Source organism: Pongo pygmaeus, chromosome 5, assembly GCF_028885625.2.
Source record: "Pongo pygmaeus isolate AG05252 chromosome 5, NHGRI_mPonPyg2-v2.0_pri, whole genome shotgun sequence".
Taxonomy (NCBI): Eukaryota; Metazoa; Chordata; class Mammalia; order Primates; family Hominidae; genus Pongo; species Pongo pygmaeus.
Genome location: NC_072378.2, coordinates 132,086,183 through 132,230,361, shown reverse-complemented (window position 1 = coordinate 132,230,361; position 144,179 = coordinate 132,086,183). Strand labels below are relative to the sequence as shown.

Genomic DNA, 144,179 nt, shown 5'->3' with positions numbered 1-144,179 from the left:
TAATGAATACAGAATCATTTCCTCATTGCTTGTTTTTGTCAGATTTGTCGAAGATCAGATAGTTGTAGGTGTGTGTCATCATTTCTGCGTTCTCTATGCTGTTCCATTGGTCTACGTGTCTGTTTTTGTACCAGTACCATGCTGTTTTGGTTACTGTAGTCCTGTAGTATAGTTTGAAGTTGGGTAGCGTGATGCTTCCAGCTTTGTTCTTTTTGCTTACGATTTCCTTGGCTATTCAGGCTCTTTTTTGGTTCCATATGAACTTTAAAATAGTTTTCTCTAGTTTTGTGAAGAATATCAATTGTAGTTTAATAGGAATAGCATTGAATCTATAAATTGCTTTGGGCAGTATGGCCATTTTTATGATATTGATTCTTCCTATCCATGAGCATTGCATGCTCTTCCATTTGCTTGTATCATCTTTGATTATTTTGAGCAGTGTTTCGTAGTTCTCCTCGTAGAGATCTTTCACCTCTATGCTGAAGACTGGGTGCAGGGTCCTGCTGGATGTGGTGTTGGCTTGGGGGCAGGGCACTGGCGTGAGCAGGTCTGGACACCTTCTCTGTGCCCCACAAGCAGGAGTGATCACTCAGGGTGGGAGGAGGGTCCACTGTTCTCTGCACAGTGTTAGCACAAGGGCCAGGTGTTGAGGTGGGGATGGGGGGGTGGGGGAGCTGGCTAGCTCTGTGCCCACCAAAGCTCTGTCTTCAATGGCAGCCAGAAGGGGCGGGGGGCAGACTACACTCCCATGCACTGGCAGGGCAAGAAGGCAAAACCTGCCTGTGCAGACTTGTGCCAGCAAAGAGATGTGAGGAGTTTCCTGGGCCTGGGGAAGCTGCAGTGTGGGGAGGGGGTGGATGGGCCGGTGTGTGGCCTAGGGGCAGCCTTGCTGGAGCTCTCCACCAATCAGATACCATCTGCCAGCACAGAAGCTGTGATGTGGCCTCCAGGGCACCCGAGACTGCCCTGCAAGCAGGTCTGGCCAGGCTGGGACCCCAGAAAGGCCAGCAGACCAAGGGGTGCTCAGGTCAAATCAGCCCTGTCTGATGGACAAGACCACCCTGCAGAGTTCAGTATGGACAGTTCTGCTAGGGCTAAAGTCTCCTATGGGAGCAAGTCAGGCCTGGGGAGATGGCTGTCCCTGGCTGTGCTCCACTGCAGGTGCTCCCACATCAAACCCTCCTGGCTCCACATCAGCTTGCTTGCCCTCCCACGACTTCTCTAAGGAGCTCTTCTTGCCAACTTGAGTGTCCATGGTGATCAAGGGATCTTCTCCTGCCGGTATTCCAGAGGCCCGTGGAGAGAGCAGGTTGCTCCTTGCCAGTTCAATTCACCCATTCTCCTGGAGCTGTTGTGGTCCAAAAATCAGTCCCAGTGAGCAGTATTCCCGGGCAGCGTTCCCAGGTTTCTTCCCCTCCAGCCCAGTTTCTGTGCCTTCCCTCTGAGGATCTGTTAGAAGCATGCCAGTTATCTGGGTCCCTCTGTGGGAGCTGTTCCACCTGGCTGTGTCTATCTGGCTATGTCTAGCCAGCCTACATTGCATTCCCCCACTTGCCCCCATATCCGTATGTCTTCTTTTGAGAAATGTCTATTTAGATCCTTTGCCCTGTATTTTAATCAAATTATTAGATGTTTTTCCTATAGAGTTGTTTGAGCTCCTTATATATTCTGGTTATTAATCCCTTGCCAGATGGTGATTGGTAGATCAGCTTTCATGAAACAAACCTTCTCTTCCTCTTTGCTAAGCTACCTGTCTTCCTGAAATCCTCGGCCTGAATAGTGACACCAGCTGGTTAGAGGCATCAAAGGCAGCAATCAGCCCTCAGAGGACAGTCCCAGTGGGGCACAGGAAGTCAGCTAATGAAAGGGCTGGCCACCGAACCTCCTCATATGCCACTTAAAAGCCACTATTTTTACTCTTTGCAAGATATTTTCCACTTCAAAGCTGCTGCCTTTCCCCCCTTGATATACCCTTACTTCCCAATTAAATTTCAGGCATGCTTTCTTCCAGTTTCAAGCCAAAATTCCCCCTGAAAAGCTATCTCTCCAAACATGGTTTTATGAGGAAAGCTAACAGACCTGAACTGTGGGGTGTTGAGGGCACCTTTGATATGGCCCAGAGCACAGACAGCCCTGTCTCCTCCAGGGTGCACTGCCAAACAGACAACTACTTTAAATAGACAGAACTCCACCTCTGTCAGCCTTGCCCTCCTCCCCTTCACAACCCACATCCGAAATCTCTATCATCCACACTCCTCTGTTTGGTCTGGACAAGGGAGTGACTTTGACAAGGCTCTCAGAATATTCTTCATGAATGCCAGCATTCCTCTTTGTGGTCTGGTTAACCACAGTAGATGAGTTTAGTTTCCCCTTTTCACAGAATTTTAGAAGTTAGTGGACAGATGCAAGACTGTAGAGATCTGATTACTTAGAATGGCAGAATCAAAAGGAAAAGGAGAAAACAGCTTCACAGAGAAAATGACATTTGAGCAAGACCCTAAAGGAAACATGAAAGGCCGCCCATGAGGAGGGAAGAGTACACACAAAGATGGAGAGAGAAGATGTGAGGTGGATATGGGGCAAACCAAGGGCCACAGCTTGAGAAAAATCTAGCAAATACCACGAAGATGAATAATAAAAAATAATGTCAATAAGTTTGTTGGGGTCAGATCATGGAACAAAAAAGAATTGGAAAGTTATTCTGTGGTAAAAACAAAAACCACAAACATTTAATGAGCATCTATCTACCATGTGCCAAAATCTACCATAGCCACTGAGGTTACCATGAAGTCTCAGACACGGGCTTCAAAGTCCCCTCTAGAAACACAGAAGTTAATGTCTCGCCACTAGGTTCTTGAGTAACACATGTTATAAAATAAGAGTAATTTACCCTGTGACATAAACAAAGTGCTTTAGGAAACCAGAGGCAAGGGAAGAAGACGTGATGATGGGACAGTGGCCAAGTTCAGTGTCACTGCAGGGGAAGAACAATTAGGACTGAGCTTTGTAGAGTGAGATAATGAGAGGTTTGGGGATTGATGGTGTATTAGTCTGTTTTCACATTGCTATAAATAACTACCTGAGACTGGGTAATTTATGAAGAAAAAAGGTTTAATTGACTCATAGTTCTGCAGACTTAACAGGAAACATGACTGAGAGGCCTCAGGAAACTTAGTGTATTAGTCTGTTTCACACTGCTAATAAAGACACACCCAAGATTGGGCAATTTATAAAGAAAGGAGGTTTAATTGGCTTATAGTTCCACGTGGCTGGGGAGGCCTCACAATCATGGCAGAAGGCAAAAAACACGTCTTACGTGGTGATAGACAAGAGAGAATGAGAGCCAATCAAAAGTGGAAACCCCTTATAAAATCATCAGATCTCATGAAGCTTATTCACTACCTCAAGAACAGTAAGGAGGAAACCGCCCCATGATTCAGTTATCTCCCACTGGGTCCCTCCCACAACTCGTGGGAATTATGGGAGCTACAATTCAAGATGAGATTTGGGTGAGGACACAGCCAAACCTAGTAACTTACAGCCGTGGCGGAAGGTGAAGGGGAAGCAAACACCTCTTCACATGAGAGAGAGAGAGCTAAGGGGGAAGTGCCACACACTTTTAAACCATCAGATCTCATGAGAACTCAGTATGATGAGAACAGCAAGGGGGAAATCCACCCCATGCTCCAATCACCTCCTACCAAACCCGTCCTCCAAGTCGACATGAGATTTGGGCAGGGACACAAATCCAAACTATATCAGATGGGATATATAGGCAGTAAAAGGGATGTTGTTCAGGGAGAAAGCAAGTGTGCTTAGATCAGTGTAATATTAATAAACATTGAATAAACAGCTGGAAGTGAGGGGAGATCTTCGTTAGTAGAATTACACTACTTCTATTGTAAATGCTTCCATTGTGGATACTTTCAAACTACCAATGTGAAGTTAATCCACTTGCAAAACCTCTGACAATTTATCAGTGGACCTTTCTAAGTAGGTGAAGGCTGGTCCCTGCACACCACTGCTTGGTTTGAATATGCTGAATATGCTGAATTCGAGGTGACTAGTAAGAACATTCGCAGAATGTGGAAGAATTAATCCTTCCAAGTAGCCCTGAGTATACTCCAAAGTCTCTTACGCAGATGCTTTTTACCCTATTTCTCATAATCGCTTACTGCCACCTGCTGGGCAAAGAGATGTAGCACTCAAGGACAAATTGTATCTCAAGAACAAATTTAACCCTAAGCAGCTGTAACGTCCAGTTCTTGGTCCTGGGGTGTCACTACAGTTGTTAAGACAGAAGCTGCTAAAAAATGACAGTCTAGACAGTTCAGAGAAATGTCCTCAGTGGCAGCTGCAGCCATTGCCAGTCATTCTGAGAGCTTTCACGTGACTGGTGAAGGTCCCATTGATTGGCCCAGACTTCAGTGACCCCTGAGGTACAAGGGAAGGCATTTCTCCCCATATGATGCTCCTCTCAGTGTTCAAAGATCCCAATGGATACTCCAACACACAAGCCAACGTCTTGGTTCCCCAAAAATTCCCATGGCATCTGCATATCTAGTTCATGGGCACTCCTTACATCAAATACCCCTGACATTTCCTAAACTAAAAATATCCAAGGATGATACTTCACTGAGATCTAATATTTAAAAGACTTTGCATTGTCTATTATACAAAAACATAATTACAAGAGCTAAATATAGTTGCTGACTTACTTTTCTTACTTCACAAGGAAGAGGACTTCATTATGAGAAGAAAGAAAAAACACTCAAAAGAAGGCATAAAAGATATTTTAAAGTTATTGATGGACTAATTATTAGTGTGATCACCACTTTTCATATGATTACAACAAGGTGAAATTTAGTTATTTATGAATATGCTAATATGGGTATTAAAAATTTTTACCAGGAGTGAAAATTTTTCTTTGTATTATTTATTATTTTTTCTAGCGGGGTGTGTGTGTGTTTTAATAACTACTATTTAGCGTGACTCTTTTGTGAGTCACCTGCTCAACATCACATGTGCTATGGTTTAAATGTGTATCCCAAAAGGCATGTATTGGAAAGTTAATCCCTAATGCAACAGTGTTAAGAGGTGAGACCATTAAAGAGGTAGTTAGGCCAGGAGGGCTCCACCTTCACAAGTGGATCAAGGCCATTATCTGGGGAGTTGGTTTGTTATAAAAGGACAAGATTAGTTCATTCCTCTCTCATTTGCCCTCTCTTGCCCTTCACCTTCCTCTATGGGATGACATAGCACAAAAGCCCTCATTAGCACTGGCACCATGATATTGGACTTTTCAGCCTCCAGAAATGTGAGCCAATAAAGATTTCTGGTTCTTATTAAAAATTAAAATAACTACTATTTAATACAAAAATGGAAACCTCGTAAACATAACAACTAACATTCTGATTTAACTTGATTGAGAAAAATTAAATAAAGTGGAGTTTCTTGCACCTTAGAGTGGTGGACAAATTCAGATGTTACATTTGTTTCTAAAAACAGAGAATACTAATATCAACCCCCCACAAAAAAAACCCTACAACTAACATCATTCTTCAGGATGAAAGACAATACGTTCTTGCTAGAATCAGGAACAAAGCGAAAATGTCCACTCACCACCGCTTTTCAGCATGGTATTAGAAGTTCTAGCCAGTGCAATAAAGCAAGGAAAGGAAATAAAAGGTGTGTATATTGAAAAGAGAAAAATAAAACTGTCCCTTTTTGTAGAAAGCATGATTGTCTATCTACAAAAGTCCCAAGGAATCCACCAAAACACCCTCCTAGAACAAAAATTAATTGTATTTCTACATACTAGCAATGGAAATGTGGAAGGTAAAATTTTAGATACAGCAGCATTTACAATTGCTAAAAATATTCTTGAGTGTGAGTCTAATAAAAACGTGCCGAAAACTATGAAATAGCAATGAAAGAAATCAAAAATCTAAATGAATGGAGAGACATACTGTGGTCATGGATCAGACAACTCAACACTGTTAAGATGTCAGTTCTCCCCAAATTGATATATAGGTTTATTGCAATTACCAGCACAATCTCAGGAAGAAATTTTGTTGATAAGGACAAAGACAAGATTATTCTAAAATTTATATGGTGCTGGGCACAGTGGCTCTTGCTTGTAATCCCAACACTTTGGGAGACCAAGCTGAGAGGATGCTTGAGCCCAGGAGTTCCAAGACTAGCCTTGGAAAAGTAGGAAGACACTGTTTGTTTGTTTATTTATTTATTTATTTATTTATTTAGAGACAGTCTCGCTGTCTCCCAGGCTGGAGTGCAGTGGCTTGCTGCAACCTCCCACCTCCCGGGTTCAAGCAGTTTTCCTGCCTCAGCCTCCCGAGTAGCTGGGACTACATGCGCATGCCGCCATGCCCTACTAATTTTTTGTATTTTAGTAGAGACAGGGTTTCACCGTGTTGCCCAGGCTGGTCTTGAACTCCTGAGTTCAGAAAATCCGCCCGCCTTGGCCTCCCAAATTGCTAGGATTACAGGGAACTGCGCCCAGAGCAAGACCCTGTTTCTAAGAATCAAAAAAAAAAAAAAAAAAATTAGCCAGGTATGGTGGTCCACACCTGTGGTCCCAGTCACTCAGGAGACTGAAGCAGGGGAATCTCCTGATCCTGGGAGGCTGAGGCTGCAGTGAACAGTGATCATGCCACCACACTCCAGCCTGGATGATAGAGTGAGAACTTGTTTCAAAAATAAAATAAGATAAAATGTATATGGAAAGGCAAAGGAACTAGAATAGCTAAAAACAATTTTGAAAAAGATGAATCAAGTGGGAAGACTCACTCTGCCCAATTTCAAGACTTACTTTGCTGACACAGTAAACCGGTTACATGGTATTGATAGAGGGACAGTGACATAAATCAACAGAACAGGATAAAGAACCCAGAAGTTCACCCAGGAAAATACACTGAACTGAGTCTTAACGAAGGTAGAAAAGCATTGTAATGGAGGAAAGATAGCCTTTTCAATATATGGTCCTGCAGCTATTGTATATTCATAGGTAAAAATGTGAACCTTGACCTAAATCTCACACATTATATAAAAATTAACTCAAATTTTTGAATCATAGATTTTAAAGTAAAATGTAAACTATAAAACTTTAGAAGAAATCGTAGGCAAACATTTTCAGGACCTGGGGTTTGATGAAAAGTTCTTAGACATGACACCAAAAACATGCTTCTTAAAAGAAAAAAAATGATAAATTAAACTTCATCCAAATTAAAAGTGTTTGTCCTGCAGAAGACCCAGTAAAGATGTGAAAATACAAGCTGCAGAGTAAGAGGAAATATTTGCAAACCACATATCTGATAAAGGAGTCATGTCTAGAATTTATAAGCACTCTCAATCTGTAACAGTAAAAAGTTAAACGATTCACTTAGAAAATGGGCAAAAGACGTGATGAAGTATTTCACCAGAAAGCATATATAAATGTCAGATAAGCACCATGAAAACATATGCAACATCTAATCCAATTGTGAAATGCAAATTAGGATCACTATGAGCTACCACTGCATGCCTATCAAATCAAACCAATGAAAAATAATGACAATAATGAAAAATAATGCCAGTAAGAATATGGAAACACTAGATGTTTCACACATCGTGGGTGGTGATTTTAAGTGTTATGGCCACTCTGAAAAATTGTTTGGCAGTTTCTCAAAAACAACTAAACATTCACTTACTAATCAACCTAGCAATCATCCTCCTGGACATTTAACTCAGAGAAATGTAACTCTAAGTCCATAAAAGAACCTGCATATAATTGTTCATAGCAGTGTTATATGTAACAGACAAGAACTGGAAATAACTGAAAATGTCCTACAATAGGTGAGTGATTCAACAAACTGTGTACCTCCAAACTAGAAATGTAACTCAGCAGTAAAAAAGGAATAAACTATTGATACACGCAGCAACTTTGCTTGATTACAGGAAAGTGCACCAATTGGGGGGAATAAAGTCAATCTCAAAGGGTCACATACTGCATGATTTCATTTATATAACATTGAAGCTACAAGCTATTACAGGTTACAAGCTTAGTTTATTCTCTGCATTAGATTTGCATGATTTACTTGTCTGTGTCTCTTTATTAGATGTCATCTCCAGTGTCAATGTCATCCTTTAATAGATGAACAGTTGCCAGGGTTTAACGATGCTAGAGGGAGGAGGTTAGTAGTATTGTAAAGCAGTAGCCCTGGAAGATCCCTGTGGTAATGAAATAGTTATATATCTTGATTGAAGTGGTACTTATCAAATCTAAACATATGGTAAAAGGACATAGAATTATGCATATGCTTTTTATCATTGTCAATCAACTCCTTGGTTTTGATGATGTAATCACTGGGGAAACCAGGTAAAGGATACACAGAACCTCTATACTATCCATCTCTGCAATTTCCTGTGAATTTGTAATTATTTGAAAATGAAAGTCTTTTTAAAAAAAAAAATCCAACTAACAAAAATAGAGAGAGGATGCGCTTTGACAATTAATATATTTGTGTGCTATGCATGATCGAATTACCTCTTCTTGGTATATTCAAAGGGCAGGAAGGCCGGGTGTGGTGGTTCATGCCTGTAATCCCAGCACTTTGAGAGGCTGAGGCGGGTGGGTCACCTGAGGTCAGGAGGTTGAGACCAGCCTTGCCAACATAGTGAAACCCAATCTCTACTAAAACCACAAAAATTAGCCAAGCGTGGTGGCAGGGGCCTGTAATCCCAGATACTCAGGAGACTGAGGCAGGAGAATCGCTTGAACCCAGGAGGGGGAGGTTTGCAGTGACCCGACGTGCCACTGCACTCCAGCCTGGGCAACAGAGCGAGACTCAGTCTCAAAAAAAAAAAATTAATTAATTTTAAAAAAAGACAGGAATCCAATTTATTAATTATACTCCTGCTGAATCCCTTTACTGCTTCCTTTATGCCCCAATCCTTATACTCTAGTACATAGATGGTTTCTATTACACTTACAACTCCTTACTAAATTTGATTTAATGATTTACATTTCTATATCCCTCTATCAGATATCCAACCTGGGTCCGCACCAATGTCATCTTCGAAATCCCAGTGTTTAGCACAACAGTGCAAATTAAGAGTTAAATACAGGTTGGTGAATGAATCAGCTATAGTCAAATAAATTGTACATTCATTTTAAGAAGTGGAAGAATTGGATTTAATCATTCCACAACGTATACACATATCAAAACTTTACATTGTACACCATAAATATATACAATCTGTCATTTGTCAATTAAAATATTTAAAAGAAATAAATGGAAGAATATATAAGTGAATAACTTCAGATAATAGCTATGGGAGTTTGGTGTCTTTCTAGGAAATATTTTGATGAATGAAAGCACCTACGTTTTAATGACAAGAGCGTCTTACTTAGACCGTTCTCTCTCTAGCTGTCCTGGTTCCTTCCCCAAACTGAACAATTCCAAGACTTGCCAGCAGGGGGAGACCAACTCTTTAGAGATGGCCTCTAACTACATGCTACTCTGCAGCTGTAGGAGTTTCCTATGTTCAATTTTATCTGGTGTATAGAGTTAACAATGTTTCTAAAGTGACAATTGTATTTATTGCTGTTGTTTTTAGTATTGCTGTGAAACATAGTCATAACAAACTTGTAAGTTATCTACAATCAGGATTTACTATTTATGCTGTCAACACGTCCTCTTCCTCCTCATTAAAAAAAAAAATTGTGGTTAACCACAATTTAAAAAAAAAACCCACATAACATAAAATTTACCATCTTAAACACTTGTAATTCTGTGGTTTAGTGCTGTTAACGTTGTTGTGCAACAGATCCCTAGAACTGTTTCATCTAGTAAAAGTGAAAATCTACACCCATTAAACAACTCCCCATTCTCCCAGCTCCTCGTAAGCACCATTCTACTTTCCATTCTAGAAATTTAAGTTCTTTGGATGCCTTACGTAAGTGGAATCATACATTGTCTTTTTTGTGAATGGCTTATTTTGCTTAGCATAATGTCCTCAAGATTCATCTATGTTGTAGCATGTGTGAGATCTTCCTTCTTTTTTAAGACTGAATAATATTCCATAAATATCCCACATTTTATGTATTCATTTATCTGTCAATGGCCACTTGGGTTGTCTCCACCCCCTGGCTACTGTGAACAATGCTGTGAACATGAGTATGCCTCTACTACGTCCTTTGAAGTATGGAATCAATATGCGCACCCAAATGACTTTTCCCCAATTCTTTTTTTTTTTTTTGAGACAGAGTTTCACTCTTTTTGCCCAGGCTGGAGTGCAGTGGTGTGATCTTGTCTCACTGCAACCTCCTCCTCCCGAGTTCAAGCGATTCTCCTGCCTCAGCCTCCCAAGTAGTTGGGATTACAGGCATGTGCCACCACACCCGGCTAATTTTGTATTTTTAGTACAGATGGGGTTTCTCCATGTTGGTCAGGCTGGTCTCGAACTCCCAACCTCAGATGATCCACCCACCTCGGCTCCCAAAGTGCTGGGATTACAGGCGAGAACCACCATACCCGACCTCCAATTCTTTATTTTTTTGAGACAGGGTCTCACTCTGTTGTCCAGACTGGAGTGCAGTGGTATGATCATGGCTCACTGCAGCCTCAAACTCCTGGGCTCAAGGGATCCTCCTACCTCAGCCTCCTGAGTAACTGGGACTACAGGTGCACAAAACTATGTATGGCTAATTTGTTTTTGTATCTTTTGTAGATATGGAGCCTTGCTTTCGGGCTTAGGCTGTGTCTCAATTACTAACTTTACAAACAACTGATGGAAAGAAGTAAAACTGGACCTATTATTCTCTGAAATGTTAGATTTATGTCAATTGTATTTCTTAAAGTGCAGACCACTAGCCTCAGAATTACTTAGTGTGTATTTATAAGGAAGAGCTACAGACTGTCGTGAGAGTAATGGGCAGGATTCTACCTGTCAGTAGGGTTTACTGAGTTTTATAGACAGTAATGGTAGAGAACCACAGCCTCAAGCTAAGTTTCCCCAAGCAAACCATAATTAGGTTCATCCAATCCAAGGGAGAGAGGCCAAAGTGGGTTTAAAATGACACATTGTATTATAAGAATGAGCATAGCAGAAGAGTGGCTTATACTCCCTCTTAATTGGAGAAACATCTAAACCTCCTGAAATAAACAAGAGATTCTGAATGCGACAAGCAGAGCCAGAATTGGCTCTGAACTCTGCCCCCAGCTTTTCAGAACCCTGATTTTTCTCACTAATTCCCTCAAAGATGAAGATAAGCAGATTGACTATGTAGGTTTACCTGTTCCTTTTCCTGACTACTTTGGGATGGAAATCAGTTGTCTTATTTAGCTAATGCTGCATAACAAATCATATGTTGATTTATTAGCTTTGTACAATTTCCTATTTTTCAAGATTCTGTGGCTTGTCTGGGGTCATATAGGTTGTTCTTCTTATGGGCTTTTCTGGGGTCACTTGTGCCGCAGCAGTCATCTGGCAGCTCTATTGGGACTGGAGGGCATAAAATGGCCTTACTCTCTCATATGGGACCTTGGTGCTAGCTGTGAGCCTGGACCTCTCTACTGGATAGTCTCTCATCGTTCAAGTAGTTTAACCTGAGCTTTTTTTCATAGTGGTAGGAGCTCCATTTTCGGAACCTAAAGCAGAAGCTGCAAAGCTCCTAAGGATGCCTTATAAAATGCAAAATGTCACTTCTGCCACATTCTATTGGCCAAAGCAAGTCCCAAGGCTAGCCTACATTCAGAGGATGTGGAAACAGGCTCTGCCTGTTGTTGGGGGAGCAGCAAAGTCATTTTGAAAAAGAGCATGCAGGATGGAAAGATAAAACAATCGCTATGGAAAATGGTAACATGATGGGAAAACTGGTGAAACAAGGAAAGGGAAAACAAGGGCAGGTACAGTGGCATGCACCTGTAGTCCCAGCTACTTGGGAGGCTGAAGCAGGAGGATTACTTGAGCACAGGAAAAAGTAATAGAAAACAGAGGTGACAGAGATGTGTTATCTCCTGGGTAGGTGATAAATAAATGGGTCAAAGTATAAAAGCACTCAACACAGGAATTATTTATACCTCAAATGAAGAGGAACTTCATATAAGACACAATTCCAGAAGAGGAAAACAGCTCAGATATCACGGAAAGTCTGAAGACAACCTCAATCCATCCTTTCTTCTATCCCTAACTTTCCTTTTGGCTTCAGAAAAGTTGATAAGCTACAAAATGTTCCTCCCTGACACTGTAGTTTAAAGGAAGAAACAAATAACTCAGACACAATTTGGAAGATGGTCACCTATCCATCTCAGAGTAAAATAGAATGTCGATCATGAATAACATAAAAAGAAATGGCATTAAACTCAGTAAGTATGCTATAAGGTTAAAACAAGGAAACAAAGGAAGGAAGAGAGGAAACAAGGAAGGATGGAATAAAAGAAGGAAGGAGGGAAGAAAGAAATGGAGGGAGAGAGGAAGGGAGAAAGGAAAGGCTCATTCCACCTGCTCCACTTAGAAGAAAATATAGGGGATAAAAAATGAGAATAAACACTGAAAAAATGTTTCATGTTATATAACAGGTTGATAGGAAGGAATACAAATCCAATAAATAAAAAGAAGCTCAAAGAAGAAACAATAAAACAATAGAAGGAGATTTTAAAACAGGGAATAGCAGGTCCCAAAAAATAAAAATATAGAAATAATAAACTACAAATAGCAGGTAATGTAATAAGCATTGATAAAAAATGAAAGCAATGGGACATATAGGAATGTTTGAGATAATCACAGTGATGAAAAATATTTTTAAAAGAGATTAATGCAATCATCAAGAAGCTAACAAAGAAGGCAGAACGTTAACTGTCGTGGGTTGCATGAATGCTTGTTATTTTCTTCCTTATACTTCACAGTATTTTTTTGTTAATTTTCAAAATAAAAATAAAATCTGTCCATTAGAAAATATTGTTTTTAAAAGGGAGGTTATGGGAGGTGGGGAAGTGTTGGGAGGCGGTCAGAAACTGACATATAAAAAAGGTAGAGCTTAGTAAGGAAATAAAGACAGAAAATATAAACCAAGTACTATTAGTCCTGTCCCACAGTAAAAAGAGAAGCCTGAGAAAGCCAGAGGGAACAAAAGGAATGGGGTAAAGACAACAGAAAAACGAAAGGACGAGAGCATATTCAAGAAGAGAGATGGAAGCAGTACAGAGGTGGGAATTACAGGTGTGTGTGTGTGTGTGTGTTTGTGCGGTGTGTGTGTGTGTGTGTGTGATTTGAGAAACAAAGCCTTGTAGGAAGTGAGGCGTCAGGTCTGAAAGAAAAAGAGTTACACTTCCTCGATGAGGGACTAGAAAGAATGTCAACAGATGTGAACTCAGAAATGCTTGAAAGTGGAAAGGAAGATGATAAAAAACAAATGTCTTGTGCAGTGCAGCAGAATTCAAGCCAGAATAACTGGTTTAGAATGCAACTACTGATGGAATAGAACTTAATGAAAGAACAGGAACATTTTCAATGTGCTTTCAGAGGAGACAATATAATGTATTATTTAAATATATGAGCTTTGCCAAGTCCTGGGTTCAAATTCTTCCTTGGATAATGTAAATTATTTAGCACAATGTCTGAAACAAAACCCAGTAAATGATAGCTACGATTATTTTTATATTTGTATTTGATCTATTTCAGAGATGTCTTGGTTATCACAATATTGCTGATTCATTGGGTTTATGAAAATTTATGTTCCATATTTCAGTTTCACTGTCAAGTATCCGTCAGACACCTGATGGATGGGATAATTTTGTTTACCTCTAATTCACTTCACTACTACCTTAGCCAATGCTAAACTCCATTGCCCTGAATTTCAAAGATAGGAGGGAGGGTGAGAAAATGTCTCTCTTCTTTGGTAAAGTGTATGAAAGTTGCCCAAAATCTATTTGTTCCATATGCCCCAGTGTGTTTGCTACTGGAGTAGTAACACCAGTAGCACTGATGTGCTTTTCCTCACAGCAGAAGGTGTTACCTGGAGTTAAGGGATGTGAGAACCAAGAGGCACTTGGTTCTCACATACCCTGCGTCTCCACCTTTGCCAGTGAATGTTTATGATAGCTTGTCGCTGGAGAAACACTATGTGATTTGTAGAGAGGTTTTCATTTGAGATGTCAAAACTGAAAAGTTCGCGCTTTCCCTTCAGCTCACCAGGCAGCAGACCTTCCACAGGACAGATTAACTGAAACAATTGTGAATGGCTCTTGAAAAGTATTCTTATTCTTTTATTATTATTTTTAAAAATTCTGCTTTGTGCACTGGGAAGATATCTATAAATAAACTCTTTCAAAAAATATCCCATTGAAAGTATCTTCTAGCACTTGAAAACTAGGGAGGCAAAGAATAATTACTGTGAAATTGTCCTCTGGCTGTATTTCTGTAACTTGTTATTCCTTAGCTGTCTTAAGTGGATGTTTGGTATGATTGTACCTTTGGTTTTCATTCATCTGGACATTTTTTACTGAGCAACTCCGATGTGCCAGACATTATGCTAGAAATAACAGATGGTTTTGGAGACATGACTGATATGGTTTGGATGTTTTGTTCCCCTCCAAATCTCATGTTGAAATGTGATATTTGATGCCGAGTTGGGCCTGGTGGGAGGTGTTTTTGTCATGGGGGTGGATTCCTCATGAATGGCTCTGTCCTTGTGCTAAAGAATTCTCACCTTATGAGTTCACACAAGACCTAGTGTTTAAAAGAGCCTGACACCTCCTCCCTCTCTCTCTCTTGCTCCTTCTCTTGCCATGTGACATGCTGGCTCACCCTTTGCCTTCTGCCATGATTGGAAGCTTTCTGGGGCCTCACAAGAAGCCAAGCAGATGCTGGTGCCATGCTTACATAGCCTGCAGAACTGTGAAGCAAATACACCTCTTTTCTTTTTAGATTACCCAGTTGTGGGTATTCCTGTATGGCAATGCAAACAGACAAACACAATGACGATAAACACATGAAAAGGAAACTATCTCTGTAAGAAATATATGCCAACTTGGTTTGGGTCTGTGTCCCTACCCAACTCTCATGTCAAATTGCAATTCTCACTGTTAGAGGAGGGGCCGGAGGGGAGGTGACTGGATCATGGGGGCAGACTTCCGCTTCTTGTTCTCATGATATTAAGTGAGTTCTTATGAGATCTGGTTTGAAAGTATGTAGCCCATCCCCTTATGCTCTTGCTCTCTCCTGCTGGCCATGTGAATACGTGCTTCCTTCCCCTTCACCTTCTGCCATGATTGTAAGTTTCCTGAGGTCTCTCGAGAAGCAGAAGCCTGTGCAGCCTGCAGAACTGTGAGCCAATTAAACAACCTCTTTTCTTTATAAATTACCCAGTCTCAGGTATATCTTTATAGCAGTGTGAGAATGGACTAATACAGATGCTAAAATGCCAAATGAGAGTTACAGTCACTGAAAAAAACAATCCCACAGTATTGAGCTGTCACCCTGTGAAACTGCCTTTGCAAAGATTATGACAGTGAGAGAAATCTAACGTGGCTGACTCTATCTTGCTTCTAGCCTCACCGGCTGGCTGTCTTCCCTCAATCCAGTGAAGCAAATTTGTGACTTCCTCAATTGTCCCTATAGATAATGTCACTATTGTAGAACCTAAGATTGATCTTTTGATAAATTTTTCTGATTTTTGCATTCTGGCAACTGACTTCACCTGGACCCGTGACTCATGACTTAACCAGTCCTGTGGTCTCCCACTCAGAGGTGGACTCAATGCATGAGGACTGTTTTCACACCCCTATAATTGCCTCTCCAACCAATCAGCCGTACCCATTCCCCAGTCCCATGCCTATGAAGCTATCCTTGAAAAACCCTAACCTCTGAGCCATGTAGCTAGATTAACATTAACTAAATGCTCTCTTTACTACAATGTCACAATCTCAGTGAATTGGTTTTGTCTAGTCAGTGGGCAGGAAGAACCCATCAGGTGATTACACTTCTGAAACAGCACACTTGGGACACATAAATCTCATCAGGGTTACAGTTTTCAGGAATATGCTCAAAGTATACACTCTAAGCAAATGTAACTGATGTTAACCTAAAAGAAGAAACTGAGGCAAACTTAATATAAGCAGTTTATTTGGGCCAGTTTTGAGAATTGTAACCCAGAGGCGTGGATTCAAGTTTGCCCTGAATGTGTGCTCCAATTAGCAGCAGTTACAAGTGAGTTTTTAAAGGAAAAAAGAGGCAGTTCCTAAATTGTTTACCAAGAAGTTATATCAACATAACATAAGCTTGCTATACATTGTTACAACATAACTTGCTATACATTGTTCTTTGCATCACAAACTCCAGGCATGTGAGGATAATGAGTGAGGCAGCTAATAAGGAATGAAATGACTTTAAACAACTGCCCCTAGGCATGGGGGGAGGTGGGTGGTAAGAATAAAGTCTCACACTCACATCTCTCTGGGCCTAATTCTACATGCCTCACACAGCTCAGGCTGCCCTGAGCTATTTTTCTTTTCTTACAGGATCACAGGCTGGGAAATGTTTAGGTGGCGCAGCTTCTCTGGGCTTCCCAGTTTCCTTAAGAGGTTGGTGTTCTCTGTAGGATAAGATCCCACCAGGTCCCTGGAAACCCCAAGTGGAAGCTAACAATCCTCTTATACCTATAACCACACCACCTTGAAATTATTTTATTTCGTGTTAAGCTTGCAAAGACTGCTTTTAGCAAGTTCTGTATTTGGATTTGGAGTCTGGGTCCTGGGTAAAATTTCTTAATTGGCCACGGTGCCATCTAACAACACTGTGTATGGGTTATGGAATAATCAACTGCATTACACATCTGTAGTTGTATTGCAACCATAATACATAACAAGAACTAGACTGAGGGCATGTACTGTCTGTTACTACCAATGTTGGGAAAGTCTGACCACATAAACAATGGATCCCAAGGATATCTCTTTGGGCTGGACCTTGAAATAAAGGTAAAACATTGACAAGAGAGCACCAAGGGGGCAGGCATCCCATCTGCCCTGTTCTCCAACTTACCCCTAATGCCTGACACAGAGTAAGCTCAGCTTTGAAATCTACTGTCAACCCTGAGCTGGGCAAATCTATTCCAGTGCCAATGTCTTAAAGTGTGCTGTTGAGTAAACCTGCAGAGATAGCTTATGAACAAGTATACAGACAAAAGACCCATAGATTTACCATCTTGTTTCTGTTTGGACCTTAATACAAGTGGTTAATTTCATGTGCGTCCGTGTGAAGAGACCACCAAACAGGCTTTGTGTGAGCAACATGGCTGTTTATTTCACCTGGGTGCAGGTGGGCTGAGTCCGAAAAGAGAGTCAGCGAAGGGAGATAGGGGTGGGGCCGTTTTATAAGATCTGGGCAGGTAAAGGAAAATTACAGTCAAAGGGGGTTTGTTCTCTGGTGGGCAGGAGTGGGGTCGCAAGGTGCTCAGTGGGGGCGCTGTTTGAGCCAGGATGAGCCAGGAAAAAGACTTTCACAAGGTAATGTCATCAGTTAAGGCAAGGACAGGCCATTTACACTTCTTTTGTGGTGGAATGTCATCAGTTAAGGCAGGGCAGGGCCTTTTCACTTCTTTTGTGATTCTTCAGTTACTTCAGGCCATCTGGGCATATACGTGCAAGTCACAGGGGATGCGATGGCTTGGCTTGGGCTCAGAGGCCTGAGATTCCTGCCTTCTTATATTAATAAGAAAAATAAAACAAAATAGTGTTGAAGTGTGGGGGCGGCGAAAATTTTTGGGGTGTGATATGGAGAGAGAATGGGCGATGTCTCTCAGGGTTGCTTCAAGCAGGATTAGGGGCGGTGTGGGAACCTAGAGTGGGAGAGATTAAGCTGAAGGAAGATTTTGTGGTAAGGGGTGATATTGTGGGGTTGTTAGAAGAAATATTTGTCATTTAGAATTATTGGTGATGGCCTGGATACAGTTTTGTATGAATTGAAAAACTAAATGGAATAAGAGAAGGAGAAAAACAGGTATTAAAGGACTAAGAATTGGGAGGACCTAGGACATCTAATTAGAGAGTGCGTACGGAGGTTCAGCATAGCATTGCCAGCAAAGATTATTTATTTACTTTAAGAGTTAAGAGTGGCGGTTTGGGGATAGTACCAGGAGATATCAGCTGTGATGGCTTGGAGAAACAGTGTAAACTGGCAGTGTAAACAAGAGCAGGGCATGTATGAGTAGTTGAGAATGGTGAATAGGGGTATGACTAGACAGAAGATAGTAGGGATGACAAGTTTTTGGTGGCACAGTCTAAGTTGGCCTGGTGTCTGGAAAGAGACTGGGGCCTAATAAAAAGGAGCGTCTATACAGGAGCTTAAATGGGCTGTATCTTGCAGCATTCCAAGGACAGGCCTGAATTCTGAGAAGCGAAAGTGGTAAAAGTATTGTCCAGTCCTTTTTTAGTTGGTGGCTGAGCTTGGTGAGGTGTGTTTTTAATAGACCATTAGTCTGTCACTGAATACTAAGAGCCTGAAAAAATGCTTGCCTGATTTGACTGATAAAGGCTGGTCTGTTAGCAAACTGTATAGAGGTGGGAAGGCTAAACTGAGGAATTATGTCTGACAGAAGGGAATGACAAGGCTAAACTGAAGAATTATGTCTGACAGAATGGAAGAAATGACTGCAGTGGCCTTCTCAGACCCTGTAGGAAAGGACTCTACTTATCCAGCGAAAGTGTCCACCTAGACTAAGAGGTATTTTAGTTATCTTACTCGGGGCATGTTGAGTAAAGCTAATTTGCCAGTCCTGGGTGGGAGCAAATCCTTGAGCTTGATGTGTAGGGAAGGGAGGGGGCCTGAATATTCCATGAGGAGTAGTAGAATAGCAGATGGAACACTGAGAAGTGATCTCCTTGAGGATAGATTTCCATGATGGAAAGGAAATGAGAGGTTCTCAGAGACGGGCTAGCGGCTTGTAACCTACATGGAAGAGGTTATGAAATGACGACAGAATAGAATGGGCCTGTGAGGCTGGAAGGAGATATTTTCCTTGGTCTAAGAACCATTTGCCTGGTGTGGGAAGAGATTGATAGGTGGAAGTTTCAGCAGGGGAGTAGGTGGGAGTGACCGATGTGAAGGAGAAAAACTGGTCATGAGGGACAGAAGTTGGAGAGCTAGCTGCTTGTCTAGCCACCTTATCAGCATAAGCGTTGCCTAGAGCAATGGGATCTGATGCCTTTTGATGCCCCTTGCAGTGAATGACTCCAGCTTCCTTTGGAAGTAAAGCGGCCTTGAGTAGAGGTTTTATTAAAGAGGCATTAATGATGGAGGACTCTTGTGTAGTGAGAAAACCTCTTTCAGCCCATATGACCGCATGGTGGTGCAGAATATGAAAGGCATATTTAGAATCAGTATAGATATTGATGCGTAGTCCTTTTGCAAGAGAGGGCTTGAGTTAAGGCAACTAGTTCAGCTTGCTGAGAGGTAGTGGAGGGGGCCAGAGCGGTAGCCTCAACGATAGATGTGGAAGATACTATAGCATAGCCTGCCTTTGCTGGTGTGTGGCAATTAGGCCTGGTGGAACTGCCATCAATAAACCAAGTGTGATCAGAGTGAGAAACAGGGAAGAAGGAAATGTGGGGAAATGGGGTGAACGTCAGGTGGATCAGAGAGATGCAGTCATGAGGGTCAGGTGTGGTATCAGGAATAATGTGGGAGGCCGGATTGAAGTCCCAGGCAGGAACAATGGTAATTGTGGAGACTTAACAAAGAGTGAGTACAGCTGAAGGAGCCGGGGAGCAGAAAGTATATGCGTCAGGTGTGAGTAAGAAAATAGATTTTGGAAATTATGAGAGCTGTAGAGAGTGAGTTGAGCATAGTTTGTGATTTTTAGGGCCTCTAAAAGTATTAAAGCAGCGGCAGCCACTGCACGCAGACATGAGGGCTAGGCTAAAACAGTAAGGTCAAATTGTTTGGACAGAAAGGCTACAGGGTGCGGTCCTGGCTCTTGTGTAAGAATTCTGACTGCACTAACCATGCCTAGGAAGGAAAGGAGTTGTTTTGTAAGGGATTGAGGTTTGGGAGATTAATTGGACACGATCAGCAGGGAGAGCATGTGTGTTTTTATGAGAATTATGCTGAGATAGGTAACAGATGAGGATGAAATTTGGGCTTGATTGAAGTAATGGCGGCTGTCTGTGAAGCTTTGTGGCAGTATAGCCCAGGTAATTTGCTGAGCCTAATGGGTGTCAGGGTCAGTCCAAGTGAAAGCAAAGAGAGGCTGGGATTAAGGGTGCAAAGGAATAGTAAAGAAAGCATGTTTGAGATCTAGAACAGAATAATGGGTCGTAGAGGGAGGTATTAAGGATAGGAGGGTATATGGGTTTGGCACCACAGGGTGGATACGCAAAACAATTTGGTTGATAAGGCACAGATCCTGAACTAACTCGTAAGGCTTGTCTGGTTTTAGGACAGGTAAAATGGGGGAATTGTAAGGAGAGTTTATAGGTTTTAAAAGGCCATGCGGTAGCAGGCGAGTGATAACAGGCTTTAATCTTTCTAAAGCGTGCTGCGGGATGGGATATTGGCATTGAGCGGGGTAAGGGTGATTAGGTTTTAATGAGATGGTAAGGGGTGCATGATCGGTCGCCAAGGAGGGAGTAGAGGTATCCTATACTTGTGGGTTAAGGTGGGGGGATACAAGAGGAGGATGTGAAGGAGGCTTTGAACTGAGGGAAATGGTGGCAATGAGGTGTGGTTGTAGCCCAGGAATAGTCAGGGAAGAAGATAATTTAGTTAAAGTGTCTCGGCCTAATAAGGGAACTGGGCAGGTGGGGATAACTAAAAAGGAGTGCTTAAAAGAGTGTTGTCTAAGTTGGCACCAGAGTTGGGGAGTTTTAAGAGGTTTAGAAGCCTGGCCATCAACACCCACAACAGTTATGGAAGCAAGGGAAACAGGCCCTTGAAAAGAAGGTAATGTGGAGTGGGTAGCCTCCGTATTGACTAAGGGGACAGACTTACCTTCCACTGTGAGAGTTACCCGAAGCTCGGCGTCCGTGACTGTCTATGGAGCTTCCAAGGCGATCGGGCAGCGTCAGTCTTCAGCTGCTAAAGCCGAGAAGGAGTCAGTCAGAGAACCTTGGGCCAGAGTTCCAGGGGCTCTGGGAGTGGCTGCCAGGTGAGTTGAACAGTCCAATTTCCATTGGGGTCCTGCACAGATGGGACACGGCTTAGGAGGAATCCTGGGCTGCAGGCATTCTTTGTCCTGGTGGTCAGATTTCTGGCACTTGTAGCAAGCTCCTGGGGGAGGAGGTTCTGGAGGAATGCCTGGCTGCTGTGGTTCAGGCGTTTGGAAGTTCTTGTGTGCTGGAGATGTGGCTGGGGTTTGTCTCACAGTGGAGGCAAGGAATTGCAACCTTTTTCTATTATTGTACACCTTGAAGGCGAGGTTAATTAAATCCTGTTGTGGGGTTTGAGGGCCGGAATTTAATTTTTAGAGTTTTATTTAATGTCGGGAGCAGATTGGGTAATAAAATGTATTTTGAGAATAAGACGGCCTTTTGACCTTTTTAGGGTCTAGGGCTGTAAAGCATCTCAGGGTTGCTGCCTAACGAGCCATGAACTGGGCTGGGTTTTTTATATTTGATGAAAAAGAGTCTAAACGCTAACTGATTTGGGAGAGGTCAGATAAAGAAAAAGGAGTATTAACCCTGACTATGCCTTTAGCTCCAGCCACCTTTTTAAGAGGAAATTGCTGGGCAGGTGGGGGAGGGCTAGTCACAGAACGAAACTGTAAGCCGGACCAGGCGTGAGGAGGGGAGGTGATAAAAGGATTATAGGGTGGAGGAGCGGAGGCTGAGGAAGAATTGCGACCTAGCTTGGCCTGGCGAGGAGGGGAGAGGTCAGATGGGTCTGTAGAAAAGGAAGATTAGAAAGACTCAGTGACGCTTGGGGTTGGGACTGAGGGGACAGGTGGGAGGGAAAGAAGGAAGATTTGGGATGAGTTGCACTGGGCACAGAGACTAGGAAGGGACTGATGTGTAAAAGAATGCCTGGACATCAGGCACCTCAGACCATTTGCATATTTTATGACAAGAATTATTTAGATCTTGCAGGGTGGAAAATTTGAAAGTGCTATTTTCTGGCTATTTGGAACTACTGTCGAGTTTGTATTGGGGTCAAGCGGCATTGCAGAAGAAAATAAGATGCTTAGATTTTAGGTCAGGTGAGAGTTGAAGTGGTTTTAAGTTTTAAGAGCACAGGCTAAGGGAGAAGAAAGAGGAATGGAAGGTGGAAGCTTGCCCATAGTGAAGGAGGCAAGCCCAGAGAAAAGAGTAGAGACATGGAGAAGGGGTAGGGGGTTCTTGCCCTCCAGAAAAGCAGAGAAGGGGTTGGGGCACGGAAATAAGGGATTGGGGTGCAGAGATATAAGAGGTTGGGGCATGGAAATAAGGGATCAGGGTGCAGAGATATATGGGTTTGGGGTACTTGCACCTCCCCTAGAAAAGCAGAGAAGGGGTAGAGACACAGAAAGAAGTGGTTGGGGTACTTGCCCCTCCCCCAGAAAAGCGGGACTTGCCGCTAAGGGTGAAGGACCAAGGCAGGCATCCCTGTGTGGTCTGACACCTTTGAAATGTGGGTGAATAATCAGGCGTCCCTGCAGTGATTAAACACCAAGGGAAGGCTGCCTTCCCAGTCTGTGACCGGCGCCGGAGTTTTGAGTCCACGGATAAAACGTGTCTCCTTTGTCTCTACCAGAAAATAAAAGGAATTGAAATTAAGAGAAGGGAGAGATTGAAGTGTGGCACCAAGATTGAAAGGAGAAAGATGTTGAGGGATAGTGAGGGAGGTTGGAGAAGAGAGTAAAAAGAGACTGCTTACCGGATTTGAAATTGGTGAGATGTTTCTTGGGCTGTTTGGTCTGAGGACCTGAGGTCATAGGTGGATCTTTCTCATGGAGCAAAGAGCAGGAGGACAGGGGATTGATTCCCAAGGGAGGTCCCCTGATCCGAGTCACGGCACCAAATTTCATGTGCGTCCGTGTGAAGAGACCACCAAACAGGCTTTGTGTGAGGAACATGGCTGTTTATTTCACCTGGGTGCAGGCGGGCTGAGTCCGAAAAGAGAGTCAGTGAAGGGAAATAGGGGTGGGGCCGTTTTATAAGATTTGGGCAGGTAAAGGAAAATTACAGTCAAAGGGGGTTTGTTCTCTGGTAGGCACGAGTGGGGGTTGCAAGGTGCTCAGTGGGGGAGCTTTTTGAGCCAGGATGAGCCAGGAAAAAGACTTTCACAAAGTAATGTCATCACTTAAGGCAAGGACCAGCCATTTTTACTTCTTTTGTGGTGGAATGTCATCAGTTAAGGTGGGGCAGGGCATTTTCACTTCTTTTGTGATTCTTCAGTTACTTCAGGCCATCTGGGCATATACGTGCAAGTCACTGGGGATGCAATGGCTTGGCTTGAGCTCAGAGGGCTGACAGTTAACTCTCCAGACAGTGACATTGTGTCAAGATATAGAATATAACAGAGAATCCAGAATTGTAGGTGTCATCAGAATTTTTTTTTTTTTTTTTAAGATGGAGTCTTGCTCTGTTGCTGAGGCTGGAGTGCAGTGGCACCATCTCGGCTCATTGCAAGCCCCGCCTCCCGGGTTCATGCCATTCTCCTGGCTCAGCCTCCCAAGCAGCTGGGACTACAGGCGCCCACCACCTCGCCCGGCTAATTTTGTGTGTGTGTGTGTGTGTGTGTTTTTAGTAGAGATGGGGTTTCACCGTGTTAGCCAGGATGGTCTTGATCTCCCGACCTCGTGATCCACCCACCTTGGCCTCCCAAAGTGCTGGGATTACAGGCGTGAGCCACTGCACCTAGCCAGTGATTTTTTAAACTATAAAAATTTGAACAAGATCCATTCATTGGACTGAAAAAATTTCAGTCTAATTTAAAATCCTTTAGAATTTTTAGTTAAGTTATAAACTTTTGGTTAGGAGATCCCTGTTTTATTTCCTTTATGTCACAGCCAGCACAATGCCATCTAAGTAAATGCATACATTTCTTAACAGTGAAAAATATCTAAACATTGTGGGGCAAAATTATGAGACACTGTAAAAAATTTATTTCCTATATATTTCTTCAATTATTTTGTATCTCTACTATGTGAAAGCCAAAGTATATTCCATTCTGAGTTCTGAATTTCTGATATATCATTTAAAATATGTCATTTTAATTAAAATCCTAAAACTATCCCTTGAATCGAGAATTTACAGGCAAGTAAAAAGTTAAATTTAAAACAACAGCATTGAGTAGGATGAAAGAGGCTTCTTTTATGTTCCTTCCTTTTGACATCCCATGAGTATAATGCCTTTTCCAAGGATTCTTCCATTTCTAGTGGATTAAAATGTATTTCACGTATCTATGTGTTCTGGTATGAATATGATTTCTAGTAAACTTTTTTTGTTCAATAACTATAATGCAGAGGATAAATACAAAAATTTCACATTAAAAGAATCTATAGAAGTTCCAAGTCTGGTTCCAGACCATTCTAAACACTAAAGAATATACATGCCTGTCATTTGTTTTTACCTGGAAGTATGATTAAATATAATTAAAATACCAAGAACAAGGATATAGGTCACAGATCAGAAATGCTTACTCTATGAACCTGAAATGAACTTTGGATTTTTTCACCTTTCAACATTACAGATGTGGTTAACTGTCAACAACCTTTGGACTCAGTTTCATGTCTGCAGAGAAGCACCATCGCCCATGACCCTACCCATCCTGCACACACAAAGCCACAAAGGAAAGCAGCCAGAGTTCTGTACATATGTTTTATTTAAACATCCACATTTCTTAGCTTAGAGACAATTATATTCCGTACACTTTTCTTCTCTCTCTCTTACAATATTTAGACTGGCCAAAAACCAGGGAAAATGTCCTTGGACTGCAGTCATTATAAAATTTTACTTAATGCTTATGAGAGCACTCGTGTGATAAGCGTCAGCATGAAGTGTAATCACCACATTCAGTTTCAAAGTTCAAATGCCCATTCCTATGATGGGTAAACACCTACCATAGTGCAAAGAAGGAGAGTGATTGTGGGTAATGACAGAGGAGGAAAAGTGAAGGGGGTAACAGCTTCTTCCAGAGGAGGGGGTGGTCCCTGTTCCAGCCCATCTTGTCTCCTTAAACAGGAACGGCCAACAGGCCTAACAGTCCTTGTACTCTACGCAGCTACTTCCCCTGCTGGAACATGAGCATCTGCCTCCTTCTCCCTAAGGTTTGTCCTCTTTTATCTGATTTTTGGAAACGTTTTTAAGTTCTGCCAGGTTCTTTGTTCTTTCATGAATGAACTGATGGAAATTTCCTATGGAAGTTACCTACCTCACTTAAGAAGTACACAGTGGCTCTCGCCTATAATCCTAGCACTTTGGGAGGCCAAGGCGGGGGAATTGCCTGAGCTCAGGAGATCAAGACCAGCCTGAGCAACACAGTGAAATCCTGTCTCTACTAAAATACAAAAAGCCGGGTGTGGCAAGCGCCTATAATCCCAGCTACTCAGGAGGCTGAGGCAGGAGAATTGCTAGAACCCGGGAGGTGGAGGTTGCAGTGAGCCAAGATCATGCCACTGCAGTCCAGCCTGGGCCACAGAGCGAGACTCCATCTCAAAAAAAAAAAAAAATACTAAGGTGAGGCATGACAGTAGAAATCAGGATAGGCTGGACGCAGTGGCTCAAGCCTGTAATCCCAGCACTTTGGGAGGCCGAGGCGGGCGGATCACAAGGTCAGGAGATCGAGACCATCCTGGCTAACACGGTGAAACCCCATTCTCTACTAAAAATACAAGAAATTAGCCGGGCATGATGGCGGGGGCCTGTAGTCCCAGCTACTCGGGAGGCTGAGCCGGGAGGATGGCGTGAACCTGGGAGGCGGAGCTTGCAGTGAGCCGAGATCTCGCCACTGCACTCCAGCCTGGGCGACAGAGCATCTCAAAAAAAAAAAAAAAAAACAAAAAAGAAATCAGGATAAATAAAGGTTTCACTTTGCATCATTTGAAAAGCTAAGAACAGCCTTTATTGGAGAAAGTAGGATAAAGACATTACCATATATGTTCATGGGAATTTGCCATTCAAATTTACCATTCAAACTGGGGGAGTAGAGATCAGTCACTTTTGCCATCTTATCTGTTTAAAACTCTTTCAAGAAAAGAAAAGGAGGAGTCTCTTTCAAGAAAAGAAAAAAAGGAATACTGTGTAAGAACCACAGAAAAAAAGCTAAGTAGGAGCAGATGTGGGTGCTCTTTCCTTAACAGTCAGCATAGAATGTAGAGACTGACATTTTCTTTAAGAACAGATTATTATAACAAAGCAAGAAAAAGTATGTGTACATAAGTTGGTCACAGTGACACTTGTAGAAAATATAAGTAGCTGTAAATGGGAAAATGTCAAAAATGTTCCATCCAAGGAATGTTAGAAGGTCCCTTCTTTGCCTTGCTCATCTGAAAAGTTCCAATTCACCCTACAAGCCTTAGCTCCAAGGCTGGGAAGCCACTGCCGCTACTACCAAGAAGCATCCAGTGTCTCTTTTGTGCTGCCTGGCACCCCTCCTGTGGCTTCATGATAACATCTATCACTCTTTAGGGATCATTTACACTTCTGCTGCCTCTTCTCCCTAAGACAGAGAAAATTGTCACTTGTTCTTTTTTGTATTCTTGGTGTCCAGCAAAGGGAACAGACATCTATCCGTTTAATTAAGCTCTGCTAAGACTTTGAGTTAAATTGTGTATGTTTGTGTGCTGGAAAAATATATAAAAATCAGTGAGACACTTCTACAAAGACAGAGTAGACATTGTTCTGCTAAATGCATATAAAAATCCTGGATATTATACTACAACACAGCAAGACTCTGAATAGTAGAGAGAAAATAGGCTAGGAACATTGGGGCCCAAGGAACAACACTGCGATGAGTTCCCTACATTTTCTTTTCAGCTCATATATTTCCAACTTGGAGCTGAAAAAGTCAGCAACCTGGAAATGTCAACAAATGCAGGGGAAAAAAAAAAACCTAAAAGAGTCCTGCTCTCTCCTGCCAAAGGACCAGAAAAGGGCAGCCAAGCAAGGGTAAAAAAGGCTGTACTCCAACCAAACACCATGGAAAAAAACCATGGCCCCACCCATACCAGCAAATGCTGAGTGGGGAGTCCAGACTTACACTCTCACCAAGCTGTAAAGAGGTGCCCCAACTCCCTGACTTTGATATTCTTGGTATCCAGCAAAGGGAACAGGCATCTATCCATTTAATTAAGCTCTGCTAAGATGCTTTGAGTTAAATTGTGTATGTTTGTGTGCTGGAAGAATACAACTCCAGAGTGGTGTTGGAGAAGGCTGTGTAGGCTACGGGGAATTTCATTCCCACCTGGTGTAATGAAGCCCTTCCTGGTCACTCTGTCCCATAGCATTAGTGGAGATTCCCAGGGTGCTGCAAAAGGTGCCCTGCACATCCCAGCCAGGGAGGAATCAATAAAGACCTAATGGGAAACTGAATTCTCAACTTGCCCAGTAGTAACGAGGGGACCCTGTCACTCAGTGTCAAGGGAGCCTGACTGGGGAACCTGGACTCCTAGCCACACCTGGTAATAATGAGGCAGTGCTCCCAATTCCCCTGCTGTGGTGGTATCAGAGAAAGTTGGCTAAAGCAGAAGGTTTAAATAAGACCCATAGTCTCATAACATAATACCTAAAAATATCCAGGTTTCAATAAAAAATCATTCCACACACCAAGAAACAGGAAAATGTTTCTGAATGGAAAAAAGACCATCAGTAGATGCAAACAATGAGGTGACAGATGTTGGAATTATCTGATAAGGATTTTACAGCAGCCATCATAAAAATGCTTCAGCAAGCAAGTATAAATGCACTTGAAACAAATGAAAATGTATAAAGTCTCAGCAAAGAGAAATTCTCAGCAAATAGAAGATATAAAGAAAAACCAAATGGAAATTTCAGAAATAAAACATACAATAACTAAAATATAAAAATCAGGAATAAATGGGCTCAACAGCAGAACAGATTAGACAGAAGAAAGAATCAGTGAGCTTCGAGACAGAATAATAAAATTACCTAATCTGAACAACAGAGAGAAACAGGCTGAAAAAAATATCATATACAGAGCTTCAGGAAACTGCAGGACTGAAAAAAGAAACTTCCTAAATTATTAAATAATTTTGAGTTGCAAATTGTATTTTCCAAAAGTCTTTGCAGCTGGCCCTTAGGCTGTTAAAGAATGGTCATACGAAGGACATATAAAAATCTTTGGTGTACTGATATTATACCTAAATTGGATGTACATAGCCTAAAAGTTAATGCAGTCTTTGAAGGTTCACAGGTAAGGACAAAAAGGTACAGTCAAGGGAGTAAAGAAATCAAGTTCATTGTGTCATTTATCATGTCCACCAAGAAGATATGAGATGATGGGTGGCATGTTCTCTTCAATCTATGGAACTTCAAAATGAACCACTCAACAGAGAACGGCTCTGCTGCTGGTAGGGTAAGTCTTGTGCACAGAAAGAAACATTCCAAGCATCTCAATAAAAAATGGCACCTTGCATGCACTGACTGGTGCTCTGAAGTTTTGCCAAGATAAGGTACAATTTTAACAGTCTAAAGGGCCACATTTGAAGCCATCTTAAACCTATGTTAATTACCAGTGAGCAGGATGGGAATATTTTTCTTTTTTTTTTTAATACAAATACAAAGTAAGATTTTATAATAGGTAAGTATATTCAAAGATCGTCCCTCAAAGTTGAACTCGTTTGAACCATTAAATCTAAAGAAATCCAATCAAAAAATTTAAAAAAAAACACACAAGATTAATAATTTGGATTTTGAGAGGATATACAGCAAAGATTGAAACAAGGTCTCAGAAGTATTTTGGCTTCTGTTAATTTTTTTTTTTTTTTTTTGATTACAATGAAACTCCAAGTTAAAAGATATCCAGAACCACTTTAAAATTCTCGTAAAGATAGTCACATAACATGGGCTACCCCAATCCTACTATAAGTCTACTGTTTGCCCAATGCCATCAAGGTTTATTACCAATAGTAAGATTCAAATATCTGGTATCCAGACAATGTTCACAGCTACTTCTCCTTTAAGAGAAGCAGAAAGGCAGTTTTAGGTGTGGTCTGTCTTTATTCCCCCGAACTTGATCAATGTATACAATGCTTACACATTCAAATATGTGCAAGATTCAACAGGAACACTCTCCACTGCTGTGCTGAGTACGCAAGTTTCCCTGAGATGTCCGCATCACCGAGGGCTCCGTTCTAACTCTGGTCGACAGTTTCTGAACAATGCAATAGTGTAGATAGAGGACTATATAAAATATAAGGTTCTCTCAGAAAGATTCATGGTGTTCGGGGATAAAAAATATATCAGTCTTCTTGGCTAAAGGTTGGCAAATGTGTTTTCAACTTTAAAATGTCTGAAACTGGCTCTTTTCTTTGTTGATAGAAGCTGAGTCCAGTGATGTGCTCAACATCTGTGATCCGTGCTCTGTGTAACATTAACAGTTCTTCAACCCATGAGGATTCATGCTTCCCATGCTAGGAAAATAGGAAATATAAGAGAAAAGTTACCAAGAGAACACTCAGTTCACTTCTATAAGCGCTCCATCTCCCCAGTTTAATCATTTATGAGACTTCAGCTCTGAAGTGGAACATGCCACATGATTTGTTAGGCATCATCTCTCCTCTTGAGTAGATTTCCTCCTAATACATACCATACATGTTTGTTTAATTAGATGCATCAAGTTTGGGAAAAAGAAACTATACCTGGAACAAATGGTCCTGCATTACATAGGTTTAAGAAGCTTCAATGGTGTGGGGTTAAAAAAAAGTGGGAAAACAGAAATTACATGGCATGGAAAAGAATATGAGAATAATGTAAAGAATCTCACTCAGAATGCCTATTATTAAAAAGTCAAAAAATAACAGATGCTAGCAAGGTTGTGGAGAAAAAGGAATGCTTTTATACTGTTGGTGGGAGTGTAAATTAGTTCAACCACTGTGGAAGACAGTGTGGCAATTCCTCAAAGACCTAGAGGCAGAAATAACCATTTGACCCAGCAATCTCATTACTGGGTATATCCCCACAGGAATATAAATCATTCTATTATACAGATACATGCACACATATGTTCAGTGCAGCACTATTCACAATAGCAAAGACATGGAATCAACTTAAATGCCCAACAATGATAGACTGTGTGGTACATACAGGTACAATGATAGAAAATGTGGTACATATACACCATGGAATACTATGGTGTATATGGTCAATGATAGACTAAATAAAGAAAATGTGGTACATGTATACCATGGAATACTACGCAGCCATAAAAGATCATGTCCTGTGCAGGGACATGGATGGAGCTGGAGGCCATTATCCTTAGCAAACTAATGTAGAAACAGAAAACCGAACCCTCATGTTCTCAATTATAAGAGGGAGCTGAAGGATGAGAACACATAGACACATGTGGGGGAACAACATACACTGGGGCCTGTTGGAGGGCAGGGGGTGGGAGGAGAGAGCATCAGAAAGAATAGCTAATGGATGCTGGGCTTAATACCTGGGTGATGGGACGATCTGTGCAGCAAACCACCATGGCATACGTTTACCTATGCAACAAACATGCACATCCTACACATGTACCCCTGAACTTAAACTAAAAGTTGAAAATTTTTTTAAAAGAGGCTGGTTCTGTGACTATCTTATCAGGTAAACTAAGGAAAGTTATTTAACATATAAGTCTTGATTCCTTTATCTGTATCCTCCTCATCGGGTTACTTTGAGGATCAAACGTAATGATGTGTGCAAATGTACTACACAAATACTAGTTTTTATGAGAATGTGTTACCTACAAAGATGCATGAAGAAGCCCACGCGGGCCAAAGCCACACGCTAAGAACGGTGGAGCAGAAAGAGGGAAAAGTTCTGGGTCCCTAATGGTGCAGTTGACCCAAAGCGCCATCCAAGGACTGTGTGCAGCTGGACTTGCTGTTCCATGAGGATTCCCTGACTTGCTTAAGCCACTGCAAAGGGGTTTCTGTTATTTGCTGCAGAATCCTACTCTAATTGATACATCCAATGACAATATAATCTCTCAAAAGAAATAAAGTAATGAAGCAGGGAATAGCTGCATGTATCCAAGAATGCCCACAAAACTGACAACTTTCAGTGGTGTCAGATAATCATCAGGCAACCAACTGAAGTCTTGCTATTCTGTATTTAATTCTGAATAATAAAGGGAAAAATAACTTAATGAGAAATGTGTTCTATAGGAACAACTAATTCTGAAAGCTTATCATAGAAACAATTAAGGAGAGACATATCTTCATGAATTTTAACGATATATAGAAAGACTACTACCATCAGGGATGGCAAACGGATCATTGTATTCTACTCTTGGGCCCAGAGAAGAGCTCACTATTTTGTTCACTGCTGTGTCCTCAGTACCTAGAACACCTGATTATAAATATCAAAGGAATGAATGGCTGAACCAAAGTAGTAGTGAATGAATGAGTGAATACAGCACTCTTTCCTGCTGAGCTCATACTGGATCTCAAGATCCTAACTCCAGGTACCTACCACCCATTCATTGGAACTGGTATGAAAGCTACATCTTTTTGCAGATTCAGGTCTAGACTTACTTGGTGTCACTTCAATGAAAAAAAAAAAGGAAATGTGGGAAGTACTCTGAAAGAAAAATATTTTGGCTCACCATAAGGGAAAACTTAAAAATTGCTAAAATGGGCCGGGTGCAGTGGCTCATGACTGTAACCCTTGCACTTTGGGAGGCTGAGGCCAGCAGATCACCTGAGGCCATGAGATTGAGAATAGCCTGGCCAACACGGCGAAACCCCATCTCCACTAAAAATACAAACATTAGCTGGGCATGGGTGGCAGGTGCTTGTAATCCCATTTACTCGGGAGGCTGAGGCAGGAGAATCACTTGAGCCCGGGAAGCAGAGGTTGCAGTGAGCCAAAATCACGCCACTGCCCTTCAGCCTGGGCAACAGAGCAAGACTCCATCTCAAAAAAAAAAAAAAAAAAAAAAAAGGCCGGGCACAGTGGCTCATGCCTGTAATCCCAGCACTTTGGAAGGCCAAGGCGGGCGGAACACGAGGTCAGGAGATCGAGACCATCCTGGCTAACACAGTGAAACCCCATCTCTACTAAAAAAAAAAAAAATACAAAAAAATTAGCCGGGTGTGGTGGCAGGCACCTGTAGTCCCAGCTACTCGGGAAGCTGAGGCAGGAGAATGGCGTGAACCCGGAAGGCAGAGCTTGCAGTGAGCCCAGATCTTGCCACTGCACTCCAGCATGGGCACCAAAGTGAGACTCCGTCTCAAAAAAAAAAAAAAAAAAAAAGAAAAAAAAAAATTGCTAAAATGTTATGCAGTCTTGATGTCCCAATCTACAATGTAGATTTTTAAAATTCTGAGCAAATAAGATAATATAAAACAATTATTCCCAAACACACTGGGATGACAATAGGATAAGAAAGAAAAAGATTTTTTATAATTAAGTGATACACAGAAAATCTGAAATGTTGTCTAACAACTTTAATTTATAAGTGCTTGACACTTTGAAATTATAAATCCAGTTTTGAAATAAGAGAAAATCCATACTTTAGATAAACCTAGAATTTAGTGGTTAAGCCATACAAAGTTTGATTCTGATCTGATTTTTAGTATCTTTACCAGACAAAGGGGCCAGGCACAGTGGCTCACACCTGCAATCTCAGCACTTTGGGAGGCCAAGACAGGAGGATCATTTGAGGCCATGAGTTCAAGACCAGCCTGGGCAACATAGCAAGACCCTATCTCTAAAAAAAAAAAAAAAAAAGAAAATGAAAAATAAAAGCAGACAAGGGTAGTCTTTCCCAAAGATATGTCATCTTAAAAGATCAAATTTAAAAGCATCCTATAGTTTCAAAGTCCATGTGTATTCAAGAGTTGTGCTTTCTCTCACTGTAATGTCAGATATATGACACAAACAAATATGCGTATGTCTAGATTTTCAACATGCAAAGTAAATATACAAAAGCTTACCAGACAGCTCTCACTGTTATCAGTCCTGTGAGGCAAAATGAAAGCTAAGGTGTCTAGGTTTTCACAGTGCAAAGGAGTCTGAGATGTATCTTTACAGCTTGTTAGCACAATAAAGAAGTGAGTTGGAATCAAAATTTCTTGGTTACGGATGACTCTTCTTTTTCTGTAAAATATGCCAATATTTATTTTAAGAAAGAAAGAACTATCTTCCTTTTGATGAATATTTCAGTACAGCATGCTTTTAATACATATAAAAATCAAATTCAAGCAAATAATTAAATATAAGAAGCTAGTAATCACAATACCTCAACATACTCTGCCAGATTGAGAGTAATAATTAGAAGACAGGCAGATAAAAACACTCCAAATAATTTTTATTTTCTGTAGAAATTTATTGACTTTTAGAATTCTTTTAGTTCTACCTAAAGACACTGAAATTGAAACACTAAAGAAAAGAAAATGTCATTTTTGAACACCTACGACCAAGAGTGTAAACCATTATTGATAGTCTTAACTTCTAGGCCATTATAGACAAATAGTAGGCAGAGAAAGGACTGGTTAGGAATTTTCTATTCCAGCCCCTTCAGAGAGGACATGTTGTCATGAATTGTTTGTTCTAACTGGATTTTCTTCCTTAATAACTTAATTTTTTAAACTGCAGTATATTATCAAAGATGTCCCAAACATCTTTACCTCATTCTCCTATTTTAAGGCTGTGTTTGTTTTTTCAACATCTTTCAAAATATAAGGCAGTGGAATCATTGTTTTCAAATGTGACCTTATGTAGGAACATAATCTATAAAACAGATTTAAACAGAGGCTCTGGGTGAAGCCATGGGTAGGAAGCATATGCAGTTCTCTTCTTTATCCTCTCCAGTGCTACAGCTTCTAAGGCAGCTTTATGCCTCAAGGGAAAGTAAAAAAACTGTAACTTTACAAATTGATGTGCTCTCCGGTGTATTTTGTAAGTCACATATATCTAAGTCAGCCTGGGAGAGTAGGAAAGTTCTGAGAGGGGCTGAATCTCAGTGGAATCTCAGTCTTTTTCCTACGGACTTAACAGCAACATTGCTTCCCAAACTACTGTAATTATTGTTTTAATAAAGATCAACCAGTTTCCAAAATGTTCTTTCCCTCTCTTTTATTAAAAAAGCACCACTGATGGTTTCCTTCAGACGGTTGCTTTTTATCATGCCCCACCAGCCACAGTTGGGTAAAAGCTATAACATTCACCCAAGGCCACCAGACTCCGAGCACTACAGCTTTATAACCCTATTCATTCCTAGACTCAGGATATCTGTAGCCACACCATAGAGTTCTTCATCTTCTGACTCACAATATATTAAGATCATACCTTAACAATTAGCCACACAGAGATCTTAAATGAGTTCAGCATTTAAACTGAGCTCAAAAATTATTCAACTGAACTCAGTGGGTGAGAAACACTACTTTTTTACCTAAAAATATTTTACTGAACATTGAGCAAAACATCAAAATTAATCAGATATTTCAAGAGGCTTCCTGTGTAGTCAGAGGTGTCACACACATAAACATACGACACTGGATAAAAAAGGTTCTGTTGACTCAACTGGATGGTAATCCCACTTTTACTGGATGATAATTCCTATTTTTAAGAGTAATGAAATATGTTCTTACTGCCTCAGAATCTCTAAGGAATCATAACGTCCATCATAATCAAAGTCAAACACAGGACCACTGACGACATTGACACCATTTCTTTCTTCAGCATACTTTCGCAGTAGGGTGTCATGAAAGTAGCGCCATATAACTGAAACAAGATAGAAGCCAGTGTAGTTTCAAAAGAACAAGGTACCATGTTGACGTGTGAAATAAATTAACACCATGATTCAAAATTAGCATTTATAGTAAATAAAGATAAAGTCAAGTTTGGCTTCAGTCTTTGCTTTGTTTTGTTTTGTTTTGTTTTTTGTTTAGGGACAGAGTCTTGCTATATCACCGAGGCTGGAGTGCAGTGGCACAATCATAGCTCACTGCAGCCTCAAACTCTTGGGGTCAAGAGATGCTCCTGCCTCAGTCTCCAGAATAGCTAGGACTACAGGTGCACATCACCATGCCCAGCTAATTAAAATTTTTTGTAGAGACTAGAGACCAGTCTCACTGTTTCCCAGGCTGATCTTGAACTCCTGGCCTCAAGCAGTTCTGAGTTGGCCTCCCCAAAGTGCTGGGACTGCAAGCATGAGCCACCACACCCAGCCTTGGCTCTAATCTTAGTGTGAGGCCAAAAATTCATTGTTCAGCTTTGGCCTTTGAAAGGACTCACAGACAAACATTGAACCCAACTCTCTTTGAGGCATCCCTGAACAAGTACATCATGTTGAAATTGTGATCATATGTCATCATTAAGCATAGCAACATCACAAACACAAACAAGGCATATTATTCAGATTTCCTATTAATATCTGAAATATTAACTTTGAAATATTCACAAGTATTCTAGATATAAATTAGAGTAAAAACTCCTTATATGCTTATATTTTGATATTCTATACATCAATTTAAGTAACTATATTTTTATTCCTGTAAAAGTCAAATGCTGCAATAGTTAATGATGATGTAAAATCTATTCATTTGAAACAGACAATTATCGAGAACTTCCAAAAAGTTAAATAAGGAAGCCGAATGAAAGTTAATGTAAGTGTTAGCAAACTGTATTAGCTGGATAACTTTAGGAAGCGCATCTTATACTTTCTCACCAAAAATGTTTGCAAACAATTAAATACAAAGCAGAATGGATACTGGAATATATGATAATTCTAATATTTGTAGAATTTTTGTGTACTAGTATTCTCAAAGTTAAACCTTTAAGAATGTATTTGGTATTAAATCATTTACTTTAGACCATAAGTCCTATTACATATGAATTATGCCTATATGGGCAGAAATTCATTAAAATTATCAAACATAAAGTTAACATTTTTTACCTTGAAAACTCTGGTACATTGGCACTACATTTGTAGTAAGCAAAGCTTCAGAATATATTCTACTTGAATTTTTATTTAGTTCTACAAAGAGAAAAGAGGACAACATTTTCATTCTTCACAAATAACATAGGAAATTATAGTTTCTCATGGTCAGGGGAGCATTTTTAAAAATTAGCTGAGTACCATCTTAAACCTGTAAAACTTTCCCAAGTACAGGGTCAAGGGAAAATGTAATGTGTTTGATCAAGTCCTTTACAAAAATAAAATATTTAAGTCTTTTCAAGATGAGCATGTCAAAGAAACATAAACTTTAATAACAAGAGCCCCAAATTAAACATATTCAAACTTTATTGACCTCATTTCAACTAAAAGGAATTGTGTTGACAATCTTCTTTCCTTACACTTTTTCACAGTGAAAAGAAAAAAGAGAACATCTGGCTCCAGAACAACACCTGCTACCCAGAAAAAACATCACAGGATGTCTGTCTCGAAACACCGTACAAGGCTTCTCTGTATGAATTTGAGGCTTGGACCTCGTCTATTTTTATAATGCAATAGCCAAGCTCTGACTTCAGACACATACCCTGGGAACTGAACTGGATGCTGACAGTAGTTGAGCACCTGGAGCTTTCTGATTTTTGCCTTTAAGGCTGGCCCCAAAATGGCTTCTCATCAACATACAAATTTGCCATTTCAAAAAACAGAATACTTAGCTTCAAAAAAGCCATTCCCTAGAGGTTCTGGATCAGTGAAAAAGCAAGCATACGTAAGCCTCTACCTGTACCTACTTCTCTGACAAACGCATTTTCTTTTTAAACAACAAAGTTAGATCTCCTTCCTAAGAATCTTGATATACTCTTCCAACCTGATATATATATTCCAACTTCACAATATTCTCAAATTGTTTAAAAGAAATGCAGAAAGGAACCATGAAGTGTTCTGCTTACCATATCTGCACTAAATCAACTACCCTCCCAACAAAATTTTATAAAATTCAAGTTTTAGATGATTAAAATTTTTCCCTTGGTAGTTATAGACCAAATCTACAATTTTTCACCAATAAATAAACAAAGAGATATATATATATATATATAGCTTTATATATATAAAATATATATTATGTATTATATGTATTATATATAAAATATATATTACCCTATAATGTATGGTAGGATTTATAAACAAGAAAGAAAACAAAAAGGAGGAGAAGAGGATAAGAAAGGGAAGGTCAGGAGAGGAAGAAACTTACGTGGTGGGGAGAGGAACCCGTAACTCACTTTGGTGTTATTTTTATAAAATGAACACTTATGGACAGGACTGAGAGAAATTCTAAAGTCCTGGTAGAGACAGTTGGAGAAGTCTTCCGTAGAGAAACTGTCCTGAAGAACGAAATGAAAAGAACTCTCAGATATCAGGCACAGAGAAGAAAATTGCTTTATTAATATTTAAAGGTGAACTACATCATAAAATTATGAAGCTCTAGCTGTCAGCTCATGTTCTTCCCTATTTTTCCATTTTCCTACTAGTATATTCATCTTTTTTCTAACTAAAGTGTAAAAATGCTTTACAATATTAAAGATACTAATTGTCATATTTGTGCAAATATTTTCAGATTCTGCTATGCTAATATGAAATAATGTTTAGAACGTTTTTTATCTACACAATTTTAAACATTTATTTATTTTTTAATTTTTTTTTTTTTTAAGACGGAGTCTCGCTCCGTCACCCAGGCTAGAGTGCAGTAGCACAATCTCGGCTCACTACAACTCTGCCCCTCAGGTTCAAGTGATTCTCCTGCCTCAGCTTCCCAAGTAGCTGGGACTACAGGCATCTGCTACCACGCCTGGCTAATTTTTGTGTTTTCAGTAGAGATGGGGTTTCACCATGTTTTAAGGCTGGTCTTGAGCTCCTGACCTCAGGTGCTCCACCCGCTGGAGCCCCCTCAAAGTGCTGGGATTACAGGTGTGACCCACCATGCCTGTCTAATTTTTTGTATTTTTAGTAGAGACAGGGTTTCACCATGTTAGCCAGGATGGTCTCGATCTCCTGACCTCATGATCCGCCCACCTCAGCCTCCCAAAGTGCTGGGATTACAGGCGTGAGCTACCGCCCCTGGTCAATTTTAAGCTTTTATATAGTAAAATGTTGATTTTTAGAGATCTGAGTCTATCTTCCATAGCCAACTACACTGCCAAAAGTTGCTGGAGCAAAGAAGGACTGTCACTGAAGAGCAATGTAAAAACCTCAAGCATCGCGATGACTGTAAAGTCATGCATTTTAATTATATAAGAAAACTGAAAATGGAATCAAGGAACACCATAATTAAGGTATAAATATTAATAAATAGGATGGGGTGCCTATAAAAAATGGTGTAGACTGATCAATTACAAAGTCAAAAAATTTTTTAAGTGGTGTTTGAAGACAATATTGAAAAATTTTAAAAATCAAAGTTCAAGAAACTTTATATAAATATATGTGTGTATTATATATTTGTAACGTAGAAATTATATATGAACAGACATATCCTTATCTTTTTATTTGCCGTCTCACTGATTAGTAAAAATAATTTTATTTTTTAAATCAAACTGCTGCCCTCCACTATGCTCTCTCAAATCCCTTTGTCGTTCCCTTAGGGCATCCTGTACCTTGCCAGTCACTTTCAGTTTCAGCCCGGTTTAAAATTTCAATTCCACATAAGATCAAAATCTCATCTTCCCAGCACCATCTCCCTCACCATTCCTCCTTCTACCAGAGCACCCAGGGGGCCACGAGTGAGGGGAAGGCTGCTCTTATTCTGGGATATTTGCCCTCACTCCTTTCAAGGCCTAACTCCTCTGGCGTTGGTGGTGGGCAGGATTCTGGCCTCTCCCTGGTTTGGGCTCGTGTCTTCCTATAGATGGTACATGCAATGATGTTACTGAGCTTTAATGGCTTTGCCAAACAGTGAGGGCCCCCTTAGATTTGGACAGCTGAGGGAAATACTTGTCCTCACACAGCCATGTATTTACAAATGGGTAACTGACTGATCCTAAGGCTGATTTCATGCAATTATAAATTGGAATAATAAAATATTAAAACTGGGGTCAGGGAGGCAAAAGAGAATTCTTTTCTTTTTTCTTTCTTTCTTTTTTTTTTTTGAGATGGAGTCTCACTCTGTCGCCCAGGCTGGAGTGCAGTGGAGCCATCTTGGCTCACTGCAAGCTCCGCCTCCCAGGTTCACACCATTCTCCTGCCTCAGCCTCCTGAGTAGCTGGGGCTACAGGCGCCCACCACCACGCCCGGCTAATTTTTTTGTATTTTTAGTAGAGATGGGGTTTCACCGTGTTAGCCAGGATGGTCTTGATTTCCTGACCTCGTGATCTGCCCACCTCGGCCTCCCAAAGTGCTGGGATTACAGGCGTGAGCCACTGCGCCCGGCCCAAAAGAGAATTCTTTACTGCACAACCCTCATTTCATAGAATAAATCTGGTCTGAGTTCTCAAAGTCATGCAGCTGCTCAGTGGCAGAGCTTGAACTGGAACTGAATTTTTCTGACTCCCTCTTCAGTGTTCCTCTAATGCGGGAACTGAGTATAAAGCCAAGGTGAACAGTGAGAAACTATGCATTTAATGTTCTGCTTAATCGTTAATTTGAAACAGCCACACATAAAGAGGTGACAAATACTTGCATTTCTGTCCACAGTATAGGATGTCCAAAGGGGCATTAAGATGTCTTGGCTGTATCCGCTCATAAACTGGTGCTGGGAAAGAAGACAGATGGTGTTTTTCTTCTGGAGAACTCTAGGTCTTCCATAGGGTAAAGTTTCATGCTTAATAATTTTCTCTTGGGTCATAGGATGAAAATAAATGTAGTTAGTGTGCATTATATGATAATATATAGTGTGATACACTCATCTAATCCTTTCCTCTACTTATCATATTGAAGATTTACTTTTAACTCTTAAAAAAACCTGATTACAAAGGGTAGAAGCATAAACAAGACAAGTGAGGTTCACTGTAATTTTTGCCTATAAAGATTCTGAAATCAATGTAATATCAAGATACCATGAGGACACTATATGAAATTGCTAAATATTCCAGCTAATTCAAAGTTATATTACCAAAAATTCTTAAGCACTATTTTAATTACTTATTCTTTAGGACACACTCCAGAAAGCAAATTTTTTTAATGATACATGTACTTGGAAAGCAGAAGTTCAGAATTGAAATTATAAGACTAAACTAAATAAAACAATAACAATATAGATATTATTTATTGCCCTTTTTCCAAATGTCAAGTGCTTGGTACACATCATATAACTAATTTTTACATTTCCCTATGAATTAAGGTTATATGCCCATTTTACAGATGACGAAACAGCAGCTGACAAGGAATACTTTTTCCATGAACATATAGTACCTAAGCTCATATTCAAACCTGGATCTACTCAATTCTGAAAGTGCCATCATTCACTACAATACTTTGCCACCTTGGAGATATCAGAGATTTTCCTAACTCCAGCATTTACCTAGGGATTTTATAGAGACAAGCTTACATCAGAATTAATGCAGAATTTACCTCTTTATTCTAGTAGAAAAAAAATGTGTGCCAAGTAACTTGAGGCTGAGAGAGTGTATTATAGTGACTCCAAACATTCAAGTCATAAGTGAAAAATTTCATCAGTTGTCTGTATATCCTTGATTTTTGGTCAAAAGTGATGCAGAAATAACTTTAGATCAATAAATCAATATATAACCTTGTATGATTAACTAAGAACCAGGTGAGATAGAAACTTAGGTATTTCAAATGGGAATCTGAGTCTCTATTATCAACTTATAGAAATCGTCAAAAATTTTAGAACACCTCTATCATGTTCATAAAATGTGATTCAGCTTCCACTAAATACATTACATACGATATCCACTGCAAAATATCTCTTCTTTCCTTATGCCTAACAGTCTAAACTGTCAAGCAAAGAAACTTCTATGTTTCATCATGTAGTCCTCCAGACCTCCCTTTATTTTATTGGTTATTCTCAAATAATACCCCCAAGCCAGTTCTCTGCATTTCACACTGATGAGAAAATGCCTGCTTCACATTCCGAGCTTGAGTGTAGCATGCCTTACCTTCTGCCACGGTCAGATTGAACTGTGTCTGAAAATCCTCAATCGGCAAAATCTAAAAAAGGTTATAAAACTATTTTTAAGGACTGAGAGACATGTTTTAAATTTTGTAACATAGAACTGCTATAGATTGATTATTCCAACATAGAACAAAGATCATTTACGATAGTCTTGTATTAGTGGATTTTTTTTTTTTTTTTCTCTTTAAAGGCAAGAGTCTTGCTCTTTCACCCAGGCTGGTGTGCAGTGGTGCAATCATGACTATCATGACTCACTGCAGCCTTGGCCTACTGGGCTCAAGCAATCCTCCCACCTCAGGCTCCCAAGTAAATAGGACTCCAGGCATATGCCACTATGCCCAGCTAATTTTTTTAGTTTTATACAGACAGGGTCTCACTATGTTGCCCAGTCTGGTCTTGAACTCCTGGTCTCAAGCAATCCTCTCACCTCGGCCTCCCAAAGTACTGGGATTACAGGTGTGGTACACCATGCCTGGACAGAAGTTACATGTTTGATGAAAAGGACAGAAGGAGAAGAATGACAGTTGCAAAAGACAAAATTGTTAGTATAAGCATCACACCAGTAATTAAAAAATTAGAATATGATTGCTGCTTTATAATTCTCATCTATATACCCCAACAGTCTTTCTTCTATTCTAACTCAAGTCTAAAACAAAATGTAAAGCATAAAATAAACTACTCTCCAAATTGCTCTCTCTCTCTCTCTATATATATATATATATTTTTTTTTTTTTGAGACAGGGTCTCGTCCTGTTGCCCAGGCTGGAATGCAATAGTGCGATCTTGGCTCACTGCAACCTCCGCCTCCCGGGTTCAAACAATTCTCCTGCCTCAGCCTCCCGAGTAGCTGGGATTACAGGTGCCCTTATGGATGTTATCAATTTTGTTCATAACTTGTCTAGTATTTTTATCTTTTTATAATAACGACATATTAACATGGAACTAAAAAAGGACAGTGTAGTATATTCATTTCATACCAAGAAATCTTTTTTCTCCCTACATTTAAACAACCTGAATTGTATTTTTTAAAAGGTACATTGTGATTGGTTTACTACGTGCTCATGACCTCACTGCTAGAGTTAACAGCACAGATTCCCTAATTCAGGATGCTCAAGAACTGAACTAGACTTCTCCACACCTGCACCCAAGTCAACTAACTAGACTTCACCACACCTGCACCCAAGTCAAGTCACAGTTCCAAGGAATTAAAAATAGAGCAGAAAATGCAAAAACTAGAAAGAGAAAAGATATATTACAAAAGATCTGCATGTGCCCCCTAGAATTAAAACATATGTTTACCTACCCCCACTCCTAAATTCTAATTTGATTATTAAGTATTTTTACAGCACATGCTATGCAGAGGGTGCTATCAAACCATACATACTGGACCAAACTTCTTGACGATACTTACTGAAGGGTTACATGAGCAGCCAAGGTTATCTCTGGGGTTTCTTGTGAAGGGGCACTGTACCAGGGGGTGCACTTCTTTGGGATGCTTTGGCGTATAAACAGGATTCTTTAGAAGGTGGTTAAGACTTCCACGAGTTCCGTTATTAGGAGCCGGTGTCAAATTCAGTAAATCTGCATAATTTCAAGATGGTAGAGTTACTTAGATGTTTCAAATCAAACAAATAGTAGACTTGTGCCATCATCTTCACTTTTTTAAAACCAAATACATGAGTCATTTACTCTTTAACTAAAATAAAAGTATAAAACTCTCTTGGGTTTTAGAGTATTTAAGACTAGGTTATTTTTAATAGAAATACTGATATGTATGCTGTATTTCACTACAAAATTTCTGATATTTAAAGCGCACAATAACTACAGTCACCACCTGTTGAATGCATATTTTATGCCAGTCATGGTGCTAACATATTTTCTTATTTATTCCCCAAAACAATTTTATAAGTTATCATCAATATTTGGTAGATGAGTAATCAAAGTGTTTCACCCAAGTCTCAAAGTTACTAACTAAATGATCTAGAATTCAAAACCAGCTTCGTCTGAGTCTAAGACTCATGCTCTTAAATGTAATAACAGCAAAACTTATGTAGTAAGCACTTACTATATGCCAGGTGCTGTTTTAAGTATTTTAGGATATATTAACTCATTTAAACTATATAGACTCCCACTAAAAGAATTATACTTAAGACATATTTAAGGTTTTGCAAATGCCTAGGACCATTATCAGAATAAGAAACTAATATTTAAAACACAGTGCTTCACCATAAAAGGACTACTTCAGAAGGTACAAAGTAAACCAAGAATCTCCCTAATGGGTCCTCCTTCATTTCTACAACCTTGACATTGACCTACATTCAACTATTACGGCTACCAGAAGTTCCACAAGTTTTGTTCACCTTTCACTGCCCTCAATCTCTTTTTTCTGGCTTCTATCACTGCTCTGAGTCAAGAATCAAATAACTAAGCCGAGGGCCTAGCAAAGTGCTGGGCACTGGGGGTGTGTAGACCACCCTGCTGTAAGTGGTGTACTTTAACCAGCAAGCAGCCTAGTGGAACAAACAGATAAGTAATAAGATGACATGTTCCCCACATTTCTTCAGTGAGTCTGAGAGTCAGGAACAAGGTAAAAATCTGTCTTGCCTCACCACCATCTCCACAAAGTTTCCTACAATGTGACCTGCTTCTGATAATTCTATTTCAGGTCTGTTTTCAGAAGGGAAAAAAGCCACCTGTTCACACTTACCACACATTAAGTTATAGACTTCAATGTTTTCAAAGGTGTCAACCTCAATGCCATGCCTGAATCCAGGTCCATAGCCAACAAAGAGGGCCTAGATGGCCAGAAAAGGAAGTTTATCAGTGCATTTCAGCTGTCTACAAGTTGGTCCAAAAAATTCTGTCATCCACATTGTACATATACAAACTGGTTATGATAAGATAAGAGGAAAACTACCACGCTCAGTGGACTTTGTGAGAAATATAGTTTTAACCCTTACACACACATAATCTAAGGACATCTAGGATAGGTCTCTTAGTTTTACTACAATTCTTGATTTGATAATCAGAACAGAATGAATGATAACTTTTTTTTTCATCTATGACATGCAATATAAACCCCACCCTGTCCACCTTACACAGTGATGCAGGGATCAAATTAAATAATTATTGTAAGTTTATTTTGAAAATGTTAAAGTGCTGGGTCAATGTAAGATATTATCCTTCTTAGAACATAAGTGTGATACTTTCTTATCTATATCACTGGTTTTCTTCAACTGTAAAGCAATATTCTCAACAGAGCACAAAAATATGAAAAGTAATTATTAGAAATATAATAGGAGATATGTCATGTGTTTATGAAACATGAATATAAGATTTTATTAATTTTTTAACTTTTATGAATGTAGGGGTATGAGTACAGTTATGTTACATGGATATATTGCATAGTGGTGAAATCTGAGCTTTTAGTGTTATCCATCACCTGAATAGTGTACATTGTACCCAATAAGTGGTATTTCATCCCTCACACTCCTCCCACCCTCCCACCTTTGGGGAGTCTCCAATGTCTGTTATTCCACTCTGTATGTCCGTGTTTGCCTACCGTTTAGCTACCACTTACAAGTGAGAACATGTGGTTTTTAGCTTTTTGTTTGAGTTATTTCACTAAGGATAACGGCCTCCAATTCCATCCATGTTGCTGCAAAGGACATGATTTCATTCCTTTTTATGGCTGAGTAGTATTCCATGGTATGTGTGTGTATATATATATATCTCTCTCACATTTTTAATCCAATCATCCATTTATAAATATTTAGGTTGATTCCATGACTACTTCTGTGAATAGTGCTGCGATAAACTTACGAGTGCAGGTGTCTGTTTGATAAAATGATTATTTTTTTTTCCTTTGGGTAGATACCCAGTAGTGGGATTGCTAGATTAGGGGTAGTTTCATTTTCATTTCTTTGAGAAATCTCTATACAGTGATCCATAGAGGTTGTACTAATTTACATTCCCTTCGACAGTGTATAAGTGTTCCCTTTTCTCCACATCCTTACTACATCTGTTGTTTTTTGACTTTTTAGCAATAGCCAACGAATATAAAACTTTAACAAAATTCTTTAATGTTCAAAGAAAAACAGCTTTATGAAAGTATGTTTCATTAATTCTCATTCAAGACATATAATCACAGTCTGTTTTTAAGTCTAAAACTTTGCATATCATTTTTTCTTTAGATTTAATCCAATTAAGTATAATAGGTTTACTCACTTGCATATTTGAAAATATATTGTCAGAGCCATGAAATCCACTTCCACAATATTTCCTTTCTGCGGGATTCCTAATGTTGACATATATGAATTAAAAATGTAAAGTCCTTTCATAAAACATAATTGATAATCATAACATTATTTTCATTAATAAAAAGTAGGTAACTGTTTTGTTAAACCAACACAACGGTAAATAAAACCACCTGGCTTTGAAAAGCATTAAGAAGTCACCTCTATCTTTTATTTCATGGACAAATAAACTATAAGCAATATAGTAGACAGAAGAAAAACCACTAGCATCAAGACAGAAGTGGTTTTGAACATTGGCTGTGTGATTAACTACCTGTGAATTTAGATAGATATAACTATCTTCTTTGATTTCAATTTCTCATGTTGGTTATTTGTAAAAACTCAATGATGTAGCCTAAAGAAATGCTTGCAACATGGTGTTTAGATATTTACTAAATATTAGTTCTCTCATGAAGATAGGACCATTTCTCCTTTCATTTTTTTTTTTTTTTTTTTTTTTGAAAACTAAAAGCCCAGCTCTCCAATAGGAGTAGAGACAGTATAATTCTGTTTACTGAATTTTGGTTCACTGCTTAGGTTTTGCTTGACAGGGGTATGTATCATGACTAGCTTCTTGGCAACCACCAAAACAGTTAATGAACAAGTTGTGAGATATTAACACTATTAACCATCCAAATAATTTGCCAAACACACCAATAAACCAAAGTTTATTGATGGATTAGTATAAGAAGAATGAAAAAACAACTGTGTATAATGAAGATAGTTACTCATTATTATAAAGTAAAGTGCTTTTACCAACTGTTGGCTGGGCTTTGGAGGCACAATTAGACATACTGTAATGTGCAGAAGACATGCAATGGCAAGTGGTAACAAACGTAGATTATAAGAAGTAATCAATATGGACATGAAAAGCCAGAACAATGGTTCTTAGCCAAGGATGGTCTGGGTGATCCTTCCTCCCCAGGGGACTTTTGGCAATGCTGAGGGACATTTTTGGTTGTCACATTAGAGAAGAAGTGCTACTTTCATCTAGTGGGGAGAAGTAAAGGATCCTTGTCAAATATCCCACAATGTGCAGGACAGCTCTCCACAACAAAGAATTATCTAACTCAAACATCCATAGGCCAACATTAGAAATCCTGGCTTAGAGTGAAGAGAATCATACTTATACAGTTTTCACATAACAATATTGTTAGAAAGGGCCCAATGGTTACCCTGAATCACTAACCGATCAGGCTAAGTTTACCTGGGAGACTGTCAGAACTTACAATGCAAGTTGCCACTGAGGGTCCAAATAGAATGTCAACGGCTCAATTCTATCACTCTTAGCAAAGTGCAAACGCTTAGGTAAGAAATGTTTCAGGTAAGGTTTGAAGTGCTGGTTTGGTTCCCGGCACTGAAATTGCAAACAGCAAAGAAAAACTATTATTTCCCTAATATTTAAAGTGTCAACTTTTCTTGAAATTGCTTTCTAACTTCATATGAAATTTTTTTTCACAAACATTTCATCACCCGGCCCAATAAATCAGATGAAAAAACAGCTAAAAGTTCTTACCACTTATATAATGTACAAGGTAAATCTTCCAAACTACTTGAAATATTTAGAGGAAATCATAATTATTACTGCATAAAAGCCCCAGAACTCAGTGTCACTAGATTACATTCAAGTTACCACTAATGGTTCTATTTTCAAACATCCTTGTAAGTGCAATTGTAAGAGTTTTCTTGCAGACTTAAAATGTATGAGTATAAAATGTAGTATAGATAACTCAGCACTAGTATAGAAACTTATTTTTTAAGGCATAAAAAAAGACTGGAAGGAAATATATCATAATGCTAATGGTGTTTATGGTGGTACAGCTACAGGGTTTTTCCTTCTACTTTAAAAATTATTTCTTGTAAATAGTTTTAAAATTATTTCTTCTTCTCATATAAATTTTATAATGCCAATAGATAAATTCTTAAAAATTTTTCAGACCTGGATTATGGGGATACGACCTTAAAGATCTTTAAACTACACAGCATTTCCATGTTGGCCCAGATTACTAAAATATTCTAATCCTTCAATCCCAATAATAGATGCTGAAACTCTTCTCTCAATATATATTATACAAAACTAAAAATAACTAGATAATGGAAAATAAAGATACTCACAGAAAGATTTCGGGCAATGCCTTCATAGTTAACTGGAGGGGAACAAACATAAGAATTAATAGTTGATTGTATACTATAATTAAAACATAATACAAAAATATAGAATGTCAGATCCAAACTCTGTATTTAAATACCAAGGCAGGTTTTAAAGAGATCATTTAAGTCATTACATTGTAGCCACTGAAAGGAATTAGACAGACCTTTAGGGATCACCCTGTAATGACACCCATGATATAGTGTCATATTGTTAAAGGGAAAGACAAGTTACAGAACATCTACCTATCCATCCATCTGTTAACCCACATATCCATTCATCCATCTAACTATCCATCCACCTGTCCAACCATCTTTCCATCCAGTTAGTAACCAATATCCATCCATCCCTCAAAGTATCTATCCATCTAGATCTGGTATGGTTTCACTGGGTAAAAATAAAAACTGTATGTGTTTTGTAAGGCTGTGTTGTACCTCTAGTTCCCTAGGAAATACTCAACAACAAAAATAATTATTCAAATATCTCAATTATCCGGGAAGACATAATCCAAGCTTAACAACAGTTGTTTCTAGAGAGGGGAAATGAGTTGTCAAGTAGGAGGACTTCAGGTGGGAAGCTGTTTTTTTTACTTTGTGTACCTCAATATTCAATGATAGTTCTAGAATTTTCAAAAAAGAGGGGTATAAGGAAACTTCAAAGAGACGGCAAGTAGACTAATTTAAAAACTGCATTTGCATAGTATGCCCATGGATTTACTTAGGTACTTTCTACTACAAATCAATAACTGTCTAGCTTTCTAGATTTTATTTTAGCCAAACATCACATAAATTTGAGAAAATTATCCAGATAAGAGTATACATTTTATATACATATATATTTATGTAAAGTGACATACATATATAGTTTTTGCTTTAATTTGGGAAACTTGAGGGCCTGAGATAAGGGTATGGTACAGCTTAGCTATCCCATCCCAAACATCTCTGGAGACTGCTATTGCCTGTAGAGCTTTTTTTTTTTTTAGATGGAGTCTCTCTCTGTCACCAGGCTGGAGTGCAGTAGCGCAATCTCAGCTCACTGCAACCTCTGCCTCCCAGGTTCAAGTGATTCTCCTGCCTCAGCCTCCCCAGTAGCTGAGACTACAGGCACATGCCACCACACTCGATAATTTTTGTATTTTTCGTAGAGACAGGTTTCACCATGTTGGCCAGGATGGTCTTGATCTCTTAACCTTGTGATCCGCCCGCCTCAGCCTCCCAAAGTGCTGGAATTACAGGCGTGAGCCACCATCACGCCCAGTCTATCTGTATAGTTTTTATAACAGGTTTTATAACAGTCATGTACTACTTTTCTAAATTAAAAAAATACGAATTAAAACTTGGTATTAGGCATATGCAGCCTGTGCTTTGTGACACTGTGTAAATATATCTGCATAACCATTTTCCTGCAGTGAAATCTATCTTCTTCATTAATAGTCAATAGTATCTATCTATTGAAACATATCTACCAAATAGCCCAACCTAACCCAATTCCGGTAATTGCCAGAAAAGCTTATTCTCTTTCTGTTTCAAAGTTAACTAACTATATCAAAAAGACAAACAAAATTTGCTCTACACATCTGAAAGTTATAATGGATGGTAATCAAAAAGAGAGGGAGGTAACAGAGGTGGAAACAGTTATGAAATACACTTGACTGGCAGAAGAATAAATATTTTAAAACATCTTTTGGCAATTTGTGTTCCACATGTGGTCAAGAGAAATGTGAAATTCATTCTTCCCTATGTAAAAGATACATTCTTTATTGTTTCTGAAATGATTTAAGGGAGGACAGGAATCAATTGCCTATAGAATTAATCATTTCTGCCAGCATTCCTCCTCACAACAGAATATTAATCCCAAACTAAGTAATTTTAATAGAGTGTCATTAATTAAACTTGAATAAAGGTAGTTGGATTTCTCTCTTAAACATTTTTTCTAGTATAATCTTTATCCTGACACACAAGTAAAACACACACTTCAACATAAAATTGCACTAAGCTCATCAAATATTATGCTTAGTCCATGAATAACCAATAGGTAAGTTGTGTTCTCGCATCATCCAGTCCCATAAAATCCATTTGTGTACGAAAGCTCTGCATTGGAGATTTAATCATAAAAAAATTAACTCTGATTCCCTTTAGTTTAGAGATATAATGATTTAAAGGAAGGTACTCTTTTTTTTTTTTTTTTTTTGAGACCAAGTCTCACTCAGTTGCCCAGGCTGGAGTACAGTGGCATGATCTTAGCTCACTGCAAACTCCACCTCCTGGGTTCAAGCAATTCTTGTGCCTCAGCCTCCGGAGTAGCTGGGATTACAGGCAGCCACCACCAAGCCAGGCTAATTTTTGTATTTTTAGTATAGATATAGTATAGTATCGTATATGTATTTTTAGGGTTTCACCATGTTGGCCAGGCTGGTCTCGAACTCCTGACCTCAGGTGATCCACCCACTTTGGCCTCCCAAAGTGCTGCGATTACAGGCGTGAGCCACCGTGCCCGGCCTAAAGGAAGGTATTCTTAATATGACCATATTCAAAGTTATCATAGAGATATACTTACATGAATAGTATTTATCTGGGACATCAGAGGGTCTCAATCGAGCTGCAGGTCCATAGATAACTTTAATATTTTTAACATCCCCCAAATATTTATTCAGATATATGTATTTCTTACAACTGCCTTGTTCCATGCCTAGGAGAAAAAAAAAATCCCAAAACATGCTGTAACTTTAACAAAAGATTTAATATGCAGAGCAGAATGTTTTTCACTTCCAAGGTTAAATTCATTAAACATGGGTGTAGCACTCATATTAGTTGAACATCTGATAGGTAAGACAATTTCAGCTGTACCTATCACTTCACTTTTTTCAAAATCTTTTCCGTCACCCAAATTTTGTTTAATGTTTCTTCTTATTTATATATTACAATATCATTATGTGAGCAAAGGAGAATGTCTTATCACATTTTTAGACTGACTGTGAAAGCCCAGTTATTTGCCCCAAACCACCTAGGATATTAACTGGGAGTGTATGTGTATGATTCACTCTCATTCCAAGACTGGAGCTTCTTTAGCATGTAACTTCTTAGGACTGCTTCTAAACACAGATTTCTATAATTATTTCTGAAGCAAAAAACAAGAACAAAAACAAAAAGAACCTATTTTCTATTTTCTGTAGGCACGCTGCTCCTATAGTCCCCAAATGGTACACAAGCGTGTTACAAAGATCAAGGTAAGTAAAAGTGAAATTAAAATATTATCAAAATTAACATATAATGCTTCTAAAGTCAGATTTATCATGCTAAAGAAAATTGAAGGCTGGTCACGATGGCTAATGCCTGTAATCCCACCACTTTGGGAGGCAGCGGTGGGAGCTTGAGACCAAGAGTTTGAGACCAGCCTGCTCAACATAGCAAGATCCCATCTCTACCAAAAAAAAAATTTTTAATTAGCCAGGTGTGGTGGCACATGCCTGTAGTTCCAGCTACTCAGGAGGCTGAGGTAGGAGAATCACTTGAGCCCAGGAAGTTGAGGCTGCAGTGAGCTGTGATCATGCTACTGCACTCCAGCTTGGCTAACAGAGTGAGACTGTCTCAAAAACAAAAAAAAAGAAAAAAGAAAAAAGAAAATTGAAGATATAATCATCAGTTCCAACTAAATCTAAAATTGTAGAGTTACACAAATTTAATGTTGAAAATATATATTTTTTAGCTATTCAAATTCTTGATGTATTGTGCTTGATAGGCACTTAGGTTTCTGTGAATTCTGTGTTTCACTTATATTTTATATTTAATGTATTTTTTTCCTAAAGACTGTCCACAAGAAACTACATTAAAAAAAAATTAACTATAACATTCAGAAGAAATTGGGAAACAATCAAGTAAACTTTCTTCAGCCCTTTATCCTGAAGAGTAAATAACGCAAATTCTGATTACCATGATCCGAAATAAGGATGAGGTTCAGGCATCTGTGCAAGTTCAGCTCTTTCAGACCATCCATCAGCATACCAACCATACTGTCAACCCTCTGCAAGGCTTTGATGACCTAAGAATGGGAAGCAACAACCTCATGTGATACCTTCCACACTAATGGCTATTTATACATAAAGCTATCTCTGTTAAAAAAAAAAAAAAAGAAAGAAAGATAGATAGATAGACAGCTAGATAGATAGATAGATAGATAGATAGATAGATAGATAGATAGATAGATAAGGGCCAGTGGATGCAACTACAATGAGCTGATTCACATTAGACTAAGACAGGTCAGGGTCAGAGATACAAAGAACAGTAAATAACTGCAGATCATTAACAATGCAGGAATCCTAATTCTACACACGTTCAATTTTAAGTTTTGGGAATGAGATTAGCTGATCTATTCCTGAGGTCAGAATGCTACTACTTAGATTAGACCCAACTTAAGCCAAAATAATAATAGCTCAAATCTACAGTGTTTGACCAGAAACCAGTATGTTCTTAATTACCACTTCATTTTCCACAATTAATTTCTTCTTATACTACTTTCTGATCATTCAAATGGTCACTGTATAAATACGTTTCCTAATTTTCAAAAATGTTCAAATTATTCATGAAATGCTTCTTATAATTCAATGTATTTAATTTTCTAAATTAGAACTCATAGGAATATAACCTATTATTTCCTTACAAACTGCATGTATTTTACATATGACTATCACAAGAACACAGAATGACAAATGATATTGGCAAACTGCTTTCTGGCACTTATTTTATCCTCTCTCCTTGCAAAACCATTTGAGAAAAATTCTTGTGCAGTTTTGTGTATTTTCTGTAATGTGTGGAATCAGCTTAATCTTCATTCATTGTCAGTATTATTTCACTATAATATGAAATAAGCTCTTTCACTGTAATATGAAACAAGACAAGGTCTTTCATTCAAAGTTATCCAAGCAACATGAACTGGAATTTTTAAGTATTAAGATAAAGTGGGTTTTGGTGTGCCAGTAATGCTGGAGTTTACAGAGTTTGCAAATTGATAGATATGATTTGAAAAGTAATGGGCTCAACCTTAAATGAAGATGACTCAGAAAAGCAGGTGCTTTGGCACATTGTTAGTGAATTAGAAAAGGCAGCAATGATTTTCAAATGTATGTAACCTTATAAACAAGTATAAAATGATCCTTGGATTTTTCTGTAGCCAAACTGACCCAGACACAAGTCTTGGGTATCAGTGACTTTAGTGAAAGAGTAAAAATCACAGTAGCATGTAGCCAATTGTTCAAATCAAGACAACAGCTACAAGAAACTTTTCCCTTTGACCAATTATGACATGTCCACATTGCTGGCACGCATCTTCCTTATCCTCCCTCTAAGCAGGAGTTTTTCTGCTAAGTTGAAGGACAGAATGAAAGGAGGGCACAATGGAGTTACTAACTACAGTGGAGCTGCTGGAGATGGATTTCGATGGAAAGAATACAAAGGGTAAAAACAGACCTAGGTGAGGGTCAACTTCCTTCTCTCTTCACTCTCTTTTATCTAAGGTGATAGTGATCCAAGCAGTACCTACTTTTTAAGAGGGGCAAATCTAGGGCAGACCCAGGGAAAGGGAAATGAAGGGAAGATGGTTTAGGCAGCTGTTATAAATTCAAGTGAGAAAAATAAGGATGCTTTTTTGCCTCCCTTCCTTCCTCTGCTGTTGCTGAATTAGGCAAGCAGCACCCTCAAAAACAGGGATCATGATAGACATGTCAGGTCAGGCTTTAGTCTGAACTCTGTGCTGAAGAGTCCTTAAGGCTCACCGACTATCCAACCTGGGCTGCCTGGGCGGGAGAACTGATAGGAATTTGGGAGTGAAGCCCTAGAAAATTAAGAGAGTGTTTTTTTTAATAGTCTATGACCCCTTGGAATCACAGGGGGCACAAGATAACTACACAAGGATTCTGACAGGAGGGATCCTGGCAATACCTCTTTTCACTTTTATCATGACCCAAAATAGTCAAGATCCTTACTTTTTACTTCCTTTCATATCTTAGGTCACAGACAAAATATATATCAGAAGGAAAGTCAACTTAGAGGTACAAGGAAATATGCTCAAATCATTTTCTTTTTCTTCTTTTTTTTTTTTTTTTTTTTTGAGACAGAGTCCCGCTCTGTCACCCAGGCTGGAGTACAGTGGTGTGATCTCGGCTCACTGAAACCTCTCCATCCTGGGTTCAAGCGATTCTCTTGCCTCAGCCTCCTGAGTAGCTGGCATTATAGGCACACACCACCAGGCCCAGCTAATTTTTTTGTATTTTTAGTAGAGACAGGGTTTTGCCATGTTGGCCAGACTGGCCTCGAATTCCTGACCTCAGGTGATCCACCCGCCTCAGCCTCCCAAAGTGCTGGGATTATAGGCGTTAGCCACGGTGCCCAGCCTTCAGATCATTTTCTGTTCTAATGCTTCCTGTGTTCCAAAATACTAGGCTGGTGCAAAAGTAATTATGTTTTTTTGCCATTAAAATGGTAACAAAAATGATATGGCCACGTGAAAACTGAAAGCAGGGTTTGCTGTTTTAAAGTGCTACACACATTAAAAACATAGCTAGGCACTGGCTAAGTTCCTGAAAGGGTGTCAGGTCAAACGAGATGTTACACTGAAAGTGTTAGTCCATGAGCTGTTTCATACCTCTAGTTTCCTAGGAAATACTCTACAAAATTAATTATTCAAATATCGCTATACTTTTGATAAAATCTCCCATACTTCTATGGGACCTCTGTTATAAGCATGGTTTCAGGTGGCCAAAGACATATCCCCTAAGGAAGAGAGTTCATAGGAGGCTTCCTCTGCTATTTGACTTATTACCCTGTATTTTCATACTGGAGGTTTAGCTGTTTACAACATTCTCAAAAAGCACTTAGTATTTAGGCCAAGGTAGGGGGCGATGGAGTGGATAAAGGCTTTCAAATTGAAAATATAGAAGCCATCATCAGTTCAATTTAGCACTGTGGAAAACACAGGCTAAACAATTCTCCCAACTCTTATTTTGTTTAAAGTGCATCCTTTTATTTAGTAATATTGTGTGTAATACTTGCTTTTTCCAGAAACCACAGAATCTTATAGAATGGTCTAGCAGCCTCCTTCAAAGCGAGGTTCAGTTTGATGACTGGGTTTAATGAAATAATTACTGATAAAAATGTACTTACTTCACTGCTGACTGGTCCATATGAATGACCTGAAGAATCTGGTTCTTCTAAATACAGAGTGTAAAAGTGTGGTCTAAATCAAACAGTATCAAAATGTAATATTTTACGAACACATTGAAAAACAGAATGGAAAAAATAATTCATCAATTGATAGGGATGAAATTTTGTAACACTGGCGTAACAGTTCTACTGAGAAATAATTTACAGCTTTGAAATTCTTCAAAATGTGGTATAATCATTTACTAAAGAATTTATTTCAACATAAAACATCGTAGCAAATAGCAAAGTTTTGTTGTAGTCTATTTTAAAATAGTATATCATTTCTACAAAACGAAGTATTTACAATAGAAATTAATTGCCTACAGACCTTTCATCTTTAGGAAGCTGTAGCCACTGAAGAACAGCTAAAATCCTTTCTTCAAATGGTACTGAACTAAAATTAAGAACAAACAAAAATAAAAGATGGCCGACAATTGTTTGGGTGTAAAATATAGTTTTTTTCATTGAAAATGTCATTAAGAGCTACTAAATGCTATTTCGCATCTATTGTGTTTGAAATCAAGGGTTTTATTTGAAAACTTAAATTTATTTTCCCAATGAAGGAATGAAAGTTAGGTTTTACACAGATAAAAGTTGCAACTGGATTTAAAACTTTGCTTGCTATCCTCTACTTGAGGATAATATTCATGGACCTGAAAACAGTAACTGCATACCACATGAATAACTCATGTATTAATATACTTTGCAAAGCATACATCACGAAGCACTCACTCACTGATGACTCAGCACAGCTATGACGCAGGCACCTGAGGAGCAGATAGCAGTTCTCTACGCAGTATTTCCTAAGCAGAATTGAGTATGCCTTCCTCTGGACACAAGCTTTGTTTACACACCTCTAATCAGAGTTCTTGCCCCACCCCAAGTACAATTAGTTGTGTACTCTACTAAACCTTAAAAAGCCAAGAGACCATATACTATTAATCTTTGAATCCCCCATGCTTAGTACACAAACTCTTTTTTTGAGACGGAGTCTCACTCTGTCACCAGGCTGGAGTGCAGTGGCAGGATCTCGGTTCACTGCAATCTCCGCCTCCCGAGTTCAAACAATTCCCCTGCCTCAGCCTCCTGAGTAGCTGGGACTACAGGCGCGCACCACCACGCCTGTCTATTTTTTTTTTTTTTTTTTTTGTATTTTAGTAGAGATGGGGTTTCACCGTGTTAGCCAGGTGATCTCCTGACCTTGTGATCCGCCTGCCTCAGCCTCCCAAAGTGCTGGGATTACGGGCGTGAGCCACCACGCCCAGCCCATAAACTCTTAATTACTGTCCATGGAATAAAAACAGTGGCAAATAAGAAGGTGGAGAAGAGGCATTGCACTGTGCTCATGGAAACCATAAAGAACACTAACTAGCATAAGATCACAAGGAAAACTGCTATGCATATCGTGTCTGGGATTTAAGATCTTTTCTGTTCACCCTTCTAAATGCATTGTTGTATTGATTTTGTGACAGAAATTTTATAATTTAAAAATAAATAAAATTATTTCGGTAATCTTGCTGAAATCGGCCAAAGAGGTTCTTCCATTAAAAAGTTTTTGTTTTTTCTCAATGCATCATGGATTTCAAATATCACAGAGAGGTTATTCAAATCAGTTTCTTACATTAGAAAGCATATTTACTAATTTAGAAATGGAAATCCAGAGGTACCATTAATATCTTCTTTTTAATAATATTTCCAAACACAATAGATGCTAAATAGCAGAGAATCATTCCTGTGTCCTCTCTAATACACTCATCTTTTCCTTCTCTTGGTTCTGAAACCATCTTTGCAAAAATTCTAACTGAGGAAATTATGACAGTGAAAGAGATCACACCTAACCAATTCCATCTTGCTTCTAATTTTTAAGCTGTCCTTGTTCATTTCTGGGCATAGGCTGAAATAACCTTGGGAAGGAATTTAGTTGATAGTTTAACTCCAAAACAAAGTTGGTAATAGCCCTTCCCCACAACTCCCCCCCCAAAAAAAACACTCACAGAAAAAAAAACAAAAAACAAAAAAACACTTCTTGCCTGAGGACGGGTCTACCTTTGTAGGACTAACAAATTAGCTACAAGATCAGAAATTATAGTTTAGGGGCCATGCGGCCTCCAGCTGTAAGAGTCTGAACCTCCCCAAATTGCTCCTGGGAATAACAGCACTAGTGTAAAATCTCAGATGAGTGCTTGAGATATTTAGCAGACCCTGCCCTGCAATGCATGTACCAGCTGACACCACCCAGCCTGGTCATCTGGCTCAACCAGTTTTGCAATCCCAGGAACAGGAGATAGCAAGAAAAACTCACTTGACCCCCTATAATTCCATCCCCAACCCAACGCATCAGCATTCCCCACTTCCCGAACTTCTATCTGCCAAATTATCCTTAAAAACTTGGATCCCAAAATGCTCGGGGAGACTGATTTGAGTAATAATAAAACTCCGGTCTCCCACACAGCTGGCTCTGCATGAATTACAATTTCTCCATTGCAATTCTCCTGTCTTGATAAACACAATCTGTCTAGGAAGTGTGTAAGGTGAACGTGTTGGGCGGTTACAGTTCTTTTTCTTTCTAGGGCTAAGATGTGCAGTACTCCCACTCCCAGATCTCCACCTCCACCATGACCTCATTTTTCATGTCTGCCCGAAGATCTGAACTCAACACATTATCAGTGTTTCTAGAAAGTCTCTAGAAAACACTTGTCTAGTCTTTTTTTGTTTGTTGTTTTTTTTGTTTTTGTTGTTTTTTTGATAGGGAGTTTCACTCTTGTCACCCAGGCTGGAGTGCAATGACGTGATCTCGGCTCACTGCAACCTCCGCCTCACAGGTTCAAGCGATTCTCCTGCCTCAGCCTTGTGAGTAGCTGGGATTACAGGCGCCCGCCACCACACCTGGCTAATTTTTGTATTTTTAGTAGAGACGGGGTTTTCCCACATTGGTCAGGCTGGTCTCAAACTCCTGACCTCAGGTGACCCACTCGCCTCAGCCTCCCAAAGTGCTGGGAATACAGGCATGAGCCACCACAGCCAGCCCACTTGTCTAGTTTTACTGTCCATTTACCATCTATCTAAACTCTTTGAGAAAAAGTTCTTCAGTTCTCATTTTTCAGCCAACGTATCACTCAAATGCTAAAGCTTAGGATTCGATAAAAAGGAGATTACCTAAGAATAAGCTGTTCTATGTTACAGATCGTAGAAAAAGTTCATTTCACATACCCATTATACATTTTATAGATGTCTGGGAAAATTCCATTAATTTCCACATCTGATCCTGGCCAGAAAAATGTGCCAGACTTGAGGCCTTGATACTTAGCTGTGACCCAAATCTGGAGCAGATAATGAAGGAAAATTAAGAAATCATGCAAACATTCATCTCTTAGGAAAGTACATATTCATGCAACCAATGCATTCCTGTCTGGTGCTAGAATGTTTTTAAGGTCAACAAGCTTCAGCACTTAGATCACATAATCATGTAATATGACTCTTAAGCAGCAACAAGATATTAAATAGTCAGAGATTAACTTCTGCAGCTTTTGGAGCTATTCCCCTAATTAACAGTTTTCTCTTAAAAGAAAAAAAATTCACTAATACACATGTCTTTAACTTGCTGAGATATCTGTGTATGTAACTAACATTTATTAAGCACTTATTATTGCCAATCATGGTTCTAAATAGTATTCCTACAAGCATGCTACATTATTAATTCATATAATCCTCACAATAATCCTACAAAGTAGTAAACAATATTATCTACAGTATAGATATGATAAAACGGAGGCAGAAACAGAATGATTTGTCCAAATCACACAGCTTTAAATGTCAGAGCTAAAATTTGAATTCATAACCTGAAAACTAACTATTATGCTCTTTGTCCTTCTAAGAGGAATATCATGATTATTTAAATAGATCTTATATAATTATTGTGGCAATTTTAAAAAAATTTTTTTAAATTGTGGCAATTTTAAAAAGTAAATTGGAGAATTGGAGAATTTTAACAAGTAAAAAGGAGAACACAGCTAAATCACAATTGGAAAGAACCTCCTAAATTAGCACATGTAAATAAAACCAAGACTTTCAAAAACAACATAGTTTTGTGTAGATCAAAGCTATTACCCCCATACTACTGCTATATGCTACTGGTAGAAGAATTGATCAGAAAAGAAAAATTGCCCAGCACAACCCAAATCCACCTCTGAAATAAACTAGTCTCCTTTTACGCAATTATACAACTTATGTTTAGGATTATCAGCATTCATCTCCATTTACAAAAGAATGGCCACAGACACACTAAATGAAATCAGTTATTAAAAGCTCTAAAGAATCTGGTTATTTTACTCTGATTGAAATAGATGAGAATAATAAACTATTTTAGTAGAAAAACAAAGAACTCACTGGTTCTCCTTTGTACCACTCAGGATTAAATTTCTCTTTACTTTTAAGTGAAAAGGAAGCATTCATTTTGGGATCATACATTTTATTGTCGATTATGCCATGAGATTCTGGATACAATCCCTAAAAAAGATAAAACAGATTATATGCAAGTTGTGTTTACTTAATGTTAAATAAATTCACAGAAAAAAATCATCAAAAAGAAACCGATAACTGAAGCTACATGGAATTATAAGTTTAAGGAAAGAAAAACAAAAAAATCGGGTAATGGCAAAACAACACCACTTAAGATTTTATGTAGTATTTGTGATTTAAACTATGTAATAGGAGAAAATAAGTCAGTAATATTAAGGATAAAGATCTATATAAAAAAGGGAGCCTCGGCCGGGCCCAGTGGCTCACACTTATAATCTCAGCACTTTGGAGGGCTGAGGCAGGCGGATCACGAGGTCAAGAGATGGAGACCATTTGCCAACATGGTGAAACCCTGCAGGGAGCTGAAGGCCCGTGGGACGTGACCAACTCAGCATTCCATGGAGGCTATATGATCAAACAGCAAACTGTTTATCATGAATGCAGGATGTGGGCAAACTCACATTGCCCTGCCACCAAAGGTTTGCTGAGGGCCTCACTCCCTAGCGCCAGGCTCCTTGAAGTTATCTACTGAGAAATCTAGCCTATTGTTAAAAGAATGTAGTCTCACAAGCCTGCTGTGAACCAAAAGGCCAACTGACAATTAGCCGACAACCACCGCCCCCTACTCGCTATCTCTTTTGCCTAATAAATATGGAGGGCTGTGTAAAGCTCAGGGCCCTTGTCCACTAGAGGCAAGGTACCCCCTGACCCCTTCTTCCAAATATACTCTTTTGTCTTTGTCTTTTATTCCCACATTCCCCCCATCCACCACTTTTTTCAGTCCCCCTAGGTCCGTGCAGGCTACAAAACCCCGACTCTACTAAAAACACAAAAATTAGCCGGGCGTGGTGGTGTGCACCTGTAGTCCCAGCTACTTGGGAGGCTGAGGCAGGAGAATTACTTGAACCCGGGAGGTGGAGGTTGCAGTGAGCTGAGATCGCACCACCGCACTCCAGTCTGGTGACAGCACAAGAGTCCATCTCAAAAATAAAAAATAAAAAAAAAACCCTCTGAAATTTTGAAAACAATGCTGTTGTCTTTTTAAATTGCTGAGTAAAGCATTTCTGCAGAACAAATTCCTTTTTTGGCGAGGTCCCAGAGTAGCTTGGATCAATATAAGCTAACATACTAATTTTCTGGCTTCAATTCTGAAGCTTAGTGAGTTCTACTGTTTTATTTGACTCAAATTAAATCTGGAAACATTGAAACAAAAACAGGATTGTAATCCTATTTGGAGTCAGGCAAAGGTGGCTTGCTTAAATTCATCATCAAGATGATTAGAAAGACAAGTTGTGAACACAGGAGTTTGGGAAGGTTTTTTGGCTCAAATAAAGTAAGCCTCAAAACTAGGATACAAGAATCAGAGAATATTAACACTGAAAGGAAACCAGGAAATTGTTTCTTGAGATCTTGAGTCATCTCTTTTCACAGATGAGAAAATGGAGACTCAGCCAGTAAAGTGACCTTTCCAAGCCACAGCTAGTTCGTGGCAGAGCAAAGATCAGAACCTGTGTTTCCTTACTTAACTACATACTGGAAAATAAGTTGTTTTTCTTTTATCTTAAATCTATTCCCTCAAAAAATGTTACAATCCCATCTCACTTCTGCAAACAGATAGATGTTGAAATGCAGAGCTTACGGTGACAATGCTGTAGTGATTGGGAAAAGTTTTTGTTGGATATACCGGTCTCATGTTTTTAGTATATGTTCCACATTTTTCTAGAAGGGAAAAAAATAAACATTGTTATTAAATACATCTGACAATTGGCTTATCTCATTTAGTGGTGGTACCACAGCAGTCTAAATCACGTAAAAAAAATTAGCCCAGGAGGGATTTTAATCAGATAAATTCAGGATGAATTATAAAGCAACACTGTGGATACAAATCCGATGTTAAAGATGACTTCATTTTTCTCTCAGTCAGAAAAACATTAAAATAATTAAGCCAATTACCCATAACATTACTTCATTCAAGATGAACAAGTTATAATAAAATGATGCTTGTAAGTTCTTTGATACTACTTAGTGGTCAAATACCTAAATCATAAGAGGTAGAATAAGAAAACTGAACTAAGTCTATAAATTAAAACAAGGGTAAAGGAGTAGCTGGGAAGACAGGGTCCCAGGCCATAAATCTAGAACCAGCTAACCTTGGACAAACTCAGCTGCTTTAAAGACAAAAGGCATCTTGTGGCTTCAAGTCCAAGAAAGCGCAGAAGTCCGACTATTCCTGATGCCCTGCCGATCTAGTTCTGGTGTCTCATTCTTTTTCTCCTGCCTCTACTATTGAGGAGGGAACACGTAACTAATGATTCCAGCGTTCAATACTCCATTTGCCTAAAAATGTCCCTCAAATTGGCATGTGTCTATATATCTCACTGCCTTCCATCAGTTCAGAATTACAGGCTACCTTCCCTAATTAGTCAAAGCTAGGGCTTGGGCTCATTGTTTAATGATTTATTTTAAACTTCACATACAGGTACCTCCACCTCTGAACTCTAAACTCACGATGCCACATTCGGCACCATGGAGACAGGCTCTCCTGATAATGGTAACAAAGGGCTGTATTTAAACTTCAAAGGCCACAGGTCTGCTGGGAAGAACACAGCTTTGTCCATGCAAAGCTAAAGACTTTTTATGCAAAATATTAAAACAAAACAAAACTATCTTCTTGCATGTAGAAATTAAAAACTAAAAATTTTTAAAACTCTCCCAAAATTATTTTGGCACTTCATAAGACAAGCATAGTGACATACATATGAATTTACACAGAGTGATGTTAATGTTTAAAGCACCTCACATACTCAAATCTGGTAAGTAATATTTTAGAATTCCAGAAAAAAGCTAAAGTAATTGCATTTACTTACTTCTGTTTTAGTCCAGTATTACATTGTAGCTGCTTAAAGGTTGTTAACATGATTTAAAACTTTGGCATCAATATTAAGAAAACACCATTCTACTATTTTATAGGGAATTTATAGAAAAGTCACTTAATTAAGGCCTGATTGAGATTTAAAAACAAAAAAAAATGGAAGAGTCCAATTCAATCCAAAGGATAATACAGAATAACTAACAAATATTCTATGTCTGTACTCATAATATCTCAGAAATACCTTTAGTTTTTGAAATTCTATTTCTGAAATAAAATATCTGTAAAAATAAGGCCCGGCGTGGTGGTTCACGCCTGTAATCCCAGCACTTTGGGAGACCAAGGTGGGCGGACTGCTTGAGCCCAGGAGTTAGAGACCAGCCTGAGCAACATGGCAGCCTGTCTCTACTAAAAACACAAAAATTAGCCAGGCGTGGTGTCATGTGCTTGAAATCCCAGCTACTTGGGAGGCTGTGGCACGAGAATCGCTTGAACCTGGGAGGCAGAGGTTGCACTGCGCCAAGATCATGCCACTGCACTCCAGCCTGGGCGACAGAGTGAGACTCAGTCTCAAAAATAATAATATTTGTAAAATAAATAAACAAGGGACTTTTTCACAAGGAATTCAAAATTCTGAGAAAGAATAAATACATATAAAAATGGCCAAAGGTTAAAATTCGAAGATAACTATATTAACATTTTTTTGAAGGGCAGCCTCAGAGTAATCACACTATTAAAGATAAGTGCCTTATCACCAGGTTCAACTACTTTGCCATAGAAAAGTTTAGTGAAACAGTTAGGTTCTGCCAGTACTTTTCCAAGAAAGACTGCCTGCCTAGTCGGTCTCACTGAAATCGTGATATTCCAGCAGTAAACTCTGAAGTTACTCACTTAGTTTGCTAATAACAGGAAGAAGTCCACCCCAAGTGTGTAAATATTCTGCCCTGAATCCATCCAAAGAAAATAAGAGGGTAGGAGGCGTTTCAAACCTGGGTAATGAAAAAGAAAAAAAAATGTTTAAAGAAGCAAAGACAAGACACATCCAATGAAGATGTACTCCCTTCTTGGCACAGGTCCAGTGAAGATTTTCCACTAAGGTCTGTGTGATCGTAAGAAAACTAACTAACAAAGTCGGCAAGCATACTTATAAAGTATATTTTACATGCATTTATATTTATATACAAGCTCTATCATTTCATAATACATATATATCATCAAATAGTATATATTAAGCATTCATATCATTTTGAGCCACCATACAGAAACATCATTCATGGTTCCTGCTGTTCCAAAAGCTAAACCAATTGCTACTAAAATATAATATTGTTTTCCCAATTTGCAGGAAAATAAACAATAAAAAACAACAGCATATAATATTTCCATAAATATTCTTCCTGAACCACCACTTTCTGATATGGACTCTAATACAGTAAATAGTACTTCATATAATATATACATTACACACTATTTTATTATTTAATTTATTTTACGATTTTATTTTTATTTTATTTTTGAGACAGGGTCTCACTCTGTTGCTCAGGCTGCAGTGCAGTGGCGCTATCACAGCTCACTGCAGCTTCAACCTCCTGGGCTCAAATGATCCTTCTGCCTCACCCTCCCAAGTAGCTGGGACTACAAACACGCACCACCACACCTGGCTAATTTATTTATTTATTTATTTTTGTAGACATGAGGTCTCACTATGTTGCCCAGGCTGGTCTCGAACTCCTAGGCTCAAGCAAACTTCCCACCTCGGCCTCCCAAAGTGTTAGGATTACAGGTGTGAGCCACCCACCAAGCCTATATACTGTATTTAGTTTTTAGGCTTAATATATTTAAAAGATATAAATACTTAATACAAAAGTTTGAGAGATACTATATTTAAATATATAAACAACAAAGAAATAATTCAAAGCTGGGAATGATCAATGAGGTTTCAACAACACATACATACCTATACAAACAGTTAACGTGTAGTGTGGAAATTTCAAAAAGGAGGCCAGAAACCACAGAGGATGCTAATATACTTGACAAATGAGAATAGCTATGGACGATGGCCATGTGGCTACCCCAAAACGGCCATGGCTCAGAAATTTTTCAGCATCTAGTGACACATGGTAGGTGGCAGGGAACTTGTATAACACTGGATAACTGTTAGAAGACTTCCCACTGAAAGTTTACTCAGTAAATTTAAAGTTTGACAGGAAATACCTTACCTTGCCTTTTCAACTCTGCCTCCTCCCACCTTACCCTCACACACAAACACAAAAGCAGCCCCACAAGGAGAACATTTTTATACAATTTTCACTAGCTACTATCTGTAACAGAGCTCCATTGAGAGACTCTGTGGAACCAGTGTATATAGTCTTAACGGTCCATACAAAACTAGTTTTATTCAATCAACAGAAATCATAAAAGCAGGTTAGTGGGCCGTCACGTAAACATACTGGTAAATTATCCAGTGTAATAATAAGTGTCCTAAGTTACAATCTTCTTGTAAAGAAAGGGTTATGTTTTCCACTAAAAGATTCAATATTACAACTGAAAAATTATAAGCAATATTTAGAAGAAAAAGAAAGATTCGAAATTCACCAAGTCTAACATTCCCAGTATTCCTTGGATTTAAAAGACAGTTTAGGGTACATGAAAAGTTTTCCTTAAAAAAAGCCTCTTCTGTTGAAATTATTTGGTTGAGGTTTAGTTTTGGCTGCTGTTGCCACTGCTTATTTAAATCAAAAGTACTCTTCCTTCCAAAAGAAGAAAAGAAGACATATAACAAAAATTATAGACATGAACAAAATGAACTAAAATACAGCTTAAAAATTTTAATAGTCTGGGAAAACTATCATTTTAAAGAGGTAAAAATACATTTCTGAAGATGAATAATTCAAATGTATGAGATGGTAGACCTCAAATGGAACAAAGATAAATACACTTAACACCTTTATAAAATCTTCACCCTTTAAATTCCACACACACTCTTTTTGATGGTGTCATATATGGAAGACCCTGTACAAAATATTTGAAGGACAAAAAAACCAAATATGAATTATTTTAAAAAACGTATCATCTCTCACGAACAGGTTGTTATCCCAAAAATGTATAAATGGACCAAAATACAAAAAAAAAGAAGCTAAATTTTCTACAAGTTTAGCAGCTCTCAAAACTCCAAATACAAGTAAAGATTCTTCCTTCCTGAAAAGGAAAATGCAAATATTTTTATCTAGGATTCTTCAATACCAAAGACTAAATATTCATGGCCTCTCTTTTTTCTATAAACTTCCAGAATAGGGATAACTCCATAATCATCTCTGTTCCACCATTGCCAAACACAAGATCTGGCTAAAAATACAGGTTGGGCAACCCAAATCTGAAAATCTGACATCTCAAATGTTTCAAAATCCAAAACTTTTGAGCACTGACATGATGCTCAAAGGAAATGCTCACTGGAGCATTTGGGATTTTCAGATTTGAGATGCTCAAACTGGTATAACTGAAATATTCCAAAATCCAAAAAAATCCAAAATCCAAAACAGTTCTCATACCAAACATTTTGGATAAAGGATACTCAACCTGTAATGTTTAATAAACCAGTGATTTTATTCTTTTTATCATCTTAATTTGGAAAGAAAAAAATGATACTGTACTTCTAAAAAAGAAAAAATTAATACCTCAGAATATAATCTTACCCTGCTGGGCACTGTGGCTCATTAACGCTCTCACATGGTTCTTCTACCCAACTTTTCTCACCTAAAATATTTTCAAGAAAATAAAATGAACTGAACACGCTTAACAGTAATAATAATTGTGATGCTTGTGAGACACATTAAGACAGATTCCAAAAACAAAGTATGTTAACAGATTGATAGATAACACAGGACATGACTCTGGAGGTGTATAATCAATAAAGAGAATTATTCTGCTTCAAAATAAGAGTTAGTTGATATCAGGAATTAAAAATGGATGCATAATTGTAAGACTAAAACATACTACTGTATTTGTGAGAACTTGAAGGTATCTTTTCCATTTTCAAATTCTTAATATTTTCAGCCAAAATTTACAACCCTCTCCTTCTATCCACTCATCAAAATCCTTGGTATTTTGGTGTCTTAGTTCTCTCTCATATAGAGTCAGGTTCTGTCAAGAAATTTGAAAGAATAATAATAATAATACCTGGACAAGACATCATAATAGTATCACCTTACAAAATGCCCTCGAATCTTTCTAAACAATTTCACATCGACTCTCTCAATGCACAGCAGACAGTGCCCCCATTTACAAGGAGGGAAGCCGGGACATAAAAGTCAGACAGGACTGTAAGAGGGATCTTTCCACAAATACAGCATCAAGTGTGCTGCTATTATCAAAATAACATGAGAGGGTGGTGGCAGGGGAATGAGTGGTTATAGATAAAATATGATTGGTCGTGTGTACATAATCATAATTATGAAGCTGGGTGACGGGTATAATGTTCATTACATACTCTCTCTCCCCATGTGTATGTTTAAAAGTTTCTTTAATAAAAAGTTCTAAAATAATTTTTTTCAGCTAATATAGTTGGCCAATAGCCATGACTCCTAATATAAAAGATAACACCTATGTAAAGCCCAGCTAAGATGCTGGAAGATGCCAGGCTGCTGCAGAGTCCAGTGAGCACCTGACCTTGACACACAGAACTGTAGTTGATGCAGCAGTCGCCCTGGTCCTTGCAGTCATCTGAACAGGCACAGAGGCTTCTGGTCAACCTTTTCTCACCACACCTGAATTTGTTGCAAGTCCATATATGTTCTAGAAACAAACATCAGCAAAATGTGTTTTATGTCTCAAATTCAACATGTCCAAAGTGAACACAGAATTGCTGTCTTCCTGAGTATGATCCATGAGCAACAATGAATGAACAATTTCACAGCTCTTAGTCACTCACAGAATCTGCCACTACCATGGCCACTCTGAACTAATGGGGTAAAATATGTAGGAACCAATTATTATTATTTCACTAAAACTCCAGAATTTTGTCATTTTCAAATTTAGACGCACCTTACCACTATGCAATTCATATGTAGACTTGGCTGCTTCTACCTGCTAAAATTTAATCTAAGTCTGACTCTCAGGCCAAGGTGAGAGGATTGCTTGAGGCCAGGAGTTTGAGATCAACCTGGGAAATGTAGTGAGACCTCATCTCTACAAACATTTTAAAAATTAGCTGGGCACAGTGGTGTGAGCCTGTAGTTCCAGCTACTTGGGAGGCTGAGGCAGGAGGATCTCTTGAGCCCAGGAGTTCAAGGTTGCAATGAGCCATGGTCGAGCAACGACTCTCCAGCCTGGGTGACAGAACAAGTCCCTGTCTTTAAAAAATAAAAACCAATAAAAAATAAATAAATCTCTCTCATTTAAAAATTATTCCATGTCATATGCAGAGAATTCCAAATCTAACTAAGAAAATTTTCATATTCTGATAGTTTTATTTTTAAAAATATAGGTGGACATATAAGATCTCTTGCTGTCAAAGAACCATAATGAAAATATTTCTATATTTCAAGAAGGCTTTTAGAATTTGAATGCAAATTAGATTACAAAGGCTTTCAGCATACATTAAAAATAGACAAAGTTCTGCTATCCATAAAATGTTTAACAAAGAAATTCTGTAAATTTTTTTCTCTTAAGGAACTGTTGAAAGAAAATATAAACGCTAATGTCAAAATGTGTATGTATGCTAAATTAAAAAAAATTCAAATGAATTAGGTAAATCACATACCTGAAAGATACAGAACTTTCCTTGATCTTTTCCTAATGACCATAACTCCATTTTTCCCTGCACATCCTTACCTGGTTCTATACACGTCTCCTGGTAATCTAAACAGCAGTTTCCAAGCTCAACACAGGCAGCATCACAGCGACAGTTCCCAAATGTTCTCTCAAAACAGCGACCTTTGCAACTTTTAACTGAAAATATTGAACAATAAGTCAGATGTTTCTAATCATAATATAATTCAGAGTAAACATCAACGAATACAACTAAATTAGGTGTACACTAGGTTCAAATACCACTTTAGAAAATACAGATGGGGTAATAAAGTAACGCAAAAATCTTTTCCCAAATACACACAAAAAGTGATACAAACAGAAAGTAACCTTATGTACCTGGTTTGTGATTTTTATCTTCTGATGTAGGAAAGAAAGATAACTTTTTTATTATTATTATTACAAACCTTACTGGGTCTAATAAGACTTAAATAACCATGGTATGATAAAATAAAAGTCAGAATAAAGGCCTGTTCTGAATATTTCATGCTATGAAAAAGTTGGCTTAAGCAGGCATGGAGTTCCCTAAAATTTCAAAATGTGGGACAAAAATTTTTTAGAAGTGATTAAGAATATTTTAGAAAGGAAAAGATTACCTAGCCTGCCTCACTCTCAATCCTGGTGTAAAGAAGTAGTGGGTTTGTTCAGAACATGCTCCCTGACCTGAAACACCCATTTCACCTTTAGATCCAGCCTGGCTCCCTCCAAAAAGCTTTCCTAACTCCCCAGCTAGGCCTGATTTCCATTTTTTTTAAGCTCATATAAAACCTTGTCCTTCCCCTCAGTTACTTAATTCCACTTGTAACTAGGTTATTTGGTTAATACCCCAGTTAGACAGCAAACCAAGACCACATCTGGCTTTGCCCAGCATACTGTATCCCTAAAACCCAGCCAGGTGCATGCCATATAGTTGAGATTAGCACATTTTTGCTAAATGAATAAATGGTAGACATGGGAGGAAAGTACTTTTCATGACAACAATTTTACTGTTGAAGTTCATTACTAGATACCTTGATAAGCCGGGTTTCATTGGAGAGCTAGAAAATTAGGACAATGAGAAAAAAAGAAAAAAAGGAACGCATGGAAAATAATGGACATCCAACAACAACAAAAAAAAAGAAATAATCTTAGTTCTTGACTTTAATGGTGTTCTGACCCAAAACGACACTGCCATGGAATTTACCTCTCATTTGATACTGGGAAATCAGGCAATTTTAGGAAGATGAAGTAACAATAATAATTTCTAGTGTCAGAAATATGAACTTTCCTGACCTGCAGTGGGGGTCAGGGAAGTCTATTAGAATAATAGCTATTACTTGGAGCTCATTAATATGTACCTAATAATTTTTAAAAATACGATGTTGGGCTTGGATTAAAATTGCTATTTTTCAATTTGTATGTGTCAACTCAGGAGTGAATCACTTCATGCCAAAAGATGACATAGGTAAACACTAAAGTCTGTAACTGTTTACTTCAGTTAAACTTAGATACATGTGTTCTGAATAGTTTACTGAATACATAAAATTACTACCTTTCAACAGTACATGATAGCTTAACAATCACTAAAAATTTTTTAAATAATTAATATTACAATCACAGAATAGCCAAACAGAAGAACCTGTTCAATTTTCAAAGCTGAATTCTCTACAATGACCATCAATGATTTTATTGTGAGGGGATGGGGGGGAACTACCTCAAAGACAAGATAATAACCACTACAATTTACTATGATCCAGTTTAATTATTTATTGTAATCTTGTCAATGCTGGATAGATTTCTGCAATTGATGGAAAGAAAAAAACATATCTAGAAGTTTAAAAAATATCACTATGGCTTTGAAACAACCAATGTCTGCAATTTTAGAACCTTAAGAGCACATACTGACAAGTTTCTGGTTGTCCAGGGATGGTAACTGTCACCTAGTAACCTACAGGGCTGCTTCAGCAACTAACTCCTTAGGGGAAAAGGGCAGTAAAGAAGGCCCTCCGAGCCCCTGGAGGAAGTCAGGGAGCATGGGCTCTAGGACAACAGCATCAGAACCCCCGGCCATGTTTTGTAAGTAGAACTTTACACGACTAATATAATACAAGAGCTTCAAGAAGAAGGCTCAAACCAGCTTTGAATTGACAATATCTATGGAGTACCCATAGGAATAGGAGATAATGTTTACCTCAATCACATTCTTAATAAGGCTGTGCACACACACACACACACACACACACACACACACACACACACGACTAATTACCTTCTTTGGCACAGCTTGGTTTCAACCCAAATATACAACCAAGTATTGTTGTTAACACACATACTGACAATACCTGTAGGGAGAAAAGAGAAAATTATATGGTTTCTTTTATAAAAACTATTTTATTTTATTTTTTATTTTTAGAGATAGTGTCTTACTCTGTTACCCAGGCTAGGGTACAGTGGCATGATCATAGTTCACTGTAACCTCGAAATCCTGGCATCAAGGGATCCTCCTTCCTCAGCCTCCCAAAGTGCTGGGATTATAGGCAAGAGCCACTAGGCCTGGCCTTATATAGTTTCAAAATCCTTTTATTTCTCCAAATGTTTTATTGCTTTAAATGTTTCTAAACTTGTTGGTGCTGTTCTTTTTTCCAGTCTGGGGCTAGTCACGTATATGTGTTAACTTTTTGAAAATTCCAACCATACACTTGTGATTTGCATACATTTCTGTATTTTATACTTTAATGAGAAGTTTACTCAAATGTCAACCAACCATTCTATACCACCCAATGTTAATGTAATTAGAAACTCTCCCAGTTAGTATAAATGAATTAGTCATAAAAATTATAACTATTAAGGGAAAGAGAGAGAAAACTCTATTTAGAGTCTGGATTTCCTATGTATTAATCCATTAAAGGCAATATATAGAATATTATATGCCTCTTTTAACAGTTCTACACAAACCCAAACCTAATATCCTCACATGTACTGTGGCACCTTGTGGGAACGAGCCCTGAAGAGGGTCAGCTGACAACCTCCCGTACCAAGTGTTACCACAAACTAGTTGGATTTCAGGCAGGTCACTTAAGCTTTCTAGATACCAGTTTATTCATCTATAAAATTTAAGGGTTGGATTACGTGAACTCTAAACATCTTTCCAGTGCTAACGCTTTGCCACTTTCCCATTGTCCACTCTTCTGGTCTTTGACATTTTTAAAATAAATTGACACACCCTACAACCCCTAAGAATCATGACAGAACTTCTATGAGTTAGAAGACAAAGGAGTAGAATAACCCACAAAATAATCCTCAATTTTTTTTAGTGGGACAAAATTTCCTTGAAAGCTCCTTGGAATGTCAGATTACAGGGCACGTCAATAAAATATTAATTGAGTACCAATGATGCACAAAGACTGTTATACACTGAAGGAAAAAATAAGAGATAGCTCAAGGAGTTTCTATTTGGGTAGGAGAAGTTAAAAACAGCACATCAGTGGCCCATATTTGGTAGGCCCTACAAACCGCCTGCAAAGTTCTACAGTTGTTTAAAGAAGGAGAAAGGTTGGGGTGGTTAGGGAGAGGGAGATCAGAAAGAGTTTCCTAGAGCAAGCCTTTGGCATGGCTCTGAATGGGGTGAAATGATGGCATGATGTTGCCAGGCGGAACTGGAGGAAGGAAAGAGAGGACAGAACACAGCAAACTTCTAGGAGAAAGGGCAGCATAAAGAAGGGTTCCAGGAAGGCAGGCACATGGAAGGTGGCAGATGAATAATGAACAGCCTATCTTAGCTGAAACCAAGAAAATGCAAAGGGGAATGGACAATGGGTGGAGGTATGGAAAGATGGTGTAGTATTTCTGGAAAGCTAAGGTGAACAGATAATAGAGACAGGAGGAATGGGTGAATAGGACCAAGTGGATGGTTGGTGGAGGCTTTTATAAGAATTCATTCCTTCAAATGAAGAGTATCGAGTACTGACTATGTACTGGACATTCAGTAATAAAACAGACATGACCTCTGCTCTCGAGGTGCCTACTGTCAAGTGACTGCAAAGACTTAAGAGGAAGTGAATGGTAAGGAAAGTGAGGCAGCAGGTCTTACTTACTTCAAAATAAAATGGATAAAAGAAAAGAAGAGTTTTTGCAAAGAAAGCAAAAGGTTAGCCTTCTTTAAGGATGCAAAAACATGTATTTTTCTTTGTGTATGTGTGTATATTCCTTAAAATAAGGAGGTATCAGAGGAAGAGCTTGAGCAAGTCAACAAGGGCAAATAAGCAGAACAAGGTATCAGAAGAGAATAGTAATGGATTCTCCTAAACTTCTGATGGTGGTGTAAACTGACACAACTGTATGGAAAGATAATCTCTAAAAATACCTATCAAAAACATCACAAATGGCCAGGCACTTTGAGAGGCTGAGGTGGGGGGATCACTTTAGGCCAGGAGTTCGAGACCAGCCTGGTCAACATGGTGGAACCCCATCTCTACTAAAAATATAAAAAATTAGCCCAGCATGGTGGTGCACGCCTATAATCCCTGCTGCTCGGGGGCGCTTAGACAGGAGAATCGCTTGAACCCTGGAGGCGGAGGTTGCAGTGAGCGCAGGTCGCACCACTGCACTCCAGACTGGGCGACAGAGCAAGATGCTCAAAAAAAATTAAAAAAAAGAAAAAAAAAAAAAAAACTAAACCAAAACAACAACAATAAAAACTGTTTTACTGTCAATTATAAATGTATAAGAAAATAAAACATAGTAAAACATCTATATTTAGTGTATTATAACTTAAAACATTAAAAACATGAAGAATTGGCAAGGCACGGTGGCTCATGCCTGTAATCCCAGCACTCTGGGAGGCCAAGGCAGGTGGATCACGAGGTCAGGAGTTAAAGACCAGCCTGGCCAAGATGGTGAAACCCCGTCTCTACCAAAAATACAAAAATTAGCCAGGTGCAGTGGTAGGCTCCTGTAATCCCAGCTACTTGGGAGGCTGAGGCGGAGGTTGCAGTGAGCCAAGATCACACTACTGCACTCCAGCCTGGGCGACAGAGTGAGACTCTGTCTCAAGAAAAAAAAAAAAAAAAAAACCATGAAGAATTGAAATTGTATTTATCTGTAAACTTATCTAGAATAGTCCAAACAGTACTTACCTTCCTCTCATCTATCACGTAACTCACAATACAGAGTGAGAATATTTTCTATACCTTGGAGAATTGTCATATTCCATATTCCTTTCTAAGTTTAGATCAGTTTCCAATGTTTTCACATAACCTTTGCACCTTCAACATTACGAAATGTCTCCAAGAGGAAGTTTTGTGCCAGTGTCACTCCCTCTGGGATATCTTCATTCTTTTTCTCACAACCACTCTCCTCATTTGTGTCAAAAAATTCAGCTTCACTAGACTCCTCTGGCTTCATATCTGGAGTCTATTGCACCATGGCAGTGTTAGTATTCCCACGGTTAGCTATTTCTTCCATAACTCCATTTACTTTGACTTCAATTTCACTTCCAGCATTATTACCTCTTTTCTTTTCTTTACTTTACTTTCATTCTTTATCAGTTCATTCACTTTTTCAATTATCCAATTTAAAAAATGTCATATAGGTTTACCTCTGAGAGGCAAAGCAACAACACAACTACATGCTTTTGCTGTCTGTGCATGAACTGACTAAAAGATGCCTATGGGCTAATCACTGACAGATTTTGAAAGAAATGATGCAATTGGTCACTGACCATAATTTGCACTTGCTATTTGCACAGTGATTTGTGGATTGATGAGCTAGCAGCAAAGTTTGTACTTTACGCAATTACTTACAGTTAATATATCTTGGTAAATGAAATTTGAACTATGTTGTTGGGAGCTGGTTTTATTTAATTAAACTGTGGTAACTGAAATTGTGCATGTCAGAGAATCATGCAAAGCTAGTACTAACTGTACTCTCACAAGTGGCCAAAATAGTTGTCCAAGGAGTTTATTTCAAAACTATATTCATAAAACAAACAAACAAAAAACTAGGAACAACCTAAGCTCATTTTAAGGAAGCTGGTTGAACAAGTCATATTTTACTTATACAATAAAATACTCTCAGGGGGTTAGCCTCAGAGATAGGCATGTCAGAAGGCTGAGAGGAAGATATACACACACACAGAAAAACACCACATACACACACAAAATAAACTAAGGTATAGCAATAGGAAGCTAGAAACAGCTGATGATGAACCTCTTCAATCTTCTTGGCCAAGTAAGAAGCATCAGGGTGGGAGTGTGGAAGGAATAGAGAGGGCTTAGAGCATCCCATGTGAAAAATGGCAACAAACCAGTGGGGACAACGAAGACTGTCAACGAGGGAAGAGTAAAAAGACCCTTAAGCTCTGGCAGCCCAGCTTAATCTGAAATCATGAAATATAACAAACTTGAATGGCCTGAAATTCTAGGAGTGGAAGTGGGAAAATGGAAAAAAAAAAAAAAAAACACGACATGCCCTGGGAGAGGGAAAGGTGGGGAAAACAGAACACAAAAGGGGATAAGAGAATTAAGGCATGGGTGGAATGGCTGAAAGGGGCAAGACCAATTGGATATGAGTATTTGAGCAGAAGAACTAGATGGACAGGAAAACTACTATGGAAAGACTAGGTGGTAAGCAAGCATTTAAATGGTAACCATTGGTTTAAAATACACATGGTTTATATATAGCTCTTTATCCTCTTGTTAAGTAGCTGAAGGCACATGCTGACTTTTAAAAATCACCTCTTCATTATTAAAAAGAAGTTCTTGATTTACCTTTTATAAGATGAGGCATAGCATAGAACTGAAACAAAAGTATGACAATAGAAATGATCATTTCTCATTTACAGTCACATCCATAAAAGATGAAATTTAGAATATCTACTACTCTGTTACAAAACACCTAATCAGAATGATTTTTAGTAGGAAATTCCCCTTCAACAATTTTCAGAGCTGTGAAACCTAATTTAGTTTGAATCTTTTTGTCAAAGCAGTTTAACTCATCAATATCATAATCTACCATCCATTTTAATCTCCATAACAATTTAGGTATTTTTCAAATTTTAATATTTTCTAAGAAACCATAGAAAAACATCTTATCTTAGAAAACAAGAAACTGGGAGACAGAAAGTAAAAGCAAAGTTTTTGGAATATTTGGAGTTTCCTGCTTCTTTAGTTAACTAAATCATTAGTTCTTAGGCATTTAGTGAGTCAAAAGAAATACTAAAAAAAAAAAATTTTTCCCTCACCGATTCCCTCAAATACAATGGTATTAATATCATGTGTATTATTCTCTCTGTATCAGGCATTCACTGAAATATGAGTGTCCACAATGTGCAGTCCCTGTACTAAAGACCAGAGATACAAAGAAAACAACTCCTACCCTTACAGAGAAACAAAGGAAGTTGGCCGGGGGAAGCATTAGAACGAATGATTGCAATGGACATCAGTAGAAACGTGAAAAATGCTAACATACTAACAACACAGTGGAGAGCGGAAAAGAAGAAAAGGGTTTCAAAAGGCTTTACAAAGAGAGATTTGGAGAAAAAGGGACCTCTCCCTCTATCAGTAAACAAAGGTTTGATTATCTGCAAGATGCAATGTATTTAGATTCCATGGGGAAATACAAAAAAAAAATTAATTTGTGGTGAAGTCCTAACGTCAGAGTTTATAAATCTAATAAAGGCAACAACAACTCTGGAATGATGCCATAGGCTGATGATAAAGATATGACACAGTTAGAAGCAACCTAAGAAATGACATAGTGGTGACCATATATACGCCATGGTGCTTCATGCAAAGCCACAGAGGCAGGGAAGACAACACCAGCCTGGTAAGGAGAAAATAACAATAACAATCATGGCTGTCACTTCTCTAGTAATTCCTATGTGCCAGGCACTTTTCTAAGAGTTTTATATTAAATCATTTAATCCACACTATAACATCACAAGACAGATTATGATTAACACAGTTTAAGGAAGGTGAGCTACGGAGGTTAGTAACTTGCCAAGGACTGGGGGTTGATAAGCATCCACAGCAAGATTTGAACACAGGCAGGCAGAGCGTAAAGGAGGCAGGTAGGAGCGGGAAGGGAAGGGGCTGGAGGGAAAAGGGAGAGAACAAAAGGGTCCTGAGGCAGCCTGGGGGCGGTCAGTGGAGTGTGTTCAGGCACTGAAATATGAAAGTGACAGGACTGGATTTACAAATCCCAGAATGATCCCTTGGGATCATTGTGGAAGGCTATGTTATGAGTCCGGTGGGAAATGAGGCCTTGGACTTGCTGGACCCTCTTCACCGAGGAGATGCTAGCACCATGTTTCTCTAGGTCTTTCCTCACCCCTAGTTACTGCAGCTCTTACCATGCTCTGTAAGATTTGTCTGTATCTTAACTAGACTGTGAGTTCCCGAGAGGCATGGATTTATTTACTCAATCCTGTGTTTTCCATGTCTAGCATGGTGCCTTGCACAAAGTAAACATTCAACAAATAATCGTTAAGCTGAACATCAGCAAGCTGTGATTTAAACATAAATGGGGAGAAACCATAAACCCCCTAATTTTCCTCATCTAAGCTGACAACGTCAGTTTGTTAAGTGACATTGTGTCTGCTTTACATAAAGGATACCTACAACAAATATACACACAAAATTTTGTTTAGGAAATGGTAGATTGCTGGATGTGGTATTCCAATGTGTCGGATGGTATGAAAATGTCATTTGAAATGAATCAGCTGACTACATTGCCTATCAGTCCTCTGATCTTTGACCAAAGTTGCGTGCTTTCTGAAAAAGAACTGTGAGGATTCAGACCAGCATGGTGCTGGGAGTCTTCACGGGATTTTGTTTGCTGGAGGATGGGGATTCGATCCTATTGAGTAAATCCAGTGCCAAGAAACTTCTACAAGATATTCAAAGGGAGACTCAAAGACAACACATTCCTGAAAAACTTCGGAGCATTACAAAAGCTCAAAGCAGAAGTTAGAATCTCTTCTAAAAAAAGTTCCTAAGTCCACTCAAGCAGTTGTTCATGCATGCTTGGTCTCTTATGCACTCAGTATCACTTTAGTTACGTTAGATTTATCTGAAGAAGATCCTCTCAAACTGCAGTGAAACTTGATGTGAAGCCATTTACATAACTAGTCACATGAAAATCAGGAAAAGAGACATCCAGCACTGAACAAGTACATCACATAGGGACAAATCTCACAATCTCTCAGCGAAACACTAACACTGAAGAAATTGACACCTGCCTGGTAGAAAGAGCTTCAAGTTCAAAATGACTTTGGTTCAAATCCCACCTTTCAACTCATTTATTCAGCATTGAACAAATATTTCTTGAGACCCTACTACATCTCAAGCACTGACCTAGTGTGGGAGAGACACCTGTGCACAAAACAACTGCAGTGGTCTCAGGCGGCTTGCATTCTTCTGACTTCTAGACAACCAGCAGCTGTGAAAGTAGGGAATATTTCAAATCCTCACTAAGCCTCATTTTTAAATCTATGAAGTGGTGATAATACCCACCTCATAAAGTTGGCAGGAGCCTTCGGCGCAATGTACAAAACATGCCTAGATTGGTGACGAGGGCATAGGGTTACTGAATAAATGGTAGTTCCTACTAGAAGTATTCAATCACTGAAAGGACTGGGCCCACTACAGATTCTTCCAAAGGGATAGTACAACTTTACCAATGTTTGTCAACTGTAGGACAGCCTAGTTCCTATTTTCTTAAATGCCATAAACCAGTGCATTAACATTTTTCCTTTTTTTGTTTTAGTTCTACAGTAATCTGTTTTCAACAGTAGCTGAAGACCATGCAGGAGCAAGGAATCTGAGAAGAAATACAACATATTATTTTGCAGGAAATGATGGCACTAGACATTTTAGTTATAGGTATACAGCGGCCTTCCAGCCCATGCTACTGAAAAGGGAATTCATGTAAACACCAGTTTGTATTAATATATTAGAGATTTCTACAGATTCATATCTATCTGCACTTTTAATATATTGCAGCCCTAGACTGATCCAAGCATTTTGGGTACAAGTAGCTGTGAAAAATCCTAAAACAAATGCCATAAAACATCTATATTATTTGCACTTCTGGGAGTTTATACTAAGGTTAAGAAAGTATGTACAAATATTTAGATGTAAATATATACATTACAGTACTATGTATAAGAAAAAATAGACATACACATAATGTCCAAGAGTAGGAAAATAGCTAAAGAAATATAGACCATTTATATAACTGTTATACAGCCATTAGCAGTGATGATTTAGAAGAATATTTAATTGACATGGAAAAATGACACATTATTGGGTATAAAGAACAGATTATAAAACAGAATGGGTAATATGGTCCCAATTTTTGGTTATACATAAATCTACAGTTGATGGATGGGCTTGCAAGTTATTTTGTCATCTTCTTAGTGTTTATATTTATTTTCCAAAATTTCTCCAATGGACCCATGTACTTTTGGAATCAGTACACAGGACAACCACAGGACTAATGTGGGTATTAGTGACCCAGAGTAAACTCTTCCTCATTCTGGCATTTTAGGGGTTCTCAGCATAACAGTAAGCTCCTTCTCTGCCTATTTACCTTAGGCAAACTTCAATAAACAAATTCTTCCTGAATACTCAAAGCTCCATGAAATCTACCTAATCTCTCATCCTTAAATATAAATGAACCACCATGATTCACCAGTCATTTGAGGTAAGCCTAAAACAAAAGTCTAAGATCAACACAGAAGGGTAAAGGGGAGAGGAGAATAGAAAAAAAAAAATAGAAATAAAAAGACATCTTATTAAGTATATTCAATGGGATTCAAAAAGACATATACAAAACTTCACATCAAAGAGTCCTAATATCAAGTATCCAAAGTAATAAATCATAGAAGAAGGCTCATACCGATTCACATCATTGCAAAATTCCAGGACAACAACAGTAAAAAGATCTTCAAGTGAAAGGCCATGCTAACTTCATAAACTAGGCTGTAACGATGGTAAGATTAGAGTTCGTTTCTCCTTGGAGGTTTAGAAGAACTCAGTGGTGAACGTATCTGGGCCTAGAAAAATCTGTGTAAGAAGTTTATTAATTTGTGGTTCAATCTCTTCATGGGTTAGAGAATTACTTAGACTTTCTAATTGTTCTTGAGTCATTTTGATAAGTTGTATTTTTTCTTGTAATTTTTCATTTCACCTACATTTTTAAACATATTGTTATAAAGTTGTTTATAATAATCCTTTGTTATACTTTCAATGTCTGGAGCATCTCTATTTGTGTTCTTTTTCATTCCTGATATGATTTGTACTGCCACCCTTTTTTTGTCTGTTTTTTTACTTAATCAGGCTAACCGGGAGTAATCTTATCTTTTCTTTTGTATGCTTACTGTTATTTTATTAATTTCTGGTCTTACTCTTATTTTTCTTTCTTTCCATATCTAGGCTTAACATTCTGGGTTTCGGTTTTTTTTTTTTCTTACTGTTAATATGGATGCTTAGATTATAGCTTTTCAGACTTTTCTTTTAATATTACTATTATTCTAACTTGTAAACCCCTTAAGACATCATTGTTTTATAAGTTCATTTAAACTTACCAAATATTTACCACTTTCTTTATGCATTTTTTCTTCTCAGCTTTCATCTGGAATCATCAGCCTAAAGTACATCTTTCAGATTTTTCCTGATAGCAGACTCTCTCAGTATTCGTTAGTCTGTACATGTCTTTGGTTTATTCTTGTTTTTGAAAGATATTTCTACTGGATATGCAAATTCCAGCTTGGCAATTATTTTCTTTTGGCACAGTGATGATATCATTACACTACCTTATGCTTTAATCATCACCACTGAGAATCCAGTCATCAGACTATCATCCTTTTGAAGTGTATCTGTCTTATTTTCTCCAATACCTTCAAACTTTTTTATTTTCAACTTTGTGTTCTACAATGTTATTCTGTTGTCAGCATATATTTATTTTATCTATTCTACTTAAGATTCAATAAGCTACATGAATCTAAAGATTGGTGTCTTTCATGAGTTCTTGAATTGTCATTTCTTCAAATAGTGTTCAAAATAAGAAATAAGTCAAGATAGATAATAGTAACAGAAAAAAGTATATTATTTTAAAAAAGATCTAGAAAGCTAAAAAAATAAAATTTCTAGAAATGAAAAATAAAATGAATAAAATTAACTCAATGATTTAAGAGCAAAAGAGACATGGTAGAAGACACTAAAGATTAAATATTAATGCCTGCCTATGTGATGCCTGGGAACATCTAATATGATAATTGCCTTAGAGCAGAATGCCCTACATCCTCATAATTATGTCAGCCTTGGCAATTATGGGAATAGTAATATTTATTATCTCATTAACAGGTCTCAAGATTCACAGAAATCATTACAGGAATATCTATCAACTTACAGCTGGCATAGGTTGAAAATGACAATGATGGAAGGGGAAGTAGTAAAGAAGTAATGGAAGAGTTATTTTATAAACTTTTGTTTGTTTGGTTGGTTGGTTTTTGGTTCATTGGTTGGGTTTTTTTTTGTTTGTTTGTTTGTTTTGAGACAGAGTCTCACACTGTAACCCAGGCTGGAGTACAGTGATGAGAGCTCACTGCAACCTCCACCTCCCAGGTTCAAACGATTCTCCTGCTTCAGCCTCCCAAGTGGCTAGGACTACAGGCATGCGCCACCACAGCCAGCTAAGTTTTGTAATTTTAGTAGAGAGGGGGTTTCACCATGTTGGCCAGGATGGTCTCAAACTCCTGACCTCAGGCGATCTGCCCGCCTTGGCCTCCCAAAGTGCTGGGATTACAGGCATGAGCCACCGTGTCTGGCCTTTATAAACTTTTAAGCAATTTATCAAACTACACACACACACACACACACACACACACAATGACAACAGGAACCCCAAATAAGCTAGAAAACTCACTCTTGTTCTTGGTGGACAAGGTCATTTATTACCAAACCACTGCTTGTAAAGACTGACAAGAAGCAATCAGTAGGCTAATGGCAACATAACTGAGGGAAACCCTGCTGGTTTCCTTTGCCTCTGCACAGATCCACACATAAGGTAGTACTTGTCACTACCTGCTCAAGCCCAGCTGCTAAAGCACGTCTAGGACCTCTCTGTGTGAGCTCTAAGCAGGCTAAGATCACAAGCACTTTCCCTAAAAAGGGATTCCTGCTTCTATGGATAAAAAGAATCTCTGCCTATGGATGTCAGTACTGCACTTTCCACAAACATAAAAGGAAGAATATTGGCTTTAAAATGAGTAATGTTAAGACAGGAGTCCACAAAAACATGCTTCAAAGACTCATCACAGCAATTTTGTTTGACTTTCCAAGAATCCACCATCAACTCATTTTTTTACAATAATGATTAATGAAATTGCTGGACGTATGCCATCATGTCAAACAGTACTTGCTTCTAATTTGTGTCAGTGTCATAAATCTCGTGCATTTAAAAAAACGCCAAGTTCTTCTATTATTTGGTAAGTGGGGAAAATCAGTAGCAGGCTGAGTTTAATAGATTTTATCTAAGTGGATTCTAATTGTGAATAAAGAGAACAATAAGATTTTGTCTAAGTGGATGCTAATTGTGAATAAAGAGAACAGTATTCATTAAAACACACACACACACACACACACACACATATACTCGGCTGGGTGTGGTGACTCACGCCTGTAATCCCAGCACTTTGGGAGGCTGAGGCGGGCAGATCACCTGAGGTCAGGAGTTCAAGACCAGCCTGACCAACATGGTGAAACCCTGTCTCTACTAAAAATACACAAAATTAGCCAGGCATTGCAGCGGGTGCCTGTAATCCCAGCTACTAGGCAGGCTGAGGCAGGAGAATCACTTGAACCCAGGAGGCAGAGGTTGCAGTAAACTGAGATCACACCATTGCACTCCAGCCTGGGCAGCAAGAACAAAACTCCATCTCAAAAAAAAAAAAGAAAACCACACACTCTTTTTGGGGATCTTTTGTGCTTTCTGTCACATCTTTCTTTTGAAAGAACAGAAGACAAGAGAAATAAAGTCAGAGAAGGTTGAGAAGTTTTACAATTACGACACGAAATGTAAATCCTTAAGTGGTCCCCATATGTCACTTAAGGGATCTGGGCCTTTAACCTTTCTTTAAATGAAAAATTAAGATAATCACAAGTATATTTTTTTAACTTTCAAGTATGATATGATGTACATGAAAGAGAACAGAATCCCCTAAATCTAATATAATGTTAGGAGTCACTGGTAATAGAAAATGCAGCTCAAAACAATTATTTTAAATGATGTGAACACATGGACACATGAGGGGGGAACAACACCCACTGGGCCTGTCAGGGGTGCAGGGAGGGAAAGCATCAGGAAGAATAGCTAATGGATGCTGGGCTTAATACCTGGGTGATGGGATGATCTGTACGGCAAACCACCTCGGCACGTGTTCACCTATGAAACAAACCTGCACATGAACCCCTGAATTTAAAATAGAAGTTGAAGAAAAAAAATAATAAAAATAATAAACAATTATTTTAGATAAACATAGTATAGATTTGGTTGGACTAGTATCTTGGGCAAATAAAACTATCAGATTCTTCTCTAAACTAAAATTAGTAATCCAGAAAAAGTACTTTAGTACCTCTGATATTTAAGCAAATAATCATTACATCATTTCTCTTTTTAATTAATTATCCTGATAAATAAGCATTTGAAGAACAGACTCAAAGAAAACTCCTATCAGTAACTCATGGGAGCTGGTAATGACAATTGACAAAATCATTTTTTTAGAAGGAAAGGTTAAAATGAAATATCAAATTAAAAGACTGGCTTAAGAAAATAGGAATGATTCATATTTTACCAGTTAAACTGTAAGTAAATTACACATTAAAATTCCAGCCAATTCAATTAAAAATATAAGTTTGGTGAAATTGTGACCATAATCACAAAGAGACCAGTAACTCTCAATGGTTTCATACCTGAATTACTTTTAGAGCTTTGTGTATTACTTCTGGAGCTCTGTGATCTTGAGAAAGTTACATTATTTATGTCCCTTTATCAATAAAAATAAAGAGTTGGACTAAATATTTTCTATGGTCCCTAATAAATGTAAAATGTCTACAAATTTACTTCTCTCTGGAAATGAATCATACCTTTATTTGAATAACCCCTGACCCTATATCCTGTACCCTCTTCTCTTAAAGACTATTACCTCAGCTGAGCGTGGTGGCTCACACCTGTAATCACAGCTCTTTGGGAGGCCAAGGCGGGCAGATCACGAAGTCAGGAGTTTGAGACCAGCCTGGCCAACATGGTGAAACCCCGTCTCTACTAAAATGGTGAAACCCCATCTCTACTAAAAATACAAAAAAAAAAATTAGCCAGGCGTAGTGGCACACGCCTATAATCCTAGCAAGTCAGGGGCCTAAGGCAGGAGAACTGCTTGAACCCAGGAGGCGGAGGTTGCAATGGGCTGAGATCATGCCACTGCACTCCAGCGTGGGCGACAGAGTGAGACTCCATCTCAGGAAAAAAAAAAAAAAAGGACTATTACCTCAAATATGTACATGCATAAGATTCTTGGTTGAACACAGGCTATTAGAATGAGAAGTTTGTCTTGAGAAGCTCCTGAAACACCAGCCCAGGAGCCTCACTTCCCCAGGCAAAGCAGAAAAGGGGCCAGAAACTCACCTGCAGCAGGCCCTTTATATTTGAAATGTTTCCTGGGTTTCTGCAAGCCCTCCAGACAGCTGATATTTCTAGGGAAATTATTCTCCTCTCCTATCATGCTCATTCATTTTTGTTTCAATAAGTACCAAACATTTTCAAAGACAAAGATAAAATTTAACCAGCACCTACAACTTCTGCCTCAGTGGGCAAATCACTTCTCTACTAAGATCTCACCAAATGCTTTCACAGGTCATTTCTCACTGAAGTTAAAGGTCAAAGAATAAAACATCCATCTCATAGTATAAAGTAATGGTTTCGTTGAGCTTTCATGTTCACTTTCACTCCATGACTTGTAGACTGTCATTGTGTCTTGAGACACAAGCATTTCATCAATAAGGAGAGTGACAGAAAACACCTCAACTGCACAGCAGAATCACTCTTTAAAAGGCTAAAGGGTCCCTCTTCGGATACAGCCTCCAGCCACTGGAACTTCTATTTAGATTCACAGATAGTTAACCCCCAGAAGTAATCACAGAATTATTAAATATCCATTCCTCTGTTCTTGGTCTGATAGTTTTAACTGTCTCCTGTCTTTAGTAGGACTGTCACTGTAGCAAAATGCTGTTTTTGTGGTCTTTCTTTATCTATTGTACTGATTTACTTCAGCATCTTAAGAAAAGCAATCTATTGAGAAAAAAGATCTTGAAGTGCTTAGTAAACAAAATTTCTATCTCTTTCCTGATAACAAAATAAAATGGCAAATGGAGCAAATGTTTAAAGGTATAAAATAAAATCGCCAGAAGAAAAGATGAGCAAATATTTTTACAATTTTGCTTTACAAGTATGACACAAAATCCAAAAATTATAATGGAAAAGTTGATACATTATTTGAGTTCATAAAAATTGAAAATTCCTGTAAAGCCAAAAAAACAAAAATCCACCACATTGGGATGGGGGAACAAAGATAAGAGATTTTTGGTATATGACAATAGATAATAGGATATAAAAATCAAGTAGAAAAAAAAAATCCAATTTTTAAAAATACCAAAAGTAATAAACCAACTATTTAAAGAAAATAGCTAATAAAAATATAAAACATTCACTCTCATTAAAAAAAAATCAAAGAACTACAAATCAATGAGTCCCTTTCCTGCCCAACAAAATGAACAAACATTAAAAAGACTGATAATCACAAGCGCTGACAAGCACATGAGGAGAAAAAGACTCTTTCACACTGTCTTCACAGAGTGTAAGTTCCTTTCTAAAAGGTCATTTCAATGAATCTACCTACATTCAAAGTGTGCATATTTACCACTCTTGCAATTCCATTTCTATTATCTGCTAGAAATATTCACATAAGCACACAAAGATATGCACACAGAGATATTTATTGTAGCAGTGTTTGGAACTGCAAAAACTTGCAAATAACCTAAATTTCTGTTTATAAATCATGGAGCAAATATAATTTGGTAAATCCAAACAACATAAAATACTATCCAATTATTTTAAACTTATGTAGATCCATCACTGGAATACTTGCTCTTAAAGCCGTCAGCCTCCATGTAAGCAGTTACCCTTACACGGAGGACACCATGCTACGAGGAATCCCAACCATTCCGTGCACAGAAACCACCTGGGGAGGCCCTAAGACTGCATGAAGAGACAGAAAGATGCCTGGCCAGCCCCTAAATGCCCCAGCCCTTGCTGTTCCAACTCTAAGTCACCATCTAACTGCAGCTGCATGAGAGACCCTGATTCACACAGGTCCAGTCAAGCCTTTCGTGGACTCCTGACACACCAAAAACTATGAGAGATTTTTGAGTTTACAGAGCTGATGACTAGGTGCTGAACAGAGATGAATTTATCAAGTTGGTCACACAAACCAAGATGGCTCCCTGCCCACATGAGGAAGCATGCTTGCCTTTCTCCTTCTCCCAGATCTTATGCCTAAATCATTCCCAAGGTAAAGTGCACATCTGGCCAGCTTCATTCTGAGGTAATAACCTGGTTATTCATCACTTCATTGGAGAAAGGGAGATGTCTGAAAACTAATCCACACGTATAGTGCAATGGAGGCATGGGTGGTGTGATGCCCACCTTTGGGAAATGCACAGAGTTCAGGCACAAAGGTTTATGTAAGTCCACTCCTAATTTGCAGGGTGGAGAAACTGACTTTTGATTATACACACTAGTTTTATGGTTATATAATATTAAGAAATCTGGAAGGAAAAAAAAACAAGTCAAGAGAACCTAAAAGCCTGGAACATCCTGTAGGGCCAGAAAGTAAGGAAGTGCTAAACACTTACAAACACACACACGTCAAAGGGTCACAGAAATTAACTGCCAAGTGGCCATGGCTGGAACAAGTTAAGCAAAAACACGAAAAACAGAGTATTGGGTTATAATTCAAAGTATAAAATAGACATTAATGACTCCATACTGAAAAAGACTGAATAAATAAATATAAGGGGAAGAACAAATTTCCAATTCAGAAGAATTCCAAATAATTTATGCAGATACTCCACCATCAAGTAGGTGGAACGTAACTCTCTACCAAAGGTACAGTATGGAAAGGGACAAAAAAGAGTATCTTTACAGCAAAGAAACCTGAAAAAGACTACCTCAGCCGGGTAGTCAAGGTTAACATCATCAATGACAAGACCTATTAATAGCATTAATAGCAGATACTCTTGAAATGATGTCTTAAGAATGGCACTTTACCATCTGTCATGTGCTTCCCAAAAACACGTCAGTCAAGTATAATCATGAGAAAAACATCAGACAAATCCCAGTTGAAGGACATTCCACAAAATACATGACTCATACTCTTTAAAACTGTCAAGGTCATCAAAAACAAGGAAAGTCTCAGACGCTTCGCCAAGAAAAGCCTAAGGAGGCCTGACAACTCAGTGTAATGTGGTATTCCTGGATGGGGTACTGGAACAAAAAAACAAAAAAAGACATTACGGAAAAAACAAGTAATTCTGAATAAAGTATGGACTTTAGTTAATAATCATGTATCACTGTTGATTCATGAGCTGTAACACATGGACCTTACTAATGTAAGATGTTAATGACAGAGGAATTGGGCATGGAGTATATGGAACTCTGCACAAGCTTCACAGCTTTTCTGTAAATCTAAAACTATTCTCAAACAGTATGTTTATTGAAAGGAAAAAGAAAAAAGAGAAAAGAGAAACAGGCATGAATCCATATTATTCTACCAAAAAAAATTCCATTTCATTTTTTAAAATTTTTGATCTATTTTCTTTCTTTCTTTTTTTTTTTTTTTTTGAGAGATGGGCTGTCACACTGTTGCCCAGGCTGGAGTGCAGTGGCATGATCTTGGCTCACTCCAACCTCCACCTCCCAGGCTCAAGTGATCCTCCCATCTCAGCTTCTCGAGTGGCTGGGACTACTGGTACATGCCACCATGCCCAGCTAATTTTCTGTATTTTTGGTAGAGACAATGGTTTCATCATGTTGCCAAGGCTGGTCTTGAACTCCTGAGCTCAAGCAATCCACCCACCTCGGCCTTCCAGAATGCTGGGATGACAGGCGTGAGCCACCCAGCCTGACCCTATTTTTTTTATTATTGTTTTAAATGCATTTACACACTCAAACCCATACACGTATATAACTGAGAAATGATTCTATATACAATTTTTGTTTCATCTTTTTGCATGTAATACTATTTTGTAAACATTTTCTTATCAATAAATCTTTTAAAATATACATATTTTAATTTAGGTAGATCTACAGGCTGGGACATGGAAATATGTAAATCATAAACAGAATTTAGTTAAAAAGGCAAACTGAACTTTCACTTTTTACATTTCATCAATGTATGATTTTTTTTAAATCAACAATGTGCAGACAGTGCTTTCACATCCTTTCCCTGACTGTGATGGACGCTGTGGTCAGGTGCCTGGACTCCCCTTCAGAGATAAAGGCACCACTGCTCCTCCAGCTGCTGGGAGTGGTCACCTACAGGGAGTGTCTCAGCTAAAGACAGCCACTTTGCCCAAAGTCTCTCCTCCTTCCTGGGGCAGCTTGCTCCCTCCTGGAGCACTCTAGAGGGTCTCACACTAGTTTAAGAAGGTCCGTAGAGTGGGCATAGCCTCCAATGAGCATCACATCCACTCAGCATTGCAGCTCACCTTCACCCTCTGCACAGCCCTACTTTCTTGCCTTGCCTTCCACAGGTGCACAGCCTCCAATGAGCATCACACCCAATGAGCACTGCAGCTCACATTAATCCTCTGTACGACCCCAATTCCTTGTCTTGCCTTCCACAGGTGCTGATCTCAAGAACATACCCTAATGAAATCCCAGGCATGCTCATTTCCATCTAATAGTCTGTTTCCCAAGAAACCCAAGTTGTGTTACTGCCTTTTCTTTTGATCTGCCAACTCAGAGAAATAACTTTGACTACTACATTTCCCAGACTCCCAGACTCCAAGCATCAGACCAGGAGAGGCCAACAGGAAAGAGAACATTGGAGGGTGGGAGGAAAGGAGAAATCAGAATGTATCTACCTTGTCCTCCCTGCTCCGGGTGGGACCCCTGCAGTGGCTGCATCTGCCCAGGGTCCCAGCTGCCACAGTGAAGCCCTAGCTCTCAAGCTCTGGTTTCATCACCTTATTCTTTTGCCCTTCCTGCTCTCCAGGTGGTAGCAGCTTCCTTCTGTTACTCTTCTCAGGGTTGCCTAAGGGTCCTACCATTCCCTGTTTGACCGTTAGCTCTTCTAACACTTTTGGTATTTGTTTCCTATATTAAATTCTTTTGATTAAGTTACTGAGTATAAGCTTTGTTTTTCTAATTGGACTCTAACAGTAAATAATCAGATCAAGATAGATAAATACATGGATGGATGGACAGATAGACAGACAGACAGACATCCCAAGGCACGATCTAAACTAAATTTAATATAGGCAAAGAACTCTCCATTTTGTTTTCTAATTCTCAAATCCCTTTGATGCAAAAACATATTTTAATTAGATCTTTCTTCAGTTGGTTTAAAAAAAAAAAGAAAAATTGTCCCCCAATAGTGAAAATAGTTGGTCTCTTTTGCGGCAACTATCAAGAAAGATATGTCGTTAAATAAAAGTAGTATTAAATTACTTTAGAAAAGAATTGTAAAGTTTAGTTCAGCTCATAAGATAGCAAAGGGAGGAAAGCAGTTTTATTAATAGGGCAGAACAGCTCTTTCTGCCCTCAGGCAGAGGACCCAACAGATGGACTGCAAGGAAAAGCCTCATGAATCTTATCCAAAAAACAGTTTTTCCTGCCTAGGCAAGTATCTTGCCTACGCAGATAGTGGGTCAGAGACGAAAAACAAAGGGTGGAAAGAACATAATGTGCAGTTAAGTTTCTGTAATTTATTTGCTGTTTTTTTCTGAAATAATTTTTGGAACATACTCATTCGGGCACCTTGTGTTTATCCTTGAAAGATGGGCTCAGTAGAAACAAACAAAAAGACAACTGAACAGAGGATTTCTAGTCATTCTTCCTGCGGACAGGAAATGGGAGATATAAACCACCACAATTTCTGTAAAGGCCTAGTATTTTATTCAATCACAATTACAGTGACAACTTAAAAAGACAGAATTTTAAAATTGGTAATGGAGGGGAATGTGTGGGCCTGGGGCCCGGGGCTGGAGTCACACAGGGCTCTGGTTTGTTTTCCAGCTGCCTACTAGACCTTACTACCAGGATGGCCCACAGGTACTGAAAACCCCGTGTTTTCAATACCACACTCATTAGCCTCATCCACCATTGACCCTGTGGCCAAAGACAGGAAATTTTTCAATTTGAGACTAATTGCAGGGTTCCAGTTGGCCAGCATTCATAGGAATGAAGACAAACACAGAGATGGTATGTCTAAGAAACCAAAAGGTATAGATCACCTGATTGAAGCATTTCTCATTTATTTAATATTTTTTCATTATATTTCTGTCCTCCTACAAGGGAAAGTCATGATTACACTAACCGAGCTAAAATGTTTACTAGCAGACACCCAGTCATCTTATCACATCTTAAAATCATGGTAGGATGTCTTCTGGTATTACATCATGCTGATCATGTGGACATGCTGGCTGGAGCTCTCCAGCTGACACAGAGCAGGCTTCTGTGCTGTCTTCATACAAAGTGGAATTTGACAATCACTGCACCATGCCTTGGAACATCCTGAAAGCCAGCATAAACACATCCTCTAATCCCGGGACACCACTTTCCGCTCCCACTCGGAATCCAGTACGACCTCCACTGACAGCAGTACTCCTACATCAATGCTGTCTGTTACGAGAAACAGCTCCATTGGTTTGCAAAGTTCTTCCCCTACCTGGTGCTCTTGCACACACTCTTCTTTGCAGCCTGCAGCAACTTATGGCTTCACTACCCCAGGTACCAGCTCCAAGCTTGAGCATTTTGTGGCCATCCTTTATAAGTGCTTCAATTCTCCATGGACCACCTGCACCCTGTCAGAAACAGTGGCCGAGCAGTCAGTGAGGCCTCTGAAACTCTCCGAGTCCAAGATTTTGCTTTCGTCCTCAGGGTGTTCAACTGACATAGATTCCAGAAAGCAGTCATTGCCCCACCCGCAGCCGGATTTGGAGTCAGCTGGTATAGAAAGCCCAACTTCCGGTGGCCTGGACAAGAAGAAGGGGCAACAGGCCACAGCCATCTTTGAAAAAGTGAGAAGATTCCGTATGCACGTGGAGCAGAAGGACATCATTTATAGTGTGTATCTGAAGCAGATAATAGTCAAAGTCATTTTGTGCTCATCATAACTTATGTTCCATATTTTTTAACCTACATCACTCTTTAAATTGACTGTTCAGTTGACATGTAGGCTTTTACAGGATATAAACCTACCAGTGTGTCTATTCCTTCACAGAAATCTTAAAGCTTCTGGCTTCATTTTATGCCATTTTGGATATACTCTACAGTCTGACCTCCTCCTACAGGCTGTGGTGGATGCTGAGGAGATCCCTGAAGCAGTATTCCTTTGAGGTGTTAAGAGAAAAAAGCAACTATAGTGACATCCCTGATGTCAAGAATGACTTTGCCTTCATCCTTCATCTGGCTAATCAGTATGATCCTTTTTATTCCAGACGCTTCTCCATATTCCTATCAGAGGTCAGTGAGAACAAACTGAAACAGATCAACCTCAGTAACGAATGGACAGTTGAGAAACTGAAACATTAGTTTGTGGAAAATGTCCAAGACAAGATAGAACTGCATCTTTTTATGCTCAACAGTCTTCCAGACAAATGTCTTTGAGTTCACTGAAATGGAGGTGCTAAGCCTGGAGCAGATCCCGGAGGTGAAGCTGCCGTCTGCCGTCTCACAGCTGGTCACCCTCAAGGATCTTCAGGTGGACCATTCATCTCTGGTAGTAGACCATCCTGCACTGGCTTTTTGGAGCAGAATTTTAAAATCCTCTGCCTGAAGCATCCTGAAATGGGAAAAATCCCATGCTGGGTATTTCACCTGAAGAATCTGAAGGAACCTTATCTTTCCCCTGTGTGGGAACCTTTTCTGTCCCACAGAGGGAGGCTGTGTTCTCCCTGAACAGTTCAGTACTGTGCGGTTAGACGGCTTTCAGGACTTAAAAAATCCAAGGACCCTCTACTTGAAAAGCAGCCTCTCCCAGATCCCACAAGTCATTGCAGACCTCTTGCCTTCACTGCAGAATTGTCCCTTGATAATGAAGGAAGCAAACTGGCTGTGCTGAACAACTTGAAAATGACGGTCAATAAGAAAAGCCTAGAACTGATCAGCTGTGACCTGGAATGCATTCCATACTCCATTTTCAGCCTGAATAATCTGCATGAGTTAGACCTAAAGGAAAATAACCTTAAAACTGTGGAAGAGATCATTAGCTGTCAGCATCTTCAGAATCTTTCCTGCTTAAAGTTATGGCACAATAACATTACTTATATTCCTGGATAAATTGGGGCATTATCTAACCTACAGCAGCTCTTTTGGGTTCTTATTGAGAATCTGCCCTTGCAGCTTTTCCTATGCAGCAAACTACATTATTTGAATCTAAGCTATAACCACTTGACCTTCATTCTAGAAGAAATCCAGTATCTGAGTAATTTGCAGTACTGTGCTGTGACCAACAACAATAGTGAGATGCTACCAGATGGGCTGTTTCAGTGCAAAAAGCTGCAATGTTTACCTCTGGGGAAAAGTAGCTTGATGAGTCTGTCCCCTCATGTGGGTGAGCTGTCAAAGCTTACTCATCTGGAGTTCATTGGAAATTACCTGGAAACACTTCCTCCTGAACTGGAATGGAAGGATATCAGTCCCTAAAACAGAGCTGTCTGATTGTTGAAGAGAATTTGCTCAATACCCTTCCTCTTCCTGTAACATAATATTTATAAATGTACTTAGACAAATGTTGACCTAATGAAGAGACCCATGTTTCAAAATCATTTTTAAAAGTATGCTCCAGGGCTTTAAATAAGAAGTAAAATTTTCTAAGTTAATAAAGATGAAAAATGGGTGACTATTATGAAAAAAATTAGTAATTAATATATGAGCCTATAATTAGAAAGGGAACACAATTTTAGAAATGTGTCACCTCTTCATGTATATATTTAGGCTTAAATCAACTTAATCATATTCAATAATCATTTGGATAAGGAATCTTAAAATAATATTTATAAGAACATTGACATCTTAACCCTTTTAATTTGCCTTCTAGTAAATGTTTCTTGAACAAGTACTATGTACATTTTCATCATTGTTAATTGGAGAACTATCAAGGTATTTTTTAAAAACTATAATATCACAATTTTTACATGCTATCCAAAAGAAGTTTTTAAGATGCTAAAAATGTTCCACAGATCTGTATTGTCAATATGAAAGTGACTAGCCATGTGCCATTGCATAGCACTACGGATGTGGCAAGAGTGATTGAGGAAATAAACTTTTTGCTTCATTAAAGTTTAATTAAATGAAATTTTAATTTAAATAGCCACATGTAGCTAGTGGTTATCATCTTGGAGTGAACACATCTATGAACTCAAAATCTAGCAGGAAAAAAAAAAGTTACGAAGTGGTCAATTGACAACAATAACAAAAAAGACAGTGTGCTCTTTTTTTTTCAGGCTCCCTTTGATTTGTTAGTGCCACTAAAGCTATTATAGTTTGCAGGCTCCTGTTCATTTTGTTTGTGCCACTAAAGCTATTATAAAATGACTTTTCCAAAAGTAAATCAGACCTTGTCACTAAGAATAAAAATAAAAAAGAAACCAAACAGAAAAATATTTCAGTGATTTCCAATTGCTTTCAATTGCTTTTTTTTTTTTTGAGACACAGTCTCGCTCTGTCACCCAGGCTGGAGTGCAGTGGCGCCTTCTCGGCTCACTGCAACCTCCACCTCCCGGGTTCAAGCAATTCTGGTGTCTCAGCCTCCCGAGTAGCTGGGATTACAGGTGTGTGCCACCACGACAGGCTAATTTTTGTATTTTTGGTAGACATGGGGTTTTACCATGTTGCCCAGGCTGGTCTTGAACTCTTGGCTCAAGTGATCTGCCAGCCTCAGCCTCCCAAAGTGCTGGGATTACAGGCGTGAGCCACTGCGCCCGGCCTCCAATTGCTCTTAAAACAAAAACCGGCTGGGCACGGTGGCTCACACTTCTAATCCCAGCACTTTGAGAGGCCGAGGTGGGTGAATCACAAGATCAGGAGTTTGAGACCAGCCTGGCCAACACAGCGAAATCCCATCTCTACTAAAAATACAAAAAATTAGCTGGGCATGGTGACGAGCACCTGCAATCCCAGCTACTCGGGAGGCTGAGGCAGGAGAATCGCTTGAACCTGGGAGGCAGAGGTTGCAGTGAGCCGAGATGGCGCCACTGCACTACAGCCTGGGTGACAGAGTGAGACTCCGTCTCAAAAAACAACAACAACAACAACAACAACAACAAAAATCCTGCCTGGAGATGGCTCTGGCAACACTTCCCACCTCATCCCCATTACACTCCACTCAGCGCTACACACCAGTCATCCTGGCCTCCTCCAAGCTCTGGGATGGGCCATGTCGTCTCCTCTCCCAGGGCCTTTCCCCTGCTGCTGCCTTTTCTCATAATCCTCTTCTGCTTGCCTGTCACTTCCTAAGAAATGCCTTCTCAGACCTCCTGGACAAGGCTAATTCCCCCTCACTATGTACACAGCTTCTGGGCTGCACTTATTTTAGCTGCAACTTGAGATATTCTTGTGTAATTCTTTGACAAATATCTGGCCCCCTCAGATAAAACCCAAAAAACAGACAGTAAGTAAACTTTCCCTTTGACCATTTAGCCCCCAGCCTCTTGCACCAGACTGCCCACACAGTAAAAACTCCACATATTTGTTAAATAAGTTACAAACCATAGCAATAACAATACTGAACCCTGATCTAGCATCTACTACCAGGCACTCTTCTCATTAGTTTATAAATATGAATCCGTCTAACCCTCAAAACAAACCTATGAGGTACTACTATTATTATCCCCATTTAATAGGCAAGGAAGCTATGACACAGAGAAGTTAAGGGACCTGCCCAAAGACCCAAAGCAATTATTGGCAGAGATGCGATTTACACTCCAGCAATCTGGCTCCAGGGTCTGGCCCTTACTCACTAAGCTCTATGGCCTCAACAGGATTCAGTAGCAATTGAGTGGTTCTGGGACAGGGAGATGGGGCCAAAGAGCATCTAAAGAATGTTTCATTTGAGAGGACACATTGAGTTGGGTCTTGCTGGGTGCCTGATGTTGGGTGAGAAAAGGAGAGGTTAAAAAAATCACTGTGGGGTAGAAAACAGATATAATCTGTACAAAGTGTATTTGGAGAACTGTACAAGGCTGAGCTGAATGTCATAGAAGGCGTGCTTCAGAGGTGTGGAATGCTGATGAGAGATATGCATCTTCAGTCCTTTTTTGACTCTCTAAATGGGCAAAGTGCCATCAGAGCAGCAGTTGATTGAAACATATCTGAGCCCTACAAACTCCTAAATACAAAGTATGCACATAATATTGCATGTACTATACAACATATAGGATACTGAGTCCCACTGAAGTATGGGAGCTAGGCCAGACACTCCCAAGCCAACAGATTTGCTCCCTCCTACCTCACAGAACTGTGCCCATTAAAGGAGATAAGTCTTTAGCATAGGGCCGGACAAATAGTAAACACAAATAGGTATGTATGTATTTAACAAACACACACAGCACTTACTACCAGCAAGGGTCTGCTCTAAGTGGTTGACAAATATTAACTCATAAATGACTGAACACGTATGTCACAGACTTTCAGCACTGCTACGAATGGATGAAACTATTCATGGTGAGCCCTACAGTGATTAACATCTACTGTTACCCCAAGTGTGAGAAATAAAAACCAGTCTCGGCTTAGGAGTATATATTTTCTCATTGTGTGCTGTGGCAGTCCCAGAAAAATTCTGAGCAGAAACATAATGCAGAGAAGTTATTATTTTAGAAAAACTAGTAATTTAACCATGAGAAAGAGACATAAGCAATAGAGATGGAGCTAAGGAATGAAAAAAACAGAAAACAAACACGTACCAAAAAGCTGGAAATTCTTGGGGACTGAGAATGTCTAAAGTATGCATAGAAATAGTTTCAAAGACTACCTATTGAACTGAGGATACTAAAATAAAAGTCTCAAAATCCTACTTATGAAAAGTACATTATAAAGCTGTCTATCAATGGTAAACTTTCATAATGGAATATAAATGAAAAAAGGCAACAGAATAATATGCACAAAGTGATCTCATCTTTGTTTTTTTTTTAAAGTGATATGTACACATAGAAAAGTCCTGGAGGGGAAAAAACCCAAAAGCAATTTTCATTTTCTTCTTTATACTTTTTTATATTTTCTGAATTTTTTGCAATAGATAGTATTTTTATAACAAGGGGGAAAATATAAGCTCTCAAAACAAATATTTTGGAACTAGAAGAAACCCATCTAATCCAACTCCTCATATTACAGTTAAGGAAACTGAAAGTCAAAGAAAGAAAGTAATTGTTCAAAGGTCACATAGCAAATGATTCTTGTGATTCAAGTTTAGACCCTTTACATGATCCCTGTCTCTGAAGACCTTTGCTTGAATCATTCCATAATACTCAATATTCTTTTTCTTTGAAAGTTTCTAAGAGATAACAAATGTATAAATACTTACATATGTCAATATTCTTCACATTTACCTCCTTTGTGCTGATTAGTAAGGTATTCAAATACATTGTGTCCAAGTAGAGTTGTTTCCTGCTTATTTCCCCGACTAATCCAAAAGCGGATAAGACTGACAGAGTCTCTTCATAATGCTCCTAAACCACACTGTTCCCACATGAATATTTCATTCACCTGTTTCCTAGTATCCCAGAGATTCTAATCGAAGTGGTGCTGGGTGGCAGTTTATAGGAAGCTAGTGTGTTTGGATGATGAAGTATTATGGAATAAACTCTGGGCCAAGGACATTTAACCTGATTTTACATCACCTGAAAAAGCATTGGTATAAGATTCCTTTGTTTTGGTTTTGTGTCAAGTATACTGTTGACTGTTGAGAGGGGACTGCAGTGGAAACTTGGAATTGGAGAGTTCCATTGATCGTGCGATGGAAAGCACCATCTACATGATATTTTGATAGATGGATGGCTGAATTGGAAAAACATCTGAATGTTATCGGGTAACAGCAAAGACAGAAGATTGGCAACGCTAAGGGCAATAAAGAGCAATTAAAGGACAAGCCAGTGCAGAGTAAAAGAAGGCAATTAAATTATAAGCAACACACGAGAGCACAGGCAGGTTCCTGAAAGACGGAGACGGCATATGCAAAGGGAGGAGACTATGTTGTGTTCTATATGTGCAAGAGCAATGGGGCTACTTGTATCCATGTGCCGCTGAGGTTCACGGAAGGAAAGGTGCCAAATGCAACCAGAGGTAGCACCAATTCAACCTAATGCAACCACAGTTGAGGTCATGGAGGCCCACCGAGTTTTTTCATTTTGTTTTAGGTTTCTAATCACAACACCATGTATGAAGTCAGTGGCACAGCAAGGGTTAATTTGAATTCCCAGCTACGGAAATTCCCGATGTGGTGCCTTCTGTGCTGTCTCATAGCCTTATGGAGTGCTGATACTCAAACTTAATTGTTCAGACAAACCTCTGAGGATCTATGAAAATGCAGATCTTGGTTTGGTAGGTCTGGGGTGGGGCCCAAGATTCTGCATTTCTTACAAATTCTAAGACGATAATGCTGATATGTCAGTCTGCAGACCACACCTTGGGTAGTAAGGATGTAAAGCGCCTTCTGAGTAAGGAAAAATAAAAAATTCTCAGTCACATTGAAGCTTATCAACAATAACAAGAAAAAACCACTTATTCAGGGCATATTATGCACCATTTTGTACACATTATATAATTTACTTCTCCTAACACACTCTAATATGATGTTGTCTCTATGCTACAGTTGTGGTACTATTTAGGAAACTTTTTTGTCTATATTCAAACAGCTAGTAACAGTACCAGGATTTAAACCTGATTTTGTCTGACTCCAAAACTATTCACCAATAAACTACAGAGATGAGATTAACAGAATTATTAATTTTGTGATCTTGGAAAGTCTCCAAACTTTCTCTGAGCCATGATTTTTTCATCTCTAACATGGGGATGGATAATAGCAGAGCTGTGGTTTGGACTAATGAGGTAGGAGATGTAGAAGTATTTTGAAATTTATCAAAGAATGTAAGGATACAATCATTGTAACTAGGTTAATTTTCACTCTCCTCTCCCTAGTTCTTGAGAGTTTATTTGGAGGTTCTAGCAGGGGAGTGCACCTACTCATATACCCTTGACCAAAGACTGGTTCTCGTCTATGGGAGATAGTCATCTTCTTCAACTGAGCGCACATCTTCGGGAGGGACACACGTGGAGTAGTGAGGGAGGAAGGGGACACCCGCCTGGCCAGCCAGATAGCCAAATCAGCCGTGGTGATCAAGGAGGTGATAGATGTCACAGCCAGATCGCCCTCACATCCCCTAGTTCTTAAAAATATTACTGAAAATATTACTGAATGTACACCTATTTCCTAAATATTTGTAAATATATTCACAAAATTTTGCTTATCAGGATCCCATTATACTTCTAAAAGTTACTAACAACCCTAAGATGCCTTTTCAGATGACTATGGACATTCTTCTTTAAAACCACACCAAAATTCTAAAAGTAGCAATTTCTTAAAGTATGGCCAGTCGCTCCGAAGCAGGGAAGGGGGGCAAGATGGTTTACATCTCGAATGGACAAGTGCTGGACAGCTGGAGTCAGTCTCCATGGAGATTATCTTTGATAACAGATTTCTTCTGGGGAACAGCTGAGTTTGTAGTTTTGCTTTTCAAAACTCTGCTTCAGCAAGATGCGGAAAAAAAAAAAAAAGAAGCTATGGAAACTCATCTGATTCCAGATATGATGATGGAAGAGGGCCCCTGGGAAACTCTCCCCAAAGAATTGGTCGAATCAATCATTTGCGTGGCCCCAGTCCTCCTCCAATGGCTGGTGGATGAGGAAGGTAAATGTCTGCTCTACGAAGCAGACAACTGGACATGCATATTCACAGCAGAAAGAAACCACCAAGAAGTGGGGGGCTGGCCATGCTGGAGCAGTAGACAAATGTGTATGTCTAAATAGGGACTGCTCTGTGTCCTCACAGACAAATGAGGTAATGCTGAGAATTCCCTCTGCAGGGAACTGGCTGACTGACATGCAGTTCCACAAATGCACGTTTGTCTCATTATCTTTTTTGTATAGTTTATTAAAGTATTAATATAGTTTCAACAAGTAAGTATTTTTAGGTTGTAAAATGAACTCCTCATCTTTATATTAAATTCACAAAAAACTGAATCTGAAGAATATAAATAAAAGGCTGTGTATTTAACATTTAGTGTCACCTTTTCGACTTCTGAAATACTGTTCATTGGTAATTTGTTCTCATTTATAAATCACATCGTATTCATTTCGATAGTATGCATATATCTGTGCTCTTGAAATAATTCTTATCTATTTGTCTTTTGAAAAAAGTAAATTATGGCATAAAAATGGAAAAGATATTACTGAACTTTTCCTGTTACATTAACTTTACTGTTACATTAAAATCCATTAGTCTATCTTGCACTTTGAATGGAAATTATACCAATGTATAATTTTGTAACATCATCCACTCGTCCTTTGGAAAATATTGGTTCACTAAGTTCTATCATTCTTCCAAATGTTAACGCATGTCATTAAACAACATGAAAAAAAAACCCACATTCCTCGCTGTCTTCATCAATTTTGTGTAAAGATCAGGAAGCTGTTACACTCAAATGGCAAATACAAGTTTTTCAAAATTCTAATTTTTGCTTGGAAGCTCAGATTTTATCATAGACAACTGATAGCTTCATAGGTTTTCCTTGAAGGGACAAGCTAACATCACTCATTTTTGAGAAAATATGTCAAATAAATAAGTCTAAATAAAAAGCTTGTCAGTTCTTTCAAAGAAAAATGGTGTTCTTTGAAAAAAAATTAGTTCAGCTTGCAACTTAAACAACTGCACAGCTGCTTTTCTTCTAGAAAACAGTACTTCAGTATGCAGCAGATATGCTACATGCATACTTCCAATTGTGTCACACAGAATATCAAAAAGACAGATAATCTAGGTTTCAGATTATTAAATCTGCTTCATCAAGGACTTTTTTTTTGAGACAGAGTCTCACTCTGTCACCCAGGCTGGAGTGCAGTGGCACAATCTCAGCTCACTGCAACCTCTGCCTCCTGGGTTCATGCCATTCTCCTGCCTCAGCCTCCCAAGTAGCTGGGACTACAGGTGCCCACCACCAAGCCCGGCTAATTTTTTTTGTATTTTTAGTAGAGATGGGGTTTCACCGTGTTAGCAAGGATGGTCTCGATCTCCTGACCTCATGATCTGCCCGCCTCGGCCTCCCAAAGTGCAAGGATTACAGGAGGGAGCCACCGCGCCCAGCCTCATCAAGGACGTTTTTACTGCTTCATCTAAGGTGTTCTTTTTAGTGAAATGGCTTTTTTTTTTTTTTATTGCAAGTGCATGACTACTTGTACAATTGGTGTCATTGCAATGACTTCTGCTAAGGTGCCATCACTCCTTTAATACCACGGTGTAAAAGTCAACACAGTGGAAGGGCAAATAATGTCTTAATCTACTGAGTTTCTTTTCAATTCTCTCTCTCTAACCATAAGAGATCATCAAGACCCCCCCAGATGCTTGCTAATGTCAAAAAAAGCTTTCTAAGCGGGAGGGGGATCGGGAAACACACCTTTAGGAACAAGCTAGTTTCTCAAAAATATTCACCTGAAAACCAAGATAGTGATTTTTTAAAGACTCTCAAATCACACCTGTTACAGGATGTTTGCCAGCTAAGTCTGTGCAAAGTCCTGAAATACGGTGAGAAAATGGTCAATCCATAAATGAGAAACACTTGTGACAATTCGCTGTGACAATTTACTTCCTCCAGAATGATTTTCTTATGCATATTATACATATATATAAAATATGTACATACACACACGTGTGTGCGTATGTGGGTGTGTGTGTATATATATATATATGGAGAGAGAGAAAGACAGACAGAGATTGAGAGAGCGAGAGAGAGAGAGAGAGAGACATGGGGTTTCATTATATTGCCCAGGCTGATCTTAAATTATGGCCTCAAGTGATTCTCCTGCCTCGGCCTCCTTTAGAGGCATGAGCCACCTCACACAGCCCAAAATCACTTTCTATCAAAACTATTTTTCTATTCTGCTGCATTTAAAAATAAGCCAGGAAGGAAACTCAAACTAAGAAGAAAAGTACAATTTCCCGTAAGTATACCTACTTTGGAAGCTCCCAGAAACAGTTGATTGTTGACTTCACACTAATCAAGTGCACTAATTTTGACTTCCACCCAGGAAAATCTAGTCACTGAACTACCGAAGACACATATATATCTCAATATAGAGGCAATCTTTAGCATCACCACACCAGAAATTTCTTAGGTTCTAACTACATATTGTTTTACTGAAGCGGGCAAAGGAGAGTTGGAAACCCAACAGCAGGCCAAGCTTAATGAATAGGATACAACATTTAGCAAATGAATGGGATGGCATTAGCTATTAGTCCATGATAAAAATCTGTAGATGAAAGTCCTTCCAGTTACCATCATAGTCTATTACTTACTAACAGTGTGGCTTTTGCCTATAAATTTAGCCCATTGTTGCTAGAAGTAGAGTAAATGAACCACCTACATCTGAATAACTTGAGGTGCTTGTTAAAAAGTGAGGATTCTTTGGGTCCATTCCAAATCTAATAAATCATAATCGCTGAGATTGGAGCCTAGGAATCTGTCTTTAACACTTCCCAGGTGGTTTTTATGCACAATAATGTCTGCATGGAAACCTGACTGAATCCCTGACTGAGCCTCAGATTCCTTATCTGTAAAGCAGAATTGACTGTCATCATAGTTTCCTATTTCACAGTTGTTGAGTATTGAGGATCAATCAAAAATATATGGGAAATGCTTTTTAAAACTGCCAAGTGCTACAAAAATGATTATAACCATCTAAACTTCTACCACCTACATTTCTACCAACACTTCTTCTAAAAACTAAAAGTAAAAAAAGGTAAAAATAATTTTTCAAAGACACTACAGATATTATCTTAATTCTTGCAACTAAATCTCAGATAACTAGAATACTCAGAAAATAGTCTTCTCGTTAATACTTAACTGAACATTCTGGTCACTCTTTTGAAAAACCTTAAATGTGTTACTACATTGCCTTTCCTTGGTAAATGCATAACTTAGTTTTTATCTGATGACAATGGATTTTTGAGCTGGGTCAGAATTCTGAGTATCAGGTTTTGTTGCACAAGATTTATGCTTAGAAGAGTAATCTATGTTCGGCCCTGAGCTCATTTGCTAAAAGGTTTCTTGTTTATTTTTTCTTGTTTGGGGGATATTTTACGGTTGATGGAGGCATGCTTATTTTAACCAAAAGCAGATCTCTAATTACAAGTTGTATTCCAAACGTTTATTTGTTCCTAAGTTGTCTGGAACTTAAATGCCTCTCCCCATAGCAAGAAAAAAAAGTTATAAATCATGATAAAGTTCTCTGGCTTGTACAAAAAGGCCACAATATAGATGAAATACATTTGCTGTATCTTAAATGTCACACAAATATTTTACAATGGTATTCATCAAACTTGAGAGCAAAATTGAATATGAAACTATTTTCATTTACCTTTAATATTGCTACTTAAGATAAAAAGAGTCAGCTGGATGAAGATGAAAAGCTGATAGAGCCGGGCGTGGTGGCTCACGCCTGTAATCCCAGCACTTCGGGAGGCCGAGGTGGGCAGATCACTTGAGGTCAGGAGTTCGAGACCAGCCTGGCCAACATGGCAAAACCTTGTCTCTACTAAAAATACAAAAAAAAAAAAGAAAAAAAAATTAGCCAGGTGTGGTGGTGCGCACCTGTAATCCCAGCTACTCAGGAGGCTGAGGCAGGATAATCACTTGAACCAGGGAGGCGGACAGAGGTTGCAGTGAGCCAAGTTCACTCCACTGCACTTCAGCCTGCACGACAATGTGACCACCAGGGATTTTCTTCAGAGTCATGATTAGGACATGATGGGGGCAGGAGATGACAAAACTGAGTGTCCAAAGTTAACTAAACAAGTGAAATAAAAATTAGCAAAGTGTTTTTGAAACAGTAGCTGCGTATCCCTAAGAAAGAGATAACATGGAGTGGAAACAGCTGAGCTATAAATGGTGAGAAAGAAATACCAGAACAAGATTCAAGGCAGAAGAAAAGAAGGGACAGAAAGCAATGCTGAAGAAGAGCGAAGAATCACTGAATTCAGGGTGTGGCAGCAAAGTTACCAAAACCAAAGAGGCCTTGGTGTAAGTGAAGGAGGCTCTCCTTCATACATGCCAACTGCCACACTTGGAGTGTTTGTACCTGCAAGAATGTTCACTGACTAGATTTCTGATTCTGAATCCAAGTTATCACAGAGGCCCCATCTGCCTTCTTCTTAGGCACCTTCACCTTAGTTGGGCACTTCTGTTCCTTCACTATCTCCTCCATCTCCCTATACCCAAATAAAATTATATCCCAGTTTTAATCTTACCCCTGAATTTATACCCAAGTGTCATCTCTATGTGGATTCCTGACCATCACAGACCCTATGGGTCCCTGCTTGTGTATTCAGTCTTCCCATCTTCCCCTTTTCCAAATCAAAGTGTGGCTCAGTCTAACTAAAAATGCAGTACATTCATTCAAGCAATTAAAAGCTGACACTGAGTGTCAGGTACTATCCTCTGCCTAATAGTAAAAACAACAGTCTTGGGTTCCTAGGAATCCTTTATGTATTTTATTAGAACATGTGAAACAAATACCATAAGGGACACAGAGAACACTTCTCTGGCCTCTTTAAGATGCTCTGGTTATTTTGAATTAAAATGTTCAACTATGGCTGGACAGATAACAAATTTTATAAACCGAAGGAGCAATGTCAACTCCAAGTCTGATTAAGAGCAGAGACTTAGTTTGAACATTCTTCCTTCCGTATTCTAGAGTTCAGATAATGGATTATAAGGGAAGGAAAAGGAAGCTAATTGAATTATAATTTTTACACCCAAATCTCAAATAATGCCAGCTTCTGCCTCTTATAAAGAACTCTTTCACAGCATATACTCAGGGCAACTTGAATCTATGCTCCTGGGTTGCATTCCTCAAACTTGGCCCAAATAAAGCTCTATAATTACATTAATTTTGCCTTGGTTTTTTTTTCTTTAGGTCAGCAGGATTCACAGTGACTTCCCACCACCACCTGGTGTTTTTCTCTAAAATCAGTGCTTCGTACCAGCATGAACTCATTGCATTCTCCATTTCTGGAAGTCCTACCACATGTTGTGGAGATGAGGTCTCACTATGTTGCCTAGGTAGGTCGTGAACTCTTGAGCTCAAGCAATCCTCCCACATCGGCCTCCCAAAGTTCTGGGATTTCAGGCATTAGCCACTGTGCTCCGCCAGAAATCTTATCTTGTGTGGTTGAAGCTGATTGAGATTGGATAGATCGGCATTTCCATTGTGCAAACCACACTCAGTCTTCCAGACTGGAAGAATAAATAAATGGAATCATGAAAAGTTAATTGGCAAAGCTTACAGAAAGCTTTAACCTTCCCTGGCCTAAGGCTCTTCTATTTGCTTAACTTACATTCTACCCTGCTTGGAAAACATCAGCTTTCTCCTTCTGAAATAAGAATGGAAAGATCCATGCACCTGGATGAAGGAGCCTATGAACCAGCTCTCCTGAAAAGTTGTAAACTAAACATAAAATCCAAAGCTCTCAACCAACTGAGTGGACCTACTCTCGGCCAAGGAGACCCCAGAGAAACCTCAAAAAACTGAGGTCTCAGTCAAAATAGGAAGAGAGGTCAAACGCACCTCATTATACTCCCTCCCTTTTGGAGTTGAGGTGTAACAATTGACCAGCATTAATGTTACAATAGAAATAAGACTGCAAAAACAGGCTCTGTGGCAACAAGACATCAAGTTATAAACAAGACCTTAAGGGTATGCAAGGAGAGGGTGAAGTCATGTCTGCAAACCATCAATCTTGCTACACAGCATGCTTAACTTACAACATCCCTTTTTTTGTTGTTTTGAGACAGTCTTGCTCTGTCACCTGGGCTGGAGTACAATGGTGCAATCTCGGCTCACTGCAACCTCCGCCTCCCGGGTTCAAGTGATTCTCCTGCCTCAGCCTCCCAAGTGGTTGGGACTACAGGCACGTACTACCATGCCCTGCTAATTTTTTTTTGTATTTTTAGTAGAGAAGGGGTTTCACCATGTTGGTCATTCTGGTCTTGAACTCCTGACCTCAAATGATCCCACCTGCCTCAGCCTCCCAATATGCTGGGATTACAGGCGTGAGCCACCACACATGGCCACAACATCCCTTTCTGTTGATTCCAAGTTTTAGACAGAGCCTTACTCCTTTAATCAATTGCAAATTAAAGAATCTCCAAATCACCGGGCAAAGTGGCTCACGCCTATAATCATAGCACTTCAGGAGGCTGAGGTGGGTGGAACTCCTGAGCTCAGTTCAAGACCAGCCTGCGCAACAAAGTAAAACCCCGTCTCTACTAAAATACAAAAAAATTAGCCAGGAGTGGTGGTGTGCACCTGTAATCCCAGCTACTTGGGAGGCTGAGACAGGAGAATTGCTTGAACCCGGGAACGGGAGGTTGCAGTGGGCTGAGATCATGCTATTGCACTCTAGCCTGGGCGACAGAGCAAGACTGTCTCAAAAAAAAAAAAAAAAAAATCTCTGAATATGCTGAATAAATAACCTGTAAGCCCTTGCTTTAAGATATCCCACCTTTTCATATGGAATCAATGTATACCTTTCATGTACTGATTTATGTCTTTGCCAGTAACTCCTGCCTCCCTGAAATATATAAAAACAAACAGTAATCCAACTGCCTCAGGTGCACATTCTCAGGACTCCTTGAGAAAGTGTTTCCCTGAGCCACAGTCACTCATCTTGGCTCAGCATCAAGCTCTTTAAAATATTTTACAGAGTTGGGTTTTTCCATCAACAAGGTGATATTCTTCATTATTGTCAAAGCCTTATAAGTTTCTCACTGAAAATTCTAAATTAATTGAGGATTCTTTTAACAGCAAGTTCTTAGGAGACAAAAACATCAAAGATCATGGTCTCCAACCTGGAAGATATTGTTTAATAGAAAATACCATCAAATAAAGGACTCCTAGCCACGTTAGAAGGGCCAATATCAGGCTGCCCTGCCTGAGTAGACATCTTCCTCAGTGGAGATCTTCAACACTTTGTTCTTTAGACCAGGACAAGAAGTGGATTGAAATATTCATTTGGTTACCTTCAGGAATAGGAACAATTTTCCTATTTGTATTTCAAGTTGTTTTGTTGATAATTGTCCTTATTTGTGTCATCTTTAATTGATTATGCTTTGTATTTCTAGATGTCTAACGTCTACCACAAAATTTTATAACAAAAAACTCATCATAATACCTAGATGCTTAGAAATAACCCAGCACACCTCAACTCCAGTGTAAATGAATGACCTGAGATCCCACTGCTCTGTCCCCTTATTTTTCAATCCAATCCCTGAATTGTTGCCTACCAATTCAGCCTTGGAACCTCACTAAGTTCTTAAGTTATAGTACTTCTGCCCATCTCATTCCCTCTGACATGGGGCAAGATTATCCGGAAATGAGCCTTCCCAGCAATGTGGGACAAACTTACATCCAAAATGTTGATCATCAGTATTTTAAGAAGAGAAAAATTTTTATTAAAAGGAGGAAATGAGAAAGAAAAATTGCTCAGAGCAGTCTGAGATATGAGAACTATGCAAAATTTATCAGGCCCAGAGGGACATGAGCATGGGACTTCAGTCACATCACTGCACCCATTCCCAGGGGCAATTCTTTAAAAGCATTTTGTTCCTGACAGCTGCCTCACCCACTATCTTCATGTTCCTGGAATGTGTGATACAAAGAACAATGTATAGCCAACCAATAGCTTGTTATTGTAACATAAATGCTTGATAAACAACTTAGGAACTGCCTCTTCCTTTTTCCTTTAAAAACCCATTTGTAACTACTGCTAATAGGAGCATATACTCAGGGCAACTTGAATCTATGCTCCTGGGTTGCAGTCCTCAAACTTGGGCCAAACAGACTCTCTACATACATATATATATATATATATATTTTTTTTTTTTTTTTTTAAATAACTCTTTCACTGAAACATGAAAGTAGTCTTCAGTGACCCCCACCCATACGCAAGCCCTTTACACATACACAGATACACAGATATATGTATTCGTAAGTATAGCAGAAGGTCAGAAACACACACAAAAAAATGCTTTTGAGGAGCTAACTGGAGAAATGTATTGCAATGTAGTTGAGAATTACATGACTCTGTAAAATCACACCAAGAAACAAGAAGGATATTTAAATACATCTCCAGGTCAATACATCTCGGTGGAAGTCTACACTTCAGTTCAAAACTTCATTTACAACCAAGGAAAGGCATCTAATATTTAACATACCTACTGACGCATGTAGAGAATAATACTTGTTTTTCCCTCTTGCTGTTTTCCTCAGTTTGGCTCAGTACCTAGGCACAAGCATTCCAGGGCCCAGGGCCAAAAGCCTCTAAAGCACAGCTTGGTGGCCCTCTCCTAAGATCAAACACACAATGGGGAGAAGCCAGGGTAGGACAGAATCCTCACTGCTTCATCCACTCTCACACGCCTACATCATTTTAGTTTATCTGAGAAAACTGCAGAATAATGTAAAAATTACATTGCCACTGTAACATGTTTGCCTCTGCAAGGCAAGGCAACCCTTCTATTTATCCTGCTAAATTAAAACAGTGTAGCTGAGGATCATAGTGGTGGGCCTCTCCTAATCCCAACCCCAGGGTGCAATTAGTTCAATCTGTTTCTGCAGCTTTATGAAAAGTGTGCTGAGGTTTAATCTGAAAAAAAAAAAAAAAAAGGAATTCTATAATTGCAGCTCCTCTCTAGAAGACATATCCCAGAGCTCTTTGACGACAATTGTCAGGTTGCTTTTGGGGCCTTTTCCCTTTGGAAGCCCATTATTTGGGGAAGTTCTCGGGGGAGAAGAGGTTGGGGGAAAAAGGTATTGAAGTAGGGAAGGGAAAGAAGAATACGAGTTTGCACTTTCAGTTCAGTAGCTAAATAGCAATTTCAACAATAAAGGGTCTCATTGTGTCACCCAAGCTGAAGTGCAGTGGCACAATCACGGTTCACTGCAGCCTTAACTTTCCCTGGCTCAGCTGAACCTCCCATGTCAGCCTCCCAAGTAGCCGGGACATAGACGCATGCTACCATACCCAGCTAATTTTTGTATCTTTTGTAGAGATGGGGTTTCATCATGTTGCCCAGGCTGGTCTCAAACTCCTGGGCTCAAGCAATGGAACCGCCTCAGCTTCCCAAAGTGCCGGGATAATAGGTATGAGTCACCGCACCACGTCTGTTTGGTAACATTTATATGTTAATGTCTCACAGTGTTCCATCAAAAGATATGAAGTAAGAATTCTTTCCAATTCAATAGATGCAAAAGACCCCAATTAATGAATAAAAAAGGTCCATAATAGTCCTACTTGTGGAAATAAGTCCTAGGACACTTTCATGTCAAATGCCCAGAGTAGCATCATCACACAGAATGCTGTTTGACCAGTTGACTGCAGGTCTCAAAGACTGGACGGCTTGTTCCAAAAGTAGACCTTTGCTGATATCTGTTGTGGATGTATAAGCAAATGAGCAAGAAAAATTTAAAAACTGAATTTTGCAATTGGAAAACCTGTAAAGATTTATAGGCATGTAGAAATGGTTTTACACTAGAGTTACACACAGATTCCATATACAATTCTGGACTACCTCATCGTGTATGAAACACCTCAAGGTATTGATACTAAACAATTTAAGTGATCAAGTTGTAAAAGCTAAGGTCTTCCATTAACAAAATTTTAAGAAGGTGACTCAAGAGACTAAGTTCTCATCAATATTGTGTTATTATAGACTCAAACAGTGTTACAAGATGCAAAATTTTATCTTGAGATGCAAACATCATGTGGCTTGGGATACTTATTCTTTGAACCTTAGGCTTCTTTTTAAGTACTAAGTATATGGCACCATCTCTTAAGTCTAGGCAGATTGATTCCTCAAAGTATTTTAGCATCTCCATGATCTCCCAAATATAGTGAAAATGGAAATGCATACAAAATGAAAGGAGACTTCAAAAATTAGAAATTTTTCTACAAAGCATTGTTCAATCATATGTAAGGGGATATATTTTAGGGTACACTATACATAGAAATCTGTGATTTCCATATAATACAATAAAAATAATTCTATTTCCTTGCTGTTTTCAATTTACTTCCCTACATACATTCTTCAGCTTGATTTTCACAATAATCCCATGCAATGCACAAGGGAGTTGATGTTGTCCCATTTTCACACATTAGAAATTGAGGTTTGGGGACAGTTACGCAAGGCCTCAGCAATTAATAACAGCCAGGAATCCAGGCCTTCTCTCAATCAGCACTTCCCACCATGAATTCAGAATAAAAACCAACCCCCACACTTCATGAAGTTGACTGTGGGTCCTGCAAATGTCACAGCAAAATAGCAGAGGAGTAATAGGTAGCTTTTGTTAGCAACACAAACCGTGTAGCCTATGGTTAGAAGAGTGGGCAAAGAATCATAAAGGTTTCTTCAGTCCCGTAATGTGAATATCCATGGAATTTCTGAGCAGCTGCAAGGAAATTCCAAAACGGAGCGAAAGGGAAAAAGTGTTCCCTAGAGTTCCAATAAAACTTAAAGAGCTCCGCTAACTCTTCAACTGCAATCAGTTAACCCAAGTGAAGTCATGTATACTGCGCCCAGAGCCCCCCAAAAGAAGCAACACATTGATGCACCTTCTTAAGACCAACAACTTTCGCGTTTGACATTTTTCCCCTCTAAAAACCCGTACTCTCCTGGGGCAGGGGGTCGAGTATTTCTAAGGATGACCGTTTTGAACAGCCTGCTTTCACAGGCATCCGTAATTCAAGTGAGAGTGAACCATCCTGCCCTGCAGGGCGGCGGTGTAGGGCACTTGCAAAGGCTGCGGAGGAGAGCGCGCGGGCGAAGAAGCACTCCCGGACCATGCCTCTCTCCGGTGCCCGGTGCTGACTGCGCTGCGAGCGCAGGAGCTCGGCGCCGCCCTCCCCGTACTCCCAGCCCTCCCGGGCGCCGGGGCCTGGCCGCGGACCTACCAGCGAGAGTACTTTATAGGTGTTGGGGTCCTTGGCAGTGCGGGCGCGCGCCGCCTTCTCCAGCGGCTCCTCCCCCACGTCCATAGGGGCCAGCAAGGACGCGGCCGCCTGCGGGTCCCCGGGCGCCTCAGCAGCGTGGCTGTGGCCCCGATCGCGGCCGTTCCCCGCCGGGCCCTCCCGGGGAGCGCGCCCGCCCTCGCCGCCGCGGCTCCCGCCCCCAGCGCAGCCGTCGCGCTCCATCGTGGCCCCAGGCGCTCCGGCCCCGCTGCCCAGCCGCGCCTTTAATAAGGCCCCGCGCCGCCCGCCCCGCCCCTCCCCGCCGCGCCCGCCCCTAGCGGTCAGACCCTTGGCTCCCCGCCTTACACCCGGCTCTCGCAGTCAGGGCAAAGCGACTCAACGCCCCGGATTATTTGGCTTCCTGTCTGATTTCGGGCACTCTGTGTGTCGGTTATTTTGGGTCCCTTACGTGGGCGTGTCTTAAACTTCCCCCCAAGCCGTCACCTCCCCGCGCCCCGGCCACCCTCCCGACACTTGCAGGAATCGCCCTGCGTGGCCTTGCGGCGCGGGCTGGACTGGAATTGCAGCGTGTGGTCTGCAGAGGGCATGAGATCATGGGGCCCCAAAATAGAGCGGGGAGGAGGAGAAGGATGCAGCCGCTGATGCCGGTCCGGCTTCTCAAAGGTGGGAGAGAGTGGAGTCTTGGGGTCGACCTGTGAGTTTCTGGATGGAAATGCAAATAAACCATGGAGGAAGGCGAATTTCTGTTTCTCCCCCTCTGAGCCCTGTCCCCCACTACCTACGGTACTCTGAGAGAGAAATCGTCCACTTAAAATACGTGGGTTCACATATACTGAACACACATGTAAGGGATATTTCGTTTCCCACGCTTTTATGTGGTTTCTGGAGTCTTCTCGATATTGTTTTTATGTATATTTGCTTATTTTTCTAGACTTTCTGTATTGAAGGTTTCAGGAGTTGGCGTTGCCCTCTCCTGAGGTTGACACTGATACCTAGCAGTATCAAAAGTGTTAATGCAATCTGAAATACTTTGATAAGCCTTATTTTTCAACTAGGACGCTAACAGTGAGCTGATTCTTGATGGGTTTTGTTTTACCTTTGATTCTGGAACTTGCACATTTTCTGGCTCATCAGTTAGCAAAATCACCAGTGTGTAGTGAAGTGAGACAGAGGGAAACCAGTGACTTTGAACTACTTTGCAATACCCAGGACTGACTTCAGGTACCAAGGAAAACAATTAATTTTCAATACATTTTGAATACATGAATATATACAAATGTTTACAAATGAGAATGAATGTTTAACAAATATAAAATGCATGTTATCCCCTTTAAAATAGTCAACTTGGGATGCTCTTCATTTATGCTGACTCATCCATCCACCCATCCATTCATTCATCAAGTAATGAATCCTTCAACTCAATCTGTTGGCCTCCAACTATGCATACCATATAAAAAATGAATTAAAATGTATCTTTCCTCAAGTGTGGTGGAAGCGGGGGTAGGGAGGTAGGACCAACTTGTAAACAAAATAATTAAAACCTAAGACATATATGCACAATAGAGTCACACATAGGATATTGATACAGGAGATAGAAAGAAATTATTCAGGCAGATAGTGTGAGCAAGAGTCCTCGGCAGAACTTACCTTCTAACAAAAAGCAGCCCAAGAGATCACTTCCTTTCTAACAAAGGGCAACCTGGAAGATTGGGCTGCAAACATAGGTAAGGAAACTGGAAGCTTGCATGGGAGATGCCAGCAGCGGCACAGACAGAAGGGGCTACTGGGGCCAGGCATGTCCACCGTGGGGGTTCCACCTCCCCTCTTTTTTAGCACATGCACAGTAAGAAGGAAATAAGCAACATGGAGTAGCTACCTGCCTATATAGCAGAAGATTGGGGCCGGGGCTGCCAGAGATTTAAGCCCTATGCAGATGACACACCTGGTCCTAACTGGTTTTTCATGCCATATACATGAAACCGGGTGTTCGTTCCTTATGTAGATCAGACACCGCCTCCCCACTAGCTCATCTATAAAAACCCCTGCATTTCACCACGTATTGCAACCCATTTTTCGAGACCCCTCTCTGTAGCAGAGAGCTATTCTCTTTCTTCCGCCTATTAAAAATTCTGCTCTAAACCTCACCCTTGGTGTGTGTCCACATATTTGATCTTTGTGGCCGTGAGACCAAGAACCTCAGATGTCACCACAGACAACAAAGCTGCTTCAATATTATGAGAGCTTAGTAGAAAGGACAGTTGACATCTGGAAGAAGTAAAAGCCTTCCCTCAAAGCATTATTGAACTTTTTTTTAAAAAAGTTACCTTTGAGTCAGCTCACAAACCACCCAAGAGAAACAGGTTTTCACTGTTTCATAATCACACATATTTTTCTGTCCCAAACTTGGCTCCAAATTTTCCTTTGACTCTTTCCAAAAATCAGATTCAAGGACAAAAATTTGCTCCACTGAGACTGGTCAAATGAGTGTCAAAACCTCCAAAAGCAACTCAACAGAGACATTATCCAAAGTGCCTTTGAACCTGACAAAACAAATGGAAGAAGTGTATTGTCTGCATCTCAAGGCAACGAACCACTTTAAAGACTTAACATTTGGAAAACACAGTGTGCAGTCTCCAGGGTCACAAACATCTTAAGACCTAGGGAAAGCATTTTTCTGTGGCATTAATTTGTTTTTAAGATTTTGTATGACATCCTGGTTTTTCTTTGTTTTTTTTGAAAGCACAATATGCCGTGAACCATATTTGACTGAGGCAGCCCTATACACACTGCAAAAGGCAAAACATGTGCCATGTTAAAGGTTGCAGCATCTATTCAACACGATTGTGTGCCCAGTGTGGACAGATGGTCAGATTTTTCAAGAGAAGCAGGAAATTTAAATGTTTGTGTGAATTCTCCGGTTGCAAAATGTTGTCTACAAAATTCAGAGAAACAGTTCCTTCAAACAAACAAAATGTAGCACACTTAAAAGCCAAACAAAATGTAGCACGTCTGCAGGACAGACCTGGCACACACGTCACCAGGATGTGGCCTCTGCCTAATGCTCATGCCTCATCTGTGCCAGCTGGGACTTAATATGGGTAATTATAAAAACCCAATTGGAAGTCTAAAATCGGAGGAATAAAAATGAGCCAAGGCCGGGCACGGTGGCTCACGCCTGTAATCCCAGCATTTTGGGAGGCTGGCGCGGGTGGTTCACTTGAGGTCAGGTGTCTGAGACCAACCTGGCCAACATGATGAAACCCCGTCTCCACTAAAAAGACAAAAATTAGCAGGACATGGTGGCACATGCCTTTAGTCCCAGCTACTCCAGAGGCTGAGGCAGGAGAATTGCTTGAACCTGGGAGGCGGAGGTTGCAGTGAGCCAAGATCATGCCACTGCACTCCAGCATGGGCAACAGAGCAAGACTCTGTCTCAAAAAAAAAAAAAAAAAGAGAGTCAGATATGCCATTTTCAGGCTTAGCTATAGACATTGCAATGCCTATAGTGAAATATTGCCTCAGTCTTCTTTATTCTAAATGGTCTGAGGGACAGCTTCACCATCACATTCCAAAGTACAATAAGGTCATGAGACATAAAGCCACAACACAACTTTTTGGGTTAATGCAAAGATGAACAATGAATGTTTCATCCTTAATCCTAAATCACTCTGTTTTAGTGATTGCATACTCTAATCTGGAATGGCAGTAAAGATGATAATTTAATATTTTGTGTAAGTTGTCTATTAAGTTTTATTGTAACACATAAATATTTAAACATTTCTGTCTTGGTGCTTGAAGCTTTGGTTGTAGATAAGGCCAAAACACCAAACAAAAACAATTTATCAATGTTTAATTATTACTTTGAAATATTACTTTGAAACAACTTTTCTTAGGGATTAAAAAATGAAATATGCTGTAGGGTAATTATTTTAGCAGCTGTTCCAGAGCTTTTCCAGCTTTCTTCTAATTTGCCAGTAAAACAAGAAAGACATCTAGCCAAATCTAAACAGAAAAAAAACCCACAAGCCTCTTTTATCTTTGTGAGGCCTAGGGAAAACATTTTTCTGGGCATTAATTTATTTTTAAGAATGTGTATGACATCCTGATTTTTCTTTCTTTTTTTGAAAGCACAAAAATATGTCCTCTGGAGCAAGAAGCTTGGATAACCATGTGACCTTGAACAGATTACCAGAAGCCTCTGAGCCTTAGTTTCCTTATTTGTAAAATGCTCTTTCAGATAATATCTCTAAATGCCAACAAAATGTTTGACATTTCAACTTTATACAAGCATTTAAATCTATCCTTTGCATTTGTAAATCAACCACTCACTACCCCTAAGGGAGAGAATAAAAAGATTTGATTTGCTCCTATATATAATCTCTGGGAAGGTTTGAGACCTGTTATTGGGCTTGCATCTACAAAGAGGGTAAAGAAAGGATTCTTGCTCCTCTGGGATGAAGGAGAGATGCCTACAGGGATCAGTTAGGTAACAAAATGAACAGAGAGAATTCAGAAGTGTAAGATCCAAAGGAGAGTAATAGAAACTGGGAAAATGGAAAACGCATGTACCATCCAAAGAGAGTGTGGGGTTCTAATTAGGGAAAAGGAGTCAGGATGGCGGGACCGAGGGAAAGCAAAAATATAAAGCAGATAAACTGTAAGTCTGCCTTTCTTCATGGTCCAGAACATGTAGCCCTCTTGCACAAATAACTCAAAATCTTCCTGCACTCAGCTATCATCAGACCCTCGGGTGATTAAAAAAAAATGCAAGCTAATTCACTGCAACCTCAGTGTTATCAGTACTGCACAAAGCCCTCTTCAGCACACAGCACAAGCACCATTCTAGAACATCCCCAGCAAGCCCTCGTCTCCTTGCAGTCTGCTCCTCTCTTGCTGGCCTGCCCATTGTTCCCTTGCAACACATTTTCATACATGCTTTAATAAATATGACTTTCTTTACCCACAAGTATCTTCATAAATTCTTTTTACCCCCACACCACTGGCCCCATATTTCCTACACAAACTCTTGGTATTCAGTCTTCCTTAAGTGTTTGTTAGAATTATTGAGATGAAGCCATTCAGTCCTGGGCTTTCCTTGTGGAAAGATTTTTAATTATAAAGCCAATTGTGGCAAGGCATGGTGGCTCATGCCTGTAATCCCAGCAATTTGGGAGGCCAAAGCCAGTGAATTGCTTGAGCCTCAGAGTTCAAAACTAGCCTGGGCAACATGATGAAACCCTATCGCTACAGTAAAAACAAATAATTAGCTGGGTGTGCTGGTACTGCCTGTAGTCCCAGCTATTCAGAAGGCTGAGTTAGGAAAAATCACCTGAGCCCAGGTGATCAAGGCTACAGTGAGCTGAGATGACACCACTGCACTCCAGCCTGGGTGACAGAGTGAGACCCTGTCTCAAAAAATAAAAATAAAAAAAAAAAGTTAATTGCTTTACTTGATATAGTATTTTTTTCCTAGGTCAGTTTTTTGTAATTTCTAGGAATTTTTCCATTCCATCATTTTGTCCATAAAGTTGTTCATAATATTCTCTTATGATATTTTTAACTTCTATAATATATATACTTATGCCCCTTCCATTGTTTCTGGTTTTGATGGAGATTTCTGTCTTCTCTCTTTTCATATTGGCTAGCCCAACTAAAAGTTTGTCAGTTTTGTTAACCTTTTCAAAGAACCAACTTTTAGTTTAATGGATTTTTCTATTATTTTTTGTTTTTCATTTCACTGGTTGCTATTCTGTATTTTATTTTTCTCTGTCTTCTACTTTGTTTGACATGCTAATAATTTTCTAGCTTCTTAAAGTGAGAATTTATATGATTGGTTTCAGATCTTTATTCTTTTGTAATGTAAGCATTTAAAGCTATACATTTCTTTCTAATATGTAATGTTATATATTAATAGATATATTAGATAGATATTATATATAATAGATCTGAAATCAATATTATACATATAATATTAGACAGAAATTTATAGCTAGCATATTCTATTCCCAAATAATGTTCTAGGTACTCCAGGAAGGAATGTCAATTCTGCTGTTGTCGAATAGAATGTTCTGTATATGCTAATTAGGTCAAGTTGGTCAATAGCATTGTGTAGGTCTATATCCTCAGCAATTTTCTGTTTAGTTTTTTAAAAAGTGATTGCTGAGAGAGGAGTCTTGAAATCTCTAACTATAGTTGTTGAGGTGTCTATTTGTCCTTTCAATTAGGTTTATTTTGCTGTTTACTGTTGGGTAGGTATATGTTTGTAATTGTTAAATCTTCCTGATGTATTATCCATTTAATCATTATGAAATGCCATCCTTCATCTCTATGCTGATAATTTTTTAGCCTTAAATTTTCTAGTGTTCTATTTCTTGTCTTAAAACTGATTTTTTTTTCATTTTAATTTAGCTTATCCAGCTCTCTTATGGTTACCAATTATATAATATATCTTTTCTTATTCTTTTACTTTAAATCTAAAATCTTGCTTTTGGTTAGTCTGACAATCTCTGCCTTTTAAATTGAGTATTTGATCATTCATATTTAATGTAATGATTGATGTTCCAATTTATGCCTGCCACTTTGCTATTTGTTATATCTAATTTTTTGTCTCTCTCTTCCTCCTTTACTTCTTTGAATGTATTAAAAATGCTTTTTATTATACCAAATTCATTTCTCTGTTGAATTTTAGCTTTTTTAAAAGTTATTCTCTAGTCATTAGCCATTGTTCTAGGAGTTACAATATGTATTTTCAATTTATCACCTACTTCAGATTGAAACTGACTTAATTCTGGTAAAATATAGCAATTTTCATGTAATACATATCCATTTATTCATCCCTCTTTTCTGTTATTACTGTCATATATTAATCTATATGTCTTGTAAAGTCAGTGTTGCAGTGTTACAATCATAGCTTTAAATAATCTCATGCTTTTTAAAGAAATTAAAAGTAGGCATATATATGTATATATATACACACGTATATGTATATACATATCTGCATACACACACTAATTTTTTCCCTGTGTATGAGTCATAATATCTTCTTTGCATGAATTGTAGTTTTAGTTGAAAACTTGACTTTTAAATGTATAACAACTCTGAATTCTGATTATTTTTCTGTTTTTTGTTTGTTTGTTTTTACCAGTGTTGTCACTTTTACAAAGCAGTGTTTTCACACTGCACTATGTTTCTATCAAATTAAGTCTATCCCTACAGTGGCTAAAAGCTACAAACTCCCACTGTTGTTATCTAAAGCTCCAGCAGTTTTTCAGGAGTAAAAAAGGCCAGCTTGACTGCCTATGATCAATTTACAGAACCCTGAAATGGGTGTTGTTGAGAGTATTGTTCATTTTAATACTTGCATTTTGTGGAATGAATTTGCCACTCTTTTCACTTTCATATCTGGATTTTTAAATAAGTACTGGAAATTAGATTTTTTTCCATTTTTAAATATTGGCAAATGAGTCAGTATTTTTAAAAACACCACGGAAGCCAAAAAAAAAGGTACCTGTGAGACTGACTTATCCTTAGGCTTCTAATGTGCAAACTCTGTCCTAAGGGTGTACCAGTTATGTCTGCAAAGGATTAAAATTTTTCCTCAGCCTTCATTTATTTAAACTGTAGGCTAGGAATTCCCTATCTATGCCAATGTCTACTCTATAAATACTAAATCACATTATCTCAATCCCTTTCTATCCTTTTGGATAACTCAGTGATTGGCGTAGTATAGAAAGAGCCAAAATGTGTTGAGCTGTTAAGGTTTAAGATTGTTAAGAAGGGGCTGGATTCTCAATGTATAATTGATATGTTGTTCCAAAAGAAAGGGGGTTTCATGCTGGATAGCAAAGATAACAGATGTTCACCAGAATTTCACTGGTTCCTATTTATTGTTGAAATTCTCTAAAATTATGAAGTCTCCATGGGCAGTTTCCTCTGAGACAAATTGCTATAAAGGGCCACTCCTTCTACTTATTGTGGGCATCCTGTCTGTTCTTTGGATATTATTCTGAATTTTAGGAAATGTATGGAAGAGACAAAAATCTACACATTTCTAGTCTGGTGTGTATATACAATTGTCCAGTGTCCTTATAAGCCTTCATCCCACTGGGTAAGAAGGGATTGAGATGGTAGAGGTAGGGGAGGGAAAATGAGATCATATCATCTCAATACTTTTCAGTATCTTTGTGATAACTCAGTGTTTGGAGATAGATGTTTTCATCATTCCTGTTTTCTCTCCTGCCTTTAATCTTTCCCAGGATAGTGTCTAGATGTTTATTGGCAGGATTTGGACAGGATTGTTGTGGCAGTGTGAGATGGGCCTTGCATTGGCTTGCTTCACTTTGAGTTCTTCATTATGTCCTTGCTGATCTATGTGCTCAGTGTCTGTTCTGATATGGTCCCTGGGAACTTTCCACTTGTATCCTCTGAGATGCCGCTGGCAAATTTCTGACTTGTTTTCTTAGCTTCATCAAGGCTCAGAGGTCTTTTATAGCTAAACTCTACCTCAGTTCATGGTACAGTGGCAGACACCTCTGAATACAGCCACCTTCTCCATAAAGCCATGGTCTAAGCTCTTTAATTTTGGCTCTCTGGGTTAGGATAACTTTATCTTTAACTGTGAAGTCCACAGTATTACTCCAGTGACTCTCAACTCAGGTACCTACCATAGACCCAAATGTCATGGGGTAGCTTCTGGATTGTTCTCTTCCTACAGGAGAGTCAATGAAGCTTCAAAGTGCTACCTTGGATTCTGCTTAGACACACTGTGCAGCTGTTTATTCCTGGAAGTAGCACCTGCGTATTGATGAGGGGAACATTTGTCCAACAGTCTCCTCCTCCATGAGGTCCAATCAAAATGCAGGGTACAAACATCTGTACTTCAGGCTTTCTACCAACCTCACCTAACACTTAGCCCCAAATCTAGGATTTCAGCTTACCATAAAGTAAAGGCATCATAAAGGTGTGTAATTGGGAGCTCCCCTTAACTCTTTTCACTCTTTTTCCACACTCCACAGAGTCAAAAAGTCAACTTTCTCTCATTCCAGGGTAGCAGAGACTTCCTGTACATCATCTCCTGACTTTTTTCTAACCAGGGTTTATAGTAAACTGAATATTCAAGTCTTTCAGACCGTACTCTTAATAATGCTTGTGAGAGTTTAAGAAGTTTCGAAATAATTTTCTCTCTTAACAGCACCTTGCTTTGCTGGGTAGTAAAAGTTATATTTTTGCAGCAAAAAGCTAACAATAATACTTTCTTTTTTTTGTATATTTGGCATAATGAAGCCAAGCCTCCCTACCTTATCTCCTTCCCCATGCCTGAGGCAAATGGATAATTCTGGTTGATTAGGGATCAAATCACACACACAGGAAAACAAAACCAAGGAAACGCCGTCATTCTTTTCAAAAATTATTACTCGCTTATGCCCCTGCTAGTATATGACCATAACATGTACATATAAAAAATCTTAACAATTTAAAAAAATTCACCAGTATGGGATGTCAATTTTTTTCTACTGATAAATCATCAAAGCTGGTTATGTATGATCATGGGAAGCAGAGAGCCAAGCCAGAGGCAAGAACATGGCCTTCCTTTTCACCTACCTAGGAGAATATTTGCTACAAATAAACTAAGCAAAATAAGCACACAGAGAAAAATAAGACCAAAAAGAAATTAGCAGAGCATTAGGTACCTATGGGACATATAATTAGCATACGTGTATTAGGATTCTACAAAAACGATGGCTAGAAACAATATCTGAAAGAATAATAGAATAACACTTTTCCATTTCGAAGAAAACTATGAACCGACAGATTCCAGAATTTTAACAAATGCCAAGCAGAATAGACACCGAAAGACCACACCAAGGCATCTCACAGTCAAACTGCTGAAAAAGAGTATTTTTAAAAATCTTAAAAGCAGCTAGACAAAAAGATACATTGTATACAAAGGGTAAAAAGATAAGAATTATGTAAGACTTCTTGTCCGAATGAGTTTGAGCCAGAAGAAAATGGAGTGATATCTTTAAAGTACAGAGAGAGAGAAAACATTTATCAAACTTTAATTCTTTACCCAGTGATGTAGTTTGGCTCTGTGTCTCCACCCAAATCTCATGTTGAATTGTAATTCCTAGTGTTGGGGAAGGGACCTGGTGGGAGGTGACTGAATCATGGGGACGGATTTTCCCCCTTGCTGGTCTCATGATAGTGAGTGAGTTCTCATGAGAACTGATGGCTTAAAAGTGTGTGGCCCCTCCCCCTTCACTCTCTCTCCTGTTGCCATGTGAAGAAGGTGCTTGCTTCCCTTTTGCCCTTCAGCAATGATTATAAGTTTCCTGAGGCCTGCCTGCTATGCTTCGTGTACAGCCTGTGGAACTGAGAGTCAATTAAACCTCTTTTCTTCATAAATTATGTAGTTTCAGGTAGTTCTTTGTAGCAGTGTGAGAATGGACTTACACATCCAGTGAAAATGTCTTTAAAAAACAAAGATATAATAAAGACATATTCAGACCAACAAAACAGAGAATATATCCCCGGAATTGCACTATGAAAAATATTAAAGGAGATTCTTCAGGCAGAAGGAAAACGATACCAGGCTAAAATTTAGATCTATAAAAAAGAATAAAGAGTACAGAAATTACAAATGTTTGGATAAATATAATTTTTCTCATTTTTATCTCTTTAAAGTATAATTCAATTGAGCCAATTAATGTGAATTTATCATGGGATTTGCAACATACACAGAAGTCAGACACACAGCATGAGAGGGTGAAATGGAATTAGAACTACTCCAGTTAAGCCAGATGTGGTGACTCATGCTTGTAATCCCAGCACTTTGAGAGGCTGAGGCGGATGGATGGCTTGAGCCCCAGAGTTGAAGACCAGTCTGGGCAACATGGTAAAACCCTGTTTCTACTAAAAATACAAAAAAATTGGCTGGGCATGGTGGCACGTGCCTGTAGTCACAGCTACTTGGGAGGCTGAGGTACAAGAATCACTTGGGCCCAGGACGCAGAGGTTGCAGTGAGCAGGGATCATGCCACTGCACTCAAGCCTGGGCAACAGAGCAAGATTCTGTCCCCCCAAAAAAGAGAGAGAGATGAACAAATTAAATTCAGATAAGCAAAGGGAAGAAAATAATACAAGAAAAAGAAAGAGATGAACAAATTAAATTCAGATAAGCAAAGGGAAGAAAATAATACAAGAAAAGTGTAGAAATTAATGAAATTGAAAGCAAAAAAAAAGTAGAGAAATCAATAATATCAAAAGATTTGTGTTTGTTTGAGATAGGATCTTACTCTGTCACCCAGGCTGAAGTGCAGTGGACAGATCATGGCTGCAGCCTTGACTTCCTAGGCTCAAGCAATTCTCCCACCTCAGCCTCCCAAGTAGCTGGGACCAAAGGCGTTCACCACCATGCCCTGCTAATTAAAAAAAAAAATTTTTGTAGAGGTCAGGTCCCACTATGTTGCCCAGGCTGATCACAAACTCCTGGGCTCAAGTCATTCACCCACGTTGGCCTGTGAAGTGCTGGGATTACAGGCCTGAGCCCCTATGCCCAGCAAAAGATGTTTCTTTGAAAAGCTTAATAAAATTGATAAACTTCTAATCATACCTATCAGGAAAAAAAGAAGTCACAAATTCCCAACATTGTGAATGGAACAGGTGACACAAACACTACAGATCCTACAGATCTGGGACTTCAACATAACTTTTTGGGGAACACAATTCAAACCACAACTACTGAATGAGGTTAAGACATGATGGATGTGATAAACTGGGAGAAAAGAAAAGAGGTCATGATAAGGTCAAAGAACAAGAGTAGTAGAAAGGAGGGTGGTTGAAGGAATAAGTGGCTCTAGTGAGAAACTAGAATACTGAATGCCTATACATAGGTCAATACCTGTTGAATAGTACACCTAAAATCAAAACATTTGGTGTATATAAAATATACCTACTAATGGAAAATTTTTAAAATAAAAAATGAATTAATGCAAACAGGGACTTCTGGGAAAAGAGGATGGATCTACCATACACATTTATATTCACTTTCTTGATTTTTTTTTTTTTTTTAGAGACAGTATGTTTCTCTTGTCACCCAGACTCTTGAGTGCAGTGGTACAATCATATCCTCACTACAGCCTTCAAATCCTAGGCTCAAGTGATGCTCCCACCCTAGCCTCTCAAATAGTTGGAACTACAGGTGGAAGCCAATGCACCTGGCTGATTTTTAAATTTTTGGTAGAGACAGGGTTTTGCTTTGTTGCCCTAACTTCAAGCAATTCTCCTGCCTTGGCCTCCCAGTGTGCTGGGATAACAGGTATGAGCCACCATGCCAGGCTCGGTTTTTTTTAAAAGACATAAATCTGTAAAGACAAAGAGGGTGATTAATAGAATATTAGGTGGACAAACAAATGGACACTTGGTAATTGCTTTAGGAGGCCCAAGAAAGTTTAACCCTAAAACAAAAGTGGAGACAGTCAAGATGCAGCCAGGGGCCAGGCCCTGTGGCTCACACCTGTAATCCCAGCACTTTGGGAGGCCGAGGCGGGCAAATCACGAGGTCAGGAGTTTAAGACCAGCCTGGCCAACATGATGAAACCCTGTCTCTACTAAAAATACAAAAATTAGCTGGGTGTAGTGGCAAGAGCCTGTAATCCCAACTACTCGGGAGGCTGAGGCAGGGGAATTGCTTGAACCTGAGAGGCAGAGGTTGCAGTGAGCCAAGATCGTGCCACTGCTCTCCTGCCTGGGTGACAGAGGGAGACTCCATCTCAAAAAGAAAAAAAAAAGAAAGAAAAGATGCAACCAGGTTGAGCTGCACCAGGTAGTTCTGTTAGAGGATGAAGGTAGGACTAGGAAACAAGAGAGTTGGTTAAAAATCTTTTTAAGAAGCTGTTAGAAGGCCAGATTATTTTTCTGCCTCCATGTAGCTGGTGACTGTCTCTTCCCTTTTATCAAGAGAAAACTGGAGGTGAGGTCTAGTCTATGAAGAAAATAAAACCAGAGCCCTTGGACTCTAGGATTCCAGAAAAGAGAAGAAAACCTTTATCATATTAATATATTTAATTAATTAACATATCATTACCATAATAATGTGGAAAATTGATTGCAAATGTTTATACTGAATAATAATATACCTGCCCTTTGAACACACTGTATACCAAGGACTGTATTAGAAACAATAGGGATAAAGAAAAGAAAAAAAGAATGGCCCATTCTTACAAGAAATTTCTAGCCCAGTGGGGAGGACAGAGAAATACATTAACAGTTAATTGCAATTCAGTGTGTTAACAGCTATGAAAGAAAAGTACAATGTATTGGAGCCCGTCAGAAAGGTACCAATTCCAAATTAAGAGCCATAGTCCTTTTGACCATCATTGTTTACACCTATCCTGTAGTCCACATTGGAAAACCTATTCTCCTGACAGCCACTAGAAGGGGCAGCCCCACAGATCCTGGGACATGGCACTGCCCCATGACTAATTTGAACAGAGAGGGAGGCCTCACAGAAACCCAGCAACCCATTGACTCAGCTGGGACTGAGGTTTCCTTGGCTTGGCTTGAGGTTTTCTGTTGCTTGAGAATTCTGCAGCAAACATAGCTGGAAGATCATGACGTATTAGGCTGGTGCAAAAGTAACTGTGGTTTTTACAATTAAAAGTAATGACAAAAACCGCGATTACTTTTGCGCCAACCTAATAGAAAAAGGGGCTGAGGGAGACCATGCTGTGCTGTGTGCAAGTCAGCAGAGGAATCTGCCATACACAGACAGGCAAGCACGGAGCGAGCTCTTGGAAAGAAACGGAGATAGGAGGGAACATGAAGTGACCTGATTGTCGGGCCCTAGCCCCCATCTGCGTGGCTCTACTCTCCCTCACCTACTGTCTTTGGGTTTTAAATACTTCTTTATTCTTAAAACAATGTCCCTTGTTTTTGTCGTGATCTAATTTTAGTTGGTTTCTTTTATTAAATACAAAAAGTACTGGGGTCATAGAAGACTTCCTAAAGAAAGTGATGCCTGAGCAAATCTTGAAGGACCAGCAAGATTTAGGCAAAGAATAAGAGAGAAGATAATATTTCAGGATGAAGAAGCCACATACACAGATTCATAGGCATGACAGTTTTGCTTCTTCCAAGACCTGCAGTGCAAGCACTCAAATGCACTGAAGCTTATCACAGCTGGACAGAGAGAGGCCAGAAACGTGCAGCTGACATCTAGGCACTGAATGAATGAGGTGATTAAGTTAGCTCTTCGCCCACCCATATCTTGGAAAATTCTTTTCTACAACTCAGAAAAAGATAAATAAGATTACTGGAAAGTTTGGCAAGCCAATTAAAGACAGGATGAGTTGTGATACTTGGTTCCAAGGGAAAGATTTACAGGAATAATACTATGGGTAAATATTCTATGTACAAAATTATTCCAATGGGAGAAAACAGCTTCCAAAAATATCTTCATTGTCTATGAACTATATGTAAAATCATTTTAAGAAATTAATGTAAGATGAATGGAATGGTAATTATGTACAAGTTGCAAATTTTCCATGTAGATCTAAAATCAAGTAATTCTGAGAACTTGCTATCAACAAACTGAGGACCAAATATTAAAACTGACTTTATTATAGCATAAAAACATTAAATATAAAGAAATCTCCCATATTATTTGGATTATCATACTTTTTCTTTAGAAAGTGTTTAAACTGCAGCCAGGCACAGTGGCTCATGCCTGTAATCCCAGCACTTTGGGAGGCCGAGGCAGGCGGATCATGAGGTCAGGAGATCGAGACCTTCCTGGCTAACACGGTAAAACTACATCTCTACTAAAAATACAAAAAGATTAGCTGGTCGTGGTGGTGGGCACCTGTAGTCCCAACTGCTGGGGAGGCTGAGGCAGGAGAATGGTGTGAAACTGGGAGGCGGAGCTTGCAGTGAGCCGAGATGGCGCCACTGCACTCCAGCCTAGGTGACAGAGCAAGACTCTGTCTCAAAAAAAAAAAAAACAAAAAAAAACAAAGTGTTTAAACTGCAATAATTTTATTAAAATATATTCAAATTAAAATGAAATTTGAAGATTGAAAAATGTTTCAATAACTTTACTATTGGTAATGTATTTCCTGACTAGGAAAAAAAGGAACATTAAAAATTAACTCTTTTAGTAAATTGATTTGGAAAATCAAGGCAAAAATATATATATGTATATATACGTTATATATATAATAAATATATATATATAACGTAAATATATATACATAAATATACGTATATATATACATATGTATATATACTGGAGTGCAGTGGCATAATCTCCACTCACTGCAACCTCTGTCTCCTGGGTTCAAGCAATTCTCCTGCCTCAGCCTCCTGAGTAGCTGGGATTATAGGCATGTACCACCATGCTCAGCTAATTTTTGTATTTTTAGTAAAGACAGGGCTTCACTGGGTTGGCCAGGCTGGTCTCGAACTCCTGACCTCAGGTGATCCACCTGCCTCGGCCTCCCAAAGTGCCAGGATTACAGGCATGAGCCACTGTGCCCGGCCGACTTCCAGTTTCTGAAAGCATAAATCACATCTTCCACAAACTGAAACACTCAGCAAATTGATCTGATCAGGAATGGGAACTAACAATAATGATAGCTATCATTTTATTAAGTGCCACCATGTGCTAATCATGGTGCTGGGAACTTTAGCCATTCATTCATTTTTCACCTCTTCGTTCATTGATTTTTTAAAAAAATTCATTTATTCACCAAATACTTACAGAGGTCTTACAATGAGGCCAGCATTATTCTAGGCTCAGTACCCAAGAGTAAGAGAACATCAGGCTACTCAAGTTTAGTCTAGTGAAGAGACATAGATATGAATCAAATGAAGTGCAGAGAATTATAAATGTAAAAATTGTAATAAATACTCTGGTGAAAAAGGACCAGGGGCAAGGAGAACATATAACTGGATGTATGTAGCTGAACCAATCTGTAGCAGCAGTAGGATGTGGTCAAAGAAGGGTTCCCTAAGGAAGTGATGCTTGAGCCAAGATTTGAGTGATAAGTAGGGCTTAGAACTAAAGGAAGTGGAAATAAGACCACAGACCTAGATGATTTTGAAACATGAATTTTGTTGGTTGTGTAAAATGTGTATATAGGAAGAAATGAGACAGATTGGCCATGAGTCACCAACTGGAGACTATTCATACATCAGTTCTTAAGCCACCAATTTTATGGGTTCCCTTTTATAGATGAGAATAATTCAAGGTCCCTCAACATTGTCAGATATAGTTTTATAAATCAGAGAGGAGGAAGGCATTTGAACTCATAAGTAAACCAACTTCAAAGGGCTAATAAATGAAAATATACACTTGAAAAGCGATTTGGGTATTTGCATTTGAAAATTAGGGAGAGAAGCAGTAAATTAAGTCATATACATTTGAAAATAGATTCAAATATATATTTTGAAAACAGTGGAAGTTGCAGCAAATCTTAAAAGTTATACATTTGAAAGGAGATTGGAAAAGAGAGCAAGACACAGAATGATTTTGAGGAAGGAAATCAGTAAAGATACTTTTTGTTTTGATTTAACTTAAGTTCTGAGATACTGTAAGTAGCAAGTATTCTATTGAGGGCTGTAATAGGGAAATGAATGTCTTTTGTTTTTTCTCCTCAAACATAAAAAGTTGAACTTGTGTAGACATTTCATAGGAATAAGTTCTGTGCAAACAGCAAAAGTGAAATATAAAGATGCATTTTGGTTATTTTTACACTTTCTTCAGAATAGAGACATTTGAATCTTGTGAATCACAAACTGTAAAATGCAGCAAGTTTTTATTTTAGTAAATTATTATGTATCTTTGAAAACGGGGATGGAAACTCTGTAAGTCACAATGTGAGGCCGTTATCACTCTGTCCACAAGGAAGCAGTAGGCTCCTCAGCTCAGAGTTAAGGCTGCCACAAGAGATGAATGGGCAGCTCAGCTCTCCAGCAGTTGCTGTATTATAAACACAGTGAAATAATCACAGAGACAAAAAGGACTTTAAGGATTCACTCAAGTATGCTCTTCGGCAGTGAGCCGTGATTAGGGCCCGCTGGGAAACAGCTGCTGATGACAGCCCAGTCTGGCAGCCCCTGCGAGAGGTGGAGTTGCTTTTGTGGAGCAAATTTGGGCTTCAAGCTAACAATGATTCGAGTGGACCTTGAAGCAAACAATCAAAGGTGCCTCATAGAGAGCCTTGTTGCCACGCGACTCTATTACGTCAAGAAAATAAATAATGATAAATAATAAGATCATATCAGCTGCCACTTATTGGACATTTAAAATATGCTAGGCACTGAGCTATGTGATTGCAGATTGTCTCCACTTGGGACTACTTCACTTGTGCTGACAAAACAGAACCACCTAGAGAGCTGTGCCTCTATCAGTCCTCTGCCTGAGGCAGGGATCACCATCTCTTTTCATGAGAAAACTAAAAGGTTTCCAGTCCTTTTGTTACAGTCCATTTTACCAATGAACTATATTTTAAACCAATTCCCTTTGTATAGAGTTGGATATGAGGTTGTTTCCAATCTTGTAACTCCCAAGAATGTTACAAAGAATATCTTTGCACATACCGTATTTCCCAGTGTGACTACATCTGTAGGATTCACACTTACAAGTGAAAATGCTGGGTCACTTTTTTAAGTCTCTAAAGATCCTTGCAAATAGTCCTCTATGTAGGGTGAATGGATTTACTCTCCCACAAGCAATGCATGACAGATCCTGTCCCACTCCCGCAACTTCTCAATATATAGTGATAACAATAATAGCAGCCACATGTTGGTATCTACTACATTCTAGGCGCTATTCTAAATGATTTATATACATTAAGTCACTTAATCCTCACAGAACTCTAAGAGATAAGTACTATTATTTCATTACCACTTTATAGATGAGGAAACTGAGGCAAATAGAGATGAACACATTTGCCCAAGGTGACACAACTAGTCACACAGGCAGGCTTTTAATTTAGGGTTCGTGCTTTTAAATCCATGGTTATACTGCTCAAGTTTTATTTTTGCAATCTGATGGATGAAAAGAGAGTACCTCATTGAAGGGTCTATTTGTATTTCTCAGATAATAAGATTGACATTCTTTGTGTAATAATTTGCTTTGCCCCCTCCTGGGAATTGGCCATTCCTTTTTGTTTCTTCATTTTTCTACCAGGCTCCTGGGCTTTCACTTATTGACTCATCATACAGTCAAGACATTTTGACTTTACTTATGACTTTTGCTCCTAAGTGTTTTTTTTTCTATGCAGTATTTTGTTTTTATGTAGTTGCATTTATTGATCTTTTATGGTTTCAGGTTTTTATGTCATACTTAAAATTCTTTCTTCTAAGTTGTATGAAATTTTTTAATTCTAGATATGGGTTTTATTTTACAAACAGCTACCTATTTTTTCTAAAACCATCTATTGAATATCTTTTTCCTACCTGTTCCAGTCATCACAGCTGCATAACAAACCACCCCAAAATTAGTGGCATAGCTGAAAAACCATTAGATAGTCGCATGCCACATAATGGTGTTTTGGTGGATAATGGACCACATATCCAACAGTTGTCCTAAAAGATTATAATGACCTGTTTTCACTGTACATTTTCTAAGTTTAGATACTCAAATATTTGTCATTATGTTACAGTTGCCTACAGTATTCTGTACACTAACATGGTATACAGGTTTGTAGCCTAGGTGTGTAGTAGGTTGTACCATCTAGATTTGTGTAAGTACACTCTATGATGTTTTCACAACAATGAAATCACCTAAAGACCCATTTCTCTGAATATCCCCATCATTAAGCAGCACATGATTGTATTATGCTCACAAGTTCTGTGGGTCAGGAATTTAGAAATGTCACAGCAGGTAAGGCTGTCTCTACTCCACGATATTTGGAGTCCTCAACTGTGTTAAGGAAGAGGGCTGCCATATTGATAAACTTTTTATTGTATTGAAGATTGTCTATGATATTCAATTCCCCTTAATTCAGCACACCCAGAATCCAGTTCCGTAATTTCTCCCCAGAGACTCTGGTATATGGGAACTATATCCTGTGTCTCATTTGGTCTAAGTCCTTTTTCTCCCCTCGCAGGCCCGATGCTCACACGACTCAGCTGTGTTGTCACTTGACCCTACTTATTGGTCTGGCTAAAAGGGACGGGGAGCTACATCCAGAGGTGGGCATGTGTTTTTTTGTTTTTTTTTTTTAAGGTCTCAGCTCATCTTCAAGGTGGTGGGTACTAGTTTGAAAAAGGAAGAGTGGACCCAGTTCTGCAGGTTTGGAGTCCTGTTTTCTAGCAGAGAATAGGCAGCTTTTGAAGAGTATTCAAAAGCTGAGATATCTTTGTCTGAGATATGGGGCCCGGACCCATGGCAGAACAAGACATTGTGTGATACTTCATATAAGTCATTCCTTAATTCTTTGGTCATTTCTGGGAACAGCGTGAAGGCGTATTTTTGACCTTTTGAAGCAACAGCAGGGAAAGTTGTTGCTTGTATTACCTTACGCTTTCAGTGTTTCACATCCCTTTTCATTGTTCTCATGATATCATTTCCTATCATACGCCAAATACATCCTAAGTACTTCTGTGTCCATCTGTTTCTGTGGAACCCCAGAGCAGTCATAAAACATATTTAAAAATAGTTGTGTATTAGGCTCCAGCGTGTTTGCAAATCTGTTTCCTAAATATACTTACTCACACAAGTTCCTCCTTTGGTTACAGATATTTTATTAGATTTGTGTTTGAGGAGTGGGTGAAAAGAAGGGGAGTGGTAGCAGGAAAGAAGGAAAGAGTATGGTTAGGTTGTGCCCAGGATCCATGAATCCTAAATGGACAGCATCCAAAATGAATTATTTCAGGGGCTTCTGTAGCTGTTTGTAAATACAGGTAGTTAAGGAAGTAGCATGATATGGCGAAAAAAGGATTTGGAATCAGAATGCCTTTATTGAAGTCCTAGTTTCTCTATGGAAAGTGGGATGACCATAGTCAAGTCATTTGACTTCTTTCTGTTGTGGTTTCCACATTTGAAAAAATGAGAATAATAATACTATCTGCCCTGCCAATTTCAAAAAGAGCTATTTGAAATATTAATTAAGATTCTGGACATGGCTTTCCCTCTGGTGGCAACCATCAGGTAAGCCACGGTGGGTGCATACAAGTACATCCAGGAACTATGGAGAAAGAAGCAGTCTGATGTCATATACTTTCTTCTGAGGGTCCGCTGCTGGTAGTACTACCAGCTCTCTGCTTTCCACAGGGCTCCCCACCCCACCTGGCCTGATGAAGCACGCCGACTAGGCTACAAGGCCAAGCAAGATTATAGGAATCGTGTTCGCCGTGGTGGCTGAAAACGTCCAGTTCCTAAGGGTGTAACTTACGGCAAGCCTGTCCATCATGGTGTTAACCAGCTAAAGTTTGCTCGAAGCCTTCAGTCCTTTGTAGAGGAGCGAGCTGGATGCCACTGTGGGGCTCTAAGAATCCTCAGTTCTTACTGGGCTGGTGAAGCTTCCACATACAAATTTTTTGAGGTTATCCTCATCAATCCATTCCATAAAGCTATCAGAAGAAATCCTGACACCCGATGGATCACCAAAAACCGGTCCACAAGCACAGGGAGCTGCATGGGCTGACATCTGCAGGCTGAAAGAGCCGGGGCCTTGGAAGGGCCATAAGCTCCACCACACTATTGGTGGTTCTCGCTGGGCAGCTATTCTCTAGCTCCACTGTTACCGTGAATACAAGTAAAGTTTGTACAATTCATACCTAATAAACAATTTAGGACAGGAAAAAGAAAAGATTCTGGACATGAAACACTTTGTAAATTTTAAGAGACCATTTAGGTTGGTGATGATCTTCCTGTTGCAGTTAGCATTGAATAGTTATAAGCTAAAGGCAAACTATTCCTAAAGGGTGAATTTGCCACTTGAAGTGATGGTTTCTTTCCTATAAAATTTCTTGCATTTTATTTTTTAATATTTCAAACTAAATAAATGTTGTCAAATGAAACCTGGAAATATTTTATGTTTTAAATTAATAATCATTTCTAGTTTCATACCATGAATATTGAAAAAAAGTTTTTATATCCTCAAAAAAAAAAAAATCTACAGGTTATAACCACAGAGAAGGCAAACTGGTTTTTCCTATGCTCCTAAGCACTTTCTACCCAGAGGGACAGCTGTATAAGTTTTTAGACATATCTGAGGATCCAAAGTAAACTTCTAAATATACAGAACTCCATGCAAGAAAATGATACTTTATTTTAAAGTGAAATTTGAGTTTAAAAATAAAAGTGTTTTTTAATAAGTTCTGTGCTGAGATAACCAGGCCTGCCCTGTCTCCACCTCTCCCCACTATAATTATCTTTGTTCCCCCAAAAATCACATAAGGTTTCTTTCTTGCTTAACATTACTTCTTTCTGCCTCATCCTGGCCTATTCTCACTTCCTTTGGGTCTGTTGCTCCCAGGTGACATGTAGAGTTTTCAGGTAATAAGCAATATTTAACTATCCTTTCTTAAGGAAGATTCTGGATATTCCTTGATTCTCTTTCCTCACTTTCAATATCTCCTGTATCTCCTGTTTCTTTCTTTCCAAAAATGTATTATTATGATTATATAATATACATAAAGTAATTAGACCCAGTAATACAGTTATTATTATTAGGAATAACTAAATATTTTGCCAATTTAAAATCACTCTTTAACTAATAGTAGAAAGAAATCCTTGAAAGATGTTATCCTACTAAAGAAACAGCACATTGAAATGATTCTCTTGGATATATAACAAGCTTGCAATGAAAAACAATTAAGCTCATAAAAATATAATCCCTTGGCTTGTCTAGCATCCTACCTGCCCTGCCAAAGAAAAGAAAATGTGCTTATCAAATCAAATTATTCCAGTTGGTTGTTCTTAATCAAATCACTGGCATAACTGCCGAATCCATTCGCTTGGGCGGCCTGCCACACACTCCTAATAGAATCAAATAGAACCAAAACGCTAGGCATGTTAACAAAGGTGAAACCAAGACAGAGCAGGGAACTGGACAATTCCATTGTTCTCCTAAGCCCAGGGGAAAGAGGGCCCCTGCTGTGATCACCCACATTTCAGCCCTATGATCCTCTGTGGGGGATGTTAGACTTTCAAAGTGGCATGTGTTTTCTTTTTGTTTGTTGGTTTGCTTGCTTTTTTGAAACAGAGTTTCGCTCTTATGATCCAGGCTTGAGTGCAATGGCTCAATCTCAGCTTACTGCAAACTCCACCTCCTGGGTTCAAGTGATTTTCCCGCCTCAGTCTCCCAAGTAGCTGGGATTACAGGCACCCGCCACCATGCCTGACTATCTTTTGTATTTTTAGTAGAGACAGGGTTTGACCATATTGACCAGGCTGGTCTCAAACTCCTGACCTCAGGGGATCCGCCCGCCTCAGCCTCCCAAACTTCTGGGATTACAGGTGTGAGCCACTGCGTCCGGCCCCATGTGTGTTTTGGAAACAAAACATATTCAATATTGTGATAAAAGTGTATAGTTGGAAAGCCAAATAAAAGTGCTTTTTGAAATTTCAAATCATTTATTTTTTCCCAAGGAGGGCATGGATTTTGAAATATTGAGAAATGCTATCCAGATTTTTCTTTTCTTTCTGCTTCTTATGAGAACTTGCCTGATGTTCTTGGCAGAGCTAAGGTCTGTATTGACGGTGTCAAAACCCATCAGAAAGTTAAAATCATGTATGCTACCAGCTTCACAGGGTGCAAGGGGGAGAAACCCAGCCTCCATAGGATCCATCCAAGGCACAGACGCTCATGGCACTTGCCTCCACGCTTCTCATCCTCAGTCTGTTTATGGAAACCGTAATCTCAATGCCCGTGGTGGCACATGAAGCTCAAGTCGTGTGTCTAGAGGGAGCAGAGGGAGCTCTGGATAAGTCTGGATACAAGGAGAGTTGCCATCCCAGGACAGAGTGATTTTCCACACCAATTTCCTGAGAAAGAAGAAGGAAAGAGAGGGATGAAGGGGAAGGGAAACTTGGCCGCATTTATCACTGTGGGCTTATTTAAGCCTTTTGCTAAGTAAACATAGAAAAATACAGTGAAACCAGACTTCATTACTATATCCAGAAAGTATTTTACATGATTAGGTGCTTTTTAGTCTTCAAATCCTGGAAGGCAGCTCTGCAGAATGCACTAATAGTTCTCGGAAAACCCATAAGAAAGTTAAAAGTACATATGTTAGTGGTGTCAGGAAATATTAATGCATACGTGTTGTAATGTTTTTTATTGTTTTTTAAAAATAAATTATTTATTTATTTATTTATTTATTTGAGACAGAGTCTTGCTCTGTTGCCCAGGCTGGAATGCAGTGGCACAATCTTGGCTCACCGCAACCTCCACCTCCCGGGTTCAAGTGATTATCCTACTTCAGCTTCCCTAGTAGCTGGGACTACAGGCATGCACCACCGCACCCGGCTAATTTTTTTATTTTTAGTAGAGATGGGTTTTTGCCATGTTGGCCAGGCTGGTCTGGAACTCCTGACCTCAGGTGTTCCACCAGCCTTGGCCTTTTGAAGTGCTGGGATTACAGGTGTGAGCCACTGCACCTGGACAAAAATTCTTTATTTTAAATATTTGTGGGTACATCATGTTGTAATGTTGGTCATTCCATACAGAGGAATAAAGATGGAAGTCTTTACCATCTTTATCAGAGTAATCATTTGGTAATTGACAAAAAGGATAAAGAATTGGCCAGTTTCTATACCTGAGACTTACTGAATATTTGAAGTTATTATTGGAATCAGTGGTGATTTCTGAGAAGTGAAGGCTAAAGATTTTATCGTCTCTGCATTCTCTACTCAAAGATGGAGCACTTGCTTTACTTAGACTTGTCTTTCAAAGACCCTGAGGATCCCCAGCTTGAGAAAGTATAGATTTGAGGGCAGAAGTCTCCCTAGCCGAGGCCACATTCATCTCATCTATGCACACAGTAGCCTAGACTCTGATTTCAGAAACAAAGTTACTAGGTTCCACAATCCCACTATTAACCAGCAGATGCTGAAATTACATAATTACTATATTAGGAATGCCTATACTTGGCCTAACACTTCACTATAAAATGCAAATATACTTAAGAGGGATAATAGAATATATTTCATCTAGTATTTGTATTTTAATGGAGAGAAGTTTATGACAACTCAGGAGCCAGTTCTGATAAGCACAAGGAGAGAGGATGAGGGCACTGAGCATCTGAAATGACTGTGACGAAAGAGGGCACACACAGAGGGCCCCATGGACTAAGGAATCATTTTGCTCATTTATTCCCCAGCCTTACTTTATTGCACTTTAGCCCTGACAGCATTCTCTTCTTGGGATAGCATAAGTTATCTGGATAAAAGAAAGAGACAGAAACTTGTAAAACAAAACAAAACAAAAGGTAAACCAAGACTCCCCATGTGATGAGGCAAGTGGAACAAGCTGGAACATCCCTTGGCCAATAGAGAATAAAGAAAACCCACAATAGGAAGAGTGTGGTGGCTCATGCCTGTAATCCCAGTACATTGGTAGGCCAAGACGGGAGGATAACTTGAGGCCAGGAATTCAAGTCATTTCAGATGCTCAGTGCCCTCATCCTCTCTCCTGGTGCTTATCAGAACTAGCTCCTGAGTTGTCATAAACTTCTTTCCATTAAAATACAAATACTAGATGAAATATATTCTATTGTCCCTCTTAAGATTATTTGCATTTTATAGTAAAGTGTTAGGCCAAGCAAAGGCATTCCTAATATAGTAATTATGTAATTATGTAAAACATGGTGAGACTTCATCTCTATTTTTAAAAAGAGAGAGAGGAATAGAAAACCAAATACCGCATGTTCTCACTTATAAGTGGGAACTAAATGATGAAAACATATGGACACATAGAGGGGAACAACAAACATGGGGACCTTTCAGAGGGTGGAGGGTGGGAGGAGGGAGAGACTCAGGACAAATAACTAATGGGTTCTAGGATTCATACCTGGGTGAAATAATCTGTACACCAAACCCCCACGACACAGTTTACCTATGTAACAAACCCGTACTTGTACCCCTGAACTTAAAATGAAAGTTAAAAGAAATAAAATATTAAATTAAAAAATAGAGAGAAGGGGACCGAGGAGAAAACCCACAATAAGTGGCTAGGCACCCCTGGAGAAAGGTGGTACAGAAAGCACCTAAGAACACACACAACCTTTGTATGAAATGATGTTACCTATTGCCAAGGAATTCAGGCAGCCCTGGTTTCTGCCATGTCCCATCATTCTCTCTGCCCATACCCTCCTAAGCCTGTCTTGTCCACACCCTTTCACCACACAGTGTGCTCTGCCCCAGTGACCCTTGAGTTCCTGGGCCATCCTCCTGGGGCACTGCTTTCAGGAAACTGTGCTCTTATTTAGTATCAGCAAGGGGGTTACCCAGAAGACCTAACCAGGACTAACAGGTCAGAAATAGGCTGAATCTCACCAGGTCCTTCAAATTCTCACAGTTCTTCAATCTTCCCACCCCATGTCTACCAGCACCATCAAGGCTCCTATGCCCATTTCTTATGTGTGTCCGTCCATGACTTAGACAGATAGAAATTCGGAGCCTACTACATGGCCAGCCCTGGGAATGTAGGTGGGACCAAACAAGACACAAACCCTTGTCTTCCTGGTATTATAGTTTAGTGGGGGATACAGGCAGTAAGTAAGAAAAATAAAAAGTAGTAAGCAGTAAGCTGTATGGAGAAACATTAAGCAGGGAGGGGTAGAAGACATGTTAGGGGGAGGTGATTGCAATTTTTAATTACGATGGTTCGGGGAAGTCTCACGGAGAAGGTGACATTCCAGTAAAGACCTGAAGGAGGTGAGGAAGGATATCTGGGGGAGAGTGTTACAGGAAAAGGGACCAGCAAGTGCATAGCTGAGGCCAAAACATGCCTGGCCTGTCTGAAAAATGCCCAGAAGGTATATATGGTTGGAGCACAGTTAGTGGGGAGGAGATGAGAGCAGATGAGGTGGAAGAGGTAAAGCGGCTAGGCCACAGAGGCCATTGTGAGTGAGATGGGCGACAGTTCTCACCATCATCTCCCTACTATTGCAAAACCCACAGATGCTGAAACACCACCGTAGGATGCTCACCTGGGGAGCCGGGAGGATGATATATCCTTTCCTCCAGAAAGAAGTCAAAGGATTTACTATAGACACCTAGATGTTCTACCCTGTTTGGAGCCTCTGTCAGTTTCAGGCATGATCCTTATACGTTTCTTGATCCCCTAAATGGCAGTTACATGATACGTTTGTGTCAGGAATTGGGTTTGCTCTCAGCTACTACAGAGATACATGTTTGTGGGTTTTCATTTGCCCTTGACTTTTCAGCCAAATAATTCAAGAGCAGAGGAAGTATATGGAAAAAATTTACAACGAGAGATATAGGCACTTTTGGCTGGGCTCGGTGACTCACACCTGTAATCCCAGCACTTTGGGAGGCCAAGGTAGGCAGATCACTTGACGTCAGGAGTTCAAGACCAGCCTGGCCAACATGGTGAAACCCCGTCTGTATGAAATATACAAAAATTAGCCGGGCATGATGATGCTTGCCTGTAATCCCAGCTACTCGGGAGGCTGAGGCAGGATAATCGCTTGAACCTAGGAGGCAGAGGTTGCAGTGAGCCGAGATCATGCCACTGCACTCCAGCCTGGGTGACAGAGTGAGACTCCATCTAAAAAAAAAAAGAGAGAGAGAGAGGCATTTTTGCCTATCAGAGATATAGCACTAAGAATATCAAGATAAGATAGTGACCTGTGGAAGATAGGAGAGGAGGTTATGAATTCAAAGGAAATACAATTCACCTGCATCTGTCACAGGGCATCCCTGTGACTAGATCAGCTTTATTTGTCTCCCTACAGAAAAAATGTGTGCCTCTCGATGCAATAGTTATACTTAGATAGTTAAGACTTGCTACCTTTCAAACTATTTTAATCTATTTTATATTTCATAGTATCCAAATGTCATTGTACTATTTTAATGAAGAGAAGATTTTTAAGAGTAGGTCAAAATCACACAGATTGAATTCAAGAGCAGAAAACATTCGGCAGAGACTAAAAATCAGTGATTCTAACCCCACTCTACGCTTTTCGTAATAACAATGATGTTTCATACAGTTTCTCTGTATTGAAAGCTACTACTTAGAACACTTATTCTGTGCTGGATACTGTAGTAGGTATGTATTAACTCTTCATATGTATTAACCCATTACAAAATTTCTAAAATATTCTATTTTTATACCATTTTATAGATAAAAAAAAATTGATGCTTAGAATGTTTAAGAAATTTGCCCAGGGCTCCCAAGCACTGCCCAGTGTTGCTATGTGTAGCTGCCAAAGGCACACGCTCTCACCTACTTTGCAGAGGGAGGCATGGAAAACACCACCAAAACATACTCAAATCTTAAGAAGCAATAAGCAGATAGATAGCATTAGATCTGCCTATACTTTTTAATCTGGCTTATTCCCTGATGGATTTCTCTGATGAATGAGGGATGTGCTCTCTTTAGAGAGCCAGATGTAGGTTAGGCAAGCTGTAGGGAATCTTGGCTTGTTCAGATTTTCCAGTCCTGTCCATTGACCTGACAATCTTGTAAAAATAGATACAGACACATGATTTCACTTTTTCCATATCCCAGTCCAGTTTCAACCAAGCAGTTCAAATTTTTGTGCTTAGGAGAACATCAAGGACATAAGCCAAATGAACGGTGATACACCCAGCTTGCACTGTTGGTCCTACTCGAATTTATGCAGCACTGCTCCTCTGAGATTTTGTTTTCTCTCCCTTATCTCAGAATGAGATACGCAGAAAAATCTCCATAGTAATGAAGTAAGAAGAATATACGCTAAAGGTCTTGGTCACTTCTTTCCTCAACCATAGCAGAGAGAACAGAAAAGACCCCAGGGCCCCAGAAAAGCTCCCCACTGGGACACTAATCAGTCCAAAGGCACATCGTTTACTTTCCTTGTGTTCTGGTCACTCAGGAGTATGAGAAACCAGCTTTGTAAAATTGTGACTGAGACAGTGAAAGAGAGCTAACCTAACTGAGTCCATCTTGGTTGTAACCCTTCAGCTGTCTTTGTTCCTTCCTGGGCATAGACTGAGCTGACTTTGGGAGGAACTTAGCTTACAGTTTAAAACAAAGACAATAGCAGCCCTTTCCCAAAACAAACCTCCTTCTTGCCTAGGGACTAGACTGCCTTTGTAGGACAGTCTACAAGATTAGAAATTATGGTTTAGGAGTCATGCAGCTGGAGCCCACAAAATTCTGAACCTCCTTAAACTCCTCCTAAAATCAGTGCTTGAGATATTTTGCAGACCCTGCACTTGATGGATCAGCTGGCACCACCAGGTTGACAAACTCGCTCATCTGATCTTATGGCACCAACCCAAGAACTGACTTAGCCCAAGAGGACAGCTTCAACTTTCCATGATTTCATCTGCTACCTAACCAACCAGCACTCCTGGCTCATCGGCTTCCCCCAACCCACTATCTTGTCCTTAACAACTCTGATCCCCGAATGCTTGGGGAGGTTGACTTGAGTAATAATAAAACTCCAGTCTCCTGCAGAGCCAGCTCCGTGTGAATTACTCTTTCCCTATTGCAATTCCCCTGTCTTGATAAATTGGCTCTGTCTAGGCAGTGAGCAAGGTGAACCCATTGGGCAGTTATACACACACAGGTGCCAAGTATCTCAAAATCCAAACTCCTTATGGTTTTGGTCACAAGATCCTTCACCTACTTTCCCCCACCATTTCCATGCACTCTTGTTTCATTGCTATCTACTTAAATCCATAGCATTTCCAAAAATTGGCTCTCTCTTTACAAGTGTGTGGCATTCAAGGAAAGTTCTCTTTTACTTATTTGTGATTTTTATAAATCAAATAAATGCTTTTCCACTGGTGTACATTGCTATTCCAGAAATGCCTGCCATGTGAAGGGGCCAATTTATACATTTGTATAAGTAGATATGTGTAATATACATTTATTATCTTTACGAGATATATTAAAAGTCACACACTTCAGTCATTTTGAAACCTCATATTTATGAAGAATATAATTTCTGACAAAATCATTTTCTAATACTGAATTCAAGTTAGTGAAAACCTCTAGTGAAACAACGTGGTGATGAAATTTGAAGACCCCAAAAACATTTTTTTATTTCTAAATATTTTCAGAGCAGCATTCCTCTTATAATAAAGTATTCATTTTTAAAACAAATATCTATTCATTTAACAAATATTTATTGAGTGGTTGGTATGTGGCTTGGGCACCTACTGCCTGCCAGGCAGGAGGCTAGGTGATAGAAGTACAATGACAAAATGAGCAACAACAAAGGCAACCCCTGCCCCCATGGAGTTTAGAGTCTAATGAATGCTGTCATGTGGTAGATCAAAATCAAATAACCACATTGACAAATACAATTATAAGCTAATAAAGCCTACGAAAAATGTCCAATGCTCACCAATGATTCAAACCATTTAAATGTAAACAATTTGCATCAATAAACTATACTAGGATGCATATAAATTGATAGTAAGTGTCCAACTGGTTATTCAGCAATTCCATTTAGATGTCTAATCAGCATCAGCATCTAAACTTCAGTCAGTATGTCAAGCCAAGCTCCTTTTCTCCTATCCTTTTTATTTTTATTTTTACTTTATTTTTTTAGAGACAGAGTCTCACTCTGTCACCGAGGCTGGAGTGCAGTGGTATGATCACAGCTCACTGCAGCCTCAAACTCCTGGGCTCGAGGAATCTTCTCACCTCAGCCTGCTAAGTAGCTGGGACTACAGGCACAAGTCCCAGCTACTCAGCCAAACTAATTTTGTGCTTTTTGTAGAGATGGGGTCTTTCTATGTTGCCCAGGCTGATCTCAAACTCCTGGGCTCAAGAAATCTTCCCTCCTCGGCCTCCCAAAATGTTAGGATTACAGGTGCAAGCCACCACACCCGGCCTTGTCCTGTCCTTTTCTGTTTTAGTTGTCAATTTTATCCTTTCAGTTGATTAGGACAAACTTCAGTATTATCTTCACTTCTCCTCCTCCTTCAATCCTTATATCCAACCCTTCAGCAAATCTGTGGCTCTGTCTTCAAAATACATGCAGAATCTGATCACCTCTCACTCCCACCACTGATACCACTGAGGTCTGGATTGTCAGAACATTAAATGGTATTACATCTTGCCTGGATGTTGGCAATAACCTCCTAAATGGCTTGCTTTCTTCTACATTTTCCCTCTTAACAGTCTATTCTCAATGTAGCTGACGCAGTGAGCCTGCTAAAAGCTAACTCAGAGTGTGTCACTCCTCTGTTCAAGATGTTCCCACCTCTCTCCCTTCTGCCTCCCATTAAATTCAGAGTACAGTGGCCTGCGTGTCCCAAACAAGGCCTTATTTCCATTCTGACTTTACCTCCTGCTCCTCTGTCTCTCACTCCCTCTACACTACCATCCTGGCCTCCTTGCTGGTCCTGAGACTTGCCAAGTACATTCCTGCTTCAGAGCCTTTGCTCCCACTGTTCTACTTGCCTGACAGGGCCAGAGATATGCTTGGCTCACTCCCTTCTCTCCTAAATGACCGCTTTTCAATGATGTTCACCCTACATTTAATAGGATGACCTCTTTCCACCCTCACTGCTCAGTTTCCTGATTCCTCTTAATTTGCTCTCCTTTTCCTTTTTCCCCGGCACTTGGCACCTGTTATCATGTATGTAAATTTATATAAAACTATATTGTTTATTTGTCTCTCTCTCCCAAAGTTTCATAAGGGTGGGAAACTTTGTCTTCATTCACCAATGTATCTTAGGCACTTAGAACAGTTCTTGGCATATATCATGTGCTCAAGAAATATTTTTCAAATAGATGAATGAAAGTTGGCAGGCAGAGTAGTGGAGTGGAGAGTGCAGGCTTTGAGTAGGCAAACCTGAGTTCGAGTGCTTGCTTGGTACTCTCGAGTTGGGTGAGTTTAGGTGAGTTACTACATACTCTGAAGCCTCAGTTTCCCCAATGTAAAAATGTGAACAGTAGTGTTATGAGAATTACACGTGAAGCACCTTGTGTGGCGCAGGTTCTACAGGTGTAGTTATTATCTGTATCACAATATTTTATGTGAAATAGTTTTAAAAATGCTACATTTTTCAAACAATATTCTAGAAATCATAAATATTGTTTTAATATTTAAAAGTTATTGCTCACTTCGCCACCCCAGGTACTACTCAAAATGTTAAAGATCATTCACAGAATCAGTTCTTCTGGATTCTTCTGTAGGAACTTCAGCAGTTCAGTTAGTTACTAGAATAGAAAGCACCCAGAGTTGAAACACACAATTCTCTAATAGCAGGGGCCTTTACGTCATGAACACCTAACGACAACAAAATGGTCTCATTAATAGTAGTCAAAATTAGAAGAATAAGAAAGGCCCATTTCTTATTCTTCTAATTTTAGTAAATAGTATAAGTATTTAGTATACTGGGCAAATAGTATAAGACTGGCAGATGACAGAGTGAAAACAGAAAAACATTCCATTTTGCTTTTCAGTTTTCTTTCAAGAAGAATGGACTTTAGACGAAGAGTGGCAGAACAAACATCGGTGAGAGGATATAGAAGCGTTTGATGTGTGAGATTGTAGAGAGAAAGGGATGCTTCTCTGAACCGCATGACTCCCACAAATTAAAGTGGTGGACACCCAGGGAAACTTCTCTTGCATCCCGAAGCCACCTCTAATTGCTTTTAGAAGTGAATTGAGGCCGGGAGTGGTGGCTCATGCCTGTAATCCCAGTAATTTGGGAGGCCGAGGCGGCCGGATCACCTGTAGCCAGGAATTCAAGACCAGCCTGGACAACATGGCGAAACCCCCATATCTACTAAAAATACAAAAATTAGCCGGGCATGGTGGCGTGCGCCTGTAACCCCAGCTACTCAGGAGGCTGAAGCGTGAGAATTGCTTGAACCCGGGAGGCAGAGGTTGCAGTGAGCAGAGATCGTGCCATTGCACTCCAGCCTGGGCGACAGAGCAAGACCCTGTCTCAAAAAAAAAGGAAGTGAATTGAGATATATTTGCTGAGAGGCAGATGATCGTGGGGCAGCTGTCACTAAAAGTTTCTAAAATAAATTGCACATGCTATAGGTTGGCTTTAAAACATATGTTAAAACCACTCAGAGGGCATAATAGGAGCCCATGTAATTCATGAAGTCCTAGTTTATTCATTCATTCAAAAATCACTTACTGACTGATTACCATGTACCCAGCACTTAGTGGATGCCTCTTGAATGAAAAAAAAAAATCTCCACCCTCATGAAAAATAACTGTATTCATTTTTGGTAGCCAATAAATAAAGGCAATGCCATGGCCAGAGTACAGCTGAATCTCCAATAGCATTTGACAAAGGACTTTGAAAGACACTAATAAAGTGGGTGTCTTCACAACTGATTGAATGGCAGGTCCCTGACCAATGCATGGCAAAACTTGTAGAAGACTCTTCTGGCTTATATATATAGATCAGTATACTCAGAGTGAGCCAAGGAGGTGACTTTGGTCTGATGTTGTATCAGTCCATCCTCTCACACTATAAAGAAATACCTGAGATTGGGTAATTGATCAAGAAAAGAGGTTTAATTGGCTCATGGTTCTGCAGGCTGTAGAGAAAGCATGATGCTGGCATCTGTTTGGCTTCTGGGGAGGCCTCCAGAAAATTACAGTCATGGCAGAGGGCAAAGACGGCAGCAGGCACTTCACATGGCTGGAGCAGGAAGAAGACAGAGAGAGGGGAGAGGTGCTACACAGTTTTTTAAGTTGTTGTTGTTATTTTTGATTTGAGATGGAGTTTCGCTCTTGTTGCCCAGGTTGGAGTGCAATGGCACGATCTCAGCTCACTGCAACCTCAGCCTCCTGTGTTCAAGTGATTCTCCTGCCTCAGCCTCTCCTGAGTAGCTGGGATTACAGGCAAGCGCCACTGCGCCTGGCTAATTTTGTATTTTTAGTTGAGACAGGGTTTCTCCATGTTGGTCAGGCTGGTCTCGAATTTCTGACTTCAGGTGATTCCCGCCTCTGCCTCCCAAAGTGCAGGGATTACAGGCGTGAGCCACCACGCCCAGCGGTGCTACACAGTTTTAAACAAAGTGTGATAAGCGATAAGTGGGTTATCTCATGATAACTCACTCACTCACTATCAAGAGAACAGCACCAGGAGGATGGTGCTAAACCATTCATGAAGGAGCAACCCCATGATCCAATCACCTTCAACAGGCCCCACCTCCAACAATGGGGATTACAATGCCACAGGAGATTTGGGCGGGGACACACATCCAAGCCATATCAGATAGGTAAGAGAAGTCCTATTCAGAGAGGATATAGAGGCCATTCCATTCGGTGGAGGTCTCCTCAAGTGGAGTATTGAATTCAGTTCCTGGAACCACAATTGAGATGAAAAGGAGTATAGTTAAGTTGAAGACAATGACAAAGATGCTGGGATGTGGTACAGAGACTGTCCTGGGAAGAGCAACTGAAAAGAAAACCCCAGGTGCTTGCCCTGAGAGAAAAGAAGATTTGGGGAGTACATAATGGCTGCCTCGGTCTTAGAAAGGGTGCTGTGGGGTAGAGTGGAATGGAAGGAAACGGCTGGATATTTATTGAACATCTCTGAGTCAGGAACTCCTTGAATGTATTATCTCATTTAATCCTCATATTTAGATTTTATTTGTTTGTTTGTTTTGTTTTTTTGAGATGGGGTTTCATGCTTTCGCCCAGGCTGGAGTGCAGTGGCGTGATCTCCACTCACTGCAACCTCCGCCTCCTGGGTTCAAGTGGTTCTCCTGCCTCAGCCTCCCGAGTAGCTGGGACTACAGGCATGTGCCACCACTCCTGGCTGATTTTTGTATTTTTAGTAGAGACAGGGTTTTGCCATGTTGGCCAGGCTGGTCTCGAACTTCTGACCTCAGGTGATCCACCCATCTCAGCCTCCCAAAGTGCTGGGATTACAGGCATGAGCCACCACATCCGGCCATATTTAGCTTTTAAATGCATGGTCTCATGCACACAAACACAAAACATCTCTCCCCGAAGCAGGCCAGAAACACTGGCTCTGAATTATCACTCTTGTATTAATTAATTCTTGTTTGTAAAAGTTCTGAGGAGTTAAGGTCAGTCACGATTCAGAAGAGGAAAAACAAATAAGTACTCTATTCTTAAGAGCAGAAGTTTAACTAAGAGGCAGAGGTAGAGAGAAACCACTCCCTGACATCACAGAGGACTTTGTCATCTGAAAGGACACATAGAGTGCAGCCTAAAATGTCACTCGTAGCTACCCAATCTCATATAAAAGTATACTGATCACATAGTTCAAGCCTGTGCAAAGGACGTAGGAGCTGATTTCATAAATGGGAACTTAGGACTTTAAAATGTCTGGTTCATTTTGGAAATAAGAAAAATTGGTATGCCTATGTGGAAAAGTCAGCTCAATTACTCCAGTTCAGTAAACATTTCTGAATTGGGCTTCTATTGCTTTAAAAGCCATGCTTACCTACAAATTAGTTTTGGTTTATACAGGCCCTCCTTAATAGCAGTGTTCATGAAGAAAGG

The 144,179-nt window shown here is 39.3% G+C and overlaps 1 protein-coding gene and 3 pseudogenes across 2 annotated transcripts; 3 read left to right on the top strand and 1 right to left on the bottom strand.

Moving 5' to 3' along the window:
• Positions 1–24,777: 24,777 nt before the first annotated feature.
• ENPP1 (ectonucleotide pyrophosphatase/phosphodiesterase 1) lies at positions 24,778–109,776 on the bottom strand. 2 transcript variants are annotated; one of them, XM_054492453.2, is made up of 25 exons: positions 109,515–109,776; positions 70,233–70,305; positions 68,009–68,125; positions 66,845–66,970; positions 65,872–65,932; positions 63,074–63,171; positions 60,953–61,032; positions 59,182–59,301; positions 58,006–58,115; positions 55,124–55,189; positions 54,757–54,829; positions 51,532–51,640; positions 50,159–50,290; positions 47,569–47,600; positions 46,683–46,810; positions 45,386–45,455; positions 43,866–43,953; positions 42,570–42,739; positions 41,142–41,193; positions 39,704–39,858; positions 37,286–37,415; positions 36,037–36,117; positions 34,730–34,862; positions 33,074–33,236; positions 24,778–29,563 (listed from the first exon to the last, which is right to left on the bottom strand). In XM_054492453.2, exons 1-25 carry the CDS (start codon positions 109,752–109,754, stop codon positions 29,393–29,395), a joined length of 2,778 nt encoding a protein of 925 aa, XP_054348428.1. In that variant the 5' UTR covers positions 109,755–109,776; the 3' UTR covers positions 24,778–29,392. The 2 variants fall into 2 exon arrangements, with proteins under 2 accessions (XP_054348428.1, XP_054348429.1); XM_054492454.2 differs by lacking the exons at positions 66,845–66,970; positions 68,009–68,125; positions 70,233–70,305; positions 109,515–109,776 and adding an exon at positions 66,173–66,823.
• Positions 89,605–92,010, top strand: LOC129038926 (volume-regulated anion channel subunit LRRC8B-like; annotated as a pseudogene).
• Positions 97,919–98,208, top strand: LOC129038925 (selenoprotein K-like; annotated as a pseudogene).
• Positions 109,777–114,146: 4,370 nt separating the features above from the next.
• On the top strand, positions 114,147–130,271 carry LOC129039119 (large ribosomal subunit protein eL15-like; annotated as a pseudogene).
• The last annotated feature ends 13,908 nt before the right edge of the window (positions 130,272–144,179 follow it).

Excerpts from the sequence above, each read along its gene's own strand:
- ENPP1 (XM_054492453.2), bottom strand. The coding sequence starts at position 109,754 with ATGGAGCGCGACGGCTGCGCTGGGGGCGGGAGCCGCGGCGGCGAGGGC. Across the intron at positions 68,126-70,232 it reads ACCAAGCTGTGCCAAAGAAG|TTAAAAGTTGCAAAGGTCGC; the intron begins GTAATTAGTCGT and ends CAATATTTTCAG. Across the intron at positions 55,190-58,005 it reads ATCTATAAAATGTATAATGG|TTCAGTACCATTTGAAGAAA; the intron begins GTATGTGAAATG and ends TCTTAATTTTAG.